We start from the raw sequence: 123,613 nt of genomic DNA on the forward strand, positions 1-123,613 counted from the left end.
TATCTATCTATCTATCTATCTATCTATTTGTCTATCTATCATTCATCCATCCATCATCTATCTATTAGTCAATAACATGGAAGGTATTATCCATTGCATGCACGGGCACACACACACACACACATACACACACACACTCACACACACAAACTCACTGAACGGTGAATATAAACGGGGGACGTTCATTAAAGGTCACATAAAGGACATTATCACAGTGTCTATCTAAATCTAAATAACAACCACATATAGTGTGGAAATCTGCGCGTTCTAATTCAAAGATGGTCACTTTACGCTGAGCAAGGACACCCGAAAGGCACGGTGACAACCAGTGTACACACACACACACACACACACACACACACACACACACACACACACACACACACACACACACACATACACACACACACACACACACACACACACTGGTGGTGTGAACCCTGGGACCTTGGAAGAAGCTAAACCGTTCTCATTTGAGCATTATATCGGTGCCAATTGTCAGAGGTGCCTCTTGTTGCTCCATAATGATGATCAAGTGCTTCAATCCGGGTGGCTCTTCTTTCTTCCTCCACCCTCCCTCCACTCCCTCCCCTCCCTCCCTCCGGTTCGCCAAACGATAAAAGGATTTTTATGATCCTACTTTTCTCTCCCGATATGTTTTGTTTGACATATGTTGTCCCCTATATTTCCCTGACCCCTCCTTGAACCTGACGCGTCCGTTTTAATGCGGCGGACAAATGGCGGAGCGGGGCGGGGTTTCTCCATTCGGGGACCTCTGCCACCCCGCTCAGCGCTGAGGGGACACTTATCCCCACTCACCTACGTCAAATTCATTTTTTCCAGCATTGCCCAGGGGCCGCCACGCCGCCGCCCGGGCCCCCCGCGGAGTCAAGGTAAAACCGCCAATGGAGCCCAGATAAAACATGAAATATGGACACGGACGCAACGGGCGAGCGTCTCCTCTACTCCCTCGCGCCGAGAGTTACGGGCGTTACGGCGTTACGGCGTTACGGCGTGACAGTGTTGAAGCGTTACGACGGCGCCGGGAAAAAAAAGGCAATTACCATGACAACAGTAGGCAGGATTTGCAGCGGTGTAATTAGTGTGGTGGGGAGAAGAGAGGAGGGAAGGGCGTCGCGCACCCTCGTCTGAGGATTGATGTGACACACATCACGGCGTGAGGTGCGGCCCCCGGGATCATACCGCGGGGAGGGTGGAGGATGTGAGAGACGGTGGGGGAGGAGAGAGAGAGAGAGAGAGAGAGAGGGAGAGTGAGAGGGAAGGAAGAGAGAGGTTTGTCGAATACACACAATTTTGCATGAGCCCCCTGACCCATCAAATACCATAAACAAAGGAGGGAACGGGCGGTGACGGGGGCCGGGGAAGAAATCCTTTAAAAAAAAATCCCTTATACAACCGCCGACGGAGAGACTTTCTTCGGAGCGCCCGGCCTGTGCCGCGCGGGGGCACAGGCCGGGCGCTCCAAAGAAAGTCTCTCCGTCGGCGGACGCCGTCGGGAGGAGGCGACCGCTCGTCTTTTTTCCTCCGTTTCGTGGCGGCTGCAAATTCCCAGCGTAGTAGTTTCCACCTGAATCTCATTGGCCTGGATAGCAGCCGTTGGGAGGTCTGTGTGTGTGTGTGCGTGTGTGTGTGTGTGTGTGTGTGTGTGTGTAGGCTCACCTCCAGCCTGGCTCCGCCGCTGTAATAGATGTGTTTGTTGCTAAGTGGCGGTTGTAATGGGATGCTTGTTTGCCTTTGCTCCGTGCACTTTCATCCTTCACTGTAGTGCTAGTGCCAGGCGACAATTTGTCTCCAACTACACGGCCATTTTATTTATTTATTTGTTTATTTTGCAGCACGGGGGTAGGGGGAAAACAAAGACGATGGGAGTCGCGTGCCCGACTCGATGTTGTAACACACAGCGAGGCGCTTTCTCACCTTTGCCAAAAAACACACACACACACACGCGCACGCGCACGCACACGCACACACGCGCACACACACACACACACACACACACACACACACACACACACAGACACACAGACACTTATCCCTCAACTACATGGTCCCCCTGCCACAATAGTGGAAACCTAATTTTATTTCACCCTCAATTCAAGGGCAGAAGCATTCAAGCAAAAGTGTCATTTCGAACGAGACAAGTTAAAGGTTGATCTGATGATAAACCGACAAACTTGTTGAGTTGTCATTAGGATTAAAACTAAGAGTGCGCTTTTTTTTTTCAGGCCCACTGACAAATTGTATCAGGTTTTTCGGGGCGTTATTCTTGTGCCAATCAGCTGTTTTGCTGTGGCTACCATCCCTACGTGCACACAAAACCCGCGCTTGCACTTGCACGATGCTGCTGTACTCCATGCATGAGTGATCAAAAGGTAAGCCAGTATAAGACTAATACTAATAGACTTAATTCTTTCTTAAGTGTATTTCAAATACTTTTATGTTTTGTTTTTTTTCTCATTTCCGGAGCAGTGAGCAGCACACCCAGCAGCGAAATAATGAGTATGAGTCTGAACACGCCCAAATATTCACAGATGAGAATAAACGTTTCACAATCTGAAACAGGGTTTTTTACTGCCGTTTAGGCTTCTTATTCTAATCTGGTCCAGGTCTGACTACTATAAGTACAGTCGTTTTTGAACTACGCCTGCGTTAAGTGGCTCGTGGGTAGAAAAAACTGTGAAATACACCTTTTCCAAATCCAAGTTTTCACAAATAAAACAGAGGGGTTTAAAATGCTGTTTATCATCAAGACAGTAACACAAGCCATTTACCATGCGTTTATATTGAAGTTCAGCCGTGCACCAGACGCTGTGAATCGGCTGCTAACTTCAGCGTCGCCGTGACGATTTAATACTTTGAATACAACTCTTGAACAAGGATTATCCCCGGTTCGTGCCGACGCTGTTGTTACTACACCACTGGTGCGTCCACACTCAACGTGAGAGACTAGAAACAGGTAGCCGCTTCGCTTCCCACTGGCAACCAGCTGTGGCCAATGGTGCACTCTGGATGTACTGCGGCAATTACAATAAGAAATTATTATAATTATGAGTAATTATGAGTAATTATATAACATTTGTTATTACTGTCACTCAAAACAGGATGAAAAAACACACTGACGCGTGTCACTATAATGTGAGTTTCCTATAAACCAAAAAGGAGATTGAACGCACCGGCTCTTATCAGGACACATGCCTTGTATATAACAGTACATAATAAAGTACTATGATAATATACTTTTCATCTGATCTTGATCCTGATAAAGGTACAAAGGGTTGCACAAAATTCTAAAGAAATAATTCAAATTTACAACAGCTGAGTTACATAATCCTCGCATATGGATAATGACATTAATATAACATATGATACACTGACACCAGCAGGGTGGGCTGACTACATGTCCTTTTCTTTCCCGGCTTTTCCTTCCCCAGAAGCTGCCAGACGCAGTTCGGTCAGATTGATAAGCCTGCAGTCCGGCACTGAAGTACCAAACACACCGCAGTGCTCTATTAGGAGAGGGAGAGAGGGAGAGAGGGAGAGAGAGAGGGAGTGAGAGGGGAGAGGAAGAGAGAGAGAGAGAGAGAGAGAGAGAGAGAGAGGGAGATACTACATGGTTGTCGCCCGAGAATTGTGTAATATACTGTACGTGGCAGTAAACATGAGCTTATTATGTTCTAAAGGTAAGTGCTGCGTCATTTCATTAAAATTGACTAGTTGAACTCCCCCATCGCAAACATTTATATTTATGTATTTGTGAGGGGCCGCGTACGGTATGTTGCCGTTTGGTGCATCGGGCCGGACTACGCTTCAGAGCATTTTCATCTGCAGTCCCTTGGCAGGTTACAATTACAATTACATCCATCCATCATCTATCTATCGAATCAATAACATGGAAGGAATTATCCACTGCATGCGTGCACACGCGCACACACACACACACACACACACACACACACACACACACACACACACACACACACACACACACACACACATACACATACACATACACATACACATACACATACACATACACATACACACACACACACACACACACCTTTCAGGAGAGGGGCCGGCATGTATGAAAGTGTTGCATTGCATAAAAATAATACCGTGGTTGTATATCAGATGCAATCTAAACTTTATATTTAGGAGGATCCTCAACCCGGCGGACGTCCCTTTCGCACTGCATATTCACACCTCTCGCCTCCAAAAAATCTGCGCAAATCTTTCGGTGCAGAACCCAGACAAGGTTGATCTCAAAATCAGTTTGTGGATGGATTCCATCTCGGTTGTCTTGTTGACTTGAACACAACTCTCAACCTCTTCTATATTGAATGGAGCACAACCAGCCAACAAGCCTTCTCCGTGATAAAAAAAATAAAATGCATTGGTCTCTCAAAGCCAAAATGGCATCTGCCCTAAAGTGGGTTTGGCGCTTTAGCGAAGCCGAGGTAAAATCTTTTTTTCTCACTTGTTTTTCCTTTCTGGGGTCCTCCGCCAGGGATGACAGTGAGGGAGCTATTTTCTGATTTGTTGTTAATATCAGACGCGGGCGCAGGCATTGTTGGCCCGCGTGTCGAGTGAAATAAAGGATCGCCTGGAAGTGACATTGAACTTAATTAGACTTAATCATCAGATGGTGCATCTCCGCGAATATCGCCGTGACCTGGATATGGGTGGGGATGAGGAGAGGAAAAATAACCAATTTCCTTGTTTGCTGACAATTTGTGTTGATCATTTCATTCTCCCATAATGATAATAACAATAATACTAATAATTATACATTTTTATTAATATAAGTATTAATAATAATATTAATAATAATAATAATAATCCTAATAATAATAATCATAATCACAATAATAATCATAATAATAACACAATTATTCAATAATAATAATAATAATAATAATAATAATAATTATTATTATTATTATTATTATTATTATTATTATTATTATTATTATTATTATAACAACTAAATAATAATACTACTAATACTACTACTGCTAATAATAATAATAGTCATCCCATCCTTGAGAAAAATAATAACAATCTATGATTGGTGAGCAAACCCTATTATGGGGGTGTGTTAGCGTACAACAACAAAAAAAAATTATATATAATTTAATCAATTCTGTGTCGTCACATTCCGAAGCTTTATTAAACCATGAGTGTTATCTGAGGAATGTAAATAAATTATTAGAAATTCAACAAAAGTCAACACGATTGTTATTTATTGGTCTTATAGCGCCGCGCTCTTATTTGATCACAGCAAGAGATAGTGGGGAAGGAAGGAAAGGGAGAAAAAAACAACAACAACAGAAAACGTTGCTCCCCCTTTCATCATCCACCCTCCGTTCAACTTGCTTGGCTGCTGTCTGAGCGTGGAGGGGTTGGGTGGGGGTGGGTGGGGTCGGGCGGCGGGGCGGGTTTGCTCCCCGCTCCACGTTGAACGAACGCACCTTTATTTTACACGAGGTGACACGGAACATAGCCGGCGAAGGGGCTTAAGTGGATTCCACGCTGTGTTTTGATAACTGGCGAGCGCCGCGGTCCTCTCGGCGGGCCCCGAGGAGGCTCTGATTTCGTGTCAAAATGGAACCCAGCTGTTCCAGGCGTAGGGGGAGACATCAGATCCTCTCTCCGCGAGTTCCCCGTCGGGGTGGGCTCCCGAGGCCGCGCTCGCCAAAGTTTTGTCCTACTGCAATAGTGTCTAATTGGTGGGAGACGTAAAAAGATGTAATGCCGTGTAGATACACCGTGTGATATACAGTATGCCACGTTGACGTTATTCTCCCTCGGCTCCGCGTCATTGCACCGTGTGTGTGTCTGTGTGTGTGTGTGTGTGTGTGTGTGTGTGTGTGTGTTGGGGTGTGTGTGTGTGTGTGTGTGTGTGTGTGTGTGTGTGTGTGTTTGTGTGCATTTGCATGGATTTCTTGCACAATAATTCCAGTCAGCAGGCTTTTACCTGCCCAATGCGCAGAGCGTGGTCTCAGCAATTTCATAGCAGGCTCAATATCTGAGATTTTGCCTGGTGACACATGCAAACAGCGTCCTATCCCTAAATGCTGCTAGGGAAGGAGGAGTGAATCTGGGTGGCGGCTTCATTCTGTCAGTGGTGGGGGAAAAAAAACGATTTACCTTTCTTCTTATAAAGGATATAGACAATAAAGAATATTGCGTTTATCCACTACAATGAGTTATTTTACAAATGCAGGCCTGTTTATATTCAGAATGATATTTAACGTGGTATCTCATGGCCTTTGGGTCCCCAGCATGAGGAAGTCTGGGAAACTTCTGGAGGCTTTTGGGGTCCTCCCAGAAGCTTTAGGGGTCTTTCTGGGAGATTTTTGGGGTCCTTTTGGAAGCTTCTGGGGTCCTTGTGGAGGCTTTGGGGGTCTTCCCGGAAGCTTTTGGGGCCCTTCTGGAGGCTTTTGGGGGTTCTATCTGCAGAAAATAACTCTGATTCCGCTTTTTGAACAACGTCAAAACAGAGCCGTAGAGCGGTTCGCGCATCCCGGCTGACCGTAGAAAAAACAACAACAAAAAAAACAATGTCGAAGCTGAGGCTCGACTTAGCGGTTTTGCGGGGAAATATCGCAGCAACGCCGGGGAGCATGAGTTTATTCGCTCTGCAAAGCCGTGAATTCGTAAACATGAAGGAAAGGATGAACCCCTGGATGCGTGCTCAAGGGCACGAGCCGCAGAATCCGGCGAGAGGGAAGCGTAATCTGCTGGCATTGACACAGAGCGCTGACCCACAACCAAGGGCTGATGGGATACAATTTCAATCGACAGCTTCTCCCACTGGAAGGTAGGAACCTGAAGCGGCTCAGGTCATATTTCTCTGGCCTGCGTTAATTGGTATTTTGACTATAGTCCTCTCTCTTGTGGTCGACCACCACTCCGCCCACATGAAGTCCTTGAAGTGTGACATTGCAATTACACTCACCATGACACATAGGAGAAAATCCCAGGCAGCTAATAGAGATCTGGCGAGGCACAGAAAGGAAAAGGGAATTTTCAATAACATGGCCATTTATAGTCGGCTACCACGGTGCCCATAGCATAGCAGCAACCAAAATGGAAACTGCTTTCCACTATTGATGGTTGTATAAATGTTAATGCTTAGCGATCAATATGGCATTACAGTGGCCGTGGTAAATAGCATTATAACCTGGGCATGCTGTGTAAATCATTACATGATTGATGTGTTAACGCAGTAATGCAGCAGCTTAGAGAGATAAGATCGTACATTTGCCAGATGAAAAAGAGTCGATGGCACAAAGGGGGAAAAAAAAGAGATTATCCAAAATTGTTTGACCGGATCAATAATTCTTGTGCATTAGTGCATTTGATAAAGCTAATAGGATGTCTTGTTTGATTAACCAATAGCATAAATTGACATTAAGTATGTCGTTTGCATCGAATTGAAGCTCCAGCGATTGGCCATTATGAAAACACACTTCCGTGATCAGCAAAATAAATGCACAGGAGACTATAATGTAAATGCTGTCGTCATAACAGCATGATAATATATAAGATTAAGTGACATACTGTGACGTACCGTGCCCCCGCAACATGCTACATGCGTTTGATTCGAAAAACCCTGGGTATTACTCTGGTCAACGCACATTGACTTGTTCAGCCAAATAAATCTAACTCTTCCCACATTTTTGGACAATTTCCATAATACAGTGCTGTGGGGATCACAGGCCGACCATGATCACGCTGTGCTTCTCGCTGTGCCTAAACGCAGTCCAACAAGGAAAACGTTTAGCCTTAAAAAAAACACCCCAAAAAAACAGGTTGAATCTGCTGAACCTCACAATATTGTCAGACCGCCTTGCATTTTATCACGTCTTTCAGGGTTTTATTGCATATTTTACACTACTCACCGTAAGAGACCAGAAACAGGAAGTTGCGTCGCTTCCCACTGGCAACCGGCTGTAGCCAATGGTACACTCTGGATGTACTGTGGCAGTTACAATAAGACGTTTAAATAAAATGAGATATTACTGGAATTCGAAACAGCTTTGAGGCAAATTCACTGAAACACACTTTTGAAAAGGAGATTGTTGTTTGTTTTATAAGGCTTAAACGTTAGTCCCATTGGACTGCATTTAAGTGCAGTGTGAAGTTGCAACGGAGTGGTAAGTTTCTCAATAATAAAGTGTTGAGAGGGTGTGCTATGAACAGTTATAAAAGACGCATTTTAAATAGGGCGTTTTAATAGTATGGGTTGAAGAATAGGAACCTATCTGTGTTAGTGGGGAGTGGTTTTTGGCGCCATCTGCCGCTGGGGAGAGCCAGCACTGGCAACCGGAAGGTGACCCAGCTGCAGGAGAGTGCTGTAATTTGCATTTAGAGTATTGAAAAGCTTCAGTGGTTTCACCTCTCTCTCTCTCTTTCTCTCTCTCTTTCTCTCCGTCTGTCTGTCTGTCTGCCTGTCTGTCTCTCCGTCTCTCTGTCTCTCTTGCGCTCTGTCTGATCTCCTGACATTACAGTGGCCCCCCACGTTGGGCACCACTCTAATGAGTGTTCTCCTGGATCTCCTGCAGCTGCGTCCCCTTCCAGTTGCCAGAGCCTGCTCTCCCCAGCTACAGATGGCGCCAAAAACTACTCCCCACTACCACAACGTCCTTTAACACTGGCAGCACATGCCCCCCTGTCCTGACTTAACTTTCTATTTTGGCAGTTCTTGATGACGACATAGAACAAGTATTTAATCCATAATCCCTTGCTAACTTTGTGTAAACTTTTGAAAAAGTTCTGACAAAAATGTAAGATTTGTACGGTGGCCATGAGAGCTTAACACACTGAAACTTGAGAAAAGACATCCAAAAAGACAAAGCACAAGCAAATTACGAAAAAACACAACCGCATTAACAGAAAACACACCTGCATTAACAGGGAATACAAACGCATTAACAGAAAACACAAACGCATTAAGAGAAACTAGCCGCATTAACAGAAAACACAAACGTATTAACAGAAAACACAACGGTATTTACAGAAAACACAACCGCATTAACAGGAAACACAACAGCATTAACAGAAAACACAACTGCATTAACAGAAAACCCAACTGCATTAACAGGAAACACAAACGTAGTAACAGGAAACACAAACATAGTAACAAAAAACACAAACACATTAACAGAAAACACAACCGCATTAACAGGAAACACAACCGCATTAACAGAAAACACAACCGCATTAACAGGAAACACAACCGCATTAACAGAAAACACAAACCCATTAACAGAAAAAACACCCGCATTAGCAGAAAACACAACTGCATTAACAGAAAACACAACCACATTAACAGAAAACACAAACCCATTAACAGAAAAAACACCCGCATTAGCAGAAAACACAACTGCATTAACAGAAAACACAACCACATTAACAGAAAACAGAACCGCATTAACAGGAAACACAACCGCATCAACAGAAAACACAACCACACTAACAGAAAAAAACACAACCCCATTAACAGGAAACACGACCGCATTAACAGAAAACACAACCGCAAAACCACATTACATAAGTGAGCCACACTGAATGCACTGATTTATCTGCAATAAAATATATGAAACTAAATTATTTAGTGTCTGTACTTATATAAACAGTAAGACTCTAAACAAGTAACAACCTGGCGCCGCAACTATGACAGACGAGTCGTGCCACAGGAGACCACGGTGTCCAAATCCTCCGTCTGCTTCCTCCATACAATGAAGATAGAAAAAACAACTTTTAGTTCACAGTTTTTATTTAAGCCACTCAAGTGGGATATTCCAGAGAAAACAGCTTCTTCCGGTTCAGTGGTTTTTCATTTGTAATTCAACATGACGGGCATTTGGCTATTGAAGAAACTGTAACAATAATACACGTAAATTCTAACATCAGTTTGTTTATGTAGAAAACCATATCGGACCAGGGGTCAGCCATAGCGACCCCCCCCGGGCCTCCGCTACCATGTTTCTTTTAATTTTGCTGAATAATTAGGCTTAAACTCTTCAAATTATTTAAAATTATTTAAAATATATGGCCGTGAACCGGCTGTGGCTCCCATGCCACTTCCCCAAAGTCTCTTTGTTTGCTCACGAACGAACCCATCCATGAGTGAGGAAGTTTGTGAGAGAAGGCTCGGTAAAAAAAAAAAAAATGCGACACTGGCTCCCAGGCAGAACTGGAATTTCCATGACTAATACTATTTAAAGACTGAAAAAGATAAACTGTCCTCCTTTCATGAAAAACTCAGAATAATTAATACTTTTGTAATTAGGGACCCCCTCCGCCCTCCGCCCTCCGCCCTCTCCGCCCCCGCCCCCCTCACATATAGGGACGTGAGTCACGCGGAGCAGGATCTGTGCTTTCCAGATAATTAACTTGTTACTTTTGGCTCATGTCTCCCGGTGGCGGTATGAGCCGCGCAGCACGACGAGCCCTTTCGCCCCCGTCTCCTGTGGGCCGTTAAGGAACAGAGCCACGCCGCTCCTTTCACGGGCTTTGGATTGTATTAGCGTAAACTTTTTTATTTCATTTTTTATTTTTTTGCTCTCGATATAATGTCACTCATGATGTTACCCGTCAACCAAAATTTGCTCAGCACTGCAAACGATCGGATATAACGTTGTTGGCACTGTGTTTTCTCCGTAAGGAAGTCTGCGTGGAAATGTGTCTCACAGTGAAGTCTAGTGTGGTCCTTTCATCATTCACTGTGCTGTGGATAGTAGATTAGCCTAAGCCCTGCCCAGCACTTTCAAAAGCAACTGGTTTTTCGTAGTGTTACACATTTTGACCTTGTTGCCGTGTCCATTTTTTATTTTTTTTATCTATTCAGCCTTTATTTAACCAGGCCAGCCATAACAAGATTCAATCTCTTTCGCGGGAGGACCTTGGCGCGGAAATGAAAAACAAACAAACGGCGAATTACAGACTTAAAAACGTAAAAATAAATTAGCAACACGAGTATTCACATTGAAGTCAGTCACCAATTTTGTGTTCAAAATATGAAATTGAAATGAAATAGCCGTTGCAATATTTAGAGTAATCTCTCCATTAATTAATTAATGAAACACTTGTGATCCAATTCAATTATTGCAGGAAACAGACTTCGGGAGAGAAGGGCTACTTCGTCACACATCCAGGTCAAATTCATTAACAAGCTAAGTAGAGAGGAATAAATTAATAATTTAAATAAATCAATAATTTAACCTTTGTTTTTTAATTATTATTTCACAGCTCGTGTACGAACATGCCACGGATTGAGTCTATCTTCAGGCGCAACTTCTAAAATCTTTTACTTTTTTCCTATTTCGGTGAGCAGGTCTCAGGTTCCGGGCACGCCTATGGCGTAGGACCCGAAATGTAATTCCAGTTGGAAGTCCCCGTGTTAACAAGACATCAAATCTACGGAGTAGTTAAAAACGACGTTATACGAGTTCAATTCAGTAACAATCAAACAAGGGGAACGCTGTTCACGCCAGCATGTCCCCCGCCAGCATGTCCCCCGCCAGCATGTAAATAAGCCAACCAACATTTATTACTTCCCCCCCAATCAAAGCAGTCTAGAACCGCGCCTGGTAGTTCTCCGGTGGATATTTACTCCACAACAAGAATATTTATATTCACCAACCGAACAGCGAGCAACATAAAGGGCATCCCCGGAGATCACTTAGGTGCAGGAACCAGTCCCCTGTTTCCGTGCGTCCAGATATCCAGGTTTTATTGGAATACGGCGCGGCCATACACAGCTGGTAATTTTTAGACATTTATGTGGAACGCTGTGCAGAAAGCCATGCCACGGTCTGAATAATGGATAAAGGTGGATAAGTAGAGAATAGGGAGGCCTCGGGAGGGGATCAGAGCGGGGTGGACCCCGAGGGGACACACTGCAGCCACTGTTGGGGCACCTGAAGACAAGCTTAAAAACAAAAAAAAAGCAGTCGGTCAACGCCGTCGGAAATAACGTTTTATTCGGGGGCCAGGCTTCTCATCCGCGATATCCACAGAAACACAGGTCCGATTAAAGGATCGACTTGAAATGAAGTGCGCGGCGTGAAGCCAGGCTCTTATTTGGAAGGATCACGCGTTGGAACGCACGCGAACAATTGTGCCCTGTCTCCTGCGCGAGCCCCGATAAGCCCCGCGTCGCTCTCCTTTAAACAAAAATTATATTTATTCGGTTTCGTCGCCGAAGTAAAGACGCTGCCCGCCGCATGGCACCCATGAGAGGAAGCGCCAAAGCCAGACGGTTAAATTCTCTCAACGTGGCCCCACCGCAAGCTTTCCCTCCGCTTTCTTCAGAAGAATTATATCCTCTTCGCATGCTCCAAACCTTTCCCCCCCCCCCCCCTCCTCCACGCAGGGTGGGGGTGTTCGGTGGTGGTTGGCGGGGGACCCCATTTTTCCTCCACCTCCTTATCCGCAAATCCGAGCCGGTCTCTCTGAGAAACCGGGAGGAATGTGTTTCATTAACATTCTTGGGGCGACGCATATGCACTTTCTTGTTCATCAAATCTAAAGCAGTCCCTCTCGCCTCCTAATGGAAAGCAGCCCGTGACGCCTTTTAAGTGGAGCTCAAGTGTCTCCTAAGAAGCAGCGTGTCCATACGAACGCCACAAACGACCACATGTTTGGACGTGTTGATCCGCGTTTGAGTCGGTGTGATCCCCCCCCCCCGGCAGAACAGAGAGGGGACGGATCATTTTTTTGGGGGGACAGACGAGGACGGACCTGGATGCAGTGTCGGGCCGGATGAGTGTTTTGTTTTTTAATTTTTTTTTCTCAAGGGCCGCCGTCGTCGCCGCCACCGCCGCCGACGCCGCCGACGCTATCACATCTCTTTCCTGATCCTCGATGTGATTAACCCCTCGTGGTTGTCCTCGTCCCCGTCCTCGTCCCCCTCGTCCTCGTGGGGGGGGGGGGGGGGGCCGCAGCCACGGAGACCCTTTCACGGCGCGGCCGAGCAGAAGAAAAGGGCCCAGAGGTCACGGGGACGTCTACACTGAATGTGACCCCCGGGGTAATGGGGCCAGTGCCCCGGGTGTGCGCCACACACACACACACACACGCACACACACACACCCACACACACACACACACACACACGCACGCACATGCACGCACACACCACACACACACACACACACACACGCACGCATGCACACACACACACTGGGTTACCTCCCTGCTTTACACCACTTCAACACACAAGGATGTAAAGCCACTAAATCGGAATAAACTTATTTTCCTTCCCCAAAACTAACGGGATGAAGGAGTTTATATATTTTTTATGTATATATAAATATATATATTTTTTTTTTCTTTAGTTTTTAAGCATTTTTTCGTCAATCGGTTTGCATTGCCTGAAGATTTATGAAGATATGACTTTGATGACACGAGCGTCGGGGTCAAATTTGTTTAACCCCGCCCCCCCCCCACTAACATTTGCACTAATTGAATCACTTAGTTTGCCTTTTGTTGAGCTAAGGCCCAATTTAACATAAACACAGACACATTAATTATTCATAAGAAACACACTTCTCTGAGCGACTTGTTTTAAAACGTTTTGCGAAGGCAACGTAAAATAGGTTGTGTCCTGTGTGGTCTCTTTTGTTGTGGAGTTGGTGGAGGTGGGGAGGGGGTGGCTGGGGTGGGGCGGGGTGGGGACGGGGGTTCTGAGGCGATGTTTTATCTCCTCTGAAAATCAGAAGCAAAGTCATTGATTTTCCCATGACATACCCCACCCTCCCACCCTAACCCACCCCGCCCCTCCCCCCACCCAGCTCCCCCAAACACACCCCGGACTCGCACGCTATTAAACACGCAAGCGCACACTTCTCAAACCCCCGGTGCCCTGCCCCCCATCCTTGGGTCCACCGGCCCCCTCCCTCTCCCTCCCTATCCCCCCCCCCCCCTCTCTCTCTCCCTCTTCCTCCCTGTCTCTCCCTCTCGCCCTCCCGTCTCATTTATGCCTTGCAGAGCAGCTGCTGCCCAGAGAACTGAGGGAGCAGCATTCACATCTGAGCACATTAGTCACCAGATGTCACCTTTTGCTGCCAGCCCATCGAACATCCAGGCATACAATGCCCCGTGCATTCTGAACATCTGACTTACGACGTCTCCCACAAAGCGGGGGGTGGGCGGGTGTGGGTGGGTGGGGCGGGGGGGGGGGGGGGGGGGGGGGGGGTTGGCCTGGAACACGCAGCCACGGTTGGGTTGGCTGGTGGAGCTCAAAGCCACGTGACACCTACAGCCCTGGCTCCACAACCGCTCTCCGGGCACCATCACCAAAGCGCGTTGTGATGGATCCGCCCCGTCGTCTTCATCTCGACACTGGGAGGATATGCGTTTTTTTTTGGGGGGGGGGGGGGTTTACTCGCCCAAACAAATGTCTGACGGCGGCGCTTCTTCTTTCTCTCCTCGCAGATCTAGTCGTATGGTCGGTTGATTTATGACAATCCTGGGGTTAGCATCGACACCTGCGACAGATCTGCGGCTGCGCCTCCAGGGTATCGAAACCTATCAAAAGCCGAGACTCGGAGCCCGGGCGTGTGTGTGTGCGACTGTGTGTGTGTGCATGTGTGTGTGGCACTGCAGACATAAGGAGACAGTTTAAATGTGTTTGCCAAGTATAAGGTCTTAGCGCAGAGAATAGCGAACAGTGGTAGTTTGCCTCCTGAATAGCAAAAGAGAAAAGCCCACAGGCAGAAAGTGTATGAATTTCATGATTCCATTTACTGGCACATGCAGCCTCCCAGCTCCGGGCTTGATGTGAAAGTTTGCCGTTGCGGAAATATGCAAGTCTCTTTAACGGGTTCACTCACACGCCTAAATAATTCATGGCCGTCTGAAAGCCCCCGTGATGCTCGCACAGCTCCGGTGACGATAAATATTATTTTTCCCGTGCCATTGTTGAGGGGGGCTCTCTTCAAAATAAGAGCCGGGGCTCTCCTTTAAATCCCCACTCTTCAGGTGCGTCTGCGTTTCCTCCATTGACGCTATTAAAGAATTGATTCGCCGCAGTCGGCGACGGCGTGGCTGTGTCGCGCCGCGGTTATATCACCCCGCGTCTCCGTGGGTCCGAACGGCGACGAAACGGCGACGGGGGGGCGCTCTCCCTCCTTCCCTCCCTCCTTCCCTCCCTCCTTCCCTCCCTCCTTCCCTCCCTCCCTTTGTTTACCCTTGCGACGCCTTATCCGTGGCGCGGTGCCCCTGCCCTTCCCCTCGTCTTCCGTCCTCCCTCCCTCCCTCCCTCCTCTCACCCCACATATTTAATGACGGGCGGCACTTTTCTCCTCGCAGCCCTACCGGCGATGTCGAGTCACCTCCAGACACATTAGCATATTTATCATCAGGCTCGCAGACTTCAAAGTCAGAGCCCGCATCTCTCGGAGACGGGGAAGCGCCACCAGGAAGCCGGCGCAGATTGCTAAACACTAGGTGCCCCCCGCCCGGGAACCGATATCCATTTAGGCGTAAGGGAATGGGGTGGTGCTGGCGGGTGGGGGGCATAAGCGGAATTCATTTCATTTTATTTGCGGCGATGATGATGTCTTTAGCGGTGACTTTAAATATTTGCATAGCGCTAACCACGGCCTTCACCGCAGTTTTGTGATGTTAATGCTCGGGGTGAGGGCGGGGGGATCTGTTTACACAGGGCGCGCCGCGCGACACGCCGCACACTGCTGACACGCCGCACACTGCTGACACAAAACTACGGTTTATTTACGGTAAAGCTGTAATCCGTAAGATTCTTTCCTAAAAAATTAATAAATAAATCAATAAATAAATAAAAATCCCACTTTTGATACTCGTCCCGTATTTATTTTTTCGGGCACTTTATAAAAAAACGCCATTGAGTGTATTTGTGTGACGCATGTGCTCCTCGTTTGCTGATTTTCGAGTGTCGGCGGCGGGGTCCGCCTTTCCAGCGTCTTCGGCGGGAAAAACACATCCCCACCGCCTCAAGCGACCAAGGAAAAGCAAAGACGGACGGTGAACCTGGATGTTGAATAAGGAAATGAAAAAAAGAAACAACATTGCAGTTTTGACCAGAATTTTTGGGACTTGTTGTGTCAGCCACCCGGCACAGATGGATTACCACTTTAAGTTATTATCACGTCAGTTTGATACTGTGACAAATGGACTTATTGTAAGTCGCTTCGGACGAAAGCGTCGACTAAATGACATAATGTAATCGAACCTTCTTCTGGTCACAAAATATAACAGTATAGACGGGTCAGTATGTTTTCGACATCTTATCGGTTTTGGAGCGGGTGGGGTGTGTGGGGTGTGGGGCTTTCCGGGGTCGAGCTGCGTTTTCCCCTTCTGAGTGCACACTTGATGGACAGAACATCCCAGTGTGGGGCCGCCGAAACAGCCACCGAGGTTAAAGGGAGGTCAGTGAGCAATAGATCCCCCCCCCCCCCCCCCCGCGATACTGCAACGCGGTGTTATTCAAACAACTTGTTAAACCCGCTGCTCATCATCCTACCCTTATCGTCTAATGTTTCAGAGATTAGTATTTTATGTCTCCTTTTTTTCCCCCCACCTTCCCCTCCTTATTTTCCTTCGCATACATGCTCGGCTATAATAATCGTTAATTACACAGACTTTACAGACGCCCTTAATGACTGGATATTAGTTACAGTGCAGTGTCTAAATGACTCTTACAACAACCTTCTCTAGATGTCATCTAAGCCCTATGCTAATGAAGGCTGTGCCCACAACATGCAGGAGGTTGCATATCAATTTAATCAGGCCCTCCCTGCAGGGGCATTCGGATAGAAATGACAGCCAAAGTGCATTAGTAATTCTACCGCTGTCACTTCTCATAGCTGCTTACCTTGCAAACAAACTGCTCTAATGGCACCTGCCTGCTGGGCAATTTAGGCGCCGCGGAGGCACCGGAACATGAAATGGACAAGGGACCACTGACCTAAATAGCAAAGGGCCGACGCTGAACACAAAGTGGCTGTCTTAGCATTGGAGTGGAAAATACATGTTTATTGTGTCCGGGCAATTAAGGGACTGATGCAATATGCTTCTCGGCTGCCAACACACCGGATGTGGGCAAAGTAAATCTTTATTGAGAAACGAGCAAAACATTTCATTTCGGTAAAGTGTAACGCAATACGTAAGGATGCAGAAAAATGCAATATACTGCGGGACCAGACAGAAGCTGAAATGTCTGCAGACGTTACGTTTGACTTGAAGTTTTTTGCTTATTATTATTATTATTATTATTATTATTATTATTATCACCATTTGCAGATGACTGACACGAATAAACACTTTAATACGCAAATGAATAGATAAATGGAAGAGTTCATTACCTCCACTCATACAATTGAATTGCTTTGACATAATCCCTCTTATTCCTCAAGGGGACGGGGGGGTAGGGTGGGGCTGGGATGGGGTGGGGTGGTGGTGATGGTGGGGGGGGGTGGTGGTGGTGGAGCAGGCTGGGATGGGTGGTTGGAGGAGAAGAGGAGGGAGGGGTGAGGGAAAAGAGAGGAATAATAAGCTCAGTTCTGTGTTCTCTGTGTAGCCCACCATGTTTAGAATTACACATTGATCCTCTGAACACCCAGGTGGATCAGTGGACGTGCAGCCTGGCCGCTCAGCGCCACCTGTCGGGCGTGCGGCACTGTGCTTCTCAGCACACTTTTGCATTGATGACGAACAGGAGTTCTCCATTGCCAAAGTGCTGCCATCGAAAACAAGAACAACAAGAACAAACATGAATGATTAACACTAACAGCCAATGCCGAAGCCGTCATCTTTGTTTGAATAACTGGTTATGAGGAGTGTGTTTAGTACCATCGAATGCATTTTCACTCAAGATTATATGACCCAACAGGATAGCTGATGATGATGTTGTTATTATCATTTTATGTGTGTAAATCACTTTACGATGGATGTTGTGTGTGAATTCTGCTATATAAATACATGTTGTTGTTATCATCATTATTCATTGATACATAGACAGAAAGCAAGAGAGATAGATAGACAGAAGGACAGACAGATGGATAGACAGACAGTTAGTTAGATAGATAGATAGATAGACAGACAGACAGACCGACAGACAGATAGACAGATAGATAGATAGATAGATAGATAGATAGATAGATAGATAGATAGACATAGATAGATAGATAGATAGATAGATAGATAGATAGATAGATAGATAGATAGATAGATAGATAGATAGATAGATAGATAGATAGATAGATAGACAGATAGATAGATAGATAGATAGATAGATAGATAGATAGATAGACAGATAGATAGATAGATAGATAGATAGATAGATAGATAGATAGATAGATAGATAGATAGATAGATAGATAGATAGATAGATAGATAGATAGATAGATAGATAGATAGATAGATAGTTAGATAGATAGATAGATAGATAGATAGATAGATAGATATGGTGTTTGGCTGCCATGGCCAGATGCCTCTTAGCAGCCGGGCCCCTTTTACATCAATATGTCAGCTCAATAGAGTTGGGGCGGTATCGACTGTGTCACAGAAAATAACTTCACCGGAGGAAGAGCAGGATCCAGCTTGGCTCCAGTCGCGCAGATCCATCGCAGAAAGTGGAGAGAACGAACAACAGTCCAAACATAGGGACCCGGCAGTTTGAGCGGCTGGGACGTGATTAAGTGCTAGATTGTCAAGTTTGCACAGACGAGTTGACCCTGCCGGCCGTCCCTCCGGCGGCTTCAGATCCATAGTGTCGCTGAGTGTACAGGAAGAAAAGGCAGAGAATGGATTTCCATTGTGAACCCAGAGGACATTCGACACACGCCGCTTTCTATGGTCGGCTCACATGCCCAACACTCCTATTACTCATCATTATTCCGTTTTCAGACGTGGACTCCCATCTAGCATAAGCTCTGGTGGTATAACTCTGTGCATCTATTCACAGTGAATGCAACGTTTGGTATTGGGGAGTGGTTTTTGGCGTCATCTGCAGGTGGGGAGAGTCTGCACTGGCAATCAGAAGGGGACGCAGCTGCAGGGGATTGAGATAGTGAGCAGAGTCTTTAAAAGATGCGCTGGTTTCAGCTCTCTCTTTCTCTCACTCTCTCTCTCTCTCTCTCTCTCTCTCTCTCTCTCTCTCTCTCTCTCCCTCACTCTCGCTCTCTCTTTCGCCTGAGAGACAACCGACAAGTGGCTTGTCACAGTGGGGCCCAATGTAACAAGGCTCTTGACGGTTGAGGGGTGGAGATGGACCAGGAGGCAGGTAGAACAAGACGTTGCAGGTTACAAATGTTGGGTGGAAGACTAGAATGGAACCCAGCCTCGCTGTCAGGAGAGAGAGAGAGAGAGAGAGAGAGAGCGAGAGAGAGAGAGAGAGAGAGAGAGAGAGAGAGAGAGAGAGAGAGAGAGAGAGAGATGAAACCACCGCAGCTTTTAAAGACTCTGCTAACTACCTCAATCCCCTGCAGCTGCATCCCCTTCCGGTTTCCACCGCTGGCTCTCCCCACCTGCAGATGGCGCCAAAACCACCAACCACTACAACACGAAGCTGAACATGTTCTCTACTTGGGACCCGGTGGCGGGCATTACAAGAAAAAAAAACAACAATCCTACAACGAGCAGCAGCCTGGCCTGATTAGTATTCTCTTGAGCATTTATTAAGTCCTGATGCCTGAGACAGAGCAAGACTAAACATTTCCTACCCCTCAACTCTTGGCGGACGGAAGATCCCTGACGTCAGCGCGTCCTGTACGCTTTCCCGGCGGGTCATAAAGATAGAGACGTGTGACCGTGCGACGAGCTGATGGTCTGTTTAACCAAGAGCAGCTGCTTTTCAACGGAGCCCCTCTCTTCTTTAACTACTACAGCACCCCTGTGAGAGTCTCCTTGAACACAATTGATTCATAGTCATCTAGCTCATAGCCAAGGGCTGGGTAATCATAGCTGGAGAATCAAATCTAGCGTACTGCTCTTCCACTGGGGAGAAGAGGCTGTAATGAAATACCCCCCTCCACCACCTTAATTGTCTTTTTGGCCATTGGCATTCTGATTATGTAGTTAGTTTTTTTTTTACTGTTTAAATGAGGAAAGGGGTTTTAATAAGGGCATGTATTATCAAGTGTACGATAAATCAAGCCGAAAACCGCGGAGGCTTGATATCGACGACTGCTCCGGTGGTCACACACTGGCACCCAAGGACGCGCTCGGCTCGTGCCAATCTCCCCACTTTGCGCCGCTAATAGATCAATTTCCCCCCCGAATAATGTGTCGGCCGGGCATGTTTCCGAAAAAGTGTACAAGAAGACCAAATACGGTAATCGGTTAATGCTCGCACCCACACACGCGCGCACACACACACGCGCACACACACGCGCGCACACACACGCACGCACATCTCTCTCAGAATGTGTTGTATGCAAATGTTTTGCCATCAACTCCGCCTGCCGCGGAATGACAGGAACATTTGATACGCCGCGGCTTTTTAGAGTCCCTGCAGAAAGCTGTTTTCACAGGATGTTATGCATGCATTTCTCAGACAGATTGCTGCAGGAGACAGGAGCTTGGGAGGGGAGCAAACGCGACTGGAATGAAACGCAAGCCTCGCTCCGCCGCCTGAAACGCAGCCACACCGTAGGCCGCCGGGGAGGCGCCATTCATCCCATATTTGTGCAAAACCAAAAACAGCTAAACAGCCAAATGTTAAGCGTGCAGAGGTATGCACTAAACACACCGCGGCGGGGGTGGGGGGCGACAGGGGGGGAGGTGGGGGGGCGTTTCCAAACACGTTATTATAGTGCGTAAAAGCGCCACTCCAGCCCGCTTCATAATAAATTAACTCTCATCTTAAACAGTCATTACTTATTCAGATGAATAACAATAATTGTTAATTTATTAAATACATTATTCAAAGAGTTATTTAACAAATTGTGAAAACACCACGCATTCCACCGCCTCGCTGCCGTGCAGGGGCATTAGCATAACCCATTGTGGAAAATAAATCCAACTGTTTTACCGTCGCAAAAGGCAGTAAAACAAAATGACTTGTAGTCAGTAGCACATGACCGGCTTCCCCCTCCCAAACTCGACGGAACGGGGGGAACAAACGGAACCCGGCGAACGCTTCCAGGCTTCCCCGCAAGGTCTTGCATCCGAGCGCCTCGACCTCCGGCCTCGTCACCTGGCGGCTCCGCCCTTGAAGAGCAATGCGAAATGAGGTTCGAACCCGCAACCACCCTTTTCCTCCATCAGCTCCGGGTGATTAGTAGTAAAAAAAAAAAGAAAAGAGAGAGAGAGAGAGAGAGAGAGGGAGAGAGAGCCAACAAGACTTATGTGAGTAAAAAAAACTGGCTTTTAACAACCCTGGCAACCTCATTTATGGGAGTGCACTTGTGGATGTGTTTTGCATGTGAAAAAGAGAGACGTGTGTTTCGACGTGTGTGTGTGTGTGTGCGTGCATGTGCGTGCGTGTGCGTGCGTGTGTGTGTTGGGGGGGGGGGGTTCCAGTTGGAGAAGGTTCCAGTGCTTTTTGAGAGGTTGCCTCATTTCCCAGCACCATCTGTTCGTGGTTCTGTGGCGCTGGAAGCCTCGCCTGCGTCGACGCCCTCCCACACGTTCCGAAACACGGAAGCGGCCGGCGGCCCGACAGGAGTTCGCGTCACCTGTTTCGAATTTCCTAATCGCTCCCCGTCCGATGATGCCGTTAAACCCAAACCCGCCACCACTGCCACCACTGCCACCACCGCCGGGCCCCCCCGCCTCCTCCGGCGGGAGGACGTCAAGGAAGGAAGAGCGGGAGGCAACACGGGGAAGGCCGCCGCTACCTCCGTTTCAATCAGCGGCGACGCATCCTGGGGTGGGGCCCCCGCCGCCGCCGCCGCGCATCCTAATTGCTCCCCTTCCACCGCGTTCCAGGGTGTTTCTATGCAAATGTGTCCAGAGGTGTGCGGCTTCCTGCAAGGCCGACTGGATGAAACCGGAAATGTGAGCGGGAGTCACACGCAGACAAAAGCCTTGGGTCGGGAGACACTGGAATTATAATTCGTTTGGATAAATTATTCATTTTGCACATGGCTCTCCAGAGTGCGGGGCTTGGTGCACGCGCCGAATGTTTTGACATGTGTGTATCCCAGCGCGTTGCCAGGCACTGGCCTTAAGTTAAGATATATGGATTTAATAACACTGACGAAGATGCAAAATAATGAGCCGGTGTCTGGGAGCGCGGCCGAGCGTCGGCCGACGGATGAGGATGAGAACACATTATTCCTTCTGCGTGGATGGAGTGCGAGTGTATAAATGGCAAATTCTATCTGCATTATTTTTTCTTATGAATAGACAATGATGCAGAAGATATCCCACCGAGAGAGCGTGCATATCGGAATGCGGGTCTATCAATAAACCAAACCTGCAGGTCTATAAATATGTCATCAATCAACAAATCACACAATGAGAATTTCTCCCAGAGGAGCTATGTATTGTCTTGCCCAAATAAAAGCACTCTATCCTTTATCCTTACTATTCAATAACTTCTATTTATTCCGTTTGCTTCTAAATATGTGTATCTGCTGCCACGCCTCAAAATCCCCTTGAATATCTTTCAAGGGGATTTAACATCCAACCATCCATTATCTTTTACTCGTGAGTCCAGGTCAGTGGTGTGTGTGTTTGTGTGTGTGTGTGAGAGACGCAGGGGGGGCGGGGGGAGTGCTTGAACCTTGAAAACACTTAAAAACACCCAGAATGGGACATCGGACCCTCACAGGATCTCTCACATACACGCGCACACACACACACACACACACACACACACGCACACACACTCCAATTAGCCAGATCTGTACAACTGGGGGACCTGGGGGAAACCCATGCAAACAAAGTGGCTTGGGGTGTTTTTTTGTTTTTTTTGTGTGTGTGTGGGGGGGGGGGGGCACGCTGAACATAACAACGTTAATCCCAATCTGAAAGCCATCGGGGCGTCGCCTCAGTGTCAGTGTACAGGTGGCATCTCGCTTGTGTCCATAAATCTGCTGGTGCTGGTCAGGGAGGGGGAGGGGAGGCAGCTCGTCATGTTTGATATGCGTCATGTGTCAATGACGTCCGTTCATTTGATACAGAGGAGTCTCCTGTTCTATTCAGGGGAGAGGGAACATGGACGTAGGCCACATACAGTAAATAAGCACGAAATCAGGGGGCAGAGCTGGAGGCCTGCGGATGTTTTCTCATTTCTAATGGTCGATTTTTAAGGTTTAATTTGGATTATCCTGCCATTTTTTTTATATATATTTTTTTTATTCTATTGTTTGTTATTGTTACTCCCTATTGATTTGATGTGAGATGATGGGACTTTGAAGGATAAAGTGTCTATCTATCTATCTATCTATCTATCTGTCTATCTATCTATCTATCTATCTATCTATCTATCTATCTATCTATCTATCTATCTGTCTATCTATCTATCTATCTATCTATCTATCTATCTATCTATCTATCTATCTATCTATCTATCTATCTGTCTATCTGTCTATCTATCTATCTATCTATCTGTCTGTCTTTCTATCCATTCATCCCTCTATCCAATACAGGTTCATGTCCACAGTGGACACACACACACACACACACACACACACACACATATACACACACACACACACGTAGCTCTTGTCGGCCACAAATGACCATCATCTACGACCCCCTAAATGGCTCTCACGGGATGGATCTCCTCATTTTGTCTCGTTTTTCCCTCTCATCTTTCACTTGATTTCCAGTAATTCGACTCAACTAAATCCAAATGTGAGGAGACAAGGAGCCCTGCTGTTTTGACAAGTTAAATGGCCACAGGCGACGATGCGTTTCTGCAGGCAGCCCACGTCGCCACCCCGCCCCGGTGTGTGTTTTTTTTCGCCTTTGCTATGCTGTGCGTGCACAAGTGTACAATGTCTTTGTGGGTACGTGCGGGTTTGTGTGTGCACGTGCACCCCCCCCCCACTCCCATCCTTCCTTCCAGACCCTATAGGCCGACTGCTGCCTCCTTTTGAGGTTAAATTGAAATAGATTGTGTAGTTCAATATTTTATTGACAGCAACTTCACAGAATGTCGCTACAGTGACACCGGGGATAATTATTTCACCACATGATTCCACCACTCTAACCCACCCCCCATTTTCCAAACCCTCTCCCCCTCTCTCTCTCTCTCTCTCTCTCCTTCTCTCCTCTCTCGCTCTTCTTTTTTTTTTTTTGCCTTCCTCCAAGACCTTCCATTCCTGTAGAGAATTAGTTCTGCATAAATTACCCAGTGGAATATTGAATCAGTCTCCAGCCACCAAAGGCGAGTCTGTGTGGCTGATTACTGAGGAGTGCACACACACTGACAGAGAGAGAGAGAGAGAGATAGATAGAGAGAGAGAGAGAGAGAGAGAGAGAGAGAGAGAGGGGATGGTGGATAGAGGGAGGCAGGGAGAGGGAGTGGGAGAGAGGATGGTGGAGGGAGGGAGAGAGCAGGAGAGAGAGAGAGAGAGAGAGAGAGAGAGTGTGAGGGAGAGGGAGTGAGAGAGAGGAAGAGGAGCCTCGGAGCGAGGAGCTGACACCGTTGTGGGGAAGGGGGGAGAGAGGGAGGGATGGAGGAGGAAGAGAGAGAGAATCAGCCAATCTGAATATGGAGAGTGAAAGATGTAGCCGCCCAGGCTACATACGCGCACACACACACAAACACACACACACTCCCTGCTCATTACTTAGTCATTAAGAGGGTGTGTGTGTGTGTGTGTGTGTGCGTGTGTGTGTGTGTGTGTGTGCGCGCGCACACGTGTCTGTGTGTGTGCATATGGTTTAAAATGACAAAATACCCACTAGCATTATCAGGACATGCAGAGTCCTCATAGTCCAAATGTCCTTATAATGCCGTTTTCAAGCATGAATGTTTGTGTCTTGTCTGTGTGTGCGTTTGTGTGTTTGTGTGTGTGCGTGTGCGTGTGCGTGTGTGTGTGTGTGTGTGTGTGCGTGCGTGTGCGGGGGTCTCAATCAATTGTCATGGGTCAATGTCTCATAACCCTATTATGAACCTTGGGTGGCTGTGTAAATGAAGCACAGTAATTACCCATGTTAATTACACCAACATGGTGGCCACATTGATCTGCAAATAGCGTGTGTGTACAATCTCAGTAGGATAAGTAAACACGTAATGTGTGTGTATTATTCAAAGGCCCCTGATACAGAGAAAGGGGGGAGGAAATGAGAATAAAATCGCATGCTCAGTTTAATCCCCGCCCCCCCTCCCCGTTTTTCTTTTTTTATTGCTTCTGGGCCATTATGCTTGAAACTAAATCTGATGTATTATATATTATTCCGTGTGTCGCTGAAGGAATCCTGACGCTGAGGGGAGTCACCTGCTCCTCACACAGGCCTCCTGGGTCAGATTTGAAGGAGGTGGATACAGCGAGGGCAATCTGCCACTGGTCCCATAGGAAACTCCACGGAAGGCATGTGTGCAAATCTTTGCACTGCAGCCTCCGACGGCGACGGCGTGCGTTTGTCCTTGTGTGCATCTGCATCTGCATCTGCTCCCTGGTAGGCGCTTGCACGTTCCCCTGTCTGCATGGATGCATGTGGTGATCGGGAAGCAGCGTCTCCGGGGAGGGTCACATGATTGCCTGTCATTTGACAAACCACAGCTTGTCAATTCATTTGTTTTTGATACACAAAATAAACAATTTCTGTAGAGTCATTTACCCCCAACTCACAACAGGAGGTATCCCTCTGTTTCAAAGGCTATAGCCTTAAAATAATTACCTTGCCTCCAACCAAACCTAATTTTCTCCGAGTTATTACCAAGGTATACAGGGCTATCTAGTGGTATACTTTAGAATTACACTATAGCAGGGTTGTAGAGAAAATTATTATTGGACTTTAAAATTGGACACTTTAAAAGCGCTTTCACACTTAAATCTTACTGAGAATACTAATAATATGGTAAATGGGCAATGACCTATAATAATAATAACAACAATAATAATATTATTCACAATAATAATAATAATAATAATAATAATAACAACAATAATATTATTCACAATAATAATAACAATAATAATAATAATGCATTAATACAAATTCATGTAAATCACTTTGAGTTGTCATATTGTGTATTAAAGGTGCTGTATAAATAATAATAATAGTAATAATAATAATAATAAAAATAATAAGAAGAATGTATTAATACAAATTCATGTAAATCACTTTGAGTTGACATATTGTGTATTAAAGGTGCTGTATAAATAATAATAGTAATAATAATAATAATAATAATAATAATAATAATAATAATGATGCATTAATACAAATTAATGTAAATCACTTTGAGTTGTCATATTGTGTATTAAAGGTGCTGTATAAATAATAATAATAGTAATAATAATAATAGTAAAAAAAAAAATGATAATAATAAGAAGAAGAATGTATTAATACAAATTCATGTAAATCACTTTGAGTTGACATATTGTGTATTAAAGGTGCTGTATAAATAATAATAGTAATAATAATAATAATAATGATGCATTAATACAAATTCATGTAAATCACTTTGAGTTGTCATATTGTGTATAAAAGGTGCTGTATAAATAATAATAATAGTAATAATAATAATAATAAATAAATAAAATAATAATAATAATAATAATAATAATAATGTATTAATACAAATTCATGTAAATCACTTTGAGTTGACATATTGTGTATTAAAGGTGCTGTATAAATAATAATAGTAATAATAATAATAATAATAATAATAATAATAATAATAATAGTATAGATCCTGTTATCTTTATCTTACAGTGCCTGTACATTGCTATTATTGTTATAATAATGACTATTATTATAAAAACAACAACATAGATAATTATGTAGATAATTATGACCTTTATTTGATATATTAAATGTCTTCGTCTTTTTTTTTTTACCGGCGACGGTGTAATACGTGGTACGGCCGCTAGGCGGAAGCACTGGCGTAACGCTGCCTGTACTTCGTGCTCCTCGGTGGACTCTTGCGCTTGTCGTTGTCCGCCGCGCGTCACACGTCCCCAGCGCGGCGCGTGTTGGACTCCGGGTGACAGCGCGATGGCAGCGCGCACGTTATAGCGCGTTCGCGGTGTTTCATCCCCACTCGTCCGCCCGAGAAGTCAGCCACGATGGTGAAGGAGCTGTTCAGGGAGACGGACGTGGCCAAGAAAATGTGAGTGTGGAGCGACGGGGCGGCGGCTGTTAGCTCGTCGCGCTACATAACAAAGCGAGTTGACTGTCGTCCAGTCCCCGCTGGTTGAGCTCAGAGCAACAACTTTTTCGATCTGACCCGTCGATGCCGGGGTCAGAGGTAGTTCGACTGATCGATGTCCCCGGAGTCGAGTGGTTTTCCCTGACCGGGTCGCATCGCTGACACGGTGCAGCCCATCAGAATGGATGCTAATGTCGCCGTGATGTCATTGTGGAAGTAATTCATTGGTTTACAGTTATTGAATGTGATCCCTTTTGTTTGCAGAAGCCATATATGTTTTGGCATGAAGTCCGCTGAGCAGATGCGCCAGCAGGCCCACATCCAGGTGGTCAGCAAGAATCTGTACAGCCAGGACACCAGGCATGCCCCTCTGTCCTATGGAGTGCTGGACCACCGCATGGTGGGACACATATACACACACACACACACGCACGCGCACACACACACACACACACACACACACACACACACACACACACACACACACACACACACACACACACACACACACTCAATCCATTCCCGATGTCAAAGTTTTCGGAGAAGTCAAACATTCAGCAACTGGGAACGTTCCTTAATGTAGTGCCTCATATTAAACCGTTGTCTTTAGAGGAACGAAAGCTCCTCGTTTCTTTATTTATTCCCCAAATCATAATCAAATCCCTCTCTTGGTAGTGGTGCCGCCCCAAATGTAACACAGAATGATCAATTCCTATTACTCTTGTGACAGTCGTTCCCAAAGTGAGGTGCCAGATACCCCACGTCACAAGTACCCCCTCAAAAGTAAATCTGCACAAAATGCATGACTATATTAAATAATGATATATTATGTGCCCAAAAAAATGTGCTCACTCTAACATGAAATAGAACAAATTCGGACAAAGACGACTGCTGACCGCTAAAAAATACAAAAAAAAGAATGCAGAATCTTTTAAATAGTGGATTGTGGATTGAATCGGGTTTGATTTAGGCAGTCTCTGAGGGGAAACATACATTCGGCCTGAGCTACTATTATGTTGTATTGGTTATTGCTTCGTTGTTCGTTGTAAAGGGGAGCAGCAAAAAATAATTATTGTATGTATGTATGTATGTATGTATGCATGCATGCATGCATGCATGCATGCCTTAAATTTGATAGGGATTCCTAGATTATATTTTTGCACATATCAATTTTCATTTTTATACTTAAAGTACTGAAATAAGGTCATATACTGCCACAAAAAAACAACCAAGCTTTTAAAATACATGGTTTGCATAAGGAAAAATATACTGTGTATCATATAGCATTAAATCTTACTGTAAAAACACAACATTAAAATGTAATGTTAACATCTTTTATTTACTCTTTGGCACAAAATAAATTAACTACTTCAATATTCACCGATTATGCAACTTCCCCCTTTTTTGTGTGTCCAATAATATTGTTCCAACACTATTAGTACCATAAAAGTGTAAAATGACAATATTCTATATTGAGCCCTATTAGGCACACTGTAACCCATATCTTTATATTGTCACGTTTTCTTTAGGGCACCAGTGAAAAAGACAGACCATGTGAGACCTGTGGAAAGAATCTTGCAGATTGTTTGGGTCATTACGGCTATTTGGATCTGGAGCTGCCGTGTTTCCATGTCGGCTACTTTAAAGCCATCATAGGAATTCTGCAGGTAAGCTACAACTTATTATCTCCCATTCAACTTGACATCTCATGGCCAGATTCGTGTAGGCCAGATATGGAGGTGGAAATTATTTTCAGTTCAACTTTTAAAATGACTAAAGCAAGGGTTCCCATCTACTTCAAACATTTACATTTACATTTACATTTAGTCATTTGGCAGACGCTTTTATCCAAAGCGACTTACAAGGGAGAATAACATTCAGCTACATTGCGACAGAGATTAGTGTAACAACAACATTGGTGTAACAATAAATACTGCAAGGTGGTGCAAAGTAATTGTAGATTAGGACAGGAGGTACTCACTGAAGAGCTGGGTCTTCAGGTGCTTCTTAAAGACAGAGAGGGAGGTCCCCGCTCTGGTCATTTTTGGCAGCTCGTTCCACCAACGTGGAACTACAAATGAGAATAGCCTGGATTGCCGTGGCTGTATGGCCGGCAGAGCCAGGCGACGCTCATTTGACGAGCGCAGCATCCGGGGGGCAACATGTGCTCTTACAAGAGCATTTAAGTAGGCGGGAGCATTCCCAACAATCACTCTGTAGGCCAGCATAAGAGACTTGAACTTGATGCGGGCGGCTACAGGTAACCAGTGGAGCTCGATGAGCAGCGGAGTGACATGTGCCCTCTTTGGCTGGTTGAACACCAGTCGCGCCGCCGCATTCTGTATCATCTGAAGTGGCTTCACCGCACAGGCCGGCAAGCCTGTTAAGAGGGCATTGCAGTAGTCGAGACGGGACATCACCAAGGTTTGTACCAGCAGTTGAGTGGCATATTGGGTCAGGTACGGCCTGACTTTTCGGATGTTGAGTAGTGCGAAGCGGCAGGACCGGGAGACTGCGGCAACATGGTCCGAGAATGTCAGTTGGTCATCAATAATGACACCAAGATTCCTTGCAGCCTTGGTAGGAACAAGAGATAGAGAGTCGATTTTAATATCAATGTTGTGATAAATACCTTGTTTGGCCGGGAAGACCAGCAGTTCCGTTTTCGCCAGATTTAGTTGAAGATGATAATCCTTCATCCATGTGGATATGTCAGTGAGACAATCCGAGATCCGCGTCGAGATAGTAGGGTCGTCTGGCGGGAAGGACAGATAGAGTTGAGTATCATCCGCATAGCAGTGATATGAAAAGCCATGTGAGCGGATGATCGGGCCCAGTGAGGTGGTGTATATGGCAAAGAGGAGGGGTCCTAGCACCGAGCCTTGGGGCACCCCTGTGGTGAGGTTGTGAGGCACAGACAGCTGGCCTCGCCATGTCACACTGAACGAGCGCCCAGTAAGGTAAGATTCGAACCAGGAAAGTGCACTGCCCGTTATGCCCATGCTTGAGAGTATGGACAGGAGTATGCAATGATTGACAGTGTCAAAAGCAGCTGATAAGTCTAGCAGAATGAGGACCGAGGATTTGGCAGCAGCTCTAGCAGTTTTTAAGGCCTCTGTCACAGACAACAGGGCTGTTTCAGTGGAGTGACCACTTTTGAAGCCAGATTGAAGTGTATCAAGAAGGTTGTTTCTTGACAGGTACTCTGTAACCTGTCTAGAGACCGCCCTCTCTAAGGTTCCTCTCTAAGGAACATGATATTTCTTGAGTTCTTCCTCAAATTTTAACCTCATTAAACATTCAGTCTGCAATTGTTGAAAGACATCAGAGGTTATTAGCAAGCAAACCATGTGCCTCGTACCAAGTACAGCAGTAATGCGGAGAGTAGTCTTTTGAGCCTCTAGTTGGAAGCAAACTAAAAAATTGAAAGCTGAAGCATCCTTGTGCATGTCTCTGAATAACATGAAGAAAGAGGGTTGAACACCTGGAAGGTCTTGTCCTTTGTTGGAGGGATGCTGCTCATGGAACATTGCGGCATATTTCAAGTTGTTTATTTGCTGAATAGTGAATGACAACCAAACAAACTATTATACTGACAGAGTAGCACGCCTCTGAGGTGCCTTATGAAAGTGCCAACACTCATCACCGGGTATTGTATACCTCAACTCTGCCAAGGTTACGAGAACCATATAGATTATAAGTGTTTGTGTATTATCTCATCTTATGTTCGATTTTTTTTTCTTTGCATTCTGAGCTTCATGTACTTTTCTGTCCTAAGGCTGAAATCTCCAGTGAGGGGATCTCCAAAGAACAAAATAAGATCCAGGAACAAAAAATGTTCTGATGCATAACTGGCACATGCAAAATGACTAGAGGTCAGTTAGACAACCTCGAAACAGCAGGCACAGCTCACTGCAGCACTGACGTGAAGCGACTGAGTTTAAACGTCACATGGACACCTTAGTAATCTAATGGTTTTGGGTTTTCTTCATTGTTTCCAGCAACTGGAATCTAGCAAAACATTTGTCTCTCAAATGCTGGTTGCTGTTTTTGTGGGCGACTATTATGCTGATCAAGCATGACTTATGCTAAATTGAAACTGAAAGGGAAACTACAAATAAAGAAAAAGTCACAATCTTTCTATTTCCACATTCTTAAGTTGCTACTTGTGATACATGGCTCAGTAGAGCATTTTTTTTGTTTTTTTTGCTTTTTTTTAATATATGTGGCCGCTGTTATTCCAAATATGATATAGTTATAGTTGTGTTTTAATCATCTGTTGTGCAGACATGACTGAAGTTGAGTCTTGAAGATTCTGTGGTGATTTGTCCTCCCTAGATGGTCTGTAAAACGTGCTCCCACATCATGCTCACCAAAGAGGAGAAACTCCAGTTCATGGACTTTTTGAAAAAGCCGAACCTGGCCTATCTGCAGAAGCGAGGCTTGAAGAAGAAGATCTCTGAAAAATGCCGCAAAAGGACAATCTGTCTGAATTGCTCATCGTTCAACGGTAAAACAAATATGGCATTTGCATAGTCTGGTATTTTCTGCTCGACATCGACATTTTGTGCAAACAAAAGGAACAAGTGAGACGCCGTCGCTGAGTTATCCTTCCCTTTGTCCGCAGGAACGGTGAAAAAGTGTGGCTTGCTAAAGATCATCCACGAGAAGTTCAAGACGACCAAGAAGGTGGCCGAGCCGTTTGTCTCCGAGTTCCTCCAGTCGTTTGACATCGCCATCGAGCACAACAAAGAAGTGGAATCCCTGCTCCCCAGGGCACAGGTGACGCATACTCTAGTGTGGAGTTCTGGACTGGGACTTTGCAGTACTTTGGACCTCATGACTAGAAAAAAAAATACTTACCAGTTAACGACCCCAATGCTCTTTGCTGACATGACGCGCTGTGACTGCTTTCAAGAATAACAAATTCTCTCTTAAAGCTGCATCAAGTGAAATTCAGTGAAATGACAATTGAGATAAAGAAATTCTAACTAATCTGCAATATTCATTGTTGAAGGCTAGAGTATTAAGCAGTGTGTCTATGCAATTAAAACACGTTGCTAACCCAGGTTGAAACCTCAAGATTAAATACTACTCAAAAATTCTACCCTCTACCATGTACTAGCCCTCACCACACAAACAAGCCGTTGTGAATTAACCCCGTTTTGGCATGCAGCAAGAAATTCCAGCTCTGAAAGTCAACAATCAATTGCAATAACAATTAATTATAGACAAAGTAAACCATAGTTATTTCTTTAAGCATTTCCGCCCATGACTGTGAGCTGGGACCGTGAACCAGAGCTTCCCGTTTCTCCTTCTGCCGTGCGCAGGAGAACCTCAACCCCCTGGTGGTGCTCAACATATTCAAGAGGATCCCCGCGGAGGACGTGCCACTGCTGCTGATGAACCCTGAGGCGGGGAAGCCCGCCGACCTCATCCTCACCCGCATCCTGGTGCCTCCGCTCTGCATACGGCCCTCGGTGGTCAGCGACCTCAAATCGGGCACCAACGAGGACGACCTCACCATGAAGCTCACCGAGATCATCTTCCTCAACGACGTCATCAAGAAGGTACCCGTACATATGCATACGGTCATACATATATGCAGTGAAATGTCATGACACCCAGTCGGTGCCTTGCGATGGCTCTGGCGGGCCGCCAGTGCAGTTATAGTATTTATTATAAGAATTCATTCTCCCATCAGTTAGAGGCGCCTAGGGAGCAGTTAGGGGGTTAAGCGTCTCGCTCAAGGACACATCAGCAGGAGGAGCTGGGATCGAACCAGCAACCTTCCGCTTACTAGAGGACCCGCTCTACCTCCTTCTTTGCAGTGCGTCGGGATGCTTTCGCCACCTCTGTAGAGAAATGAATGTTTGGCTCCTGTGATGACTTGTTTTTTCAAACACGTTTGTTAGAATAACTCTGCAGTCTATTTCTTGACCTTTTAAAAAGGCTGTTTTGACAAACCCTATATTGTTACTCTACATTAGCACCGTATGACAGGAGCCAAGACCCAGATGATCATGGAGGACTGGGACTTCTTGCAGCTGCAGTGCGCCCTCTACATCAACAGCGAGCTCTCGGGAATCCCCCTGAACATGGCGCCCAAGAAATGGACCAGAGGCTTTGTCCAGAGACTCAAGGGGAAGCAAGGTATATGAGCCACGTAGTCACGGGGGTTCCACCAACCGCCTTCCTGAAACACCCACAGCTAAACTACACATCAAACTCTCAAATCTCAGGGAGATTTCGTGGAAACCTGTCCGGGAAGAGAGTCGATTTCTCCGGGAGAACGGTCATCTCCCCCGACCCGAACCTGAGGATTGACGAGGTGGCCGTCCCTGTGCACGTGGCGAAAATCCTGACCTATCCAGAAAAGGTAAGCCCCCCCCCCCCCCCCCCCCCCCCCCCCCCCCCGATTGACCGTCCAAATCGCCAGAACAGTCGTCATAATACCTGCGCTGGAGTCAAAGGGAAAAAACAAAACAAAAAACAAAGTTGGAAATCGTCTTCGTAGGTGAACAAAGCCAATCTGGAGTTCATGAGGCAGTTGGTCCGCAGCGGCCCTGAAGTTCACCCGGGGGCCAACTTCATCCAGCACCGCCACACGCAGATGAAAAGGTGGCGTTAACGTTCTCTAAATGAGCAAACCCCAAAAACGTAGAAGGGAAAACATGCGACTGTATTATTTTCAATCTCTATGTTCTGAATAATGAGGCACTCGTCTGGTTTAGGTTTCTGAAGTACGGTAACCGGGACAAGATGGCCCAGGAGCTGAGGTTTGGTGACGTAGTCGAGAGGCACCTGATCGACGGAGACATTGTCCTGTTCAACCGACAGCCCTCTTTGCACAAACTCAGTATCATGGCCCACATTGTGAGTTCCAGCGATCATTTTTTTATTATTTTAATCAGTTTTAACACATAACCATATATTTAAATTATGATCCGTATAGTATATAAAATATTTTTACAATCATTTCTTGAGTCGTTTGAATTCCGTTTCGTTTTGGACTCTCAGGCCAGAGTCAAACCTCACAGGACCTTTCGCTTCAATGAGTGCGTGTGCACCCCGTACAACGCTGACTTTGACGGCGACGAGATGAACCTCCACCTGCCTCAGACAGAGGAGGCCAAGGCCGAGGCTCTGGTCTTGATGGGCGTATGTATGATTCAAACATGCATGAGTGTGGAAAACATGAACCCGTTGAGCCGCCCTGTTGATAAAGATGGAGTCTACTTGACCCCGGGCTCTTGCCTTTCTCTCCGCAGACCAAAGCCAATCTTGTGACTCCGAGAAACGGCGAGCCTCTGATTGCAGCTATTCAGGACTTCCTAACAGGTCCGTATAGTATGGCTCATAGCAGTAAGTGAGAGCCAATTCAACGTTTACTGTGTTATATGGTGATTCTTCAGGTCGAGCGGTCAGATAGAAGCTTACAAAATTGCACAGGGATAACATTTTGACTGCTTTTCGATCCGGATTTTAGCGGTACTTATCGGTTCTTTACCCTTTATTTATTTTTCTTTTTTTAAGAGAAAAACGAAAAACAAATGAAGAGCAGAATTAACACTGCTTTATTTTCGGCACATTACACTTGGAGAGGAGGCGATCGGGGCGCAATCTGCCCCCTCGTCTTTTTGTGCGTGCGTGAGAGCCAAGCAGAGGGAGTCGACTCCGGGTCGGGTCTGTTTGTTTATGCGTTATATCATATACGATATTATACGGAATAATTTTGATGCCTGACATTTTCAAATTATATTGAAGATGGCACTTATAAGATTGCGGCCGCATTACATGCTTCATTGCAAGGTGCTCATGTTTTGTTTTTATTAGGCTATTGTTATGTATTGTAAAATACAGCTCCTTATTTCAGAATTAAATATCCGGACGACTGTGTAGCCTACTAAGTTTTGTACTTCTGTGCAAAAATTGTTGCTTTTATTTGTGCTCACATCAATGAAGTAACCGAGCACTGGAGTATTCCTTACTAAGTTCATGAAACAACAGAAATCTGGCCAAATTCCCATCCTCTCTATGTAGTAAAGACAACAGCCTCTCGTGTTGTTTTGGAAGGACAGGCACTACAGTCCCTTCACTCGTTCTGCTCCCTCGCTGACGGCAACAGCTGCGCTAACCACCTTGAGTGACTAGAAGCACGACCAATTATTTTTCAGTCACCCTCGGCAGTCTCTGAAGCCCCTTATCCTTTCTTACCAGGCTCCTTGTAATTGTTCTGCGACCCACTGACATAGGGAAAACATCAGTGGATGGTGGACGTAAGCCGGGCTGCTACTGAGATATAGCCGTGGGGATGGTAGCTCTGGAGGTAGAGCTGGTGGTCTAGTGATCTAAAGGTTGCTGGTTCGATCCCAGGCTCCTCCTGCTAGCATGCTGTAGTGTCCTTGAGCAAGACACTTAACCCCAAATTGCTCCTGATGGCTGCGTCCGTCGGTGTTTGAACAATTGTAAGTCGCTTTGGATAAAAGCGTCTGCTAAATGACTAAATGTAAATGTAAATGTATAGCCAACATTGGCAGATTTTGTGGGCCTTATGGGCATAGTCAGCATAGTCTTCCTTAAGTACATAAATGACTCTCACTTTTATTTATATTAAAGACATAGTCTATAGTTCTGGATTTGGCGAAGGCAATGTCATTGTACTTTCGTAACCGTCGTTAAAGTTATGATGTTCTGTGAAGGCATTTTAAATCTTTTCCTCAAAGAGAAGCTTCCAGGTATGTGGGGAAGGTGTTGTTCCATTTAATTCTGTGTTCCAATTGTGTGCCTGTCTACCTTCCAGGAGCCTACCTCTTGACCCTGAAGGACACCTTCTTCGACAGATCAAAGGCCTGTCAAATAGTGGCCTCCATCCTGGTGGGAAAGGACGAAAGGATCAAGATTGCCCTCCCTCACCCAGCTATAATTAAGGTTTCCCTGCCTTTGCCGTGTTATTGGTTGATCTGTAAGGGGAGGCCCTGCGAAGCAATTTAATAACGCTTCCCTTTGTGTTTCTTTTTCAGCCCATGGCCCTTTGGACAGGGAAGCAGATTTTCAGCCTCATCCTGAAGCCCAGTAAGGAATGCCCCGTCAAGGCCAACCTGCGCACCAAGGGCAAACAATACTGTGGCAAGGGAGAGGACCTCTGCCACAACGACTCCTGTAAGTCTCTTCAACCTTGCCAGTTTTTTTTTTTTGTTTTTTTCCTTACGCTTTTTAACTTTCCTCAAACACATTTTGCAGAGTTTTGCAGAGCTTTCCATAAGCGCTGGCTGCCGGCCAAACAGCTGTCTACTCATTTAAGTCCAGCCGGTTATTTTATTATACTGATTTTTGATTCTAATAAAATAGTTTTGCTTAACAAGTACACAACCACTAGCCTCAGCTTCAAAACAATGCCAAACAACACCACTGCTTGTGGTGGAAAGTAGGTTTATTTTATAAATAAAATATGAATTATTTTATAAACAATTTAATTGAAAACCAAAACATGCACGAGATAGGACATGGGATTAAAAACATGTCCCCCCTTAAAATAACCTTTTTTGTTGAATGAGAGTGCATTTATGTTTCTAGTAAAACAATATGTTAACCATCATTGTGGCATGTCTTGATAAACCTTACAGTGAAGATGTCAATAAATAAATAAATAAATACATAAATAAGGTTGAATGATTCTTACTTAACAAACGTTCTGATCAATCAGGAATAGGCGTGGTTTTAAATATTAACAGCTGTTTACAGACTGTGTGGGCTAAAACGCACAAGAAGCCTATTTCTCCTTTACAATATTTCACTACATGTTTACAATCAGGTAGACAAACTCAATATGCAATAATTAAGATCAGTGTATATGATGGAATAGTTCCATCGGAATGTGCCTGAAGTCACCAAATTTGGGCTTTTCTCGGCCAGAAAATGTCTACGGGAATGGGGGGAATGCCCCCTGATCCCCCTAGCTGGCTATTTTTTCCCTCTGACTAGTGAGTCCGTATCCTTGTGGAAAGCAAAGTGGTTGGATAACCTTGCATTCAATTACCACACACGAAAAAATAGGAAAAAAGTTCCACCTCCTTATTGCAGTCTAGCTAACAGAAAGATCACCATCATATTACATTTTAAAACAAGATCCAATTTTTGGGGCATATGCATTTCATACATAATTGTTTAGCACATTTCATACACGAGCAATTCTGTGGTGTCTTTTATGTTGTATGTAAACCACAGACAAATAAAAGCATAGAAATAAGAAGATACATAAAAACACATTTAAAACTGACCTACTCACTCAAATACGAAGCGACTCAAAACCGTAATCACTTTGGTCGTTGGGACTCTAACCCAACTAGAAACTTAGAAGAACTTAAACTACACACTGTGGGGGGAAAAACTTTAAAATAAACAAAAAGACAGATAAAAAGTTCAAAGTACAATTAGGCACATTTTATCAGGTTGTAGGCTTAGTCTAGCACAAAAGCAGGCGCATAGAGGTTCATTTGGTTCCTATTGGTCAAGAAAAGGGAACAATTGGCTTTGTATGGGAGGAACATGTTGTCCCAGTGCAGGCTTGTTATTTGACATTGACATTTGACATTTGTAAATTTGCGAATGGGAGGAAATTGACGGCAGGCAACTCCAAATTCCACAGATAATTGTGTCCAGGACCTTGAGCCCAGACAGGGCTCTGTATTTGGAAAATAATAATAATATAATTAAATATAGTTGCAGCCAGCAATGCACGGTCCTGTATATTCATTCGTCTGCTAGGCTTGGGCGATTGTGCAAAATTACATTTACAATTTAAATTATAATTACGCCGACCGCCGCTTGGGGGCCGGCGATATACGATTTTACCGGGGGCGCTCGGAAGCGCGCGGTAGCGTTCACGCACACATAGAACGTAATGTAATGTGGCAAATGCGGTCTCCCCATTCCAGAAGTATAGGATTTATTAATTACAAGTATTTACAAAGAAACATCCAGTTTTTACTAAATGAAGTCCCAAAGCAACGGGGAAACGTCTGGACAGTGGGGACGCACAGGTTTTTTTTGGGGGGGGGGGTTTTTTTGGAACCGTTTGGAACGGGACAGGAAACGACGGGAAACAAAAAAAAAAAAACTCCGCTCCAGCTCTGTTAGGTTTACGTTTTTCATACAAGTAAGAAACCAAGGAAACAAAATAAATCAAAATCTTTCTCTATTAGATAATATTATATATCGCTGTATTATAATAAGATTTGCAGATTTCAGATTTGGTAAAAGTGCAGAACACAGTAAACTGCACTTATGCCGTTTCAATGCTGGGATTTTTCCTGGTGGATTAAAAATAAATACAAAAAAAAACCTGTCATAAATGTCAGTCGCGATCGATCGCCGATAGACAATCCAATAGTAAATCTGCCGAAGCCTTGTAGCCGCAATTCCTTCTCCTGATAAAGGTATACAGTATAATCGAATAAATTGTCAGTAATACATACAATACATATTCCAAATAAATTTCTTAACCAAACAATATTTTCCTAATATTTACGCATCAAACACGTTTATCTACACAGATGGCGCCATTTGACCAAAAGCCAGCTTCAATCCACCCTTTTTTAAAATGCTGTCTGTTTACTCTAGGTCAGTTTCACATTTACTAACTTGCACCTTTTCTGTTCCTGGCGAAATTGCTTGTCACATTCGCAGTCGTGGTGATCCAGAACAGCGAGCTGGTGTGTGGCACCATGGATAAGGGCACCTTGGGATCGGGCTCCAAGAACAATATCTTCTACATCCTGCTGAGAGACTGGGGACAGCTGGAGGCAGCCAACGCCATGTCCCGCCTGGCACGTCTTGCCCCTGTTTACCTCTGTAGGTTCCCCTCAAGCGCAACTGCACGGCACCAATTTGCATTGGGGTTTTGGGTGAAAATAGAAATTTGTGCCCGTCGGAAATGTCTCAAAATGTCACATTATGTAAAAAAAAAAAAAAGGTAATTCTGAGTCTAAAATTGGGGCATTCTATGACAGAACTTTCTGCGAGGAAGGAAATATAAAGCTTTTCTAGTGATATTTGCAGAGGTGAAATTGGTGGTGAAAGAGCCTTTGATAAATAAAGAAATACGAGAAAGATATTGAAGGTGTTCCCTTGAGGAACTCACTGTCATGAATTTCCTAGAGAGTCAGAGAGACCAAACATTTTGCTGTACTTTGGTCCTGTCACAACAGTGATTTTGAATTCATTCTCCCAAAACAAAAATAAAGCATTTTTACCCTCCTCTATTATAACATCCTTTGAGGAACAGAATCCTCTGCCCAAAAACTCCTATACCAATGTTGTGAAACAGGGAAAAATGAATGGCACCATTAACATCTTCCTGTAAATGCAGATTTTGTGAGTGAATCGCATATAGTAATCGTCTCAACTTCCCAAAGAAGATTATCACTGTATTTCCACTTTAAGTCTACGGTAAGGCTGACCTTTTGACCCTTTGAACATTGCAGCCAACCGCGGCTTCTCCATCGGCATCGGCGACGTGACCCCCGGCCAGGGTCTGCTAAAGGCCAAGCAGGACCTGCTGGACGCCGGCTACGCGAAGTGCGATGAATACATTGACGCCCTGAAGACGGGGAAGCTGCAACAGCAGCCCGGCTGCACTGCGGAGGAGACCCTGGAGGTGAGTGAGAGAGACCGGGGGTCCCGTATGTAGAGGGGAACTAAAATCATCTATCAAATCTAGGACCCTTTGCAATTTGCCCAAAAAAAAGGTGCCGAAGTGCCACCCTGCCGAGTCGGTTTGTGTTTCTATGGCGGCAGCAGGAAGTCCTTAGATAAACAACAGTGACGACAACAAATGACGTGATGCATCAGCGACAGCGTCTGTCTACGTCATGTGTATGCGTCAATTATCATTTCCGTCGATATAAGGACCTGTGGTCTTGGCCACACACAAATTTGGAGTTTTTGTGAACATAAAACACCGGGCACAAATGAAACGTGTGTGTGTGTGTGTGTGTGTGTGTGTGCATACTTGTATACAGGCACTCATCCTAAAGGAGCTGTCAGTCATTAGAGACCACGCCGGCAGCGCCTGTCTCAGGGAGCTGGACAAGAGCAACAGCCCACTAATTATGGCCCTTTGTGGATCCAAAGGTAGGTCAGCCGGAGAGAAAATGGCAGTGGATAACAAATTCTCAGCATGACACACCTTGCTTTGTATTTTCAAATTGGTTCATCCAAACACATACTGTATGATTGGGAAGTCCATACCAGTAGATCACCATAGCGACCACCTCCATGCACCGGCCAAAGTACTAGGCAACACAGAACGTAATTGGCCTTCTCACTGTCGTACTCACCTCTCTATTGGTGTTAATGAGTGACATGTTTGAGGATGACTTCCCCTTTGAAATGCCCATTCAGCTTCATTGGGTTGTTTTTAAGTTAATGCATGTTTTTGGCAGTAGAGCTCTTCTTCCACCCCACCAGAGTATTTGCATCCAATTTTTATATATTTTGTTTGGCTATTTTATGCCTTTTATTGTAGAGAGCAGTGAAGAGAGACAGGATTTGAAGAGAGAGAGAGAGTGAAGAGAGACTGTTACACTTTAGTCTAAAGTGTAACAGTATGTGCAATGTTCACTGATAAGAGTCCAGAAGAATGAGCAATGTTCGTTAATGTAACGCATTGATGTACTCATTCAATTTAAGGCGTATAGGACCGTGTAGTGTCTATGCGGGTCCCGGGCCTTGTTGATGAGGCCAGTTGCAGACGGTAAGGAAATGTTCTTGTGGCGATAGGTTTTGGCCTTGTTGGACCGCAGCCTCCTGCCAGAGGAAGTGTTACAAACAGTTTGTGCCCGGCGTCGAAGGGGTCGGCCACAATCTTACCTGCACGCCTCAGGGTCCCGCAGCCAGTCACCTTCTCGGCAGAGCGAATGACACGCTGCAGTCTGCCCCTTGTCCTTGGTGGTTGCAGCAGCTGACTAAATGACTGCAGGCCGGATTTGAACCTGGGTCAATGCATTTGCGTGCACTTCTGTTAAGTTTGGCTTTTGATCAAAGCTCAAACAAAGTGTTTGGATAAGGGTCATTGTTATCAAAGGTCCTGTTTACACCTGGCGTTAACATGCGTCTTGGGTGATCGGATCACATGTAAACAGCTCTAAGTACGTCTGTTTACACCTCCACATGGGATCAGATCTCACTTCCCCGCTCTATATGCAAATCTGATTTATTTTGTTTCCTTAGTTTCTTACTTGTATGAAAAATAAAAAACATCAACCTAACTCAGAGTTATAGTGGACAGAATACATCAGACAGAATTAGTGGAGTTTTTCTTACTCCTCCAGACGGTGTTGTGTGGTACGCCAGTTTTCCCTTGTTTTTATTTTAGATCTATTTGTTTTCATTAGTTTCTACTTGTATGAAACCATTTTTTTAAACACAACTGAGTTAAGGGACTGTCCCAATCATTGTGCAATGGAGAGGGTGCAATCTCCGCTGCACTGCGCATTTCCGTTCCCTTGGCTTTTTTTTTTAGTTATTTCCGTTATTTTCCTACTTGTATGAAACCTGTGGGTCCCGTGCCGTGGCACACACATCTCCCGGTTGCTTTCCGTTGCTATGGGAATTAACGTAGTAAATGTTTTTGTGTTAATACTTTAGCGTTTACACTGCGAAAAGAATGTGGCCATATGTGGCCCAGACCACATCCGACTGTGGTCTGAGCGATAGAATCCGCCCTCAAAGCGGTTTGGGTACGCCTGGCATTAGAGCTGTCCTCTTGTGATCGGATAACCAAAGACGCATGTTAAATGGGACTCATTATGCTCCTTTTGAGCAAGTTAATATATGGTCTTTGAGGTCCCCAAAACATACTTTTGACGTTTTTTGCTGAAAACTCAGATTCAGATTATGCATTCAAGCAATTATGACATGGCTGAAACCATAGTGTTCCAAAACAGTGCTGTTTCTATGTGTGTGTAGCTTCAAATGTTAATGAGCAGCCAGGCCCCCTAGTGCTGTGAAATTAGATTCAGCTAATTGTCATTGCACAGAGTAGAAGTACTGAGGCAACGAAATGCATTTCATCATACTTGTAACTGACTTATTTAGGAGTTAGGGGGTAAAGTGTCTTGCTCAAGGACACATCAACACTCTACCAGGAGGATCTTCTGATTACTAGAAGACCCGCTCTACCTCCTGAGCCACTGCCCCCCAGAGCCATTCCGTTATATTTCTCTGTAACCTTGCACTGATGTCACCACATCAGTCCACTGAAATGGGTTTCATAACAAATTTTAGGCGAGAAATAAGCAATCCAGTTGCTAAAGCTTTTTTTGTTTGTTTCATTCAATTACGTAAACGTCGGAAAATAAAATAAATATGTCTACGGTTTTGTTTGGAGAAGTTCGGAGCAGATTTCCCGCCGCAGCCTACAGTACAGTCAACCTACCGTGGACACACACTAAGGATGCAACGTTACACTGTATGTTATCGAACCGTTCGGTAGACCCCCTACGGTTCAACATGCACACGTGAACCGCGGTATGACGATATCACGGCAGAAATCCATCGGACGCGTTGCCACAGTGTATGAGCGCAACGTGCCGTAAATGCGCGCTTCCTATTGAATCCACTGTTTGAACCACTGGCAACATCAGCCATGTAGGGTCCTCGTGGCATTTTTCTATTATTATTTTATTTTTTTCTCAACTGCACGGCTACGCAAGCCTTTTAAATAGAAACACAAGATAAAACTACATAGAAATGTTTTTGTAAAGAGTGCAATCAATCAAGGTGTGGGAAAATAACCCCCAGGGATACAGACTTCTCTTCAGACACTTGAACCAGGCACTAGCCTCTCCTGAATCTCTGCTGGGAACCTGCCCCCTAGACACCTGGGCCATTTACTCACCCCCCCTCCAATCATATGAACTTATATGAATTATGAACATGTACACTAGTTATTTATGGCAGACTACTATCAAAACAGTTTTTACACCTTTTAACTGTTATTTATATATTTATTCAGTCAGTCATTTATTTATTTATTTATTTTTCTTGAATATAAGGATACCGTACTGTTATTGTGGCCCAAAAACCGGTATACATAACAAACCATAGGCTCACTGTTCCTTTTCAACCCTAACACACACACACACACACACACACACACACACACACACACACACACACACACACACACACACACACACACACTGTAAATACTTACATTTCCCTCGTCTGCAGTTTTGTCATGGGCAGTTGGTATAAATTCCTCTTTCTTTAAAAAGATTTGTGCTGGTCTGTGCAGCCAATAACAGAGCAGTTCCCATGCTTAGCCCTTAGCTTTAATGCCAGCGAGTCCGGTCACCCTCCAGCCGTGGGTGGAGTTACTCAGATCGGGGGAAGTTCTAATTCTGATTCTACTGATGCCCCGTACGGCATCCCAGGGGGAGACAAATCTGAACAGCTTACTCATTCACATGTTTTCGGTAATAGACAGTGACAGCTCACAACAAACTGACTGGGTCATCTTATTTCACAGTATGTGTATTAGTAGGCCCATCAGAGACCCAAATGCCAGGTGTAAACGGGGTCAAAGACTTGTTGATGGTGTACTCATTTAATTATTGTCGTATAAATATTATAAGAATATTGTCATTATTGTAAATGCCGTTAACCTCCACATTGTTTTTCGACCCCTCTGCACACCTACAGGCTCATTCATTAACATCTCCCAGATGATTGCCTGTGTGGGCCAGCAGGCTATAAGTGGCTCACGAGTGCCTGATGGCTTTGAAAATCGGTCGCTGCCTCACTTTGAGAAGCATTCAAAAGTAAGATCCCTCCCCCAATGTATTCATTAAATTACTACAGTTCTCACCCTTTTTTGGGGGGCATGGGAAAGTGCCTTTCATGGTAATTCATTTGTGTTTTTTTATACACCGATCAGCCACAACATTAAAACCACCACTAATATTGTGTAGCTCCCCCTCATGCCGCCAAAACAGCTCTGACCCGTGGAGTCATGGACTCCACAAGACCTCTGAAGGTGTCCTGTGGTATCTGGCACCAAGACGTTAGCAGCAGATCCTTTAAGTCCTGGAAGTTGAAGGTGGGGCCCCCATGGATCAGGCTTGTTCCAGCACATCCCACAGATGTTCCATAGTATCGGACCCTAACCCCATCCACATGATGTGGAAGAAAACATGATTCACCAGACCAGGCCACCTTCTTCCATTGCTCCATTGTCCAGTGGTCAGGATGGACTCTTGACTGTTCTGCAGCTACGCAACCCCATACACAGCCAGCTGTGATGCATTGTGTGTTCTGACCCCTTTCTATCATAGCAGCATGAACCTTTTCAGCAATTTGTTCTATAGTAGGTCTCCTGTGGGATCAGACCAGACAAGATAGACTTCACTCCCCACACCCATCAATGAGCCCATGTGTGCCCCTGACCCTGTTGCAGGTTCACTGGTTGTCTTTCCTTGGACCACTTTTGGTAGGTACTAACCACTGCATACCTGGAACCCCCCACAAAACCTTCCGTTTTGGAGATGCTCTGACCCATCACAATTTGGCCCTCGAAGTGGCTCAGATCCTTACCTTTGACCATTTTTCCTGCTTCCAACACATTAACTTCAAGAACTGACTGTTCACTTGTTGCCTAATATATCCCACCCTTGACAGGTGCCATTGGAACGAGATTAGCAATGTTATGCACTTCACCTGTCAGTGGTTTTAAGGTTGTGACTGATCAGTGTATACAGGCATATTTTTTATTTTTATTTTTCTGTATGTGTATTGGCTGTACAGAAAAAATGTTATTGCTCAGGATCAAAGATTCAACATTCCAGCGTGGTTATTTGAGCATTTTCAAATGAAAGGAAGTGTATTTAACAATGAGAATAAAACCCAGCTATAGTTGTTCATTTATTTAGATACAGTGCTGTGAAATGTTTCTTCCTGATTCCTGATCACCTATATTATTGCACTTTTAGACAAAAGGCAATATTAGACAAAGGAAAGTTGAGTAAAAACATTATTCAAATTATTATTAAATTTATTTTATGAAGAAAAAAAAAAATCTAAATTATTATTTAATATATTTAATGAAAATTGTTTTAATCAAACGCCCATATCACCAATGTGGAGAAAATGAGTTTCCCATTTAAACATAATTATTTGTTGCACCACCTGTAGTCACAACTGTAGCATCATGCCTCCTATAATTTATCTTTCAGGTTTAAGCCGACTGAACCATTGAAACCATTCAGTGAGACAAATATACAATAATAGAGGTAATCAGCAGGAGGGTAAATTATTTTTCACAGCACTTTAACGTAGAAGTTATGGAATTATTATATATATATATATATATATATATATATATATATATATATATATATATATATATATATATATATATATATAATTATATAGCTAATAAAAACGTTATTAGCTGCTTAAATTAGATTATTATTAACTGCTAAGATGAGATCCCAATGGTTCAGACTCAGACTATTTTGCTCATAAGAAACAAATTTAAGGTTGGTGTCATGTATATCTTGACATATCAGTTACTTCACGTACATGTACTGGACTTGGACTTGGACATTTACCGCTGTTGCTTGTGTCCAGCTGCCAGCTGCCAAGGGTTTTGTGGCCGACAGTTTTTACTCCGGCCTGACTCCCACTGAGTTCATCTTCCACACCATGGCTGGTCGAGAAGGTCTTGTGGACACCGCGGTCAAAACAGCAGAGACTGGATACATGCAGGTACCAGCGCTGCCATTGGAGATGTTTTCTCTGCGGTGGATTTCATTCTATCGTGTTGGCCACATTGTGTGTGTGTGTCTGTGTGTGTGTGTGTGCGTGTGTGTGCGTGCGTGCGTGCGTTCCAGTTGCTTTCTCCAATTAGGTGGCAAGCTGTGTGTGTGTGTGAGATTGTGCTGCCGCTCACCATGAACTCCAGTCAAGTCAGGAAATTGTGTTATACAGTATATTGTCAATGAAATGTGACTCGTGTATCAAATCCATCCAGAGAGTTGCAGCTGTAAAAAAAAAATGTAGTGATGGTATCAAGCCAACCTGCTAAACAATAATGGACCGTCTCCCCCCACTAAAGGGAGGCTTTTTTGTGGGTGTGTGCTCACCCCTGTGTTTTTGACAGAGGCGTCTGGTGAAGTCCCTGGAGGACCTCTGCTCCCAGTACGATCTGACTGTGCGCAGCTCCACGGGCGACATCATCCAGTTCATCTACGGGGGCGACGGCCTGGACCCCGCCGCCATGGAAGGCAAGGACGAGCCGCTGGAGTTCAAGAGAGTCCTGGACAACGTCCGGGTGAGTCCGTCGTCAGAGTTGGCCGAGTGCTCTTCAAAAAAAAAAAAAAAAACGCCTCGACCCAAGTGCCTTTCAAAATGACTCAAGTGAATGTGATGTGTGCAAGTTAATTCATGCCATAGCATTACTGTAGCTGCACTCACTCACACCAACAGTGATATCATTTAGCGCTCAGGGACACTGAAGGGGACGTGTGTGTGTGTGTGTGTGTGTGTGTGTGTGTGTGTGTGTGTGTGTGTGTGTGTGTGTGTGTGTGTGTGTGTGTGTGTGTGTGTGTGTGTGTGTGTGTGTGTGTGTGTGTGTGTGTGTGTGTAAAGACAGCAATCCACAAATAGGGTGTTTTTTTTCCAGGTGATTTAAAGGCTTCAACTCTTCACTATGTATTATGGGATGCCTTTTTTTTGTGAGTAGACTAGAGGAGACTCAAAAGTCTTGTCGACCGTTTTTGGTGTGTGATGAAGGCCTCCTTGGGAAGATGTCGCTGGTGTCACGGGAGCTGCTGTTATATAACCGCCTGCTCGGAATTGGCAAGACGTCTGTGCCGGGTGCCCCCCTTCATTCCAGTATTCTCTCCACAAGAATCATTTAAATCATTGGGGAACACATTTGCAATGGCGCCAAAGCATAAATTAAGGACGAAGGTATGCCAAGAGGAAGCTTAAAAACGAGGGAGAGTGTGTCAACAAGATTTAAAACAGACAGTTAAATTGATCGGTAGCAAGGAGGTCATTTTTAAAGAGGGCTGTGTAATGTTTGGTTCTTTTCATGGTTTGTATGTGTTTTTTTTTTTTTTTTTTTTCTGTGCCGTACGTTCTAGCAATCACACAGGTGATTACCTTTTCAATCTTTGGGGTGGAGTGTTTTTTAAATTTTTTTTTTAATGCCGTCTGATTTGAGGCTATTGAAAGTTGGCGACCTGTGAACAGAGGTGGTTTTCTCCTTTTTTCTTTTCCCCTCTCCGCCTGCCAGGCGGTGTACGCGTGTCCCGAGCAGCCCGCCCTGAGTAAGAACGAGGTGGTCCTCACTGCAGAATCCATCATGAAGAGGACCGACTTCTTATGCTGCAGAGACAGCTTCTTGGAGGTGACACAAGAGGGCCGGGTCTTTAACCGTAACTTGCTTGTGTGTCGTTTTTAACGATTTTCTTTTTCACTTTTAATACTGGCGAAAGTGGGGCAGCAATCTGAAACTTTTAATGCGAAGCTATACCATAACTCTATCGAACAACCTTTTCACCAGCACTGTGTGGGCTACGGCTAAGAACATGCTGTGTCTCCTACTGCTCAAGAAATGTTCTGAAAGCAACCTCTTTATGACTCCATTGTTTTTTCTCTTGGCCACATAACCAGCATCAAAGGAAAATCCCTCGACGCTCAATACTTTTACTGTACTCGCACATGTTTTTTTTTAATTTTTTTTTTTTATGTAATCTGTCACGATTGTGGCGCCGCCTCTTGCGGCCGCCTGCTCGTTCACTATGCACATTTTGATATTTTTAGAGCTCATGGTGTATAATCACCGGGTGTCATGACATTTCACTGCATATATGTATGGCCGTATGTATGTGACAAATAACCCCTCGAATCTTGAATCTCCTTTTGCGAAACATTCTCCGTTATCGAACAGAGTAATGGCTTTCATAGGGCCTTTACAAGAAGATAAATGTTTCAAACCAGTCCTGATTAAAATGTATTTTCTAACTGTTCCTAACACATTTATACACCCACACACCAAAAAAAACAATGTTGAAAAAGAGAGAACATATCCTTTAAGAAGGTAAGTTTTTACAAAATGTAACTAGCGCCATGACTCATTCCTTATTGACTTTGAAAGTATCCTTAAAGAGCTAGAGCTAAAGGTGACAGAACAGTTGGAATGTTCTCTCTTTGTGGTTAGTATATGAATATGTCTTATCTTCTAACTTAACTTCCTCCCTTCCTTTGGTGAAGGAGTTAACCGACACAGGCTCGGAGAAGTACCTGGAGGTATAGTGACCTGGCATGCCAGACTGTGGTGTCAAATGTGTTGAGGTTGACGTGTTGGCAGTGTGTAAAGATCTTTGTTTAACCCATATTGACAATAAATTTGCCTATTGCTATGTCAAAGAAGCAGCGCTTAACTCAGCTGTCGAAATTCTGGCTATACTAATGATGCCCCCCCCCCGGTGTTATTTAAGGAGACTGCAGAGCAAATGGTGTTTACACGTCCACGTCCAAACGGAATGGGTCCCCAAGTGCCGAATTAACGCATGTTTCTGACTTAGGGTTCAAAGACAGAGATTGGCGTGTTGTTAGTTTGGTCCCGGTTCATGGTGTGCCCTCAATCTTTTCACCTTGCCATCTGTGCACGCTTGATTTCTTCAGGAGATGAGGAAGTTCATCCAGAGTATGTCAGAAAGGATCAAGAAGACCAGAGACAAATACGGCATCAACGACAACGGCACCACCGAGGTAGACACCGCAGGCTGTCCGCGACACAATGTTGGGCGCCGGTGCAGCCGTACATCCCAGTCCAATGTATAACATGTTTGCTCTGCGCTCTCCTCGAAATTCAGCCAAAGGTCCTTTACCAGCTCGACCGCATCACCCCCACCCAGCTGGAGAAGTTTCTGGAAACGTGCCGGGACAAATACATGAGGTACTTGTTCCCCCTGGCTGACCTCATTCAGTTAATCCTCGCTGGTCCACCTCGAGGACCATCAAGGAGTCATTGAGTATTTATTTATTTGTTTGTTTATTCCCAAAGCTGGAGTGGCGAAGGCAATATTTTGGTTTGTCAATCAACATTTTTCCCACAGCGAGGGGCTGCCTGGTTTCTGAGTGTACCCTCTATGCGGTTTGTCTATGCAGAGCACAGATGGAGCCGGGCTCGGCGGTGGGCGCCCTGTGCGCCCAGAGCATCGGAGAGCCCGGCACGCAGATGACCCTGAAAACCTTCCACTTTGCCGGGGTGGCATCCATGAATATCACACTGGGGGTGCCACGCATCAAGGAGATCATCAACGCTTCCAAGAACATCAGGTGGGATTCGAAGCCGTTTACACCGGATTCACTGAAAAGGATGTTTGACGTGAAATGCAGCCGGCGCTTTTTATACATAGCGCTGGTCGAACGGATTTTAAAAGCTGCTTAGAGCTCAGGTGCCAAGCAGTGAAGGTGCTGGCACATCAGAACAGGAGGCTGCCCCATAAAATATTATTAAAGGTAACTAAACTCAAGGCGCGATCTCAGCCACACAGTCGTTTATTGACTGAAATCGGAGAGTGCAAAATATTGCACGTCATTTAACCTCATAAATATTTCACACCGTCACAACATGAAAAACACTTCACTTTTCAACGCCCCTCGACCGGTGTTTCCTAATGAGGCCTCATTCTGATGGTTTTCGTCTTCCTTTGCTTTGCGCCACTTGAATCAATTGTATCCGTGGATTCTGCTTGAAACGCGGTAACGCGGCACAATAATTGTTCTCCGTGCTCCGCCCCCCCGCAGCACACCTATAATCAGCGCTCATCTCGACGTGGACGACGACGCCGACTTCGCCCGTCTGGTGAAAGGGAGGATTGAGAAAACGCTGCTCGGAGAGGTATTTCCCCCCCACCTGCCATCAACCCCGTTCGCTCACCCGCTCACCCCTGTTTTCACCGGGAGCTCCGGCCGACCCCACCTGAGCGTTCCCGGGAGGCCGGGGGGAGGTGGTTTGTTCCGAAGTTCAGTCGAACAATGATTGCCTGGTATTATTCTGCTTATTATGCGACGTGTCAATCATTATGTTCGCCTGACTCAAAGGCTAACCTTTTGAGCGTTTGGCATAAATGGTCTGTAGAGACGGCCAGTCGGGATTATTCCGTCCGGAAGAAAGACCTTTTTCTTTTTCTCACTTTCTGCAGATTTCTGAATACATCGAGGAGGTCTTCCTGCCAGACGACTGCTTCATTTTGGTGAAACTGTCGCTAGAAAGAATACGGCTGCTGCGGCTAGAGGTATCACACATTTCCCCCCGGGTATCATTTTTTATCACAAAACATTTTTTTTTTTTTTTTTTTTTTTTTTTTTTTTTTTTTGAATTTTTTTGACTTCCTGCGTAGATTATTCCTACTAAATCAGGGGATAATACGAAATATAACGACACCCCAGTAAACCCGCAGGATACAAAGTGAAGCAGCTAAGAATGCCACGCAAGGCTCTCTCTGAGCAAGGCTTCAAACGGGAAGCTGCTTTGGCATTTGATTGTTTGCTCGTTGAGCCGGGCGACATTTTGCCTCCGCTTAGGTGAACGCCGAGACGGTGCGTTACTCCATCTGCATGTCGAAGCTGCGCGTGAAGCCGGGGAACATCGCCGTGCACGGTGAGGCCGTCGTCTGCGTGTCTCCCCAAGAGAACAGCAAGAGCTCCATGTACTATGTGCTGCAGTCGCTGAAGGAAGAGCTTCCCAAGGTAGGATTCCAGTGCCATGCCAGAGTAATGTTATTTACCGTCAGCAAAGCTTTCCTCTGCGCGTCTCCATGGTAATTCCAACAACTCAGGTTGCCCCAAAGACCATTTATTCTTTAAATAAAGTCGGAACATGACAACGCCGCCACGCCTCTGGATTTCGGATCAAAGGACACTGTTGTTGCGTATGTGTCAGTTGTCGGTGTGAATTGGAACTGCTGGTGTCTTTATGTTTTTCCATGAATGAATCACTCAGTGAAAAATCCTGATGTGGCTGTTCAATGGTTATTATTAGGTTATTTTTAATTAAACTCTAGAGAGAAAAATACCCTAACCTCTATTATTAAGCTTATTCACAACACTTTTTCACAACATTATTTTGGTTTTGCAATTAAAACATGTCATGTGGGGAAAAAACGGGTGGATTTTAGAATTGACTGTAGGAGGTATTTTATTTGTCAGATGTTATAAGTAAAAATTGGACTCACTTTAACAGCAATGGATAGACTGGTGGCAGGAAACTGGTTATAGGCATATATATATATATATATATATATATATATATGCGCACCAGTTCTGCTGCTTCCGCATCTTTTAAAGCCATTTTAAATCCATGTTTTCAAGCGTGACTAATAAGGAAACCAGTTAATAGCCCATCCCCTTTACCCTTCCCTCCTGGAAGGTGGTGGTTCAAGGAATCCCGGAGGTTTCCAGAGCTGTCATTCACATTGATGAACAGAGTGGCAAGAACAAGTACAAACTTCTGGTGGAGGGGGATAACATGCGAGCCGTCATGGCAACCCATGGGGTAAACGGCAGCAGGACCACTTCGAACAATACCTACGAGGTACGTGCCTGTCCAGAAAGAAATGTAACCTGAGTAGGAATGCTAATTTAGATTTATTTATTTTTTCTCAACGATAGCCGCCGTTAACCGATCATTAACCGTTATCCAAGAAGATTAAAATGTACTTTTTAGAATGGGCGACTGTAAAAAATATTATTTTTAATGATGGTATTAATCGGTCAAAATTGTGTTGTCAGTTAAAAGGTTAATTATTAACATCCTAAACTGAAGGCGTTATTGGATTGCTGCTGTGAAAGGATGTGCGTCCACTGTTCTAGGTTGAAAAGACCTTGGGAATCGAGGCAGCCAGGTCCACCATCATCAACGAGGTTCAATACACCATGGTGAACCACGGGATGAGCATCGACCGGCGTCATGTGATGCTTTTGGCCGACCTCATGTCCTATAAGGTGCAGATTGCGTAGTAGACCTCATCGTTTTAGCTCTGTCTGCTGTTTCCTGCAGTAAGTGGTGGTATTTACGAGCGGGACTTCGCATTTCTCCGCGTAGGGGGAGATTCTTGGCATCACCAGGTTCGGATTGGCCAAAATGAAGGAGAGCGTTCTGATGCTGGCGTCCTTCGAGAAAACGGCTGATCATCTCTTTGACGCCGCCTACTTTGGACAAAAGGACTCCGTCTGCGGTAAATGGAATCTGCATTTCCCCCCACCCCAAAAAAAAAACTAAAAACGAAAACAACCTTAAAACCTGTTTGACTTGAAGTCATACCTGTCTGTGTTCCAGGTGTTTCTGAGTGCATCATCATGGGCATCCCCATGAACATCGGCACCGGACTGTTCAAACTGCTGCATAAGGCGGACAAGGACCCGTCTCCGCCCAAGAGGCCTTTCCTCTTCGACAGCGCAGACTTTCACATTCCTCTCGTCACGTAGCATTGCAGGTGGATCGTTTTTTTTTTGTTTTTGTTTTTTTTTCCCATTCTTTTTCTGCGTCACTTCGTTTCTTCCACTTCAAGGGTTTTTTTTTTGTTTGGTGAGATCTTAAGTACACTATGAGGGCGAGAAAGAAAAAAAAATTGCTTGAGTGTGTCTGCGCCAGTGTTACAATGACCATAAAACAGCCCCTCACATAATAAGTGCCTCGCTGAAAGTCAAATATTTTTCGAGTTGCTCAGAATGCACATATCATCGGAATTAACAATGGGCTGATTTAAAATATAAATAAAAAAAATATAAAAAATATATATATAAAAATATAAATGTAAAAATATTTTTTTTCTTCCAAGGACGTTTTTGTGCTCCAAAGAGTTTGGTTATTTAATGCTGCGTGCCTACTGTTTGTTTTGTAGTTTAGAATGATGTGGAACACTCGGACTCGGCGTGTTTACCGAGCAGCACGGCAAAATGTTAGTGTGTAATACAACACCGATTCATCCGTTTGCAGTAAAAAAACAGTAGCAAATTTTTCAAGTGCGTTCTACAAACTACGGAGAACATGTGTTTGTAAGTTTGAGTTTGTTTTTGTTTATTATTGTATATATTTTCCCTATGAATAAAATAAATACATAAAAAAAAAAATCCTTCACAGTGCAGCAACCTCAAACTGATACAAAACGAAAATCGTACAACGTCTGAGTAAAGCAAAATAAATTGCACCATTTCCCAGGTAGTGGTGGTGGTGAGACTGAAATGTCAGGTATTAGGTGTCAAGTGTGTGTGTGTATTTGAATATATGTATGTGTGTGTGTGTGTGTATATATTGTATATGTGTGTATATACATATATATTGTATATAATGACGCACAGTCTTTCTTTGGCTAGTTCTTTTGTCTCTTTGTACTGTGCTGCAATACTTTGGCTACTCCTCCACTCGTAATGGCTCGAACCTTCTGTCAGAACACCCATGTCTTCGAAAACTGGACTGAAATATTGGAAACAATTTTCTGTCCTTCTGAAATGCCAGGAGTTGGCTTTTGAGGGGGCTCTGCAGAAATGTATCGCACAAAACCTTTTGCTACGGTGCCGCTTGCACTGCTGTGATAAGAGCTAACCGACATTTTAATATGTTTAACAGAACATACTGAAAATACAAAAAAAAAAAATCTTATTGTGGGATGTCCTAGTGGCCCAACCACATGTACCATATAGGCAAAAGGACCTGGGCCTGCGGTCATTTGTTGTGTGTCGCTCCCTCTCTCCACCCCACGTTTCCTGTCTCTCTCCACTGTTCTCTAGAATAAAAAAATTCTCTTCTTGAATGCATCATCCATGCATAATAGACAGCCAATGAGTTCCTGGTTGCTATTTATTAGAAATCATACTATCAGATACTGCTTTCTGACATCCATGCTGCTGCATTATTGACAAAAGTGTGTGTGTGTGTCTGTCTGTGTGTGTGTGTGTGTGTGTGTGTGTGTGTGTGTGTGTGTTAATCTATAGTGTGCATGCTATAGATTGGCTGCAAAGATGAGTCTGGGCTCAAGTCAATTTGAAGGCGTCTTTTTACATTAAAATTTGAATAGACCCTGAACCTGCAGCGGTTTTGCCTGAACCTCTTTGTGGCCTGTTGAGGGTTTGTGCTTTGAAACCGTGTTTCTGGTGCAGTCGATAGCTGAAATTGCGTTCTCAAAAATTCATCCAGCAGAGTTCTGTCCAAGCAGGCTTTAAGTCCGTTAATCATAGTAACACAAATATATTATAAATGACATAAAAACGTACCTTTGACAAACCACAGTGCACTAAAAACATGCAATGTACATAACCAGCGAGACGCATGTCACGTTGTATTTTAAAGTGGAAACAGACCACTTTCAACCTCCCCCCAGCTTTTCCAAGTGGTATTATTGTTTGCGCCGCCGTTGCAAATACAACTGGATCGTCTCGCAATTTCCTCAGAGCCTAGCCCTGTGAAGAAATGATCAACACCACTTGGGAAGTAAGAGAGAAGAAAGAAGCATGCTCACTTGAGAGGCCAATTGAAATTGTCCCAATTTTATATTGAGTTCAGAGTAAGTCTTGTCGCACGCACGACTTGGAATCCTCGCTGTTCAAAATGGGGAAGGATTACCTCTGTTCATTTGTGTTCATTTAGACGTCGCCATTCAAACAAAATTGTGAGTAAGTAGTGAGATTGCATTCCAGTTTATCTGGTTTGGGACATGATTGGGAGCGCTATGGTTGACGCACTTCCTTCGTGCCAAAAATCTAGTCTTCAGTTTCCCGGGAGATCTTATCGTAGACAGAGTTGCATAGCAACAGTGAGACTTGGAGGGAACCAATCGAAATGCTGATGGTGTCGTCATTCTATAGCCAGTACACTGCAATCAACATTTACTTCGTAATAAGTAAAAGCAAAAAAGTTGTCTATTTCCACTTTAATTGTCTTTTGCATTTGTGTTTCATTTAAAATTGTGAAGGCATTTCAGCAGTGACTTATAACAAGTCCCCCCTATCAGTTATTGAATAATTCACAGTAATTGTCTAAGAAATTACAGACGGAATTAGAGGGAACACTCTGCATTTAACCCTGCCAAAAGAAACAGTTTGAAGTGAAACAAACCGCATACGACTACTAGCATACTAAGAAGTAGTCTTTAGTAGGCCCTGTGATTTGGAGGGTTGTGCGGTCTCAATTAACTCTTGAGTCTCTCTACAATGTGCTATTTAACATTTCTGCTGTACATTGAGGATGGATCAAGCGGTGGCTGAACCCACCAACACACCTCTGCTGCATTGTATAACAAACGTTCACCATCTGTACGGCTGCCAATGTCGTGTCATTCACCCAGAAGTTGTAGAAGTGTCTCCCGGGAATTATTCACATTGTATCGGCATAAATAAGGTAGTTTTGTGGCCGTGGTTTGCCGTCGTTTTCATTGTCGCGGCCTTGCTGCTCATTAGCGCAGCCTCACGTGTGAAAATGCAAAGTGCCTTGTTCGCAGAGGTGGAACTTCCGGGATCCAGGTTCAGGAAATAGAAGTCCTCCACATAATCTTAAATCAACCATGAGGATTTGCCATCCCTAAACAACTCACGAAATCGGCATCTGTACCTGAAATTGTACCTTACCGTAGAGGCTTTGTTTTTATCCTGACAAAGGATAGCCCATCAGAAAGCAGAACCCCTGTTGTTTTGAACAATGATTCTTGGACCTACAAATCACATTCGGGGCATCTGATGCTGCTAGTTATGCAGTCAGCTGTCTGGTGGTGGTCCACCTGGTGGTCCACAACATGCAGACGACACCAGTCCCAGTCGTACTATTTGATAAGCACCGAGCTACTCCCTGGAAGCTCTGTTTGGGTGGTGCAGTTCTTGTCCCCTATCAACTGTAAACAGGAGTTCTCCCCGTGCGAAGAGACCGACGCGCCATTCTCTCCTTTGGGAGTGTTGGCGCTGTCTCTCTGGTCGGTCTTCATGAAGGCGTCTCTTTTCAGGGGTTGGATGAACTGCACCCTCAGGTTGGGTGCGCCAGCGATGCCTCCATGCTGGTGGGGTTTTCTGAGACATTGGGAGAGGGTGGCGACGCAACTCTTCTTGAAGTTCTCGTTCATGAAGGCGTAGACGATGGGGTTGTTGAAGCTGTTAAAGAAGCCGATGGCCTGGACGACGGCGATGAGCATGTTGAGTGTGACTTCGTCGTATTTCTTCTCCAGGTCGTCTGCACGTCGCAAGCATATAACGGGGTACACAATTAACCCAAATTTCAAATCGGTATACAATTTGAAACTTCCGGGTTACTTACTGTATTCAAAAAGCATGTGCACTGTGTGGAATGGAGCCCAGCAAACCGTGAAAAGCAGCACAACAGTAACCATCATTTTCACGGCTCTTTTCTTCTTCCTGTCGATAAAAGAAGACGACAGACGTGATCAATCATGGTAAGGTTGGGGGGGGGGGCATTGGCAACCGTAAGGGGATGCAGCTGCTCAAGATTGAGAAGAGCAGAGTATTTTTAAAAGCTGCTGTGTTTTCCCCTCTCTCGCTCTCCTGACAGAGAGGCTGGGCTCCTACTACAGTTATTATTCGTACCTTAAAGATAAACGTTGTTGACTTTAGTGAAAATAAATACCCAGCTAGGGCTGCCTTCTGTTCCACCTGTCTCCAAACTTGTTACAAGATCAGGAACACGGTGACCCTGACCACAATGAACGAATCAACATCGCGTGCTGCACAATTAAGGAACAAATACACAGAGGGAAATAAAGGCTATCATTATTTCAGCCTCAAATTTCTAGGGTTTCTTTCAGAAGAAGTCACATTTGTCTCCAGGTGTGATGTAAAAACTGTATTGCAGCCAATCCCCTTTGACCCATATGTGGTGTGGGGATGGTCTGGTTGAGCAGCCACACCTGACCTGGATCTAGGTGATTGGGATCAGTGTGGCTGCATACCCGTCGCTCCTTGGTTGGTCTAAAGAGCATCAGGTAAAAATGCCATCCCCACACACTCAGGATAAGAGCCCTGTCATGACATGTTCGATCTGCTCCTGGCTAATTCCACCTAGCCCTCTCTCTACAAAAAACTGGTGTCTACAACCCATCGTCTTCCGTGTCTCTGTGCCAGAGGGCCCTGAAAACGCCACTTGGGTGGCGTGTAGCCGTCAGAACTGCCACACCATCATTTGCATAAACCCATCCCATTGCATAAACCTTCCCTCCACCCGAAATAAGGTACTAGATGCGACAGATGTGTTTATACTATCCTCCAGTGGTTTTAAGCAGAACGTTGTGGGTTGACGACAACTCTGCATAGAGACTTTTACTATCGTCTTGCCCTCACAATGCATTGTGGGATGAGCTTGCGAGCTTAATGTGAAGTGTATGCATACCTTGATATTTTACAGGGTGGTACTTTCTCTACAGTATTTGATGCACACTACAGTTTTGGACATACCAACCACTATTTTACAAAACCAGCTATTGCCCAGTTGGGAGTTAGACTTTGCTCAGTTGAAAACCTTGAAAGAGGAGGTGGCTCTCTTGACACCCTCAGCCAGAGAGCGTGACAAAAACCACCGAAAGGGCCTTAAAGAAGGGAGAAAGGGCTTCCATGTAACAAAGAAAAACAGGTACTCCTCACTCAATGACCGAGTTCCATTCCTACAACCAGGTTGTTAAGCGAATTTGTCGATAAGCGAGGACCCGTGTTATTTCACGGTAAGGGGGCGTGGTAATTGCGAATGCTCCTGTACTGAATACTGACAGACTGCGGGAGCCGGAACGGTGCTGCTGTATGAGATGCTTGACGCTGAGATGCCGTGAACGCAGTGCGCACGCCACTGTATTGTACGAAGCGCACAATACAGACTGGTCAGAGAGCTGGTCGTAAGTCTGAACGGTCGATAAACTTGTAGGTCGTTATGTGAGGAGTACCTGTACTTTACTACTTTTGTGTAATATGAAAATTGCAGTAATTTGGAGCATGTGACCTTGGAAGGTAACCTTTTGAGGAACCCTTTTTACCGTGTGATCTTGCTGATCTCTCTGTGGTTCATTGTGGCGAGGACAGCTGAGTCGCCCACCCGCTTGCGGATCCACAGCTCGATGCCGATGCGTGTGTAGAGGAAGAGCATGGCGGCCAGCGGGAGGAGGAAGAGGGCCACCATGATGAAGGTGGTGTAGACCTGCCTCTGGGCCAGGGAGCGCCAGTTCTCCTGGCAGCAGACATGGTAGTGATCGTACAAGAAGTCATACTTCACCTGCAACAAGCGAGCAGAGGCATTAGAGTGACATCGGGAAATGCCCTTGCAGAGACAGTCCTGAGACTGCTCGTTCAAGCCAGGGATTCCAAACCTGCGGCGCGAGACCCCTAAAAGAGGGCGTCGCCAGAGACCACACAGGGAGGGGGGCCGGTGCAGGTTGGGAACCTCCTGGTCTAAGCTGATTTCCAAACCGCTATTTTAGTTCATATATGACTTGAAACTACTGCAGACGGGACAGCTTTTTGGACAAATCATTTATAAGGCTAGGCTGTAGCGAGGTGTAACGGTGCAGTCAGGTGACGGATGTCGTGCTACTACTTACTTCCAGTTTCTGTACGAACAGCATTGGAGATCCCACTATGACTGAAGCCATCCAAACAAGCCCTACGGGATGGAGGAAGGTCTTTTATTCAAAGCAATCAAACATGTTTATACTTTATACATTTGTTTGTATTCTAAAGTATTCCGATTAAATAGGCTAACAGCATCAGCCTATTACCTAATTTGTCCTGGATGACTTTGAGAGTCAATCAAAGTCTATTTAAACTAGACATACACAACGATCAATTCAGAGATTAACAGGGCTTCATTTGTGCCCGATCCTGTCGGAACGTGTTCCGGGACCTCCCAGATCGGGACCGGCACCTAGTCGATTGGATCCGGCACCTCGGCACAAAATGCGGAGCTGCGAGCTCCGCTTTCCCCGTTTATTCAACTAAAACAAATAGAAATTGTGTTTTTTTGATTATTTTTTTAAGGCTGTACCCGACTCAGAATTTTGCCAGTCTAATTGGATTCGCACCGGTCTCCCTCCAGAGACAGGTGCGAAGAACTGTGTGCCCAGTGTGGAGTCTGCATGTGTTGTCCCCCTGGTTATGTGGGCTTGCTCCGGTTTTCCCCACCCCCAAAAAAAAGACATGCACGTCATGGTTTGACACTGCCCCTGAGCAACACATCGGTCAGGCTCTGGAGTCGGTCCCTGCGGCAGCCCACCATCCATCCTTGATACTAGGATGGGTCAAATGCAGTGCTAAATTGCCCCAGAGGGAGTATATTAGTATAAATCAAAAATGTATTTTTTCTTCCCAACACAGACACAAATTTCACACACGCAACAAAACCAGTTATGGCTGCTACCACTTGATGCATAATACGAATGAACAGCGACCTATCTTATGTTGACAGGAATACAATACCTAGCATTTTGTAGGCTCTCCGAGATGTGTACTGTCTCCTCATTTTCAGTGGGTAAACAATGCCCTTGTACCTCTCGATGGCAATGCAGGTCATCGTCAGGATTCCCGTAACTATGGCTATGGTCTGCACAAAAGGAACCGTCTTGCAAACAAAAACACCTGAGAAGGCAGAAAGGGAAACAATGTGAACAGCCAAAGTGCTACATCTGTCACAGTTTTTATCTGTTTTTGTGGACCCGTCCCACTCCTTGGAAGTTCTCATCGACCCTAGAGCAGATGAGAGCTTTATAGACTCTACTCAGTTGGGCATAAAACAGCCCTCTGAAACCTCCTATGGATGCCAGTGCTCTGGACAGCCACCTAATTTCCAGAGTAACTCTTGCTACCATCCCCATCAGTCTGTGACCATCACAAACGGATACAGCTCCGCCTCCTTCATTCTCCCTTGTTCCCTTGGTGTTGGGCTACCCTCAGCTCCAGAGTAACAACCCACATATAAACTTGTGTAACACTTCGACATTAGGCTGGAGTCCATATTATCACACTTACTGTCTAAAATCTGCTCAAAGTCCTACAGCGCCAGCTCCAATCAGTCCAGAGGAGACCCCTGACCTGGAGTGTCCCAGCTGAGTACCTGCACCTGAGAGAGGACTTCAGTAAGGTCTGCGCCACCACCTCCTCATGTTCCCTATGACTGCGCCATAGACCTCCTACCTGGTACCTCTCCACCCTGTGGCCGCCTGTTCTTTCTCACCAGCCATGAAATTAAGGCCATGGACAAGTACATTGAGGAGACTCTGGCTGCCAGCATTATTTGGTTCTTTTTTGTTGACAATACAAGACATTCTGCCCTGCACTGATTATCGAGGCCTTAATGACAATAAAGAACCGGTATTCTCTACCTCTCATCTCTTCGACCTATCTTCACTAAGCTTGACTTACGCAACGCCTACCATTTAGTGCGCATCAGAGAAAGGGGATGAGTGGAAGACAGTCTTCAACACCCCCTGTAGACACCACAAGTATTTGGTCATGCCTTTTGGTCTCCCAAACGCCCCAGCAGAGCCTGGTCAATGATGTGCTCCATGATACATTGAACAGATTTATTTCTGTCTACCTGGACAACATCCTGATTTTCTCCTGGTTTCCGCAAGAGCATGCTCTCCATGTCCCCCAGGTCCTCCAATGGCTTTCTGGCAAACCAGCTGTTTATTGAAGCAGAAAAATGTGATTTCCATGTTTCCGCTGTCACATTCCTAATATCAACTGGGAATATTCACATGGCCAAGGTGAAGGCGGTGGTAGATCGGCCTCAACCCACCACTTAAAAGGAGCTGCAGAGCTTCCTTGGGTTTGCTCATTTTTACTGTTGCTTCATTCGCACACTAATCCGTCCTGCCAGTTCATTGTGGAGGTTGACAACTCTGATGTAGGGGTGGGTCCGTTTGCCCGTCTCCCTTGTTTTGCTGAGTGTTCTCGTTTTGTTGTGTTATTAGATTGAATGCTTTCTCCTGGGAACTTGTTCCACGTTGGTAATTGTCCTATTGAATTCAGATGATTTGAGTAGCTTGTCAAAAATGTCAACCTACAGTATATTTTCAATTGTAAAAAGAAAATGCTTTAATCTATCCTTTCCTCTCCAATAAATGCCTGCCTACATACATTTTTTCTAAGATAATTATCTTGAAATAGGGGTTACAGGAGGTGGGTTAATAGGTTAGATAGTTTGAGGTTTAATTTTGATATTAATTATACAAGGTACATCAACTCTGGCAAGGAAAGAAATTATATATAAATATGTGCCCATCGGCAACAACATTAAAACCACTAACAAGTGAAGTGAATAACATTGATGATCTTGTTACAATAACACCTGTCAAGGGGTGGGATTTATTAGGCAGCAAGTGAACAGTCAATTCTTAAGGGTTATGTGTTGAAAAGGACCAAATTGTGATGGCTAAAACAGCAGGTCTTGTGGGGTGTTCCCAGTATACAGTGGTTGGTACCAAAAGTGCCGGTGAACCGGCAACAGGGTCATGGGCGCCAATGTGCTCATTGATGCGCATGGGAAGCGAAGTCTAGACGGTCTGGTCTGATCCCACAGAAGAGCTACTATAGAACAAATTGCTGAAAAAGTTAATGCTGCTATGATAGAAAGGTGTCAGAACACACAGTGCATCACAGCTTGCTGCGTATGGGGCTGCGTAGCTGCAGAACAGTCAGAGTGCACATGCTGACCCCCCGCCCGGCACTGAAAGCACCTACAATGGGCACGTGAGCGTCAGAACTTCACCATGGAGCAATGGAAGAAGGTGGCCTGGTCTGATGAGTCATGTTTTCTCCTACATCGTGTGGTTGGCCTGGGTTAGGGTCCAATCTTATAGAGCATCTTTGGGATGTGCTGGAAAAACAAGTTCAATCCATGGGGCCCCACCTCCAAACTTACAGGGCTTAAAGGATCTGCTGCTAACGTCTTGGTGCCAGATACCACAGGACACCTTCAGAGGTCTTATGGAGTCCATGCCTCGTCGGGTCAGAGCTGTTTTGGCAGAGCTAGGGGAGCTACACAATATTAGTGGTTATTAGTGGTGGTTTTAATGTTGTGGCTGATCCATGTATTCAGGCGTTTCAGCAGCTCAGTGAGATACTTGAAGTAAGTACAGAAGTACTGTAGGATTCTATAGACGAAGTTCAGAAAATATAAATAACAAAATACACAAGTAACAGCTCAGGAAATAATACAATGTTTAAAGCTATAAACAACAAAATAAAACCAAAATGAAGCATTGAGCAATGTAGCCCAAAGAAGTCGAACAGAGTGGTGTCCAATCTGATGTTGATGCCCTGCTTGTAGATCTTACAGGCACCGGAGGGAAGGATTCTGGAGAGCGGCGGCACCAAACTCTGGAAGTCCCAATGAAGCGCCAAGTAAAAGTCTCCATGTTCTTTCAGGGCTTTCGGCAGCTTGGGTCTCTTGTCCTCCACACTTTCCCTGGATTTCTGCATCAGCTTTCTCAGCAACGCAGTGATCATTTGTCGGTCTCCATAGCCTATGGCCTCAGCAAGGGGACTCCATCCCTGAGCACTCTTCACCTTCACTGGTGCCTTTTTGGCCAGCAACAGATAAGCACACTCCTTATGTCCCATCGTGACCGCAAGATGCAAGGGTGTGTTTCCGTGGACATCCTTCTGTGCGATGTTCTGCGTGCAAATGAGCGAGGACGGGCGCCGGACGTCTCCCTTGAAGAGACATTCGTGTACTGGATAGTTTTATAAAGTGTATATACTGTACGAAATGAAACAAATGTCAAAAGAATGAAAATAAAAATACGCAAAGGAAAAAAACCTGTATATTGAAAAAATAGAATACATATATAATGAAGAAATAAACTCATGAAAGGGCTGGATAATGCATTAAAAAAGGGGGTATATCTTTATTTTTTATTTTTTCTTCAGAATTCAAAGCAAATAATGACTGATTGAGGAACACCTCTCATCATAATGAATGAATGACGATAATAATAACACCAGACCACTGACCTCCGAGCCACTCGGACGAGATGTTCTGCAGCAGGGTGAAGGGGACGCAGAAGAAGGTGATGAGGAGGTCGCTGACCGCCAGGGAGCCGATGAAGATGTTGGTGGCGGTCTGCACGGCTCTCTTCTTCAGCACCACGTAGACCACCAGGCTGTTGCCCACCAGCGCCAGCGCGAAGATCACGGCGTACACGGCCACGAAGGAGGTCTTGGCGCCGTGGGGCAGCTCGGGCACGTAGACCAGCGGCCGGATGCCGTACGAGTCGATGAACTCCCGGCGGCTCAGGTTGTGCAGCCGCAGCATCTCCTGCAGGACCTCCGGCGTGATCTTGGCGGAGGCGGACCCCTGTCCCGAGAGCGTCGGGCTCGGGGCGGCGGTGGCCATTCCGGTCGCCCGCTCACCCTGGAACAGTAAAGTTTGTAAACATTTAAACGGGGGTGGGGATGCGAAATAATAATGCGCTCAAAATAACGCCAAACTAAACGGAGAACATTTGTCCGCGGTGGGTGCGCGAGTCCGAGTCCCCGCGTTGGGTCGCGTCCGCGTCCGTGGGCGCCGCTCGAGTGGCGCGCTGCGAGTGACTTCCACGGGAAGTCGCAGATGGATGCGATGGGAGTGTTCCAAGCTGCGTCCGCGGTGCCCCGAGCGGCCCCGCGAAGGCTTCGCCGGCGGTCTGCGGCGAACGTGTTTTTTTTGTTTTTGTTTTGTTTTTTTTGTTTTTTTAAGACTTTATTTTTCTTTTCTTGTTTTCCATTCACCCTTACGGATGTGGGTGATTTTCGTTTTTGTCGGCAAGGTTTGTGCTTTATTTGTGGAGCCTGATCACGACATATTATGCACAGCAGTGGCAGATCATTTATGTGGTTTATTTTATTTTATTTTTTTAATTTATTCTTTTGGAGTGGGGGCTGAAGTAAAACAATTTCCTCAGCTTTTGAACTTTTATTTGAGTCATCATGTTGCGATATCCACCAAAGCTGATTATTTTATTTTTGATGGGAGGGGGGTCCTCAGCCAGAGCCTGGTCCGACAGGGGTCCCTTCATTATACTTTTTGGTAAATCCCGGGCCTGAGATAAACAGTTTCTTTATTTACGCTGTGTTACGTTGCAGATTTCCATTTCACTCGAGTTGGGGCTCGGGGGCGATTTCGACAGAATCAAATATCACAAATTTTTTTGGATCCAACACCTTGACAATGGTCATCATGACCAAGCGCGTAGAACTATTGATTAGAAGAGTTAGAATGGTCTAAAGTTCAGAAACTTTCATCGTTATATTACAAAAACCCAATACATATCACAATATCCTATTGATATACTGCCCAGCACCTGATGGAGGTCTGAACTCCGAATACACACTTATAGTGTTTGGCTGCGGCTCCAACATTTTTGACCAGTTTTATGCAAATGTTATGCAAATCACGATTCAAATTTTATTTATATGATTGTTATTATTCTCATAATAATTATAAATGTTCCATTGCTTACATTAACAGAGTATGTGTAGAGTGTTCAATCATTGCTGTTTTGCTCGGTGTGATGGCCATAAAAGGAACTGGTTAGTCATAGTGAGTTATGGTGAGTTACTGTAGATGCGTTTTTGCGGGGAGGTCCGTGCAAGGGGCACTGTAACCCAGGTATACATTATATCTGCGTGTGTTACATAGACTGTCATTGTAACGTGACCGATAAGGTTTACAGGAATTGTAGGGGCTCCAAATCCCAAATACCAAAAGTTACATAGTGCTGCTTTAACTAGATACAAGCGTTTAAATCGGAGTTAATTTACAACCAGGAGAGGCATCTGTACACTAATATTTACAACAATATTTTAAAAAGTGTACTTTATCCACAATTCTGTTCAAAATAACCTTTACCCGCCCTTTAATCTCTAATAAATGCCTTCCAAATATCTACATACCAAAGGTAGTTGTTATATTCAAGATAAGATGAGATGACATTGTATTTACCCGCAGAGGGAAGTCCCTGTGTTACAGCTGCAAAGAAATATAAATAGATACAAATGATATATAAATATATTTTAAAATGTATTTTCACATATTCTTTAATCGTAGATAGAGAATATCGCACCAAATTATCTCCGGAAAACATCTTTTTGTAATAAGTGCTGCAGCTGGAAGAAATTGGCAGTGACTGAGTGGCGAAATTTGAATATGTGCTTATATGGGACTCGTCTTGCGTCTCTTTCGGTATGTATGCATGGAAATGCCCTTCATAAAGTTTTCCTCAACTAAAACATGACACCCAGGATGAAGGAGTTCATGTTTCTTGAGGAAGGCCCAGTTCCTTCAGCATAGGACAAGTATAATGGTGGTAGGATCCTATGTCAGCGATTCCCAACCTATGGGCCGCGGGTATTGCAAGTGGGCTGCCAAATCATGGGCAAAACACATAGATTTTATTGAAAAAATAAATAAAAAATTATTAATTACAAAAACAAAAAATGTTTTTAAATGTTAAACAAAATAATCATTCCATGGTATTTTTTCTCTAAAACCTTCAGAAATGCATCATCACTGATAGATAGGAACTTGCGTTCGGGCGTACTTCATCCAAGCCGGACCACGATTGACTTGCTCCTGTACCCTTGCGTGATCTGTCAAACAAAAGAGAACGGTTCGGGGAAAGTATAGCGCTGAAAATGTATCAATGGGATTTTTTTGGACAGGAACGGAAGACGAACCGTTACCGCTGTGCGTGGTGTGTTCCGAGATTTTATCAAACGAATCTCTGGAGCCGTGTCAACTGCGCCGTCACCTCCAGACAAAACACCAACAGGACCAAGCCGAGCCGAGTCCAAGCCGCTGGAATTTGTTTGGATGATAAACTGAAGGAGCATCAGGGCAGGAAGAAAGTCATCGAAACGTCATGTAGGGGCACCGAGAACGCGAAGGCAGCGGAAGCGTCCTATCGGGTCCCTGGACTCATAGCCAAGGCTGGTGAGCCGCATACAATCAGGGAGAATTTATTTCTTCCACAAAAGAGATAGTGGGGGTGATGTTGGGAGAGAAGGCGTGCAAAGCCAATCCATCTCATCTCATTGTCTGGTTACTCAGTCAGACGCAGGATTGACGAGACGGCAGAGAACGTATGAGAGAGTCGTTTTGATGGAAAATGGAGACGTGGGCCAGGCGTGACGACCGGTCAAACTTTGACTCGTTTGAGAGTCTGTCGAATTTTTTGACAAAAGGAAGAAATGCGGCCTCCCGTCACCGCGATCAAAGAGCACCTGCTTGGTTTGGGGACCGAGCCGTGCGAACACTTCCCCATCCCGGATGTGCGGCGCAGCTGGATGGGAAAACCTCCTTCCCCGGCCACAGTGACGAGACCCTCGTTGGCCTGAGCGCGGAAGAGAAGGACGGTCCTGTGGATCTCTCCTGCGACAGCGCATTGAAACGGCCTTTCTCACAGAGGTACCTGACCAACCTTAGGCCTCATGTCGCTTCTGAGTATCCCGATCTGTCCGACAGAGCTGCGCGATTTCTGATGCCTTTCCCCCGACGACGTACCTCTGCGAGACTGGCTTTTCGGCGCTTGCGGCATTGAAGACGAAATACAGGAATAAAGTGAATGTTGATCCAGATCTTCGACTGAGACTGTCGTCCCTGAAGCCGGACATCAAGCATTTGGTGTCTGCCACGCAACGTCAGCCTTCTCATGAGGTGAGTTAATACTAATGTGCTCCTGTTATTGTTAGTTTTATGTTGTGCGAAAGCTCCATGGATATAAGGTTCTTTTTAACCCACCTCTTTTCTTTTGGTTTTATTTGTTTTACCATTACTGCACAGTATGTATGAGAAAATGCATATGATTGTTAAAATATACATCCTCTGAGAACGCGCTGTTTGGCTCCCGTATTACTTCTGGTCGGGTGTGAGCGGCGAGTCCCGAAAAGGGTTGAGAACCACTGCTTTAAATAAACAAGTACTGTGGCTTCGAGGTGGCCTGGGCCACTTGGCTACGCTGATGTGCATTTACAGAATGCAATTAAAGTCCATTGTGCTGCGATTCTTTTCTGTTCTTGTTTGTTGCAGGTTTCTAAGCAACATAAGAAGCAATGCACATTAGCAGCCGGAGGTCGAAGCGGGAGGCTCCCTACGGTAAATCAAAAAAAAAAGGTTTTCGTCTCAACCGTTGTTTTTGCCTGACATTTTTTTTTTTAATGTATTCTGTCCACCTGGAGATCTGAAGTGCATTGCAGATGAAGTCGTCTTTATCCTGCAGCGGAACACAACACAGGCCCGACTGCTGAACACACTGCGGTGTAGTTGGCTCTAACTTCCTGAAAAGATAAATGTCTCTCGTTTGCGTCTCTCATTTTGCATCCTTTAGGAAAAAACGGGAGCTGCAATGTCATCGGCGCACAGCCTGGATTCTCAGGCGGCCGCGGGGCAGAGGGGTGCCAGTTGTCGCAGTCGGGTGCCATTTTCCAGCGAGACGACGGAAATATCTGCCAGGAGTAGCCCCCGCTTCGGTACCTTGAGCCACCACTCGTTTTTCTCCCGCCACAACCCGCATCCGCACCGCGTGACTCACATCCAAGGTAAAAAAAAAGAAAAGAAAGGACCTTGTCTTCACATTTTTTTTAATAATGAATGAATAAATAAACATTACATTTTTTATAATGAATGTATAAATAAACATTACATTTTTGTTCCAATGTATGAATAAAATAAATAAACATTAAAATAAACACAATTAACAAATAAATAAATGAGTGCGTGAATAAATAATAAAAATAAGAATGATTATTATTATCATTATTATTTGCATTGTTGATAATAATAATAATAATAATAATAATAATCCTCATCTGGTATATAAATAATAAGCACCAATCCCTGTAACAATGTACTTGTATATCCCTTTATCTTTTCCATATTTTCCATAAGTAGGGCCCTTGTTGAACTACATAATTTGATGAGGAATTTATTCAGGATCTTCATCTTGTACGCAATATAAAAAGTCCTGTAAAAATAAGCAGCTCCACATCAAAGTTTTGCAGCATAATGGCCGGCAGGCATGTGACCAGTTGCATGCCGGCTTCTTTATCCCGGCATCAAACCTCGTCGATGGGCTTGCTTCTTTGATGGACACACACTTTTGAAGTACTTTGAGGCTTTGAAATATGGGTAATAGGGCCCCCCTGTGTTCTTATTGTTGTTGTTATTTTTATTACACCAGCTGTGATTGAGTGTTTTAGCGCGCAGTTCTCAAGATATCTCATCAGATTCCCTTTTTGTCCGCCAAGGACAGTGGATGAAAGGATCCTCCCCTCACTGTATAGGACCAACGAGGTCCGAACCACAATGGAGTGGTCCTATACAGCGAGAAGAGGTGGGACCCACTTTCATCCACACCGGCAGCCTGGCCACTACCTCGTGTTTGTGACCCATTGTGATGACGCGTTAACAATTTCCAGCAGGCAGAGGCGGCCAGGGCTGATCGACCCCCCCCCCCCTTCCTCGCTTTAAGTGAACAGAAATCCACTGTAACCTTTCCATCTAACATGTCGACTTTTGAAAAAAGGGGAGTATTCCCTCGCTTTTAAGCGAACGAGGTCCTCACTGAAAGGCCATTATTTTCCATCAGGTCTTAATGGGAGGCCGGTGTGCACAGTAAGGGACGATTGGGGTGTCACCACGTCGCTGTTTCCTCATCCCTTCATTAAGAGCCAGGTCTCCAGCACGGCCAGCGGTGCAACGTTTGCCCTTCCATTTGGTTCCTCCGCTAACTACGGGATAAATAATAAGAAGAACACACCGGGTAGGTTCCTATATACCGTACAGTACATCGTCTACGTATAATGTGTTCTAAAAATAAAATGTCATTACGCTTCAGGGAAGAAAAATCCTGACAATGCCAATGACGATTTGCAGGGCTGTTGTCAGACGCTTGGAGAGAGGAGCTCAAAGAGCTCGCCACCAAAGTCAGCCTGGCATCTAAAGCGAAGGAGAGAAAAGATGTATGTTGACTGCTGTGGTTTGTGCTTTTATTCTCTGGGAAAAGATAATTGAAAATGAGGAAAATTCGGTTATGTAAAAACAACTGGTGAGCGCATGACAACAAAACGAGTACAGTCAAGAGAGTCAAGCAGAGTCACGATTAAATACTTAAAATGCTCCAGCGACGTGATAAGAATGTCCAGATTCCAGCTGGCTCCAGGGGTGTGGAGGGATTTCTCTGAAAGCAGAGCTTTCCCCACATTCAAACCACCCTGGGGTACATCCAGGTTTGGACATTACGTGACAGAAACACGATCTAGTAAATGAAACGGGGGGACAGCTTGAGCTCCAACTGGTTTCTCAACAGTGACGGTGTGTGATTCTGTGCCGGCTCGTGGGTCCAGGTCCAGGGGCCGGCAGAAGAGGAACCGGGCCGTAGGAAGACCCAGTACTCGGCTCAGACCGGGAGGATCGTCCCCTCTGCGACGGCCCGGACGCGCAGACCTCACTCCCAGCGTTCCGGCCACCCTCAGCCGCTCCGCGACCAAGAACTCATGGTGACGCGCCGCTTTCTCCTCCCCCGGGTCGCCCAGATTTTACGCTTCGTTTTTATTGTGGAGACAAGTGCGAGAAGCGAAATGAGACCAGACGAACACGCACCGAACACGAACGGGCCGCAGCTCAGGGTTGCCGGTTCAATGCTGCGGCTCTTCCGGCGAAAAAGACTCGAGCTGGATTTTACACCGAATCCGAAAACGCAGTGGGACCCTACCCCCGGACGGAGGCGTTAAGTCCTTAAGTTTCGCATCGAGCCGGCTCTCACGTCGGCTCCGCCGCAAAAAACTCTTTGCTCTCATGAGGTTCTTTTTTTTGTCCTCTGTTTATCTAAAGCTTCTTTTTTTTTTTTTGCCGTTTTCATTTAATGAAAAGAAGGTTATATCACTACCTTTCATACAGTGTGTGAGAAAAGCGTTATTTACACATTTTTAGGATATTTTTAACTCGCAGTTTAACGTGGGTTCCGACAGCGCCGTTTAGCAGTCGCTTGGCGACGGTGGCTTCCGATCGTAATGTCTGACCAAAACTTGACCCACGAGATAAAAAGTTGAAGATAAAGACAAAGAGTCGCAGCGCGTCACATTTGCTCGTGTGCAGAAACCGACTCCCCGTGGGAGCGAATGGACTCCCGCTCTCTTGTCGTCGTTTCGTCGGATTCCGTGTAAACGCGGCTTTAGTCCCTGGTCCCTCCAGACGCGCTGGTTGTCGCCTGCGTTGTCACCGTTGCCATTCGAACGCGTCGGCGGTCGCGCCTCATTTTACGGAGGTTCCACGGCATGTGCGGAGGAGATTTGCGAACGCGCAGAAAGGGGGATAAAGGGAAAACAACATCTTCGTGGCGCACAAATCCGGCCGCCTGAGACGTTTGCGCGGCGCATCACCGCGGAGCGGGTTGCAAAATTGGTGCCTGGTGTTTCCTCTGATCTCTCCGCCAGGTTCTGGAGCTACTGTGTCAGATTCTGCAGACCGATTCCTTATCTCTGGTTCAGCAGTGGCTCCTGCACGCCGGCCTGAGAGGTAAAACACGGCCGCCCCCCCCACTTAGTATTAACTTTTTTGACTGAAAAAATCAAAGTCCTGCCACGGCACTGACTTTAATAAAGAGGGGAGGGCATTCTCCAGCTGTTATTTTGGTGTTTGCTTGGCTCAGCATCACTTATTAGTTCCATTATTTAGTCTGCAGCCCTTTTTCCTTTCAGTCCATTTGTGCATCTTGTCGATCCCTTGTTACCCCCATCCACTCCCACTGAAGGCACCAGTATACTCAAGGGGAAACAGAACGGTTTGAGCCCCCCAAAAAAAAGAGTAAATAGACTATAGACAATAATCAACAATACAGACTAAATATCACATGATCACCCCCCCTGCCACCGGCGTTCCCCCAGAGAAGGACCTTGTGACGGGGCTGCTCCAGCAGGCGTTGGAGAACGTGGAGGTGTTGTGCCACCCCGCCGCCGGCGCCCAGCGGGCTGGCTCCCTTCCTCCCTCCGCCTCCCCGTCCGCGCAAGGTTCTTTATTTGGCGGCTCGCAGCAAAAGCCCGGAGGAGCAAGGTCAGCGGCGCGCTCTCTCTCTATGGAATGTTGTTCGGCAAATAATTCGGTGCTGTTGCACCTGTGTAATGCTTTTTGCAATGTTTGCTTTTAATTTTTGTGTGTGTGTGTGTGTGTGTGTGTGTTTGTGTGTGTGTGTGTGTATTTTTTTTTTTTTTTCAATAGCGCATACCATGGAGAGCCGTCTTCCCGAAATGACAGACCAGGTAAATCAGTGTATTCTGTATTCTGGTCATCCCAATTCCTATTCTGGTCAATCCCAAGTGGGCCGAGCGTGTGTTTAACAAAACTGTCACTGGCCTTCATTTATTTTCCTGCCGTTCGAAGGCTTTTATTGTTTCTCTCCTTACATATTGTTGTGTAACGCTGTCAACAGGGCTCTCGTGAGTTTTTTCCATTTTTGCAAATAGGGAACATGGAGCCATTACTTTCTACAGATCTCATACCTCCTGTACTAGACCTCTAGTACAAAAAAAAATTATATTTGAGAATTAGATGTCATACATTAAAGTGCCAACCAAAAAAAGTATCAAATATGTGGATTTTTGTAACAAAAAAATCTCATGGATTACCACTTTAAAAAGGAAAGGTACAATTACATCTGATTTGTATCATTATACATACACAAGTATAATGATACATATACAAGTATCATTATACATATACAAGTATCATTATACATATACAAGTATCATTATACATATACATACTTTAGCTTTTGTACTGAACCCACATCCCTTTTCGTGCTTTTTCAATGGGAGGCACACGTTTCCCTGAATCACGGATGGATTCTTTTTAAAGATTTGATATTTCGAGTCAGCTCGAATACGTGTTTCCACCTCGGGGATAAACAAATGTAAACAACCAGAGGCCGAGGGACAAGGTTTCTTGGTTGCTGGATCAATGAGTCGGATCTGTTATTTCCTGCACGTCTGATTGGGCGACTCTCTTTGCAGAACGGATCGGCGGAGCAGAGGTTCTGGAAATCCATCACGAAGATCTGCGTGATGTCGCTCAGTAAACACACCGTAACATAGGCCCACTTGTTTTTTTTGTTTTTATTTTCTCCCACTCGCTCTTCCTGAAGACACCGCAGCATATACGCAGGCTTTTCATACTCTAATTCCATATCAGCCCTGCAATAAAGTGGAAACGACCAATGATAATATATCAAATTGACCAATTTTCAACGGAGTCTTGGATTTTACTATCATGGCCCCCAAAAGTAAACCCGGGTGCTCACTTTTCTTACCTGCGTTGTCTTTCTTCCTAATAGCTGTTTCTTCCTCATCCACTTCGCCTTAACGCACATACACATAAACATTCACAGAGGGTTCCTGACGCCGTTGGCCGAATATCTCTCCTTTTACAAAATAAATAAATAAACTTCCACCAAGCTTTTCCAGATCGTACACGATGATCCTCAACCATGGGCACATCCCATCTCTCATCTCCGTCTCACCCCGAAACCCGTAAAAAAAACAGTGATTCTGTAATGTGGGACGGTCCAATGCCATTTAGAGCTTAGTGTACAAGCAAGAGGGTTTTAAAATTAATTCTCAGGGAACCTGGGAGCCCATGCAGAGCGGCTACAATTGGAGTGAAAATCGGTGTTTGTTTGCTTTCCGTCACCGCTCCACCTCCGGGGTCACACATTTTCACGTTAGCACCATTTGAGAGGTAAGACAGAGATGAGAGATGGGGATGTGCTCAATTTTTAAAATGACACATCAAGGTCAGGGGTCAGTACTTCAAACAGATGGGAGGATGACGATAATGATGATGTGGGAACATCCATTATGCTGGTGTTCATGTCCACGGGCCTTGAGCAAATGAGCTCCTTATGCATTGAGTTTTTTTGTTCATTTAGGTTAATTGCATGCTTTTCTATTTTTCCGAGTTTGAGTTGCATTTTGTGTATGAAAGGTGCGATACAAAGGTTAGCATCCATCCATTGATCCATCCATCCATCCATCCATCCATCCATCCATCCATCCATCCATCCAAAATGTGCTACGGTGATAATGGCTCTAGCAGAGCACACACTCTTCCAGCCCTTTTTTTGTTTGTGTATTTGTTTGTTTGTTTGTTTGTTTGTTTGAATCTTGAATAAATCCACCCTTACCTGTTGGAAACCTGCTTTTAAGAGGCCACACTTGGGAGGAAAACATGAAAAGAAAAAAAAACAAAAAGGTAGATATCCGTGCGTGGGGTGGAGTGTGGCCCGGCTGCGACCCAGTCAGCAGATGAAGTACGTGATTTACGTCATGGACCCTTCACACAAGGACACCTGTGGGCGTGGTGATAACATGCAGCTGGCGCTCTGCCGAGAAGAGCCAGCGCGTCTTCACACAGACCAGGCCAGAGCGTTGGGGAAGGGCTTGGAGCTGCAATTAGAGCGGATGAATTATGCAACGATGTTATTAATTTGCATTAGAGCGTCAATTTCAATCATATTTTATTTGACCAACCTAAATGACTGACGTAGCTTTTTTTTCTTTCAAGGTAAAATAACGTTTCGGGATCTTGGGGCTAAAGATTGATTTGAATTATTTGATTAACAGCAATGTTGTTTATCAGCATTTCAACCATGCATGCTTTTGTGTGGTTAAGGTGGAAATGAAAGACTATTTTAAAAGATAACTGCATTAAAAAACAATAAGCTCAGTGCATTTTTGTCTTTTTAGCATTTGCCTTTTACCTCTTGATGGAGCTCATCAGCAGTTCATCAATTTCGCTCCAAGGTGTCATTCCCAATATGTCAATTTATTTTCGCTTTTGTCTAATTAAGCAATATATTTTTGTGCCATGCTCGCACCTTCTGCTCTTCTCGTCCTCATTGCTCCATAATGCAAAGCAAATGTCAGATGTACGGACACTAGTATACATTATCACGCGCTAAATACCTGAAACTCCATTAGAGACCTGGAAGGGAGGTCGCCTGTTCATTATGGGAATCACCACACACCAATTAATTGGAGCAGTAGCCTGCTTTTCTTGTTCATTTGTGAGGGTAATAACGCTGTGTCTGGAAAAATCCTCACACTTTGTTGATAGTCGGGATAAAATTCATGAAGGAAGGGACGGTGGGAGAGAAAAAAGTCCACGCAATTAAACCAACATGTTCCCAGAGACAAGTATTTGATCAGTCTGCCTGTTAGCTCAGGATTTCCTCCTTTGCCACAAATCTGATTATGTGCCTATGAAATCCGGGGGAAAAAACACAGATAATGAGATAATTAGGGGAGGGCTATTATTCTGAAGAGCCCATTAATTCCCATTCTAGGTCCACCGCTGTGACCGCTATGGAGTGCTCTTACAATAGAGAAAAAATGAATGTGACTCTTTACTCAATAAAAGTGCCCTATACTGTATGTGTCCCGAGAGTAAATGTAAGGAAGTGCACTCTAGGGCCGCCTATGGTTGATACAAAGACAAAAAGAGCCTTCAAGGCCGGGACCGTGTGTGTGTGTGTGTGTGTGTGTGTGTGTGTGTGTGTGTGTGTGTGTGTGTGTGTGTGTGTGTGTGTGTGTGTGTGTGTGTGTGTGTGTGTGTGTGTGTGATTGGCCACAAAGATGAGTCTGGGCTCAAGTCCTTTTTAAGGCATCTTTCCATTCAAGTTTGAATGGACCCTGAACGTGAAGCGGTTTTGTCTAAACATCTTTGTGGCCTGTAGAGGGCTTTGTGCGTGTGTGCGTGTGCGTGTGCGCGTGCGCGTGCGCGTGTATGTGTGTGTTTGTGTGTAAATAAAAGGTTGAGTTAACTGTTGATTGTAGGGAATGTAGATCTTCCCTGTAGGTGCCCCATACGCTAGAGAAAGTGTTATGAAGTGTTCTATAGGATTCCCCTTTCATAAAGCAAATGCTGTACTATGGCAGAAAAATGCAACTATATCCATAACCATATAGTGTATATTCCACGGGTGAAAAAGGCCCTTTTGGGATTATCGCCCCTGCGCCGAAAATGCTCTCTGAAGACCCTGTCGTTTGTCGATCTACATAATTTACTTTTAAGTGGTAACCCTCATGTCAAGAGAAGCCAGTGAACATCGTCTCAGAGAAGCCGGCTCCCTGCGGGGTTCAGTGGTGTGCGGGGTTCAGATGCCACGGTTAAGCACTGCCGTCACTTGTTCAAGTCCTGTTCCTTTAATCAGATGACAAACCTTCCAAGGATTCAGTCGCTCAAAGAGATAAGATGTTTGCTGAGGACTTGAAGGGTCAATGCCGGGTGAGCTTTTGAAAGCTGGTAAAACAAGTGCGCGTTTAAAAGCACCTGGAGACCGCAGCTGACTGGATGTGGATGTGTGGATGTGCCGGTGGACGGACGCTTCAGATGCTCCCTTCCAGGGCTGTTGTCACAGGTTCAAGTCCTGTTCTTTTATTCAAATGATTGGAGGAGATGACCCGACTTGGTAGCTCAAAGATAGATAATCAGCTGCTGGGGGTTCAAGTGATCTTCTGGGAGGTGGCGTGATGGTGTTGTTATCGTGCACCCAGAACACATCTGCATATGTTTGGCAGGCGGTTGGTTTGACTCTCTCTCTCCGCCCCCGATCGCCATAACAAGCCCCGCAGCAGTGGGTCTTGGTGCCCGCTGGCCTCTGGGAACGATGACACGTGGAGGTCTTTCTGAGAAAAAAAAAAAAACACGCACGGCTGAAACTTAAAACCGCCTTGTAACTGACGGTTTTTGTACGAAGGAAGATAGTATTTCACTGAATATTCATGTCTCCCTGTGAGTGGAAAAGTGTGTCTGGAAGAGGACAGCCATGCCTCGTGACATGTGATGTATGCCTGAACGAACACTGCTGACATGATTGAGACGCTGTTCAGCAAAACCAAGAAGTCAATACTAACGTTCCAGTTTTCGGTGTGCCAGCTGCAGCACACCTCTTTCTCTCAGAAAGCCCCCCCACCAAGACCCCCTTGAGGCGCCAAGATTTGTTGTTTGTTGTTGTTGCGATCCGGCTACCGTGGCGTCCGCGTTCTGGAGCTGCGATTATGACACCACCTTTGGGCTTCCTGCAGTTAGCTGCTGTCCTCTGTGGTGTGATGGGTTCAGATGCTGCCTGTTGGTGCTGTTGTCACAGGTTCAAGTCTGCCGTGTGCCATCCAAGTCCTCACCATTGTTTGGTGATGACTGGCGGAGACATCAGTTGCAAGTCTCCTTGGTTAGATTCTGAAAGAGCTTTTGAAGGGCAGCACCCCAGAGGTGTTTTTAAAAGCACCTGGAGACTGGACGGGCAGCAGCATAATTGCACACATCTATAGATGTTTGGTGCTATGAATCCTTATCTAACCATTCATTGTCTATACAAAATAACAACAGGAAACTGCAAGACATCTTAAAATTTTTATCACGCACAGCTTTCTCTCTGAAAACCCCCAAGCTTCATCATTCCCAGAGGCTGGGGGGGTGCCAAGTCCCCCCCCAGACCCACCACAGCAGGATTTGTTGTTGTGATCCAGCTACCAGGGCAGAGAGGGAGTCAAACAGGCTTGCCACTTCACATCTGTGGATATGTTCAGGATGTGCTGTCACAACACCATCACACCACCGGGTCACCTTCACACACAGGCTTGGCCTCCGGGCACTTTTAAACGTGCACTTGTGTTGCCGGCTTTCAAAATATCATCTGGACTCAAACCCTGAAGTTGACATCCAAATCTCTTCACACCACAGAATCTTATAAAGTGCCTTTTACAGGTGTGGTTACTGGGATAGAGAAGGGGTCAAACCGGCCACCTGCCCGACTGTGTTCTGGGCGTGCGATAGGAAAGCCATCCCGCCACCAGGTCTCCTTCACACTCAGCAATGGTCTCCGGGCACTTTTAAATGTGCCCTCGAGGTGTTGCCTTTCAAAAGCTACCTCGGCGTTGAACCCTCAAATACCAAAGCCCTTGGTGCCACTGAGCTTTGTTAATGCCCCCTAATCATTTAATTAATGTAACATGACTTGAACCTACGACCAAAGCACTGGAAGGGCGTGTTTGAACCATTGTGCCATCAGGTCACCTTGACATTCGACGTTCATCAGGTCCTCAAACACCAAATCGTCATCCGATATCGTACCTCTTAGAGTCAGCGAGGCCTTTGAAGGCCGGTTGTCGCCTTCAGTCCTCTGAATAAAGGGACAGGACTTGGCTGGAAAAAAAATGGGAATTGAACCTGTGACAGCAGCGCTGAAAGGAAGCGCCTGGAGCCATCAAACCACAGAGTCCTACTCGGCCTGCAGCGTCAATGAGATGATGCGAACCGCACCTCCTGATGCCCCTTTGGTCAAAGAAATACTGCAAAAGTGTTTTCTAGGTGCCCCTATGATAGAGAAAATGGTGTAAAGTGCCCTCTAGGGTGCCCCTACAATAGAAACACAACCTTTACAACTCTTAGACCTTAGCCTGCTGTCCCTTGAGAGGACATTACTGTTGACCATAAGAAGGTCATTGTCTCGTGAGACATGAGCCTCTTTCCAACTTTTGTAGACCCGCTCGTCTGTTCCTGCGTGCGGGAGTTTAGCCTTGAGGGATGATTCAGAATGGGTCTTATCTCCTTCCACAGAGCCTCTTATCTCCACACAATGTCCTTCGCCAGCCCTATAAAGCCCGGAGCCGCACACTCCCCGGCCGGCCGGCCGTCACCCGTCCCACACGCAACATGCTGCCGGCTTTGGTGAAACTCTGCTGCGGAATCTCCTACCCACATCTGAGGAGCACGACAGGTAAAAGACAGCAAAACAGTGGTGTCCGTGTTTGTGTTTACATGCAGGGATGGGATGCCGGTGGATTTATTCAGTCATTGATGTTTCCCTTTGTTTGTTCTGTTCTTCCATTAAAAGTTGTATTACTTTTTTAGGACTGTTATTGTTATTATAGACTGCTAATATCATTGTATGTCACTCTTTGACTATTGTTCATACTGGATGCTATATTTGACTGCTAATACTTCTGGAAGCCACTTTTCTTGCTGTTACTGACACTTTTTGACTGGTGCTATTACTTACTCTATGTCACTTTTATTAGTAATGCTGCAATACTGTAACTTTTTGCCATTGACTAACTGCTACATGCCCATATCGGGCTCACTAGTTAACTGTGTACATATCTGTAGAGAGATAGTGTACATACTGTATGTGTTCATTTGTATCTCATATCTTATCGGATCTTATTCTATCATTGGCTCAGGACTTCAACGCGCTGCCATCACGGTGATTGGCCAAGAGCTCAGCGTCCTGCAGTGCTGGAGCCAGATCCAGCCGCCGGAGTGGAGGAGCCACGAGGGGCCAGAAGCCGTTTTAACGAGCACGGGTAAAATGCAAATTGAGGGCGACGAGGCTCCGCTGTTGTTAAGCTGCGTTTAAGCTGCGTCTTCTGCCCTCACTGCGCGTACGCAGCTATGCCGCGAGCTAAACAATCCCGGAAAGTACCCGAGACAGGAGCTGACTTCAAGTAGCGGCACGCAGATTAACGATCAATCTTTATGCAAATTAAAATAACTTTTTAATAAGCAGCCAAATGTCATTAAATTCTACATGCCGCACCTTTCAGTACAGATGATGCATATATATCACCAACCCATGATTCGTATGCAGAATCTTGTGTCTGCTTAATTTAGGAGGGACAGAACACGGTGGGTGATGACAAAGTACTCATGAAAAAGCTTTCTTTGTTTTTCTTCTTTTTTTTTTTGTTGCCCAGAGCACAACGTAGTCAATCCAAGCCACACGTCGCTGAAAGGCGAGGACCTATTCTATCGATGCCAAGGCCAAGAGGCGATGAGAAAGGCCCTGGAGCTCCTGGAGAGCGAGGAGGGATGGAGGCCGGAGGCGGCCGTGGTAGAAAATGAATCCAATGATCCGAATGCCGACTTCACAGACATTTAATTGTTTCCTGACAAAGAATATAATCTCAGTTTCCCTTTCGCGCTGGTATCTCCTCCAGGAGAACGGCGATGTGATCTACAGCAAAGTGATCCCTGGCTCCAGGAAGGTCTTCAGGCTGGAGGCCGAGCTGGAGGCAAGCGCCGAGGAGCTGTACGACATCTTGTTTGTGAAAGTGGAGGAAATGCACCGGTGGAACCCAAACATCCAGGGAATTAAAGTAAGGTTTATTTTTTACACCTAATAAGACTATCGACTTTATTGTCCCCAAGGGAGACCCGCCGGACGACAGTACACACAACAGCACGCAGTACTAACAACGTGCAATGACAGACAACAGTACACACTCAGGCCTGATCAGCGAGGCCTATTGTTCGAGGCCGCCATGTCTGCAGGGATCAGGCTTTTCTATTGAGGTTGCAATGCGTGCGATGGCCTTTTTGTTCAGCTCCACGAGGTTGTTAATGAGGAGACCAATTTAATCGCGTGAGAGTTTTCCCCGTAGTTAGTTATCCGTTGGTAACGGATCACATGTTAAGGAAGCAGGTGGAACAGTACAGTAGGATGGGCTGAATAATGCTCTAGTACAACAATAGGAGGAGATGGGGAGGGCAACATAGAGTCCTTTAAGCTTGCGAATGACTGGTCTTTGATGGCTCTTTTTCTGGGTGTCAATAGTGTGCCGGTCGAGTCTGTTGGTGGTGCTAGAGGAGGAGGTGCAGCAGGCATGTAATAAACTGTTAAACCGCGACTTTAGAGCGCCACACATGGGCTCCACATTCGTCACTACGTCACCATCCGTAGAGTCACAGCAGTAGCTATTTTAAAACAAATTTTTCCTTCATGTATCATACCTTTTATGCAATCCACGTGTGACTTGCTGAACATTTTATTTTTATTTTTATTTCTATCTGCTGTGTTGCAGGTGCTTAAGCGCATTGGGACCGAAACTATGGTCACACACGAGGTATCAGGCAAGACGGCGGGGAATCTGATCGGACAAAGAGACTTTCTGAGTGTCAGACACAGTTCCAAATGCAAATCCCACATATACCTCGGAGGAGCCGCAACCCAGCTGGAGTCCTTCCCAGTGCAAGAAGGCTTTTTGAGGTGGGACGATCTCCACGGCTTTAGCCTGGGATTTTCCATTGGCCTCAGCCAATTACGCACTCACTTTATTGTATTTTTAGAGCTTATTTTGCGTAATCACCGGGTGTCATCAGATTTCACTACATATGAACGTATGTATGTGTATGTGAGAAATAACCTCCCCTTACTCAATATTACAGCATATATACATATTTATAATATATATATATATATATATATATATATATATATATATATATATACTGTATATATGCTGAAGATGGGTCATAGAATCATCCAAGTTGCTGTAAAAGGCAATTCAATTCATGAGTATTGGAAGCTTAATGGCACATGTATACCAATAAATCCTTAATTCTCACGTGAGTAATGGAGTTTTTTCCCCATGCATCCATGTGATACTACGTGATGGTTCCCACAGAGCGGAGGAGGGCCCGACATGCATCGTTCTGGAGCCTCTGGACCAGTCCAGGTGTCGCTTCGTGTGGCTCTTGAACGTGGATGTGAAGGTGGGATTTCACATGTGTTTGTTATTCATACATTTGGCGTGTGTTACCGTGGCGAGAGGCTTTCGCTTCGTATCCCCCCCCTCCCCGGAGGAGATAGATGAGGTGCGATCTCATCTTGTTTGAGATGAGCCTATAGTACGGGGCTTTTGTGGTTCTGGGAGACAGCTATGAGAAGATCTCTCCCCGGTTCTTCCGCGTCGTAATTTCCTTTCTATTCATCGATCACCATTATTTCACTACACACTGAAGGAGTAGGGAGACCCGGCTTCATGCTGCTACTCTGAGGCGTGAAGATGAAATTTGAAAATAATTAAATGTGTTGAGTGAAATATACTGTATAATATATTGTATAATTCACATTCAACCACATTCAGTTATTTTCAAATTGTACATTATACACTCATTCCTTTACTCTGAGTGATAATAACCACTAGTCTTAAATCTACTTCCAAAGAACACTTTGCCACGCCCAGCCTTGTTTCCTTCCTTCCTGTGGAGAAAATTACCATAACAAAAAGTATCGATTCACACAGTAAAAAATGCACCAGGATACAGGAAATCACGTCTTAATTGTTTCCCCAAATTGTGAGGGAAGATCTTCTCGCTCTTATTATTTCTAGGGCTGGTTGCCCATGACCCTCGTCAACCAGGCCTTGCCACAAGCGCAGCTGGAATTCAGCCGACACCTCCGCAGACGCTTGACGTCCGGCGTCGCCCCCGTCCTAACAGCTTCCGGATGACGGATGGGAGATGAAAGAAGGACCTAGCTGCGTTCCGCGCGGCTGCCGTTTCCTTTTCTGCCACGACGTGCCAGAGATCACAGTCAATTAGAGCCAACCCACCCCCCCATCCAACGGCCACAGAGATGGAGGAGGAAAGGAGAAGGCCTTTGATAGGAATTTAATATACAGGCGCTCGGCTGCACAAAACCCCATTAGGAGAAAAGCGGGAAATGTGGGAATTTACGGGAAACTTATTGTTCCCATTATGGTCGGAATGACTGGCGGTGAGGTGTTTGATTGCTATGAAAATTAAAAAGTGAAATGAAAGAAGACACCTGTAAATTGCTCCCTTTTTCGAATGAAAATTAATCAAATGTAAATTGAGTGACCTCTATGAAACCAGGCAAGGGTGAACTTTGGATTTCATAATATAGGCGTATATATCTTAATAAAGGCCTATATTAAGCATATATATATATATATATATATATATATATATATATATATCCTAATATGAATATATCCACATGATAAGTACAATCTGCCTGTTGAGTCATTATATAATTCACTTTGTTCATTCAAGCTGAAGGAAGAAGAAACTGGGGCAGAGGAGATTTCCAAATTTTCAGTTTAAAGTTGTATTTGACATTTTTTTCTCCATACCATTTAAAAATTCAATAAATATTAACATTTAAAGCTTTCATTCATGTACGTATATACAGGAACTATACAATACACATAATGACGTTATGAACGGCGATGCAGGAATGGTCGGACCGACCGCACTCCGTAGACTTACAGCGTCGTCTGCCTTTCCCAATTGCAAAAATAACAATAATAATAATAATAATAATAATAATGCTTTTCCATTATGTTTACTGGTTGTTAAATTCTTTTCATAACCGGGTGAAATTTACACTATATACAATATTATTTGAAAAATATACCAGTTACAAAAAAAAAAAATTACTATAATGTGTTTATCATTAATCTTTTTCTTTAACATACGTGATTGACTTCCATGGATGCGGAAGGGCTTGCTACAGTGGGGTTGGCTTGCAAACAGACAATTCTGCGTTTTAAAAAATACATAAAAAAAAAAAAAAAAGCACCGGGAACAGAGAGGTTAAAAAAAACTCCAATTCGAGGAGCCATGCTACCACTTCAAGGTGTGATGCCTCCCCCCAAAATCACGGATTTTTTTTTTCATGCCACGTGTTCACAATATAATTTCAATAGTAGTTCTAATGCACTTGGAAAAAAAAACAGGCTTACACAACTGTACACAGATTAACGATGAGCAATGCAGTCGTCACATTTTGAACATGTTTCGTAGTCATTTTAGTTTACAGCACCTTTGTTTAACACCTTTTTCTTTTTCTTGCATTTCATATTTGAAGCAGAGAGGACAGAGACGTCGCTCTGTAGTTTTGCTGAGGTAACCATCTCTGGTTTAAGTCCACTGGCATGGGAAAAAAAACAAAAAAAAACAAAAAACAATTAAAATAACAATTGCAGCGATGTGTGAGCCCATCTGATGCTGCAAAGGATGAGCCGCTGAACTGGACCGTGTTGCTGAGCAGCTGCTTCACAGGTTAAATAGCAGTTCGTGTCTTAGCGGACAGGGAGTCCCTCTGGGGTCCTAAATCGTCCCTTCTTGAGTGGGCGGCCGCCGGGGCTAAAGTGCTGTTGGGACTGTGCTCTTTGGAGGCGGCTCTGTCGGGATCCGCCACCGGGGGCCGCGGCGACCTCGGGGGCACCGGGCTGCCCGTGGGGGAACCCTGGGACGGTGCCGGGACAGTGCCGACGGATCGGGGATCTGGAGAGCCAAGGGAGTCGTGGTTTGGTGAGGCGGCGGAGGCCAGGTCGGTGGAGCGAGGTCGTCTGCCGGCGGCCTTAGTGGTTTGCGGCGGGCTCTGGGTGGTGGTGGTGGAGGCGGGCAGGGTGGCCCCGGGCGAGGCGGTGGGGTAGTAGTGGGTGGTGGTCTCGGGTGCAGTCCTCTGGGGATCCGGGGCGAGCGTGGAGAGAGCCTCCTTCTTGTTGCAGGACTCGCAGCACAGCTTGTTGTATCCGGGGATGGAGCAGTAGCGCGCCAGGACCTCCATCTGGCAGAAGATGGATTTGTCCCCCAGGCATGGCTCATCTGGAAATAGATTGAGTGATACAAAAAAAACAAAAATATATATATATATTCACTCACCTTGTTTCAATTTATTGTCTCGTTACAGTCCCCTGGAGGAAATGTGCGGTCGGTGTAAACAGCGTGAATCTTCTTTAATATGGCAACCACAGATTTGATGGTATCCAGGCAGAACCAATAAGGTCGGCCGCTTTTTAATATTTTGTTCTATGTCACTTGTAGTATATATATATATATATATATATATAAATAAAACTTGTATTCTTCCTTGCTGTTCTTTTATTTTACCCTTAGATTACATTTCAAACGATCATTATTTATTTTGATTTGTTCGGTGTCCTGGCTCTCCCGCTCATCACTCCTGGTGAGGTGTACAGCAAACATAGACACGCTCAGTGAGCCCGAAATATCGGAGTGATGAGCTTGAATCACGCCCAGATGAGTAGAACCCAACAGGTGGGTGCAGGGGGGGTGGTGGAGGGAGCGCAGCAATGCAGCGGGGAAACAGGGCAGCAAAGGAGGTGGGGGGAGGGGGGCTGGTTGCTTAAATAGGCCAGCCCGGAACGTTTTGTTGCGTAGCTGAACAAAAAAGGGCGCGGAAACGTGCGGCGCCGTCCAGTTGTCTGACGGAACCGGCTCCTAAAGCTACGCCTCATTTGTTTTGCTGGGTGTTTTTTTTTTGTCCCCCCCCCTGCTTTGGGAGGGATTGTAAAACTGAAAAGCCTGTGCACAGGTGTGGTCAAAAGCCCCTTTCCCACTTGCACTGAAAGCGTAAATCTACCCGAAATGTTTCGTATCGGCGTCATGTGGGAATGGGATTCGGTGCCGATGTTCCGCAAAAGTCGTTCCGTAAGTTTTCCCACTCTCGAACTAGTATCATTTCCGGGAAAATGCCGGTCCGGCCGTGAATGGGAAGTGTGTGGGAAAGGAAGCAGTAACTTTGCCCTGAAGCAGATGTGGAGCCGAATCCAAATGAAGCACAAATAGTGGGTTAGTTACGAATATTTATTTTATACGAATATTTAAAAAATAAATTGTTTTGGGGAAGAAAAAACAACATCCGGATCAATGGTGATTCAGGAACCACGGAGCTCGGCTGCAAGGACCAGAAACTGAAACACGTCCAGTCTCTACGGAGACAGGTCTTAAATGTAATTCTTTTTCTTCTTCAAAACGCCGCTCGGACCCTCGACGTGTCATTTACAGTGAATGGCGCCGTGCGACCCCTGCACACGGACAGGGAGGGGGAGAACGGGTGGAGAAGGTTCATTCTCCCGAGGCACAGGGTGTAGGACAGGTTGAAAATGATCACGCCGATTTAAATAACTTCGGGTTCGGGGTTATTGCGTCCGGGGACGGGGGCTCTGTCCCCAAAGCGCTGGTCAAAAAAAAAACCCCAGATCTGTCGCCTCGCCTCGTGTGATATTAGACGCCTCTCGCGCGAGAATTGCGTAATGTAACCGTAACAGTCATCTGATGTAGGGACAGACTACAGACTGAGCTTTTCCGTAAAGGAGACGAGTGACCGCCTACTGCCTCTTCCGGATATTTTTTGCGTTACGCGTTCCATGGGGGAAAGGGGCTAAATGCATTTGTTTCCGGTGAATGTGCCGTCGTTCCTATGTTGACACACAGTGTATAACCCCGACGCACACCATGCAGGCTGTAGAGCTGTGCTGATGTCCTCCCTTAGAAAAAAAAAAAAAACCCCAAACAGATCTAAAAGATGTTGTGAAGCAATACGCCGCCCGAAATCGTCGACTTACTCGAGGAGATCTTGTGGACCGGGTTGTCGGGAAATCTTTGGTACACGCCTTCGTCCTTCACCGTGGAATTCTCCGCCATTTCGGCCGTGAGCGAGGGTGGCGAGCTCTGCCCTGGAGTGGGACGACAGCAATGGATTGTACTCCATTTGAACCGCCCTCTATTCTCCCGGTATTTCAAATCACGCCTTCGCACAGGTTTAATCAATTATTTTGTTTTGTGAGTGTCTTTGGGTTTCTTGAAATGTTTGTTCCCACACAAAAATATTGTTTTGTTTAAAAATGATTGAACTTATGAGGACTATCAAGTGAAAATGATAGTTTCCTAGCAACCATCGATCTGGCGGCTGAATGACTCCGCCTGCAAAATGCGGACAAAAATAAAAGTGTTCAATTATATTAAATGAACATTGCGTGATACACTCCCATGGCAATTCATTAAATTCATGTTGAATATTCCTTTGCCTTATTACAGCAGGTTTCTCCAACCTTTTGCAAGATTTAACAATGAAATAATCCCAAGGCACTATACAACCACTAAAAATGACAGATAAATGACCCGGGAGTCTGGAGTCACTCCCGGCAAAGAATAAACCTTGTGAAAATAGTTTCTGGGGACTTATTTTTGGTGTCCGCCACAATCCCTATTCAGTGTGACTGAGTTACTGCTTTGGCATTCCGCTCTTACCCGGGCAGGGGCTCAGTTTGCAGATCAGGACCGTTTCGGGCCTGTCGCTGTCGCAGTGTCCGATGGTGTTGTCGCTGGCTCTGCACACCACCTGTCGCTGCTGGATCCCCTCGCCACAGCTCACTGAGCACTGGCACATCGGCGAGAGTAACAAAACACAAGATGGGATCTATTCAGCACCCGGTGGGTAGGGTCACCCATTAAAAGGAGGATGGTTTGTTAAAGATATAACCTCTGAACAGTTTGGATCGCTGATCACAAACCATTCCGTCTCAGGATTTCATTGTTTCAACTGATTTTTATTTATTTTTAATCCATTGTTTCATTTATTATTATTATTATTTTACTTTTTTTCCTCTTTAACTCTATACTTCTCAACATCATTACAAATGAGGCTAACGATGATGTAATGATAATGATTCTTTGACACTTAGATAAAGTTTGAATAGATGAATGAATGAATGAATGCATGTGTGAATGAATGAACAAACAGCCAGATCACAAATGTGAAAAAATAGTTGCCCCCCCTTAAATTAATTTTTTATGTCAAGCTTTAAAGACATTAATAATTCTAGAATAAATACAACAAACAATAAACAATTAGAGAAAAAAGTGAATGTTTTGAGATGAAAAGTTGAGGATTCTGTGAGATCAAAATCATATTTTGGTTTTATTCTCAAAAATGTATTTTATCCACTTTTTTTATTACCCTTAAACTTAATAACTGCCACACCAAACTTGTAATTCCCTTTGTCTAATATTACATTTTGTCTAAAGGTGTGAAACGATTCAGTGTGACATGTAAATATGCAATAATATAGAGGTAACCAGGAAGACTATTCTTACAGCACTGTAGCCAGAAAAACAGATAGGATCGGACCCTAACCCCATCCACATGATGTAGAAGAAAACGTGATTCATCAGACCAGGCCACCTTCTTCCATTGCTCCATGGTCCAGTTCTGACGCTCACGTGCCCATTGTAGGTGCTTTCAGCGGTGGACAGGGGTCAGCATGGGCACTCCGTTCTGCAGCTACGCAGCCCCAAAAGTAGCAAGCTGCGTGTGTGTCTGTCTGTTCGGACACCTTTTTATCATAGCAGCATTAACTTTATCACCATTTTGTTCTACAGTAGCTCTTCTGTGGGATCGGACCAGATGGGCTCAGCTTCCCCACACACATCAATGAGCCCATGGGCGCCCATGACCCTGTCACCGGTTGACCGGTGGTCCTTCCTTGGACCACTTTTGGTTGGTACTAACCACTGCATATCGGGAACACCCCACAAGACCTGGTGTTTTGGAGATGCTCTCACCCAGTTGTCTAGCCATCACAATTTGGTCCTTGTAAAAGTGGCTCAGATCCTTAAGCTTGCCCATTTTTCCTGCTTCCAACACATCAACTTTAAGAACTGACTGGTCAGTGGCTGCCTCATATATCCCACCCCTTGACAGGTGCCATTGGAACGAGTAGAACAATGTTATCCACTTCACCTGTCAGTGGTTTCAATGTGGTGGTTGATTGGTGTATATATATATATATATTAAATATTATACCTGTTTAGCCAGAAATAGCTCGACTCTGGCATCTGAGGTTGCCTAGCAACCATATACTGTATATGGTTACTGTACTGATATATACTGTTAATGCATATCAACAGTGTGATGTTTCTTGATGAAGTCTGTTCGTTGGTTTACACGGCAAGTCCCAGAATGTCATTAGAAAAACAGTAACTTTTTTTTTTCCAACGTCCGGGTTTATGCACGTCTTGGCTCTAAGTTAGATTTTTCAGTTTTATTCTTATGGGGACTTGTTTTTGTAAATGTTCATCCATAGGGACAGTTTGCTGACCACAACAGCCTACACTTATTATCAAATTCACCATAGTATGGAACGGAGATTTGCCTTGGATCCCGCCACCAATGGAAACGGCATATAGAGCAAATTACAGTGTATGACTGTTTCTTAAAATGTGCCAGATTAATAAATATTAGTTATTTATAAAAAATCGGGATTCGTTTTTTACACAATAATCACACTAATCATTCCACTTTAATTTAATTTGTTTTGTATTTCTTGCATGCTTTACACCTCAGAGTGCTAAAAGCACTGGTTCTGTTGCCATAAGCTCAACTTAATTTACTGCTTTGGAATGGGGGTCAAGTCACCATTCAGCATGAAAAAAAAACAGTCTGCTTGCGTTTGTGATGGAGGTGTGGAGCACCTCACTGCACCCACCTGAGACCAGGCCCCAGTCCTCCACTGGGCGGGGCAGACCGTGCCGTTGCAGGCCCTGCGGACCTCCGGGCGGTCGTCGGTGCAGTGCTTGGCGTGGACGGACCGGTGTGTGCCGTTGGAGAGCGCCTGCATGCACTGCACCGCCCTGGACTGGTAGCCCAGCTTCCCGCAGGTCTTGCTGCAGGGACTCCACTCCTCCACCACCCAGCTGCGAGGCGAGTGGGCAAAGAGAGCAATTAGTGCCGGCATGTCATGTTTTTGACGGCAGAGGCGCCCAACGAAGGTCTTCACTTGCGAGTCAGGGCAATTATCCCTTGAATCTATACGGGTAAGAGGATTAGCCAATGGGCCGTTTGTGCGGAACAGGACTTCATGTCTGAGGGATTACGTTCTCCTTCACAGGAGTGGAGGTGGTCGGTGGGGGCGAACTCACGTGGGTGGGCTGCACTCGTGAACGTTGCAGCGCTTGCGAATGGGTTTGGGCTTCTTGCTGGTTTCGCAGAAGTTGCGGTGGACCAAGCGGTTGTCGCTCTTCCTCCGGCATCCGTACTTGGTGTACTGTATACCTGAGGGAACGGACGCACATCAACCCACACACCGTAATAAACATGGCTGCGATCACACGGATGGATATACGATGCGCTTCGGGGCGACTACCAACCTCCACCGCAGGGTTTGGAGCACTGGGACCAGCTCTTGAGCGCCCACTCGTAGGTGTCCAGCTCCGCCAACAGCACATTGTTGTTGGTGATGACGGGAAGCAGGTCTTCGTGAATGATGTACTTATAGGTCAGGCTGATTTTAGCGTCCTCCTCTTGCGGAATGACCTGAAAGCAACGTAAACAGACAAGCGGTCAGACGGCGACGGCGAGCGGATCCAGTTTATGGCAGGGGCCTGACGCTCGGCTCACCAGCACCACAATGCCCTCGTGGAGCGGCCCGGCCGTCTTCAGGCTCTCCTTCTCGTCGCTCACGGAGTACTCCCACTCAAGGCCATTCTCAATGAAGGTCCTCGGCTTGGCGTCCTCGCTCTTTGCGTTCAGGATGAAGTTTCCCGTTGCTTGGTTCTTAACCGCTGTCGATGAACACAGGGAGGAACAGGGAATGAATGGATGAGTGGAGTGGTGTGGCGGAGGGGTTTTATTAAAAAAAAGTTTCTGATTACTTCAATACTACTTCATCTAAATGAAGTTTCAATCTCAAACTACTCTCCAGGTTTAACTTGGACCTTGCCAACTTTTGATTTCTGCCGTTTCTCCATAGGATTAAGGCAGACTCACCAATTATGTGAGGTGACGTCTCATTTTCTTCAATAACAATGTGCCGGGCGCCCACTGGGATGTCGAACATTTTCAGCATGCCTGGCAGAACAAGAGGGACACGGCAGGAAACGCTTGGTTAGTGGATGCCACAGTGGGGGACGGCTTTCATCTGGCTTCCTGCCGCCCAATTACTCCAATCTAGAAGCAGCTGTAGTGCGTGTGTGGTTGTGTGTATTTTCTTTTTTAATCTCTTCTATGGTAAGTGAATAAAACTACCATACATGAGAAACTGGACCTGGAATAAAAGTCAGGTCTCTCTCTCTCTCTCTCTCTCTCTCTCTCTCTCATTACGGTTTTACCTGTTTTACCTGTTTTCTTGGGCATTTTATTGAGCGTCAGCTTGACAGTGCGACAGTGGGAGTTGTCCCCCCCGCAGACTCCGCATTTGTCTTCCTGTTTGTACGAGCCGAAATCCTTGTCGCAACCGACATGCTGCGAAGGCAAAGACCAGTCAGTCGGGCGAACAAGGGCAGATTTTCCGTCTGACTTTTACATGCACTGAGATAACACGGTAATAGCTCTGTAGGAAAACACGCCGCGCATCTGGCCGCGTTTTCAACACGCGGCCAGGCACAACAGTGGCGAAGGCCACAATTACCATGTGTATATAGATATGTTTATATATTTATTTATATATAAATTTGTTTCTTAATAATTATTATATGTTGTATTTTAATATGTTGTCTGTAAATATGTTGTATGTAGATTGGAGTTGTAACGAAAGTAATTTCCCCCTGGGATTATTAAAGTATTTCTGATTCTGATTCTGAATAGGAATCTGCCGGCGATGCCCAGTGCAATTCTATGTCCAACGTCAGATCAACAACAATGCGGGGGATGGCTGGTGTGGAGGTGTTGTCAATATGGAAGATATGGTAGAGCCCTTCACAGACACTGTATATGCATGTGTGTGTGTGTGTGTGTGTGTGTGTGTGCTTATGAGACCTACCAGACACTCCCCCCGGGCGCACACGCTGAAGGGGTCGTTGTAGCTGCAGCGTGTCCCATCATGCATCACCTGGTTCATGAAAACCACCTCACCCGTCTCCTTGGACTGGCAGCTCAGCTCACATTTGTGGGCCTCTGAAACACACAGACGGACACTCGAGCTTCATTCTGAACCCTTTTTATCCATGTATTAATTTATTTTACCTTTATTTTTTATCTATCCATCCATCCATCCATCTATCTACTTATTTATTTATCATTATTAGGGGTCCCCAATTCCCTATTTTTTTTACTGGGTGTTTTTTTCACAGAAATGTGTGAAAAATCGTCGTAATTTCATTCGTTTCAGGAGCGGGCCGCTTTGTGACATCATCATCCAAAGTTATATAAGTCCAAGCTTCGTCTTTCAGAAGTCATTCCCCTCCAGCCACTAGCGGGTTCGACATCTAGACAAGACATCTTGAGCCGGGCTGCGTTCCGAGGAAACTCGGAAAACTGTAACTCGTAACCCTTGGGTTAATGGATTGGGATTGATTCACAGGGGGGCACCAAAATCACTAATTTGGTCGGAGGAAGCATTGAGCGGGGTATTTTAAAATTGTTAAATTAAAAAATTAATAATTTTGCATATTCTCAATAGCTGTCGGAATGGGGTGAAGACACGGTATCCTATGCCCAAATTTTTCCACGGAGCACAGTTTATGGCCGTGCGTTGCTCTTTGCATTGTCTGGCGTAGGGTCTGTGACACGCCTTTATGGTGTTTTGTATCTTGTCCTGAAGCTGAAGGGCCAGAGAATTAAGAAGCCTTCTATTGTTTTGACCAACTCCCTTCCTACCTTGGAGACGTCCATGAAAAACACAGCTGTATGAGCGTAGGCCGTGGATATGTTTTGACCTTAAAAGGATCCTCCATTAGTCCCTATTGTGTAGAAATTGGCCGAGAATGCAGTGCAAAAGCTCAGTTCAGAGCTTCCTTTTGTCCTTTTATATTTTACTGTAGTGAGTGAGAATGTCTGCCTGCATTGTGAGGTTTCAAAAGATACTCTGAAGACGGAACTATTTTCTTCACAATTATTTTTCTTTTATTTTTTGTTTTGCTTTTTTTTTTTATCACAAATTCCCCCTCACCCCAAACTGTGAAAACCTCAGACACCAAGACACCAGCTTTTCAATTTGCGAGGTGCTTAGGAAAAGCCCACGCCGTCATGACCTGTCCTGGCCCGGTGGCCCGCCGTCTTAAGCCGGGGGTCTGGGCGGGGATACGGAGCTCCCAGAGCGAAAGTCAGCGGCTTTACAGCTTTGCAGCGGAATAAAAGACTATTCCATTGTAAAGTCTGCCTTGGCAGCAAAGAAAAAAGAAACGGTGTGCCTCCTGTGGCGTGGCGTGGCGTGGCGTGCTTTTCAACAAACAGTTATCTGGAAGGTCAAGTCTGCAGTGGAAGTTAATAGCATTTGCATATTTAATGACAAGCAGCTGCGCGAGTTACAAAGCCATGATTCATTCATTGAGACATTAACATACGGGAGAGAAGGTTGGTCCTCGGGTTGGTGGTTGGGGCTGGATGGAAACAACCGCCGAGAGACGAGAAGTCAAACCGTCTCACGGCAAAGAAAAGCGAGTTTCGAATTGTGAGAAAAGTTGACTCACTCGCTCCCGTCCCGAGCAGAAAAGGTTCTTCCTCGGTAACTGTTAATGTCGCGGTTTTGTAAATCCCACAGCTGTTTGTAATCAAATATGCAAATGGTGATATTAAACCAACGTTGCAGAAACTGTCCCGCAAGAGGCTAATTTGTTCAAGCGGTTGGAAAGGTTGATGGGTTGAAGGTGCCGTTCACCCTGGTGGTCATCCTCCCTCCGTCCAGAGAAGGGAACGTTCTCTCTTTGTCACGCTTTATGACAAGTCTAGCAAAGTTACTTACAATTGCTCCATTCCTTAACTTGTTTGTGTTCTTTTTTTTATCGTTGACTATACTGAGATGCTCCTCTAACTATGTCTATGATAATTAACCCTTTGAGCACTAGTAAGCATTTAAATGTTCGGAAAGAGACGTTTATGCAGTTGTTTCCTACTTTAGAGCTTAAGAACCGTGATATAACTTTCTAATTCTGTAATAATGTAATAACTATTTTTTTTTATCCCAAATACCATGAAATATCATGATGAAACATCGAAAAATCGTTTTTTCATTTTAACGTGGCACGCACACACACACGGGCAGGACAGAAGAGGGACTGTCTGCTGTCTTAATGTTATTCCTTTATTTCTTTCCTCACATAAGCATAACCTATGAGGTGGCGTGGTTTTGATTTGAAGGGTTGTGGCTTTGCTTTGAGGGGGAGGGGCTTTGTGTTGAGGGGCAGGGCTTTGCTTTAAGAGGGAGGGGCTTTGTGTTGAGGGGGAGGGGTTTATGTTAAGGGGCGGTGCTTTGCTGTGAGGGGGTTTTGTGGTGGGGCGGGGCTTTTATTTGAAAGGGGGGCTTTGTGTTGAGGGGGAGGGGTTTATGTTAAGGGACAGTGCTTTGCTATGAGAGGGAGGGGCTTTGCATTGAAGGGGAGGGGCTTTGTGTTAAGCGGCGGTGCTTCGATTTGAGAGGGAGGACCTTTGAGTTGAGGGAGAGGTGCTTTGCCTTGCTTGTGACTCACCATCTGGGTGCTCGTAAGGCAGCCAGGTGTGCTTGACATTGTTGTGGTACTTGTTGCTCCTCTGGACACACTGTTGGGCACGGAAGTCCTCGTACGGCCCGGCGCACTCCTCCGTGCTGCACATCTGGTAGTCGAACGTCGAGCCGGGGCAATCTCTGCCGCCGTAGGCTGGCCTGAAGAATGACAAACCCACAGGATAGGGTCGTAAGAGCTGCAGGTGATGCACTTCGAAGGAAACGCCAGTGTGGTGTGCGGGTGGTGTGGTTTGAGAGGTCACACCTGACCTGGGTCTAGGTAATTGGTGGACCCAGGATGAGTGTGGCTGCATACCCGTTGTTTGTTGTTTGGTCTAGCCGGCAACAGGTTAAAACCCCCATCCCCGCACACACTCAGGAGAGAGGAGCCCTTGTCATGACACACCTCCAGCTGCTCCGGGGCCAATTACAGCTAAAACTGGTGTCTACAACCCCGTCGTCTGTGTCTCTGTGCCGGAGGTCCCTCAACACGCCACTTGGGTGGCGCATGGCAGGCGAAACTGCCACAGCCGGTATTCTCTAAAGAGAATCTAAAGCTTATTTTTCAGTCATTCAGAGTCAACCCGAGTGATTGGCCCCAGAATTGTTTTGAGTGAATAACTTCACCCGGGTGACTGAGACCACGTTCTTTAGCGACGCGATTGTCCCATTGTGCGGCAGGATTAGGTTAATATCTGAGTTGTCCTTCAGGCTGTCAGAAACTCTTTTCCTTAAATGAAGCACTATTATGATTGTACTAAAAAATATTTTTTTTTTACAGGAGGAATGCGTTCGGTTCACGGATCCCGTAGACCATACAGCGGTTGAGAAAACCTTTCTGTGCTCACTCACGCAGGGTTGTTGCACTGCCGGCTCCTCGACTGCACTCCACCGCCGCACGTCCTGGAACAGGAGCTGAATTTGGACCAGGAGCCCCAGCTCCCATCGTGGCCCTGAGGCTCCTGGCTGGACCTCCAGATACAGTGACCCTTGAAGCACCACTAAAAAAAGACAAGGAAGGAGGAGATGAATGGAAGCAATCAGAAGCACAGAGAGAGAGAGCGAGAGAGAGAGAGAGCACTATATATAAAATAGCTATTAACGCTAATAACAGGATCTTAAAAAGAAAAGTAGTGTTGGGGCTGAAAATCCAGGCTTGTGCCATTTGAATAATCATATATAATTATAACAGTCACTTGAATAGCCAATTTGTTGGAAAATCTCTCTTCAGACCCTGAAATAATGTCTTACCCTTATTAAAAAATGAAAAAAACATTCAAAATGATTGCCTTTGTCCCACACACAACACATTAGGAGGCTTTTACGCACCTTTCCCAGAGCGCACTCTGTTCCGTCCACTGGCGGACCCTTCTTGGTTTTGCAGAAATACTGGTTATCTGGGTGACTGCACCACAGCTGCTTGCACGGATCGTACGTGCGAAACTGGAAAAAAGCACAAGTTTGAAGCCAATTATTATTTCAGTTTTAATTATCAATATATCATTGTTTTGTTTTTTTTCCCACGGTATCGTGTTGTGAAATGGAGATCTTCCCATATTTTAAGAGCAATTCAATGGACTAAGTGGCGAACTGGATGTAAAAGACAGAAGCAGATAAGAATAAGAATCAGAATCGGAGTCAACAATGTTTATAGGGCCAAGTACATGTTCATGTGCAATGAATTTGTTTTGGTAAAATAGCTGGTGCATTTTAATGCGGACAGATGAGTAGCATAAAAAATAATGCTTAAGAGTTTAAAAAAAATACAATATATATAAAGAATACACAAAATGTACTCAATGCCCCATTTAAAAAAAAGGGGCACTAAGGACGCAAGTATTGACTGGATATAACTATAAATTATAGTGTAATAATTAAAGTAAATATAGTGGATATATTTGTACATGATAAATAATAATAATAATAATAATAGTAATATGAATGCGCAGGATTGTATCTTGGATAAGTTAAGTAAGTTTCCCTTTAATAATACATTTGTCACAAATTCCCATGCACGCTACATCAACCCCTATGAATACCGTAGGGTTACTACAGAGGAGACGGTACTCACAGCGGTGCACATTTTGTAGCCCACGCCGAAATCAAAGCGGCACTGCTCATCCATGGAGTAATTGATGCCAGGGAGTTCGGGAAGCTTGGGCCACTTGTGTTCAAAGGGATCGTCCAGGAGGCAATCATAGGAGCTGAAACAGAGAAAGGAGAAAAATCACGGACGGCGGCGTCGGTGGGGGGGGAAAGCAAAGCCAATGAGTGGAGGAAGCAAATAAAATGGATAACGGGGGACGCTCCAACACAAGCCATGGATATGGGGTGGGGGGGAATTATGCGTGAAAAATAAAAAAAAAGGGGGGGGGGGGGGGGATTGAAGGGGAGGCCTCTGCGTGAGGGAAAGAGCACGTACTGGATGTATCGATTGAGCTCTTGCTTACTGCAACGTGACCAGTGGTAGCGGTGGAACGCTGCCTGCACGAGCGGGGCCATGATGCTGCCCATGCTGGTCTCATCAGCGCATCGATTCCCCTGGCCGTCGTGCTCCATTCCCAACCTGATGACAGCGGCCACGAGAAATGATGATGAATGCACAAGGTTGTGGTTTCGGAAACGGCGTGTCATTTTTCTCCCGTGTGACAAACAAGCACCTGGGAATGTCCCCCGGTCATTATTGGCCGTTTTAGCCCACCGAGGGGGTAGCTGGAGTTGAGCTCAAAAAAATCTAATCACAGCAACCGAACATAACTAGGTCATTTATCGACGAAGCTTAAGGGAATGGCTGACACAGATTCTTATGCAATTGTCCTGGGATGAGTGAAAGGAGAACCGGGCGTTAAATGGAGAAAACTGCACATTTGTCTGATGGGAAACATGACTCTAAACAAAAAAAACAATGCCAACAACTTTAGCCTTGAGTTCATCCATAGGCGGTGCTATTGCGCTGCCAGTGGAGAGCAATAGCAGTAAATATGCCCACATTATGGAATCATAGATCCAAACTTTTATCAACGTTTTTTAAATTTCTTTTTTAATCTATATATCAGTTAAAAAAAAAAAAGATCCTTAGATGGATAGAACAGTTGAAAGTCTCAAAACTTTGGACCTTTGCTCTCTGAACCAAGGTCGCTCTTTCTTATCTCATGACATGTCAACTTTCAGGGGGAACAATGAATGGATGGTGGACACGGATCTGCCATCATCATTAGCTCATTACTCACACGTGGCCGGTTTCGTGAGCCACCACAAAGGCGGAGGAGAAGCCGTCCTCGTGATTGAGGGTGCAGCTGCGCAGCGGGTGGCACATCCCTGTCACCGGAGCATAACCTGGGCAACGGAGAGACCAAACAGCGCTGATAATGAACTACAGCAGTCGAGAGAACGTCGGGGTCACGTCGGCGGAATTCCAGAGACGTCGCCGTCAAATTGGGCCGCGCAATTAATGCTGACGACAAACAACGATCGATTTCAGAAATTCCGACGAGGTTTTCCGAGCGGCCCGAAAAGACGGCGTCCCCTGGAGGTGCGCAGCTATTTAACGGTCCCGGCATAAAAAGGGGGTTTAAGCGTGACACTAGTCACTCTGTAAATATCGTTCACACACCCCATAAGCGTCTGCAAAATGTTTCCTCTCATTTTACTCTTGTCTGTTCTGAATCAGTTAATTTACGACCCAGCGTCATGAAATGGTGATGGAGGAGTTTGATTGAGGAGTTTGGGGGAGTTCACGGCAATGCGGGATGAGAAAGCTGTGAGCGAGGACATCCAGCGCTGGAAGCGGTTGATAAAAATCGGAAAATATCCGGCACCAGCGTAAGATCAGCTGATAGCGCCCCTCCCCCCGCCGCCCCCCAGCTGGACCACACAGACACAGTTCAGTAGTAAACACAACGTTAAAGCACGGACAACAACATACAAAACAACTCGATCAAGAGATGTGCAGCAATGCAGCTCAGTGCCATCGGTTTTTGGTTCAGAAGCAAATTGGGGCCCGTCGTTCATTTTTTTGGGGGGCCGCTGGTTGGTTCCTTTTTTCGAAATAAGCTTCATGCTTTCTGACCGTCAGAAGACTTTTGGCATGCAGGTAAAAAGCAGAGAATGCAGATGTGGCGAGGCGAGGACAAGGGCGCTCGCAAAGCATCGTTGAAATAAATAAATAAATAAATAAATAGTTTGGGGGTTTTTTAAGCAAAATGCCTGCAGCAGGTTTGTCAGTCATAGCAAAGTGGTGCCTGCTATGCCAGCGTCATGACGGCGTCCGGCTGGCCTCATGACAAGCCGCGATGACAGGGTCGGCGCCTTCCTCCGGAAAAATGACTTTGATTGCTGTATTTATCCGGACAGGATGAAAGACGTACGCAGACGTTTGACCCGTGGGACGGAGGAAAAGAAAAAAAAAAAAAAAGGCCGACAACATGAAAAGCAGAAGTGGAGCTTGTCCTTTTATCTGGAGAGGCAGATAAAAGACGGGGTGAATACCACCGGCATTCATCCCCCTTGAAGAGGACATTGTGAGCGTTGCACATTGAAGCGGAGAGGCGTGGCCGGCGGACACGAACGACTCCCTGGGAAACGGCTCCTTCCGTACAAATGGGACGAAGAAACAGCGCCGGAGGACGCTCGGGGGGGGTCACTTTTTTCCCCAATAGCAGGGGTGGGAGTCGATAGTGAATTGTCAATGTTTTCAACGTCTCCTTTTGCATTTTTATTTTAATTTTTTTTTTTATTTTAATTTTTTGCCGCGTCTCACCGTTCGGACACCCTTTCATCTCCCCCCGCCCCCAAGCCCAAGTTTATATTTGGATATAGAATCTATCATCTCACAGCAAAATTCTGGCAGGAATGTGCGATGTCGACCCGTGACCCTGAGACGCGGCCCCCGGGTTTTCGGCCCTACTGCTATACAGCGGGGCGCCGCGGCGATGGGCACTGTTGTGAGCACAACACCACGGACGCCATGGCAACATGGGCGGGTGTGACGAAGCCAAAAGAAGAAAAAAAAAGGCAGGTACGGTCGCCTGTGATCGTCCCGCAAAACACGCACGCTTCAAAGTTTCAAAACGCAACGCGGCGGTGGCGGCCGTCCGCTCGCTCTGGAGCCTCTTCTTAAAAAGGAGCCGGTGAGGCCGCCCACATCAAACATTGTGAAAAAAAATAAATAATAATAAATCAAGTAATAAAATAAAACAAACAAAAAAAATATATGTCTCAAGTTGGAGTTCAAAAATGTATTTTTTTTAAATAAATAAGAATACAACGTGAGGCGAAATTCTGCACTGGTGCTGGGAAACATGTATGGTACAGAGTCTCCCCGGGCTCGTGGTGTCATACATGTGTTGCCACTGTCAGTCACACACAAAACACAGTGTCTGTCCAAGCTCAAACAGAACTTTTTGAAGATATATACAGTATATATATATATATACATATCTCCATATATATATATATATATATATATATATATATATATATATAAAAATATCTACATTTTTTTAAGAGTGTTTTTAAAGGATACCAAATGCTACAATTTTAGCATTTCAGATTTTTTCTCCACATGCCAGAGTACCTTCTTACACAGTGTGATTTTTAATTTGGAAAAATTCAAACCCGGGGCGGCGTCAATGTCAAGTCAGCGAGGCGCTCAGAGGCAACACTCAACTACGGCCCCGTCCTACAGGTCGTCCGTGGCCCGACGTCTATACCGCTGACCCGGCTGAGTTCCAGCGACCTTACCTGGCCGAGACTTGAGGCCAACCCCTTGTGAATGGAAGCAGATATCAGCACTCAGTCTGCACAGGCCTCGATCGAGAAAAGGACAGTACCTTGCATACCTGCGGGACCAAAATCTTGCCTTGTGAGGAAGATGGCATGATCATGGTACTCATCGTGATCGGGGTCGCGGCGCTGCTGCGTGTTGGCCCAGCGGCAGACCTGCTCCAGGCTGCGAGACGGGTTGCCGCGCTCGATCAGACTTATGGACTGTGGGAATTATGAAAAATGTATTATTTTTCACTCATAATTTATGTTTTTATTTCTAAGGATTAAAGGATAAAGAATGTATCCCTATACAAGGAATATGTAGGGTATCTATCTATCTATCTATCTGATGAGATGAAACATTCTCAGCAAACAGTGTTCCAATTGAAAGTGGCAACCAGGGCCGCCCCCTGAAAGTGGACGATTCAAATCATCAGTCGGAAACCCAAAATACAAAATGCACAGGGATAGCATTTCAATGGGGAATGATAAATACAATTTTTACATGTGTGAATCCAACACGCCCCGACTGCAGTGCCCCGTTCGTCCAAATGAAACAACTATAAACAGTGTGGGGGCGGGGCCGGGAGGAACGGGGCACGACTCGGAGACTCGTTGACATTACTTTCTGCGCGTGGAGAGGGGGTGATTGGGGAGGGAGTCTGGCTCGATATCTCGTACAATACCGTTTCATACGAACTTGTTTTATTCCATATGCAGACGTAAAATAAAATAACCTACATCCAAAATAAAAATCTTTTAAAAAACACACTGATTTGGCGCGGCAGTCGCGGGCACCACAACGCTGGTGCCTCGTCGCCGCCGCCGGAGGGGGCACTTGACGAGGCACCCAAGGCACCCGATTAGTCGATTATTCCTCGACTACAGCCCTAGTTACAACCCCTCAGTGGCGTAGGTTTCGTTTGAACTTTGCGGAGGACATAATAAGCGGCGGACAAACAAACAAATAAATAAATAAATCACAAGATAAACACGTCTCGGGCTTTCGTTCCTTACCTGACGGTAGCCGACCATTATCATGCGGACGAGGACGATGTTGATGTTGGTTCCCAGAGATTCGTCGTGGTAGATTTCGTCCACCTGGAAGCAGCCGGTGGATAAACAACAGCAGCGGTCAGTCGCTGGCGTGTGGCGAGAGGGGAACAGAATCCGGCCAAGACGCCAGCACATCGTCATCGGGCGGAAAGGATGAACCTCCAACTCTCGAGCGCAAATAAGCACATCACGTCGTCGGGCGTGGCATCAAAACACTCTACTCCAAACAAAGCTTGCGGCTTCCCGGAGGCGTCCCATGTCTTTGCCCCGTCGTTAATGTATTAGATGGGTATCGTTACAGCTCTATGGACTAGTTTCCCCACTTTTCACGTTCTTCTATATATCTTGGGATCAATACTGTCATCATATTGTACCAAATGAATGAAAGAGCAACGTCTATGTTGTGTATTTGTTTCATTTCCATATCTTATTTCAGTACAGAGTTATAGGCGTTTAAGTGGTAAACGCCTATAAGAGTGTGTTTTTAGTTACATTTTTTTTTAGTCGTTATATTTGGAGGGACGAATTTATAATAATCGGACACACGCAAAATAAATCCCCCATATGCTTAATTGCCTGTCTCTATCTTTTCTTTTTACCATGCAACAAACTATTTTATTTTATTTATTTATTTGTAACTGTTTGAATGATAGTATTAATCGGTCAAAATTCTTATTGTCGGTTAACGGTTAAACGGCCATTCTGAGTGGCTGGTACTGTAGGTTTACACTTTGTATTAACCACCCATAACATCTAGTGAGCTCCATCCATCCACCCATCCATCCATCCATTCATCGACACATCCATCCACCCATCCATCATCCATCCATCCATCCACCCATCTGCCCATCCATCCATCCATCCATCCATCCATCGACACATCCTCCCATTCATCCGTCTGTCCATCCAACCATCCATCCACCCACCCACCCATCCATCCATCCATCTTCTAAAACATCCTGATCATTCACCGAAGAAGAATTTGTGCTACTGCAATAGAGCTGCAACGATTAGTCGATTAATCGATTCGTTGCCGACTATTCAATTAATCACCAACTATTTCGATAACCAATTGATCGTACCGTTAACTAGTTTTGAGCCTTTGTTAGGGAACGACCGATTTCACATTAATAACAGTAAATAGGTAAGGTCGGGGTTCTTATTGTGGGACGAATAGTTGGCCATGTTTACTCGTCGTCATAGTGGAAGATAAGAAGCGGAAAGCTGTGCTTTGTCGCCGAGCGGCCCGCAGCGCCAGGCACACTAATCATTTGAAATCAATATTCCGTCTCAACGTGTTAATTTGCGATGAAGATCGGCTCCCAGCTCTTATCCATGACTCATCATCTTCCTTCATTATATCACAGAGTCGGTCTGTGTACGGTAGATGACATGAAAGTGCCTTCCTAAGTGTAGCTCGGCGTTGTGGACGGTTGTGCACCGGTTATTGTTGAGCTGAGGACAAAGTGCCCGGGGCACCAAAACAAGAGCAAACCTCGGGCTCGGCGTCTGGCGACAAGTTGAAGAACACAAAGCGGGCGAAAAACCCACGCTGCCTCGCCCCGTTTTCAACAGCGGGGTCATTTAGAAACCAGCACAAAACAAGGCATAGGGGAGAGCGCTGCGCGGTACGCCTTCCCTAGGTTGTTTACTGTGCGCTCATCGAGGCGACGAGTAACGCAATGCAGTTCATAGAAAATAACAACGTATACATTGTTAATTGCTGAAAACTCAAAAAGAGTCATAAAACAAAGTTCTCAGATGAGTTCGACCGACTTTTCAAATGTAGTTTCAGTTTCTAAAATTAGAGGGACACAGGGAACCGACATTCATTCCATTCCACGATGAGCTTGCTAAACAGAAACTCGGCCCCGACACAGACTGTTTTGTTTCTGAGGAGCAAGGCATGCCAGGCCCGGCTCGGGCTTTTTTGGCCGGAGGGGACTTTTCTTTTTTTTTAAGCTCCCACAACAGGCTTTGAATCGTGATGAAATGTGCAATATCTTGTTAAGACAGTGGCAGCCGTCCAGCATAGCCAGCGTTATTATGCAATTATGCGAGAGGTCTGACCTAAAAATGTGATGGCTGCCACTTGGCCTTTCACCGAGGCTCCGCAACACAGACACTAAACGGACAGGACTGGCTGGGGTCACCGCAGGAGAAGCCCAAAGTCAAGTTTCCATTCGCGGATGTGCCATTGCATTTTTCAATGATCTCTACATGTCAGCGTTCCCCAGTGCCCCGTTGGCTCAATCAACGGCTCACACATGTGGTCGCGATGGAACCGAGGAGCTGGATGAGTTCTACTTTCTTCCTCCATGAATCAACATGTCACTTAGCCGGGCCCCGTCCGCCGTTTGCGGACGGTGATTATTAACATGTCACACGGTGGACCCTCGACGGGTAAACACAAGGCGCTTGGGCCTCACAAAGCGCCCTCACATTCCTCCGTGCGACTTCTCAACTTGCCATTGAGAGAAAACACATGCTTCACAAACTAGATTTTTCTTTTTTTTTTTTTTTTTTTGAAGGCTTCAGGTTCACACTTTGTATCACAGAGCCACACCAGCAACGTCTGGTGAGCTCCATCCATCCATCAATCCATCCATCCATCTTCAAAAACATCCTGATCATTTGCTGAATAAGAATTTGTGCTACTGCAATAGAACTGCAGCGATAAGTCAATTAATCGATTAGTTGCCAACTATTAAATTAATCCCCAACTATTTTGATAATCAAATTAATTCGAGTCATTTTTGAAGAAGAACATTTCCAAATTCCCTGATTCCAGCTTCCTAAAGTGTGGATATATTCTGGTTTCTTTAGTCCCGTATGACAGTAAACTGAATATCTTTGGGTTGCGGACAAAACAAGGTTATTTGAGGACGTCACCTTGGGCTTTGAGAAACAGTGATCATCGTTTTTCAGCATTTTCTGGCATTTTATGGACGAAACAACTAATGGATTAAGAAAATAATAGACGGATTGATCGATAATGAAAATAAACTTAAGTTCTCTACTGCAACATAGAAGATCTTACAGACAAAAACAACATATCTAACCCTGTAAAAGTCTGTTTGTCAATAACAGGCTCCACGTCGATGTAGGACAGCAGCTCTATCGCCAACGGAGCACTTGGGTAAGGTCCAACTTTGCTCAGGGATACGGGGCAACACCCATTGGAATTTGAGCAAATATTCGATTCACAGAAGCCTATTGAACTCAATCATTGGAGTAAAGAATACTGCAATGACCCTGAATACTCCCAGATTTGTGTTATGAGCTTAAATTCCCAGACTGTTTTGCACTGACCTATATACCCGGGTTTAGGTTCAAACCTAAACAGCGAGGAATGAGGACCGGCTCGGAAATAGTATCAGAAACGGCTGCAAGGACCTTTTTTCAAACATCAGCGGATTTAAACGACCATGCGTATCTTTATTTACCTCCCTGACCGGGTTGTAATTAGCTGGTTGGCCTTTTCGAAATCACTGCCCTTTAATGCATTTTCACCTTAAGTGTAAATCGTCTTTGTGAGTTCACGGGGGAAAAAAAACCCCCATCTCGCTGCCGTCGGGGGACAAAGCCCGCGTGCCGCATCGCCATAATTAAAAAGCCAGGTAAAGCGCGGGGGCCGTAATGACTGGAAACGAGAGTAGCAGCTGTGGCCTGCAGGCGTTAGATATCCCTGGCCTGTGTACAGCATCGCATCGACGTGGACAAAAAAAAAAAAACTCGGGGCCTCGCGCTCGCACAACACGTCCATTGTGCGGGGCCGGCACCTCGGCAGCCTCCCCCGGCCCTGTGCAGACAGGATGTTCAGTAATCAATCCCTCAGGGAGAGTTTCTCCAGGTGGTACTACGCATTCTGCAGCGGCGGGGTAAAGGGGGGCGGGGGGCGGGGGGCGGGTGCGGGATTTGAGCGAGGCAGAGCTCCTTCAGACACGGCAGACCTCTGGCCAAGCACCGGTGCTGAATGTTTTTGGGGTTTTTTTTTGTTCTGTTTTGTTTCTGTAGCCTAAATTGAATGAATCGCAAAGGTTGATCAAAGTTTGCCGCTCGACCCACGTTCTTCAGCGAGCGGTGGGAGTTTGGATGGATGCAGCGTTTGTGTGTCAAAACTTTGACAGTATTTAATATTACAAGGCAAGTGCTCACATAGGTCAAACTCGACGACTCACCTCTCTCTCTCTCTCTCTCTCTAATACACTACTTATCAGTACGATCAACCAAGGTCATTACAATGAATGTTGACTTTATATTTTTATCACAGCCAGAGGTTTCAGAGGTTTGACCAATGATACGTATGCAAAAATAAATGATTGTTTCACCTCGATGGTGCATTACTGGTCAAACTTTCAGCTCCCGGTCAACTTCGTAATTAGCCCGGTGCAGCTGATCAGACCACCGTGCCGGGCCCAAATGGTAACTGTTACAGAGTGAAACCAGCACCCTGTGAAAATCTGACTGGTGGGATTTGGCTCCGTTAAGCAGATTAGGGTGGTAGGAGCTGGTGGAACCCGTAATGAATGAGCTGAGGGACGTTTTTTTTTTTTTGTTTTTTTTTTTCCATCTGTAATCCAAAACAGCAACAGAAACAGAATTTGTAGGGACATATGTGGCAAGGTCCAATGTCAGAGAGGACAAGTAGTGAACGAGGGGGGGCTGCTGGGGGGGAAATGGGTCCTGCTGTGCAATTTATACGTCGTACAATGGGGTTGGGAGCAGAACACAAAAGTCTGACGTTTAACACTATGCGGAGGCCTGCTTATGTGAGAATTTGGCAAAAGCGCAACGGCGCGGTTCCGTCGCGCGGGGGAAATCAGACTTACTATGTTCATGAGGGTAAGCACATAGTTCTGCACGTGCTCTTTGCCGTGGAAGCGCACCACCGAGTCGTCCACGGCCAGCAGCACCTCGATGTTGTAGTCGTCCTTCTTGGCGTGCCGCCGCTTGCGCTCCGACTCCGACAGCTTCTGCTCCACCAGGTCCAGGCCGGCGGGGAGGTCCGCGATCCCGACGTCCGCCACTGTTTTTCGGTTGAAAGACACCGCTCAGACAGTCAAAAAAACACCAGAATCCGACATTTACTCAACTAAACACGTAGAGATGCCTCGCCCCCGCTTTATTGTTTCAGGTTATTGCGAGGGGGACAAAGTCAACAAAGGGGTCCAGTGTTTTGGTTCCCGGTGATGGACAGAGGGGGAGGAAACCTCCTCAGGAGGATCGATAAGGGCTGTTTGTATTTCAGAGCCTCCTAGATCCTTACCATCAAAACACTCTCCCCGGTCTCATAAATCCTTTGCAGGGCTACAGAGCCCGCAGTCAGAAGTCTATTTCCTCTGCCCCGAATTCTAACCATAATATCTGCATTCAGTGCACGATTCCCAGCGGATTTACAGAGGTTCCAAAGAGCCGAGATACTTATCACAGAGCAGTTTGTTTTTCATCCAGACTCATTTTGCGAGCATCAAAATGAGGCACGGGGGTTTGGTCGGGAATGAGATACAGCGCTTCCAAAAGAAACTGAACGGGGGATCACGCCGGCCCGGAGCGTCCCGCATGGCATTGGCGGGAACCGAATTAGAGAGGCGAGGCCGCGAGGCAGTATGCGGGTTGTTAGAGAGTATTTTAAAAAGCTACGGACGGACCCTTCGCCAAAAAGAATCAACACTTCATTGAAGAGCGATTATCGGCTCCTCAGCGGGATGTAATAGCCTTGTCATCACTTCTGACACGGTGTCATGTTCTTTCTGAAGTAGAAGTCATTATCGTGTCAGAAAAGGTCGCGGTCCATTTGGAACTGGGAAAAAAATGGAAGCTTTTTAGAAGCGCCGCGCAACCTTTTGTAGATCACATCGCCAAATAATAAAATCCCCGCCCCCAAAAAATCCCAGACAATTACCCCGGACGACGTCTCTCCGTGGTACCTGACTTCTGCTGAAGAGCCGATGTGATGAAGCTCAAAACATACACACACACACACACAGACACACACACAGAAAGTCGCGGCTATACCACATTACCAAAAATCACATGTAATTCACATTACAAGGCTTACAAATGACCGTCGTGTCCAGCCGCATATTACATTCAGAGCGGCAAACTGCAATTGAATAGCATTCCATTCCGGCAGGACCTGAGAGGGACACTGGTAGTAGGGTAGCAATGGGTAGAAATACATAATATGTATTTAGGGGTGAGGATCGCCAGGGATCTCACGCTAGGATATTGTTATCGCGATACTTGTGTCCCGATGCGGTAATATTGCGATTCTTTACGTTTTGCAATACACACAAGTATTGCGATACGGTAAAGCGCGTAATTTCTTCCCCTTTTTTTCAGGTTTTTCACGTCAGGAAACCCACGGGCGGCGGGAGACGACCGGTTTGTTTACGCGTGATGTGTGCCGTTCGGGGTTAATTGCATGTTTACAAGCCATTTAATTAGTTCACCGCGTCTCCATTAAAAGTCTCTCCAAGGCCCATACAGTACGGTGCATGAATATTATGATGGCTGACTGCGCTGCTGCTGCTGCTGCTGCTGCCGCTGCTGCTGCTGCTGCTGCGCCTGAATTTACCTGCTGGGGTTAACAGTCATTGGACGTGTGTGGAGAATCCTAAACGACTTGAAGTTGTTCGCCGTGTTACGATCACAGGGACTTCTCCGCGCTTGTAAACACAGCGGGCCTGTTCCGCCGCTGCCGCAGGTTTTCCTTTCCTGGTGTTAAACAGCGTTTTTTTTGGCGTTTCCGTGTGGGCGGCCAAACTTTTTGAAAATGCTGTGAAAACACCAGTGTGGACTGGGGAACCTTTTACACGAAAAACAGCTTTTTTTTAAATGTATCTGCGTTGTTGTGGACATTCCCTGTATTTCACGGCCCTAAATATAAATAAAATTATTGATTCTTGCCATCAGAGTATCGATACAATATTGTGGGGAAAATTGTGGGGTTATTGCTTAATAAGTATTGAGCTTCAGCCACTGTTGTGGAAATTGTTTTACGTGTGGTGCGTGGTGTCGCCTTGGGTAAAAAAAAAATCATAAAAACTGCAGCAGCATTGTTAACCGGCAGATATTGAAACTTTATTCATTTGGCGAAACGCTGGCGCTGCTGTGTCTGACTGGTGTCGTCTGGAAGAAATTAGTTAAGAAGACTTGGAGCGGGATTTGATTCCGTCGGCCTTCGAACCGAATCGGATCGCCTGGAGAGACCCGCACCCCCCTCCCCTCCAACACGCACGCATGAGCACCCCCCTCCCCTCCAGCACACACACACACACACACACACACACACACACACACACACACACACACACACACACACACACACACACACACACACACACACACACACACACACACACACACACACACACACACACACACACACAGGGTTTATACTTTTTTAGCCATCGTATTTAAAACTCCTGCCAACCCTCCCACGATACAGTTGTACGTGGTATACAATCCTTTCCACTGCGGGTTAATTTTACACTGGCACGTGCACACGTGTGGCTGTGCAAACCAATAAACAGCCGATGCACGCACGCACGCACACGCACACACACACACACACACACACACACACACACACACACACAGTGTTTCCACTGACGTCATGCCCTCCCCACCCCGCCCCTCCCCACCCTGCCTACCTTCATTATGGAGGTCCTCCCTCTTTTGGCCCGGCTCCCGCTTGATGGCGGACCTGCGGTACACCACGTGGACCCGCCCCTTCACTTCCACATCCTGCTGGCCCTTCTCTAGGGGCTCGATGAAAAACTCCCCATTATCAGTCCGGATCAGACCTGCCTGGAAAATGGGAAAGAGGAAAAAAGAGAAGAGGGATTCCAAATGAGTCCGCCAGCCCCTCCCCCTCTTTAAAGGTCGTTATTGTGTGCCGGAGCCTGTAATTACAGTGGACCTAATCAATTGGAAAATTTACTATGAAAGGATGAAATTTGGGGGGGAATGACGCAGGTAGAACATAATTGTGGGATTGCAGCGCTGCAGATTTCCAAAACACTCCGGCGAAGAGGCTCGTGGTGCCATTCCAATGTTTTCTCCCTGGACATGTCGGCGAGTATCAGATTCTGCTCTCAGACGTTCACCTCGGTGCGGGGGCCCCCCACTCCCACCCCCTACATGACCTACCGGCCCCCCCCCCCAGCAGCAAAACTTTTTTGACTTTTTGAAACTTTGGATCAGAATGCCAGCCTTGGCAGAACTACGGAGACACGAACCAACCAAGGTACAACACGGTGAAACTGTATCTCTGACTCAGCGGTTATCACATTGGAGGCGTTTTGTCTTAGTTTGGTGCTCTAATTGCCTCCAATGGAGAATCCCCGTAACTCTGCGTCAAATGGGTTGAGGGGCGACCGCATGCGGAATAACATTTACATCGCTCTATACCACTGTACAACTACCCAACTTCATAACCCAGAGCCATGACGCGGCTGAAGCCTTTACGGTGTCGCCGAGATCAGCTTTTTCACCGTGGCCTCATCTGTCCAACCCGTTGAAAAAAATGTCCCAATTCCTCGCTTCCTTTCCACGGTGACGCTTTGCATATTCTGACGCCACCGACACAAAGAAGGAAAATTAAGTGCAGGTGAATTCAGCGAACGCGAATAATTGTGAGGCTACAGGAATAGGCCGCCTATAGCAGGGCTTTTCACGAGTATGCGTTAAGTTCTGGCCCATTCTTATCAATACTTGAGCGCCGAGAGAGGGGGGCAATAACATTAGGATAAAGCAAACATCCGCTCCCCCTCGGGCCCCCGTGTTGTATAGCTTACGTGAGAGGGCATAAATATTTAGGGACCAGAGTCTCCACACTACGGCCGCTTCCCATCCAGCCGCCTCTGGCACGCATGTATCCAGACGACAGAAGCGGTGTCAGTGTGTTTCCGCTTTCCTTGGGCTCACGACAGGCCACGCGAGGGGAGAACAGCCAACGACTTCATCACACTTACGACACTTCCCGAGATTGACATTGAATTTCAAGCGTTATTGAATTAACGATTGAGAGCCTGGATGGAGCGGACATCAATTGAAGGGTAGCTATTATGCTCCTTTTCACACCAGTTAATACAGGTCTCTGAGGAAGTTTTTCACTGAAAATACCACTCCGATTATGCGTTCGAGCCATTCTTACATGCCTCTAAATCCACTGTGTTCCTGAGGCTCTGTGTCAGTGGGTGGAGCCACCCTCCCGAGGCCACGAATTCTGTGAGCCAATGGGGTTGGAGCATGGCTTCCGGGTTCCGTTGTATTTACTCCGTAACTTTCACCGATTTCACCAAAATCTGTCTCTGAGCACATTTGAGTTTGAGTCTACAAGGCCTTGTTTAAAAGCTCACTCCGACTTTGGTTGCCGCTCTCCAAGCTTGTGGGAGAGACGGACACCGCACCGCGACGCACTGGGACTCTCGCACGTGGAGATTTTTCGTCGCAAAATAAAATAAAATAAAATAAATGAATACACCTACAATAAAAACACACCATTTTTATGTTTTTGTTTGGAAAAACGCACAGTGGATGGGATGGAGCAGATGACGTTTTGCTCACAGCGATTTCGATGTCATTAGTTTACCTTATTATTTGACACTTGGGACACGTCTAATATGTACATCCCACATTGTAACATTATATGACAGAAAATAAGGAAACGCTTAATAGGTCCCCTTTAAATATTTCCCAATTTTATCGAAAATACTGAAAGATGTAAGGGCATTTTACACTGGAAAAGCATCCTGGCTTTGCTAGACAGTAGGGAATAAGATAAAACACCAGTGATAATCTGTCTATATGAGTCGTGCCAAATGAATTAGATTCTTCACGTTCTTCGAATGTTAAACAAGTAAACTGCTGACATTCAGTAAAATGTAAATACAAACATAAACCCACGCGCATACGTGCATGTTGATGAGACACACGGAAACGGAGCCCGAGCTTGTAAAGCAATGTTTTTTAAGTTCCACTATGTATTTGCTATGTATTTGTGTGTGCCACATGGTCGCCATGGTGACATAAAGGGAGACTCTGCTTTTTCATTAAATTTGTCTGGCAGCCCAGACTCAGACGATAAGGTTGATATCAATTCCATCCCTGTGTGTTCAGTGCTGAGATTATATCATTTATTTTGTCCGTGTGTGTGTGAATCAATGCGATGTGTAATGTGTCTCATTTCACCGACAAGGACTAGTAGCAGTACTCACTTTGGAACCGTCCTGAGAAGGTCGACACCCAAAACAGAGCAAAAACAGAATATATAAAAGCAGGATCCAAATTGTTTTTAAACGCAGCTCCATTCAGAGCCTCTTTTTGTCGACTCATTCATCCCCCTTTGATTATCAGCTGTGACACTCAAACCCCGGTTCTGTAGGGTTGCCAGTTCAGTCAGCTGAGTTTTAGTGAGTTCATACCTGGCAACCCCCTACTCACTTGAAGCGGGCGCCTCACAGCTCATAATCGCGGATGGATAATGGACCGCGTGTACTCCACGGATGGAGGGACATTCCAATCGGCGATTTCATAGATATATAAGTAGAACAGTTGCAGGGTCAGTACGACTATGTTTGTGAAAATATGCACATTCCATATTGCATTGCATCAAAAAAATGTGCATGCCAGATACAGCAAACATGTTGACATTTATTTAAAAGACCTCTCAACGATGTCTGTGTTCCTCCACAATGGGTTAGATAATGTGCTGAATGGTGCTTAACCGGTGCCAAAATTCTTGAAGCAAAGTGGCTTAAAAGGGTGTCTCCATTAAAGGGCAGCTGGGAAAACACCTCTCTATTCTATATCAATGGCCGTTGATTAACCCTCGGCCGTTGATTAACCCTCGCATCAATATCCCTGACCCCTAACCGAAAGCAAAAACAGTATATCCACGCCTCGGGGTCACCTTAACACTGGGTTCCAGGCATCAAAGGGACAGACCGTGAAGGATGGACGACTTTCTGCTCCGCAAAGCGCTGTCACCTGCTCGCTGGGCCACTGCCGCTCTCGACAACCCGGAATCGAGCTGAGGACTTACAACGACGTTTGCCACCAAGAGCTGACAAAGTACTTGAAGCGATCAATGAAACATAACTCTGAGACGGGGGCGGTTAACTCAAACTCCTTCAGGCGCAAATTGCAAACTGTGAAGGGGCTGATGTGTCCAGGGAAGGGCTGGACACATAATTTTTTTTCTTTTTTTTTTTTTTAATGAATAAACATACTGCACATCCGACCATATTGTCCCATGTTGCCCTAAAATTGGAAAGAAACGGTAGTTTGACCAACATGGCATTTAGTCAGAGGAGATAATACATTTGGAATTCAGAAATTATCAAATAATCATCACAAACGTTGTCTCATAACATGAAAAAAAGGTCATTTTTATCAACCAGTAAAAGAATACTCCCTGTTGTCTCGTAAAACGGATGTGTCATTTTGGAGTGTGCCTTTCAAGGTTAAAGTACCAAAAGGCAGCTGAACTGTTAGAGACAGAACATTGAAGGGGACCTATTGTGCTTTTCCTTATTTTCTGTCATATATATAATGTTACTATTTGGATGCTCATGGTAGACGTGGCCAAAGTGTCAAATAATGAGGTAAACTCATGACAAAGTAATCTCTGTGAACAAAACGCTCAGGCTTCCGACCGCTCTGAACGCTCCTTTTCCAATGTTTATATCTACTCTCTGCACGAGTTGACGTCAGCTCGTCAGGGATTTCTTTATATGGTCATCTGCTCCATCTGTGCATTCCTCCAAACAAAACCAATAAAAGTAGTGTGTTTTAATTGAAGACGTATTTCATTATTTTATTTATTTAATATTTTTTCCGACGTTTACATAAAACAAAAAGTCGCGACGGTGTGTCGCGGTGCAGATTCCATATCTCCCACAAGCCTGGAGCACGGCAACAAAAGTTGGAACAAAGCTTTACATGAGTCCTTGTAGATGTAATAAGCAATTGCATTGCTTATTTCTCGCCTCAAATTTGTTCAGAAACAGATTTTGGTTGATTGATATTGAATTGAAATCAGTGAAGGTTACGGGGTAAATACAACGAAACCCGGAAGCAACGCTCCAACCCCATTGGCTCACAGAACTTGTGGTTTCAGGAGGGTGGCTCCACCCACTGACACAGAGCGTCAGGAACATAATGAATATAGAGGCATTTTAGAATGGCTCGAATGCATTATCTGAGTGGTATTTTCAGCAAAAAAAACTCCAAAAACATGTTTTGGTGACCTCTGAGACCTGTATTTACTGTAAAAAGGAGCATAATAGGTCCCCTCTAACAAAGTCCAGACCTGAATGAATTAGCCGAAAATGTGGATTATTGTTATTGTACGGCCAGATCTAAATTCATGAGCGGCCATCTGTGTGCCTTGTGGTACAGAACAATCTCCCCAGTCCACGGCCTTGTTCTTTCTTCTTGTGGCTCGTTCAACAGCGGTCAGTGTTGTAGTGCAGTGTTCTGTCTCTCGGGGTAATATGACTGAAACGTTCCCAATCGTTTTTTTTGGTTTTTTTTGTTTTTTTTTAAGTTCAACAGTAAACAAACAATATCTAAAAATGGAAGAAATGCCACAGGCTACGGATGCCTGCGCTACAATATGCAGGAAAATCAATGCCTTTACTGTCATTCCAGAGGCTTAACCTTCAATTTGCGCCATGTATAATTTGGGCTGCACGCACGCTCTTTGTTGATCCACAAAGGACAGAGAGCGAGGGAGAGAGAGAGAGAGAGAGAGAGAGAGGTGGATCCCTCCTTTCTCAGACACAGAAATGCAGCCGGTCAAGTCTCCGGGCCACGTTCTATGAACTCCAGCGGCACAAGCTGGAGAGCCGAACGACGAAGCTCCCACTGTAGCGTACAGATCCACACAGCCGGAGCGTCATCGCGTTTGGCCCTCGCCCGGATAACGCACGCGGCTTTTGTGTCGGACGAGCAGATGTTTAGAGCAAAAGATAAAGAATATAAGATGTGAGATCAATGCGCGTGCATGTAGCCTGGCGCTCTGAGCGCAGGGTTTAATGTTGATGAAGTGGGGCTGGTCGTGGGAGTGGCTGAGGTGGGGGTGGGGGTGGGGGATTACTACTTGATTCCTTTTCATCAGCTTTCACCTCTCGCCGCGGCGTGCCAAAAAGGGGCCGGCGGAGTGCGGGGATCACCGACGAGGATTACAGTTTTCCCGTTCTATTACTTTTCACGAAACATAAACACCGGGATTCAACACCATCTGACGAAAAAAAAAAAGACCCTTGAAAATATAGATATCACTTACTCTTAACGGGGATAAATGTATTAGCTTCTTCTGGGTTCGAACCTAGAAGCCGGAAAGAGCGCATGGGCGCGATCCTCTGAACATGTATGTGCATCTAGCGCCGTTCTCATGAGGGCGGACATCACCAGTCCTGCAGAGAGCGTGTATCCAGAGGAGTGAAGAGAGTCACTGGCTGAGATCATTGGCTTTTATGGACTGGTCCGCAGATGCCACGGCGCATTAATCAACTCCCTTCCCAAAAAGATGTCACGTGCAAAACACGGCAAAAACTGCACTCAATACCATGGAACCGTGCATGTGCAAACACTCACGGCTCCCTTCTGCAAACATTTATCATAACTTTGCATTTGTTTTCGGCCGCCGACGGGCGAGAATAGCATTCCCGCGGCGCCGCACCCCCTCTGCTGCTGTTGCTGGGCTGTTCTATCTCCATTTAACCCCGACGGACACAGAAATAGCGTCCTTCCCAGTCGCAGTTATCCCGGCACTCGTGTTTCCATCACACGAAATTCAATCACCCGTCATCTGCGCTAATTCCCAACACATGAGCAGCGACGGTATAATCATAGCCATCACTCATCGTCCCGGAACAATACATACCACACAGCTGTTACCACGCGGGGACGGGGTTGCGTGCCCTTCCAGTCACCGTGGGGCGAGCCGCGATCGGCCGCGATGAGGTCCCGCGGGGATTGTAAAATCAGGGCGATCGTGGGCCCCGCAACGCCCGTTTGTATTTTCGCCGGGATTTAAATAGGCTCATGTATCGGGAGACACTGTATTTTACCGCACGTGGCCCATCTGTCGCACACCGGACGCCAGCGAACGCTCCCGTCCCTCTGGTGAACATGGAAGGAGTAAATACACTCGGACTCTATGAAATACAGTATATGACGCTCTCTTCCAAAGTCATTTCTGCGAAGCCGGCCTCACCGGAGGGGCCGACACGTTCACATCAAAGGATCGCGGATCGACGGTGCTTGATTGTTGAAATCAATGCGGGAGGTTTTTTACCACGACACACACCGGCACAGAAAAGAAGACAAAAAGAAAAAAAATGGCCGATATTATAATTTTTTTTTTTTTTTACCTCAATAACTTCTCAATAACACGCCGCCTCCTCCGTGGCTTCGCACAGCGAGCACCTTTACACATCAACACCTCCGACTCATTTGCCTGCGAGCTGTCTGTGCACCTTTTAAAGCTCCCTGAAAGCTCTGCAAGCACAGACGCGTCTGTGTTTATTTTGGCTCCGGCTCAAGGAAACACATGGTCTGTACTCCTGCGAGAAGTCTGTCCGTCTCCGTCCTTGAAAAGAGAGGACCCCCATCCCCCCCCCCCCGTTCCCCTATGCCCAATTAAACCCCCCGCTTGACAACTCATAAAAAGGCACACAACACACGACTTTTAGGGCCCGGGCTGCAGACGCGCCTCAGAACTTCCAACAGTGTGTGTGTGCGTGCGAGCATGTGTGTGCGTGTGTGTGAGCTGAGGAGGAAGGCGGCGAGGTCTTATCTTCAAACGTAAAGAAATCGCTGTCTTCCCACGGCACGAGGATGCGACGGCGTGTTTGTTGTTTTTGCGGCGGCGGGGCGAGGCCCCCGCACTCGCCGAACCTATCGGCCGAATGTTTTGGGGTTTTTTTCGCTCGGTTTCAATGCGCAGTAGGTACACAAAGAGGGTTTGGCAGGAAATTCATTCGTTACCCCCCCCCCCCGGTCGAGCTTTTCGGTCGGTGTCCACGGCCATTGATCCAATGTGTGTTTCGTCGATATTCCCCTTGTTTCCTCTGTGTGCGACGGCAAGGGCATGGAACAAACCAGTCACGGTGACGGCGCTTACGTTCAATACAGTCGATATGTGGAGAGAGAGAGAGGGAGAGGGAGGGAGGGGGAGAGAGAGGGGGAGAGAGAGCGGGGGTGGCAGCGGCGTGGCGGCGTCTTCCTGCCACTCCAGAGTCCGCGGCTCAGAGTCAGACAGACGATTCCCAAAGGACTGCGGGCAAAGCGGGGCGAGGAAAGACGGGGCACGCGCGCTCAGCTGAACCGGAATCGGAGCGCGGATCGAAAAACTGCGCTTTCACTTGTGAGCTCGGGAGACACAGGTTAACACTTTTCCGAGTCGTCCGGAGGGACCACCCCCTCGTAATTGATCGCGTTATGAGAGAGCGCGGCACGCCACCGTGCGCACAGCAGCCTGTGATATTACCTGGGGGTAGAAAATATATTACATTTGGAGTTTCGAGCGAGAATTTGATTTTTTTCTTTTCTTTTTTTTTTTTTTTTTCCACTGGTTGGGGGAGATTGCCCTGGCCGTATCGGGAGTATTGTGGGTGTGGGCTCCGGGCTCCAGGACCTCAGTCGTGGGGGGTGTTGCGGTATGGAAAATAATCCACATGTTGAGAGCATTCCAGCGTTTATTGCTATTATGCTGCCTGCAAAACCGCAAGCTCAACGGCCGCTGCCCAGAATACGTACACACAAGAAGAATATTAAAGAAGATCAAAAAGCCTTAATCTCCCTCAATATCCATTGCACGACTTCCACGATTTCACCACCCACTTCACTATTACCGACACCGACTAATATGACGTAATAACCAGAAGGTTAATTTCCCAAGACGTGGCCTCATTATTAGATGTGCATTTCCTCTGTGTTTTGCGAGGGCTTTCAAAGGTCGTGGGTCAAAAGGCCGTCTTCATTCCCATGCCATGCATGTTCCTCTGTCGGCACTGGCCCAGAGAGAGCCAAGGCAAACCACGAGGCCGGTCAAACGTCACCCGGAATATGTTTCACTTGATCTGTGTTGGTCAAATGCAATTTATTGCTCGCTTAACTCTAATCACATCATGACCGTGGTTTAATCGCCTGGTGGCCCCTCTGCATTTCATTTACGAATCAGGAAGAACAGCCAAGTCTGGCGAGCGGCACGAGCGGTTAAAACGCAATGAACACTCTGTATCGAAGGCACAGCTCTGATGGGTACGTACTAATACCAGGACTATTAGGGGATTGTTGAATGTGGATGAGCTTGACGTTGCAAGATGTGAAGCCGAGCTACGACTGCCGAGGCTTCCACTGGATGGAGTCACATTTCAGCTGTTTCACATAAGTGACTTACATAAGTGTCGGCCAGAAGGAAAGCGAAGCACGTTACTGAAGCGGCTTAGCAAGGGCAAAAAATGTGGCTTCGAGTGGCTACTGCGTGTGACTTACTGAATATGCATGTATGTGGTCTAGTCCAGGAAGGTGGAGAAGGAAGGAAGGTGTCCTTCTTCCTGCGGAACCAATGGATCACAATGTGTCAAACCTGGGTCAGTGACTTACCAGTCCATCACAATTGCTGACAGCCACTGAGGCTTCCGGCATGTCCGTTACATCTCCCGTGAAAACACAGTCCCCGTGAACACGCTCCTTGGCCTTTTCCACGAAGTCCTCTTGCCACTCCACGAGGGCCCCCGGCGCCACCAGCCTCCGGTTGGCCCTCAGGCGGAGGTGCAGCTCCTTCCCGAACACGGTGACGTTGAAGAAGAGGCGCTGGCCGGCGGAGGCGACCCGGGGCGTCCCGGGGGCGCTGCGGGCCGCCCTCCTCCTGCCGCCGCCAGGGGCCGGAGAAGCGCCGTCGCCTTCACCACCACCTCCACCTCCGCTTCCACTTGGAGCAGACACCAGGTGGGAGATGTACCGGCCAAGGGAGTCTGTGCTGAATGGCACGACAAGACCATATTCACTTAACTTTCCAGAGAGATGTTCTGATGGGACAAATAATGCCAAGTGAGAATCACATACACAAGACCTGTGGCAAGTTTCTAAGAGCAGAGCAACTATAAAGGCATCATTCATACTACTATGATGAATACCATATAACTGTGGTCATTGCCATATTCCATATTCGTGTGCAATATGGCAAAGTAAAATAGAAGGTTTATTAGTAGTATCCCATTTTGCTATGTGACATTTACTAAGTTGCACATGCTATGAAACAGTACCTACCTAGGAAAGACCAAAAACGTTTTAATTCTGACACACGATTGAAAAGAATGCACCGAGGATGCAAACACACATAATATGGAGAACAGCGATGTGAAGTTGAACACTGTGCGAAGTGAGTGCACATAGAAACAGATCTGCCGGACTGCACGCTTCTCCATTTGTGTTTTAATATTGGCTATTGAATATCTCGGCAGATTTATTTCCATTATGCACCCTTTTCACCCTATATAAGCTGGGTGTGCCATTCTACCAAGCCCTGCAGCGTTAAACCACACCAGTGCAACTGTGCAGGGGAAAAGACGGCAAATGAAAATAAACTTTTAAAATGAAAATAAACTCACCATGGGACTCCGCGGCGTACTTGTGACCCAGAGACAGCAGGCTGAGAGAAAAGTACATCAATAAACACATACAATCCATAGCGAGACTTTTTTTTTTTTTTTTTTTTTGTAAGTTTTTAGGGAGCTTGCAGGAGTTTCCCCCCCCCCTTCTCTACTTTCTCAACCAGATGACGGTCAAAACTCCCCCCTCTCCCCGGTGGATCCCGAGAAGTTTGAGGAAAGTGTAGTCCCGGTTCCCGGTTCCTCTTTTCCCTTTTTTTTTTTATTTTTTTTTTTTAAACTCTCAACAGCGCATGAAAAAGCAGCCGAGGTCCCAAAAAGTGTGTGGAGACAGACGCTCCCCGCGGTGAAACATCTGCCGCGCGGCGCTGCGTCATTACGCACCGATGCTCGCTCCGCGCAACTTCTCCAACCCGGGTCTTCCGCTCGGGACTCGTGCGTCGGGGCTTCGGCGGAGTTTAGAAACACCCCGCCAACCCCCACCCCCACCCCCACCACCCCCCCTCCCCCGTGCGCTCCTCCTGGCCCTCCTTCAGCTATTCTAACCCGGGGGTCCTGCCTGTGTGGAGGCTAGACTCGTCTGCTGCGGGGGGTGTCAAACGCGGGGTGCGCGGGCCGGGTCCGGGCCCCGCAGAGGGGTCCAGGCCGGCCCGCCCACGATTCCTTTCAAAAATTGCTAAAGTTGCAAAAGTTTCAAAAGTTTGGGGGGGGGGGGGGGAGAAAAAAAAACTAATTCGGGGACATTTTTTTTTTCCAGAAAATACAATTACAATGTATTAGTAAGTAATTTGTAAACAACGACACAACTTTGTGACCTCCAATCACGGCTTAACACCCAGTCTATAGGTTATAGTTATTTCCTGCGGTAAGTTTAATGTAAAGTCCACCCAGTAACACCACTGCATTCATTCTGGTTATAATAATTGAGCTTTATTTTGAGAAACGTGTCATTTTCGTTTTTATTTATTCATCTATTTTTATTATTGTAACTTCTGCCAAGTGAACCAGGTTTATTTAATTAAGTTGTTTTGCTTATGGCAACATAACTTTTTTTTTGTTACGTAAATGCAAATATATATTTAAAAAAAGACATAGATATGACATATATATTGCTGCCTGTATAAAGACTTCAAAATATTTGGAATTCCACTGACAAAAAGGCTATGAAACTAATTCAAATTCGCAAAAAGTTTGTAATATTGTACCCCTAGCTGTTCTGTTTGTGCCTTGTTTTGTGTTCTGCTTCTTATATAATGAGAAAAAAACTGTAAAATGTAATCTTGCCCATACTCATTAAATGTAATTCTACATAATAGTTAAACACAATAAACGGTGTCGATGGATTCATCCTTATGATTCTTTAGCCTATCTTTCATTTTAATCTGCCAAAGGTCGACAGAGAGAGAATGAAGGAAACCTGCAGATGTCACTGTGTGCATGTTGTAAAAAAAAAAAAAGGGGGACTAAAGTTAAAAAAGAAACGCTCATTAAAGGGGGTTTTAAGGTGTGAACACTACACAGTAGATTTCACCAGTGGAATGACAGCCTGCTAAGATTTCTGGATGACTGCTCGAGCGGAGCCAGCGACCTTGGACGTGACCACGCAGAGACCAGGAGAGCAGAATCCGAGCAAGCTGGAGGGGGGCTGAAGAAGTGTTTCGGGGAGTCATTCAACCTCTCCCACCGACATTCTTTTCCGCAAACCCCCCCCCCCCCCCACACCCTAACCCTAACGCAGTATAAGTCTGAATCTTTTTGTTCAAGGGGGCCTCCCCCTCATCTCCTACCTCTGCCTACCTCTCTGTCTGAGCAAAATTACCTCCCATGCTCATGGGATTGGCGACGTAGAGCAGGTGTGGGTTTTTATGCATTTATCCCCCAAGGGAGGAAAGGAGGAGGGGAGGGAGGGAGGGAGGGAAGGAGGGAGGTTGATTGTGATTCTCAGCTCCGCATTGGGAAGCCATGGAAACTCAACCGCAGCATTAAGAGATGGAAACCATTAACTCCCTTCTAAGAGCTTGTAGACACACACGCTTTTTCCAATGCACAGCATTGAGGAGAATTATGGTTGTTTATGCCGTGGCCGTTCTGTTTTGGGAGGCTTACCCCCCACGTTATTTTTCTATAACCGCACACCTCTTAGTGGATTACCTGTTATATATATACTATATATACATACACACCCGTATCCCGTATATATTATACTAAGGTCTACTCATGCACCGCAATGCTTCCGCCCCAATTCATTTTCCCATATGTGGTCTGTACATCCAAAATCCAGGACGGCAAGTCCACATTATAGGGCGCTATTCGATCCCCATTTTGAGGGGAATAGCTATAGTTTGTCTGCGGTGTAGCTTGACATCGCAAAACAATTTCTCTCAGCGCGCGGCCGGCATCAGAGAGCCGTCAAAGGTACTTTAAGGTCGTTCAATCCCTAATTTAACCCTTTTTAACCCCTTTATACTCATTTCATCTGCAGCAGTCGGACCCTAAACAACAACAGCAATAAAACTCCATGAAATGAATGCGCTAGAGCAGGTGAGATAATAATTGGTGAGATTGGCCAAATATATACACCCAAATATATACCCGAAATCTTTACCAATTGCGAAATGTCAAATACAGTGTTTTAGCTAAGGTCGAATGCAAATCAAGAAAAAAACAAAAACGCTCTTTCTAGACCTGGTCACGTGCGGCGTAGAAAAAAAAAAATCATTCTCATCTCAGCTCGAGCGAATCTCGCAGGCCATATCCCCGGGGACGTTCGAATTCCAATCACGAAAGCTATTTACCAGCCGATGGGAGGCGTCGCAATGTTTGTGTTCATGCGATAGAAATGGATAGAAAGGAGAGAGGATAGGAGGAGGCCTGCTCATGCCATGCGGCCCTGCCACCCGCCCAAACAACCTGCTGCTTTTAATCATTCGGACGCACGGAGATGCAAAGCAGCTGCTCCGCTGCAGAGCAGACTAGTTGTTATTATGTTGCTCAGCACCATGTGGTTACATGGGGCGTGGGGCGTTGGTTTTTTTTGGAGGTGGAAGGTTCAAAGTGATGACCACAGCCAGACACCCAGCACATTTCTTCTCGCCATCACTCGCATTGTCGCAGGTTGTTTTCCAAAGCGTTTCCTGTTGTTTTACATACAATTATGCAGCAGCTTCTACAGGTCATTGGTCGCACAAAGTATCTTATTGGATACTGTGCGCTGGTGCCCCCTGATAGGACCCTGTTGTGGGGTTGTATGATCTTTGCTATTATCTTTCATCAATATACAGTATATATATATATATATATATATATATATATATATATATATAAAATTTATTTATTTATTAATTTGTTGATAGTCTCTGAACATCAACTCAAATAAAAGAGCATTTGAAGTGTGCACTCTTCATCAATGGGATCAGTATCTTTAATCCGCAGATTTTAGCTTCTCATTATCCCGCTCAATAGCATGTATTAACAAGATCAAAATGAGATTGCCCGTCCCATTTTCGGGCGAGGTACACTGTATATCCATCAAGGTTGACTTTTCAAATTCCCCACTACAAGCCCCCGGGCCTCATCTTATTATTGGCCCCAATAACCTGAGAGAGCCCCGAGTCACGCTTGGGCTGCGGATGCGTTTGCAATGCGGCCGGCCCTCAGCCGCACAAGGAGAATCAAAGGGCCCGCGGCGTTGTGCGGCAGGAACAGGGGGCACCCCTGACCAGGCACCATGCCTCCTCTCCCCAGTGCTCTCTCATCTCCAGAGGGAGGTTTTTCACATGAAGTTCATTACATCCCCCTCGAGCCGCCCGCCTCCTCAATGCGCCCCTTTGTCCCGGGTAATCTGGGGATCCTTCGGAACGGGCCAGCTTGAGTTACACATTGGAAAGTATTTCAATGAGTTTGGAGAGGGTTTCAAAGCGGAGGGGGCCGCCATATCATCCAAGCATGGGTTTCATGTCCTGGGCTTATCTTGACCCAGAGTCAAGCTGGCGGACTACCGCAACGAAATGGCTTCCCGCCACCGCCATGTTGGTTTACTGCAGATCTGTCTGTTGGGTCTAAGGACGAAAAAAAAAGAACCATTAAACTACATAAAGAATGTATAAATCAATGGACCGGCGTTATGAATACTATGTTTGTGTTTCACATGCTGCCAGCCGGTGTACACACCGGGTCAGAGGGATTTCGCGATTGGCAATAGTGAGACAAATTCTGTGTGTTCAAATCGAACAATCCAAATTAAATTTGAGCCTGGAACAATTTCATTCATGCTTTTTCATTACTATCTGGACATGTTCCATGTACAATAATCCTGGACGGGCCGCAGCACGATAAAATCCTCACAATTTCCGCGCTCCCAGAGATAAAGCCGTCATGCACTTAGAAGACGGGAAGCGATCTGGGATATCAGGCTTTCAAAGCGGCCGCGGCCAAGCCAAGGGAGCTTCACTGATGTGCCTGCCAGTGCCTTTTAGGAGGCCGTAATCCCTCCATTCTACCATTATTAAAAAAAAAAAAAAAAGAAGTGACAATCGGCTCTTTCCCCTCCCGTCCGAAGCTTTACATCCCAGCGTCAGGGGCCGATGCCGATTTGTCTCCCGATCTGCATAAGCGCTTTATTCCTGTATATTAAATATGGTCCGATTTCAGCTCGGCCATGAATACTCCAGTGTCTGTCAATAAATGGACACTGTTTAATGTTATTAATCTGGTCGGCACTCTGGGGTTTGGCAGCGGAACAAGGTGGAGAGGGCGCCGGGAGCCGGTGCTTATGAGCGGGTGCCTAGGAGCGATATCAGGAAGTTAGATGACGGATAAGGAGCGAGAGGAAGTAGAGGAGGGAAGAGGTAATTATTTTGCACCCCCCCCCCCCACCCCCCTCCCCTTATCTCGAGGAGAGAGGAGAATGGGACATTTAAAGCGACGCACGGTAGTCATAAAATCCCAATAAGGCAAACCCCAAATAAATCACCGCCACAAGGCTTGGCTGTGTATGAAATTCTATCGAATCAGGCAAAGACAAAGACGAAACACAGTCGTTCAATCTTTTGCAATATTTATTTACCCTTCAAAGCAGAAAATAAATGACGCCAAAAGCCAAATAAAACGAAAGATAATACATTCTATCTAAAAATCAAGACGAGAAGCATTAGGATACCGATTTTTCCTGCTTGGTGTCGTCAATAAGCGGCGATTGTTCCACTTTTAAAAAATCAAGGATAACTTCTCTTGAAACGGCTTTGTTTTCGTTTTTTTTTAATCTTTGTTTTTGGACTGAAACTTAGAGGAATCCATCAAATCCAATTAAATTGCTCAGATGGTTGCATACAAACAACAGCGCCGATTCTTACAGAAATCGATGGCGGTGGTGTGAAGGGATACGTAAGTGTGTTTTCTAACCCCATTCCTCCAAAACAGAATTCATAGGTTTAAAAAAAAAAAAAAAAAAAAAAGGAAAGAAAAGGGAAACATACACCTGGAAGTTAAACATTATTGTAAGTAAAAGATTAGATTAAGATCACACCACGGATAAAAAGGGATCTTACAAAGCGGTACTACACGAAAACAGAACAAAAATGTACATTGCAAGTGAGCGTTTACAGCCGAATGGTCCCGCTCCCAAAATAACACAGCGATGTGTTGAGAACCCATTGCCCCGGACGGCTGGAGAACTGTACGGGGTTTTTCAGTCCCATTCCACAAATGCCACCGATATGTCCTGCGGTTCGGCAAGCCTATCATTATCCTTCATCAATTGATAGCGAGTCGACTTCATCCCGGGTAACACTACATTTTTGCAGGCTTG

At 45.7% G+C, this 123,613-nt stretch overlaps 5 protein-coding genes across 8 annotated transcripts; 3 read left to right on the plus strand and 2 right to left on the minus strand.

The window, feature by feature from the left end:
• The first annotated feature begins 27,114 nt into the window (after window positions 1-27,114).
• Window positions 27,115-60,416, plus strand: polr3a (polymerase (RNA) III (DNA directed) polypeptide A). Of its 3 annotated transcripts, XM_080021833.1 has the most exons (33): window positions 27,115-27,253; window positions 27,557-27,692; window positions 28,822-28,959; window positions 31,631-31,802; window positions 31,920-32,074; window positions 32,623-32,862; window positions 33,283-33,445; window positions 33,535-33,671; window positions 33,810-33,913; window positions 34,027-34,168; window positions 34,313-34,453; window positions 34,564-34,633; window positions 36,096-36,223; window positions 36,316-36,454; window positions 38,981-39,145; window positions 39,778-39,950; window positions 40,315-40,426; window positions 44,000-44,118; window positions 45,926-46,063; window positions 46,458-46,628; window positions 47,598-47,711; window positions 48,578-48,613; window positions 48,992-49,078; window positions 49,183-49,265; window positions 49,478-49,648; window positions 50,120-50,213; window positions 50,518-50,610; window positions 50,900-51,064; window positions 51,744-51,908; window positions 52,187-52,318; window positions 52,419-52,551; window positions 52,653-52,809; window positions 60,337-60,416. In XM_080021833.1, the coding sequence occupies exons 1-32, from the start codon at window positions 27,210-27,212 to the stop codon at window positions 52,799-52,801; spliced, it is 4,209 nt and encodes a 1,402-aa protein (XP_079877959.1). In that variant the 5' UTR covers window positions 27,115-27,209; the 3' UTR covers window positions 52,802-52,809; window positions 60,337-60,416. The 3 variants fall into 3 exon arrangements, with proteins under 3 accessions (XP_079877959.1, XP_079877958.1, XP_079877960.1); XM_080021832.1 differs by lacking the exon at window positions 60,337-60,416 and having other exon boundaries at window positions 52,653-54,145; XM_080021834.1 differs by lacking the exons at window positions 48,578-48,613; window positions 60,337-60,416 and having other exon boundaries at window positions 52,653-54,145.
• qrfprb (pyroglutamylated RFamide peptide receptor b) lies at window positions 56,128-63,715 on the minus strand (the record flags this gene model as incomplete). The annotated part of the gene is made up of 6 exons (XM_080021246.1): window positions 63,308-63,715; window positions 59,768-59,926; window positions 58,894-58,955; window positions 58,333-58,568; window positions 56,613-56,710; window positions 56,128-56,528 (listed from the first exon to the last, which is right to left on the minus strand). The coding sequence occupies exons 1-6, from the start codon at window positions 63,687-63,689 to the stop codon at window positions 56,128-56,130; spliced, it is 1,338 nt and encodes a 445-aa protein (XP_079877372.1). The 5' UTR covers window positions 63,690-63,715.
• A 3,962-nt stretch (window positions 63,716-67,677) lies between these two features.
• Window positions 67,678-72,418, plus strand: tbata (thymus, brain and testes associated; the record flags this gene model as incomplete). Its single annotated transcript, XM_080021247.1, has 8 exons — window positions 67,678-67,870; window positions 68,920-69,093; window positions 69,207-69,292; window positions 69,677-69,829; window positions 70,766-70,847; window positions 71,216-71,381; window positions 71,758-71,764; window positions 72,338-72,418. 8 exons carry the CDS (start codon window positions 67,678-67,680, stop codon window positions 72,416-72,418), a joined length of 942 nt encoding a protein of 313 aa, XP_079877373.1.
• Window positions 72,419-78,035: 5,617 nt separating this feature from the next.
• Window positions 78,036-81,613, plus strand: star2 (steroidogenic acute regulatory protein 2; the record flags this gene model as incomplete). The annotated part of the gene is made up of 7 exons (XM_080021248.1): window positions 78,036-78,099; window positions 78,563-78,685; window positions 79,076-79,212; window positions 79,319-79,477; window positions 80,183-80,367; window positions 80,786-80,873; window positions 81,494-81,613. The coding sequence occupies 7 exons, from the start codon at window positions 78,036-78,038 to the stop codon at window positions 81,611-81,613; spliced, it is 876 nt and encodes a 291-aa protein (XP_079877374.1).
• Window positions 81,614-82,239: 626 nt separating this feature from the next.
• adamts14 (ADAM metallopeptidase with thrombospondin type 1 motif, 14) lies at window positions 82,240-118,244 on the minus strand. Of its 2 annotated transcripts, none has more exons than XM_080021466.1 (22): window positions 117,808-118,244; window positions 116,801-117,225; window positions 107,833-107,989; window positions 105,007-105,203; window positions 100,136-100,219; window positions 99,193-99,340; window positions 96,583-96,688; window positions 95,775-95,918; window positions 95,424-95,556; window positions 94,682-94,795; window positions 94,205-94,353; window positions 93,339-93,511; window positions 90,695-90,828; window positions 90,054-90,177; window positions 89,704-89,784; window positions 89,335-89,498; window positions 89,085-89,250; window positions 88,857-88,989; window positions 88,424-88,631; window positions 86,187-86,316; window positions 85,502-85,612; window positions 82,240-83,738 (listed from the first exon to the last, which is right to left on the minus strand). In XM_080021466.1, exons 1-22 carry the CDS (start codon window positions 117,884-117,886, stop codon window positions 83,191-83,193), a joined length of 3,708 nt encoding a protein of 1,235 aa, XP_079877592.1. In that variant the 5' UTR covers window positions 117,887-118,244; the 3' UTR covers window positions 82,240-83,190. The 2 variants fall into 2 exon arrangements, with proteins under 2 accessions (XP_079877592.1, XP_079877591.1); XM_080021465.1 differs by having other exon boundaries at window positions 99,184-99,340.
• Between the last annotated feature and the right edge of the window lie 5,369 nt (window positions 118,245-123,613).

The sequence above is a fragment of the Zeus faber genome (assembly GCF_960531495.2).
Source record: "Zeus faber genome assembly, chromosome: 20".
Classification (NCBI taxonomy): domain Eukaryota; kingdom Metazoa; phylum Chordata; class Actinopteri; order Zeiformes; family Zeidae; genus Zeus; species Zeus faber.

Excerpts from the sequence above, each read along its gene's own strand:
- polr3a (XM_080021833.1), top strand. The coding sequence starts at position 27,210 with ATGGTGAAGGAGCTGTTCAGGGAGACGGACGTGGCCAAGAAAAT. Across the intron at positions 46,064-46,457 it reads CAGAGACTGGATACATGCAG|AGGCGTCTGGTGAAGTCCCT; the intron begins GTACCAGCGCTG and ends TGTTTTTGACAG. Across the intron at positions 52,319-52,418 it reads CCGACCTCATGTCCTATAAG|GGGGAGATTCTTGGCATCAC; the intron begins GTGCAGATTGCG and ends TTCTCCGCGTAG.
- adamts14 (XM_080021465.1), bottom strand. The coding sequence starts at position 117,886 with ATGGATTGTATGTGTTTATTGATGTACTTTTCTCTCAGCCTGCTGTCT. Across the intron at positions 94,354-94,681 it reads CAGAGTGCGCTCTGGGAAAG|TGGTGCTTCAAGGGTCACTG; the intron begins GTGCGTAAAAGC and ends GTCTTTTTTTAG. Across the intron at positions 85,613-86,186 it reads CAAACTGAGCCCCTGCCCGG|GGCAGAGCTCGCCACCCTCG; the intron begins GTAAGAGCGGAA and ends GTCCCACTCCAG.